This window comes from Numenius arquata, chromosome 1 (assembly GCF_964106895.1).
Source record: "Numenius arquata chromosome 1, bNumArq3.hap1.1, whole genome shotgun sequence".
NCBI classification, from domain to species: domain Eukaryota; kingdom Metazoa; phylum Chordata; class Aves; order Charadriiformes; family Scolopacidae; genus Numenius; species Numenius arquata.
The window spans coordinates 119255671-119377566 of NC_133576.1; the positions used below are offsets into that span (position 1 = coordinate 119255671).

Genomic DNA, 121896 nt, shown 5'->3' on the forward strand with positions numbered 1-121896 from the left:
TTTCTTTTTTTTTTTTTTTTTTTTTTTAATGCTGCATATCTCGGAGCCCGACAATTTTGCAAAGGAGGAGGAGGGAGGAAGTCCTCAACACGAAGAGAGCACAAAAATAAAGACGAGAAATAGAGCAGTGTGCACCCATCCAAGAGAGGAAGCATTGGCCAGAGTCATGCCAAAATAAAACCAGTTTGGGACCATTCCAGCCACTCAGTTGCTCAAAACTATGGTCTTGCTGAGGGGGAGAATATCAGCCAAATTTTTCTCAGTGATACTGGTGTATATGCAGGTGGCCCTTTCAATATCACTGGCTTTGCTTTCCTGTGTTTGCCGGAGAGGTCAAGTTTGACACTGGTGACTTTAAAAAAAAAAGAAAAAAAAAATTTAAATTTTACAGCAAAAATTTTCCTGCTTCTTCTACTGTATTGTTCCTTTATCTGACAAATATTAGTTTCTTTCACTGGCCTGGTGGAAATCCTGAACACAATATTGCTTCTTTCAGAAGCCATGTAATTTTGCTTGTAAATGTCAAGTCCCATTGTTCGGCATCAGAAATGCCGGCCTCAGGGTCAAGGCAGCCAGGTTGGCTTAAACAAGTGCAAGAAACAGTCTCCAAAGACTAGCAGACACTAGGTGTGATTACATTGCTAATTTCCCTTGGGACACTCTCCATCTCTCCTCATAGGCTTCTCCCAAACCCCTCCGAAGTCTTCCTCTCAGCCTCTGCTTACATCAGTCTCTGCCTCCCTCTCCTCCACCCTATCCTCACTTGTGTGCATCATCTCTCACACTTTGTTTGTGTGTTTAGTCATTGTGCGCCCCCATTAAGACAGCCAAGGAACAGAAAATGTTCAAGCCTCACTGCCCCACTTCCCTCAAAAAGCCAGGGAGCCAAACTAAGGTGGATGCCATCACATGGTAGGAAAACATCCTACATGATGTTTTCAGGAGTATCTCTCTCATATTTGACTTACCTTGACTGCAACTCACTGGGTAGTCAAACTCTGAACAGTACAATCTCAGTATATCTTTGGCTGCTGCTGAAACACAAATGAGAAGAAATTATCTGTCTTCATCCTGTACACAAGATAATTTCACTTTTGATCAAATAGTGGTCTTGTAAGAGATGCAGAGAGATGATGGACTCTGGCTGGTGTTTATTATAAGTGCAACAACTCCTATGATGCAGCCCTCCCTCTCTACTCTATCTATGTATTGATTCCCATCACATAATTAAATTGTGAACTCTGAAAGGGAAAGCCATCTTTCATTTCAAGTACTGATCAGCGTCTAGCCCACCAGTGCTCTGAGCCCTTATTTGATCCCTGGTAATACTGCAATGCAAGTAGTAAGGGAGCTGCATCTTCCTTCTCACTAGCCCCAAGACTCCACACTTGCCTAATGCAGGGGATCTTATATATCCAATAACACAACAGCCGGAGTGACAGATCAGTACTGTGCTATTGTGCCAGAAGTGTTGTTATGAGTATAAAGGATTGAGCCGGTTATTAATCATCTCAAAGCGTTTCACACAGGCACAAACATAAATCACAGCACTCTATCCAGTTGGGTAATTGCATTCTGCCACAATAAATTCTTTCTAAAATTTCTACCAATAACAGTATTTTTCACTTCCAGTCCTAAACTTCGCGCTTTGTTGCTTTACACCACTAAATGGCTGAAGTATTTCTCTTCTGAGGTGATCAATTGCCTTCTATGGAAATTCAGATGTACACAGAGCTGCACTATATTCTTTATGTAGCCATCAGAGAACTCCATAAAGCCCTTTCTTCATATTAAATTATGTATAAATGCACAATTTTCTTACTCTAAAGAAAATGTGTTAATGACCTCTAGCAGCAGAGCTCTTTAGGCAGCCTTTTTGAATGCCAAAATAGTAAACATTGACTCCTAAATCATATTTATCCAATGATGTCATCAAATCCAAAAGCAGCCAGGAAAGAGAGAAAATACTCTAATCTCCTCTTAATGCACCTTTCAAAATTGCAACACAATTTGGACAGTTCTGATTATAAAATAGCAATGTCATTTGCAACTGGCTATTTATTATTTAGTATACAGGGCTACATAGCTGTGCATTCCTTTATAATACATGAAGGGAGCTTTCAGTTAGTAAAGCAGGAAAGATTTGGCCCTTTAGGCAGCCATGCTTGAGGCCGTTTGAAAAGCCTTGCTGAACCGCAGTTTCTGAAGACCTGCGCTGCTATTCATAGCTACCACTTAGGATTTGTTCCTCGGGGAGAGCAATTCCCCATAACCACAGTAAAGTGTTTATGTCCAAATGAAAATGACACATTGGAGCATGCCATGCTGGTGGCAGTGCAGGTCGTTTCCTTTATTAAAAAAAAATAATAATAAAAACCACTTGCCTGTAGCCTTGTGTAAGCCCTGATGCACTCTGTAAACCAGCTTCCAAAGAGAGGATAAATGGACCGTCTTTTCAAAACAATGTCTTGAAATTATGTCTAGCACCTGATATCATCAGTTTTGCAGCTATCTTTGGAAGCTTCTCTGGTTTAGCAGCAAACTAAAGAGATAAGCAAACACATACTAGGATCCGCATCGTTGCTTGGAAACAATCAGTTTGGGAATGGCATAATCCTATTAGTCTAAAGAAGACCAAAATTTTAATAGACTTCGTGCAATTCAGATGCAAACTCTTCCTCTCAAATCAAATGTTACTACACATATATAACAGGTTTCCTCTTTTCTTTTTCCTCCCTACTAAAGGGCACACATAAATGCCTCGTGGCATTGCAACGATGAATAATGATGTGCTGAACCTGTATTGATTTGCTTGGCGTTCTCCTAGACTCCCCACTCCCAAAACATGTTCATTGGGTTACACACTTGTGTTTGCAGTATAAAAAATACATTGCATTCTAAAGAGAAGACTGAAGATCTTAAAGGACTGCTAAGGGAATATAGAGGTCCAGATTATTCAAGCTGGGCTTGGCACAAGAGCACATCTGGGAGCACAGGAGGGATACTCACACCACAATTTTAGGCAACTCAGTTAGTTAGCATGTCTGATTAGAGTCCTCCCATTGTGAATGGAGAAACACCAGCATCTTCTGTAACTGAGCCAGAGCAGGGGTCTAACTTACTGTCCTACTCTTTCTCTGTTGACTACAGAAGGAGCCCAGCTACCTAAAAAGATCACTGAAGTTGAGCACAGCAGCCTCAAGCCTACTCTGGTGCACTCTCAGCTGCCTGAGAAGTCAGCTTGATGCCCTGGGACTGCTGCAGCACGAAGAAGCCCTGTGCTCACGCTGCCGTGCCAGCCTGGAGGGTGCTGGAGCGTGACTCGGTTCCTCAGCTCCAAGATGTAGGCAGTTCTAGTGGTGACTCCTGAAGACAACTTTCCAAATTCAATATGGTGCAGAGCATCAAGAAAGAAATAGAGGATGAGGCCTTAGTCTTCCATGGCTAGAATTCTGTTTTCAGAAGTAGTACTGAACTAAGCACTGACATCCATCTTTATTCAGAGGAGCTCTCGTTTACATGCTGAAATCCATCACTGAAGGAGAAACTTGTGTAAAATGTACTATATACACAAGTGCTTTCCCAGTGAGAATGCCTCCTGCCTCGCGGTCATGGCTGCTGGCTTCATCCCAGCCAAGAATGATAGTCATCTAACCTTACTGGATCAGCGTGAAATTTGTTTATTGGCCACGGGCAGCTCCTTCTGAACAGATACTGGGATCAGAGCTACTGCGACAACCCAGATTCATTTCATACCTGGTCAGCAGCAAGGCAAAGGATAGGAACAGCCTTACAAACAGACCTGCTTTTTCACCCCAAGACACTTTTCTTTGAGGCAGGGTTGACACACGCAGGGCAGGAATAATGCCAAGGCACCTAGTGATGTTGCCTCGTCTGAACTCCATTCTCTCAGGCTGTCGAGCAAGCCTGCACTTTCAATGGGTACAATATTCCCATTAAAAGCATGAATTGTAAAAGTACAAATGAGAGATGATTCTCAAAAGGCATTTATATAGCCAGCAGAAAGCTCCATGCCAATTGCTTAAAAAGGCTTTGAAAGTTTTCCAAGACAGCACAACACAGGCCCGGATCACTCCTACCGGTTTAGCTTCATAATTGCCTTCCCTTTCAATACTTATTTTTGTCTTCAGCAGAGTGCCTCCCTCCCCGCCACCCAAGTCCCCTCTTCCTGCCAACATCCTTCCGAAAGGACTGAATACAGCTTCCCTTCCCACCCCGCAGACACGACCTGGCTATGCCACAGGTCACCATGGGCAGAAGCACAAGGTGCACTTACCCAGCTGTGCCCAAAAAATAGTTCCAAAGTGCCCAGCAAGAAGTATTAGGGAGAAAGTCCAGCCCTTGGGCACGGTGCAGCACAGCTGGCTGCTGACTCCTGAAACCTGGAGCAATGCCCCAGTGTTTGGCAATTTCTGCTTTGCCAACACAACTCTCGTGAAGCCTAACCTATTCTGTCATCAAGGATTACGTGACCAGCGGAGAAGTGGAAATATTTGTGTTTCAGCCAGCCCCTCTGAGTGTTGGGTTTTACTGAGACAGGTTTCTGCAAGTAGCTTGAATAAAAGATCATACTCTAAGCTCTAACACAAGTTCCCGGAGTTTCCCAGAAGCACTTTTTCACCTGCATAATGCCTGTCCTCAGTCAGTGCTGAAGATTCCATGAATTTTTAAATGCTGTATTTGGATCGGAATTTTTCTAACCTCCTTTGCTGCCTTTTCTGCACAGGTCGCAGCAAAGATAGTCTGACCTGAGCTCTCTGAGACTGTCCTAGAGACCTTTACCTTCTTATTAACTGTTCTGCTGCTGTCTAGACCTCCTGGGCACTTGTATTTCCACTTCAAGATCTCCAGTGGTGCTGTCCTTACTCCTACATCCAAGCAGTGAGAAAATTTTGAGCTAGCTGCTTCAGAAATGCAAATCAGTGGATGAGAAGATAATAACCTTTTCTCATTTATGTTCCTTAACTACTTTTTCTGCTAGTAAAAAATCTGCTTTTTTTCCTTGTCTTTTTTACACCTTCAACACTTGAATCATTAGTCGTCTTCTTATTTCTTCCTCTTTGATTTTTTTGTATATATTGCTCACATTTTTATCTTAGAAATATTTCCTGGGTTCTTCAGTGTCTAATCACGAGATTCTTCCTTATTAGTATGCTATTGTTAGCTGGCTGTTATTCCACATATATATATATGTGGGATACAGCTGTTCGTGCACGTAACTGGTCCTGATGGTCAGCTTTTGTGGGAAGAGGACAACACAGTGTGAGAGTAATGATGTCAAAGTAGCTCAACACCCATTTTTTTTTTTTTCTCTGGCTTTTCATTGCCAAAATCTGCAACAGCCTTTCTACTCTGAAGTTGTAGCCCACCCTCCCAGTCCCCATCCCATATATCTGCAAGGAGGAGAGGAGTCTTTCAATTCCACGTGTGATCTGAGCTCTTTTCTGTTTGCCCCTCCAAGGAGCCTGGGTTTGGGATGACTGCAGATGCAGTTCACGTGGAAATGTCTACAGTCGTTACAGCATGTATTTTGGGAAGCCAGGGCCACCGCAGGGAGCAGAGGCTGTTGTCAGCAAGGAGACACGGGTGAGCCAGCGGCATGGAGCCCAACTAGGAGAAAAGGGGAACGGCCAAGGAAATGAGCCTCATATTACCAAGGGAAAAATTGCCTTTCCAGTAAGGCTGGAGGCAGCAGATTGTGGCAGAAAGCAAGTGTCCACGTGCTGAGGAGTTAAGAGCTTGCCTGTTCGTCACAAAGCATGATGAAGCTGAGGATGAAGAATGAGACACGAGCACTAAGCTTTCCTGAGAGGCTTAAACATTTCATAGCCCTGTAGCCCTGTAAATACAGCACTGCCGCTGCTTGTAACAGGACATTCTGTGTGGTGCAGATTTTGCAAGGTCTCAGGACTGAGGTTCATCAGGCTTTTTTTGTCTGAAGTCATCTTGACCTACCTAGAGCTTTGTTTTAAGTCTGGTTATCTGTATCTGCATTTCTTTCTAATGACCAGGCAGCTATGCCTGATTTGTTTCCTTTTGCTTATTTTTGCATGCTACAAACATAATGTTTACATTGACGGCAGGAACAATCAGCTCTTCCATGCAGAATGAAACCTTCATGCTTCATACGATGAGGTGGGTCAGAGGAAGGCAGGCTGGGCACGACAGCAGGGGCCTTGAACATCAGGACCACAGGACGTGGCGTACAGGCGTGGGATGATAAGAAAAGGGGCAGAGGCCGACATGGCAGAGCCCAGGGCTGTAAAAAACTCACCAGCGGTCAATTAAAGAAGTGAAGACCTGGGAGCTGGACAAAGCATGTTTCAGGGGTGGCAAAGAGAGCAAAGAACAAGTATCTAACATAAGTAAAAGGTATCATACATGTAAATTTGGTTGCAACGAAGAGTGGCAAATCAAGGTGTGAACCAAATTAGCAAACTTATAGAAATGATCCCAATTGGCTTCTACAAGGAGGAGGAAGAAACCATCAACCTGGTGAAAGACTCAGGGGGGCTGATGCCCCCCCACCCATCCCCCTGATCTGAAGCCATCAATCTGAGCACCCAGAAGGGCAGTGGAAGGGGTTGCAAAACACTGGAAAAAGAAATTTAGCTGTATCCTTACTATTGAACTTTTTCTATAGTAGTACTCTTTGTGCTTTTTTCTTTCTTTTCCTATAATAATTAGATCTGGATTAATAAGAATTCTTTGATTAGATCATTTAGATTTCAATTATGCTAACAGCACATTCTTAGTATGAAGTAAGTTTCCTTTTTGTCCATAACAAGATTTTGAGCTTAACACATTCAATAAATCCCCGATGCTTTGGGAACAGAGGCAATTTCTGATTTCTCTCTCTCTGTTAACAGTTACGCACACCAGACACCTGAAGGCACTAACATTCTCACCATTCTCCCAGAGCAATGTGAGTAAGAGCAGGAAAGGGACGCTCGGAGTCGCAGAGCATCCATTACAGCCACTCAGCCGGAGTCGCAGCTTCACTGAGGCCCCACGTAGCCGCCCTAGTATAAAGGATTTCTAATTCCTGTAAGAAACATTACTCTTTCACATGACTCTGCAGCGCAGGCAGATAATTCCCACCAACTCCTAGCAGCTCTATGCTGTGTGTTTAAGTGTGCTCTCCCCGCTTTTCTGAGTATGATGTAATGAGGTCCCAAAAAATGTGAAAACATCCCCAGCATCTTTGTTTCTGTACTGTGGCAAAGGGGCTGGAGCACTCTATTAAGACAGTCTTCAGCCACGCATTGCAGAGCAGAAGAAAGCCCCAGCTGATATTGGACATGTAGAATCCATTATACCAGCTTCTTGCCCACAGAGGAAGAGTCAGCTCTTAACTGTGCTGGGTTTATGGTCATTTTGCCTGAGGAGAGCAATTTAAAGCAGGTGAAGCATCACCAAGAAATGAGGCCAGTGACCTGGAGTTTCAGAGGGATTTGAGCATCTAGATGGAAGCACATCCTTGCTGAAACTACCCCACACTCCTCGGGACACTCCTACCTCTACTAGTGATTACTTAGAGTTGCTTTTCCCCTGGTTGTTTCAGCGTTCCCAACATTTGCTCAGAATGTACCAGATGTCTGCTGAAATGGATGAATTTAGGAGATGAAATGCCAGCATTTCCTTCTATAATCATCGAGATAATCCACTGGATTTCCAAAGCTGTTACCTGCAAGTCTCTCTCAATATCAGGAGCTCCAGTGGGAATTCAGTGCCTCTGAAAGTCCGGCAAGGAAGAAAAAACAGGCTGCAAACAAACTGGAGAGGATATTGGAAGAACAATTCTCACGAGAGGTGTGATATGCCCTGGAGAAGAGGATGCCCAGTCTGACTGCTGTTCAAATTTTTAGGTTGCTTTTAAAAAAAAAAAAGTATAACTACAAATACGTTTAAAAAAAAAAAAAAAAAAGGTTTCATTGGCAGATTAGCACCTAAATCCTTTGCAGAATGAGTGAATTAAAGAAGAATTTGAGTGAGGAAAGGACAGTTGTTGGGGACAGGAGAGCAATCCCCTACGCACAGTGTATATGCCTTTACAATGTGCGTGCACTTTCTTTGTGTTTCCCAGCCTTCTCTCTGCCCTCTAATTTAAGGTTGCATGTTCCGATAGTAAACATCCCACAGCTGCAGAAAGGAAGCCAGAGACAGCCTGTAATTTGCTGCCAAATATCACTCTGAAGAAGTTTGCAATTTGTGATAATGGTATTGTTCCTTCAATTCTGCTCTTGTAGCTCATCCTTCATTACACACAACGCTTTACAAAGCCTTCTGTGTTGAGCAGCATTAGCCCCTCAAGCAAGAGATTACAGTAAGAATATTTAAAATTTTATTACTGCAGCTATTTTTTTTAAGTCCCTCCTGGCGGTAAGTACAAGGTATGAGCTGGTGGTGCCAGGAAAAATCATTCTTGTTTGTATGAGGCAACAAATAAACTCCACATGTCTAATACAATTTGACATACTAAACCCTCAGTGCAATTAGTCCTTAGATTAGCAATTTTATAATTCAGCTGTTCCGCAATGACTCAAACCTGTTGTATGCCATCTTTCAAGTAATGATATAAATAGCTTCAGCAAGCAAAACAGAGACCTACAATTTATTGTTTCAAAAGGTACTTTTCTGTTCCAGATCTCTAAGCTTTTTCCTAATAAAACTGTCTGAAGTTGATTTGGATTAAATGGATGGGCTTTACCCAAAGCAGTTTGAGGCTCAGCTGAGAGTGTATAATCTGTGTCAGCACTGAATGGACTGGGAAAGTGTATCCACACCCAACAATAGGCCATTTCTCTGCTAAAGAATTTGCACTTTGCTGCCTTTCCAGGCAAGATATGCATCATCTCTTACGAGGGAGGGATGGGGGTGTGCACAGAGGATTGCTGCACAGAATCATGCAGGCAGGATTCAAAGCAGACGGTTTTGCTGTTTCTTTAGGCTAAAGGCTGAGGTCTGCTTCTAATTATGATACTGGTCAAATCCAAATAGGATTCAGATTTGTGAAATCCAAGGGGTTTGTTTGTTTTTTTTTTTTTTCAAGTTATTCTGATTTGTGATATTGGTCTTGTTGAGCTTTCCCACCAGTGACTCCTTCCAGAAACATTATTTAGTGTCACCAAGGGCCTCCTGAGGAAGGGGGAGCGCTCAGCTCTGCTGCAGAGCTATTATTCACAGACCACATGCAATTGCTCAGGATCTGTAACACTGTACTTAGCTCCCAGATTATTCCTGTGCTTCTGGATTGCACCCAACATGTCCTCTGGAGTGTTAAATTTAAATGGTTAAGCTTTTTCTCTTCTGTGTTCCAGTATGCTCGTTTCTTTTCCCCAACCGGGATGCACCTTTCCTCTAGAGAAATAATACTCAGTGCCTCAAAATTTTCTTGTGCTGTGGAAATAGACTGCTTCCTTTTTGAAGATTCTCTGTTTTACCATAAAATATGATTTTACCTTCTGGGTTTATGAACTCATTTTACACTATAGCCCAGTCTCCACTGCCTTATATCCTGTGCCTTTCTTCTCACCTTAGTATGATGAGAAAAAGGGAGCCATGCAGGTTAAATCGCCCATCTTCTTCATGGAGAACTGACCCAAACTAATGGGTTGTACTCTTAAAACTGGCCTCTGTTCAGCAGATGAAAGTTTTTCCAGCTCTGGTAATATATATCAAAAGGAACAGGGCTTCTGGGAGGCCACCATGGTAGACTCTACTTCAGCTGGTAAAACAGAAACAGGAGTACAAATTATCTACCCTTTCCATACCCATCATTTGCTGTATTTAATTGAACACCAGGTCAATAAAGCCTTGTGATCTGGTAACTTCTTTAAGTGGAATGAGCTTAGACTAGGCAGTCAAGTTGATATGGCATTTGAGAATTTGGATTTATTTTTCAAGAACAATCTTGGTAAGATTTTGTAAAGATAATGCGACCCTAATGATGTCAAATATAGAGGTGATATAATTAAAAGGTAGTTCATAGTTAATCAGTATTATAAAATTCTCCAAATGCTTTGGTGGATACATCATAGTATACAGTTTTACATAAAAATAGAAATTAGGTTGCTTGAGAAAAAGTCATATTTTCAGAGCAATTTTTTGGCTGATTTTTTTTTCAGAACGCATTGCCGTCTTGTTCTGCCAAGATGAGAAGTTCAACTGCACAAAAGAGAGAGACTGCTACAAGGCTGTGCTTTGTGACAGTGCTTAAAAACTTACTAACAGAAAATGCTTGCTTTGCTTTCTGATTTCTTCTTAAAGAAATCTGTAGCCTCTGTCAGTAATTTTTGTGTGATTGGTCAAGAGTAAATCGAGCAGAAGTGTTACCCAGGCCCTATCTCATTGCAATGTAACAGAAGCAAGAAGTGTCTCTGTGTGATTTTTTTCCTTTTTATTATTAATATTTACCTCTTAAAGTAGTTTCATAAATACAATATGCTTTACTGTACTTCTAAATGTATTCTAAAATAGAAGTTTTACTTTGGTTTCTTCAGGGAATGGTGTCTGTATTTTTCAGGGATTTATGGCACATAGAGCCACGTAGGTATGAGAGATCTTTGGGAAGCAAGGTCTGTCTTGGCAGCCCTTATGTTCTGGCTATTGCCCATCTTTCCTCAGTTAGGAAAGAGCTCCATCGCAGCAGGGAAGACCAGAAGATCTTGTGGAACCTGCATGAACAACGCATAAAACACAGAGTAATTACTGTCCTTACTTTCATCTTTGCATGACTGGCCATATGCAGTCTCCTTCTGGTGACCGGTGAGCAGTGATTTCCACCTCCCGTGTGAATGAAGGTTGCAGCTCTGGGATGCAACACGAGCTCTTGGTGGAACAGGGACAGACCCTCAGAATGGCACCGTGCACGTTTCTGAGACTGGGCTGCACGTGGCAGAGGTTTCGGAAGACCTTGCTTCACAGGGCTGCTGACTTGTGGGAGCATGACTGTGAAGGTGAGGTGATTAGATAGGGTGATACTTAAGGTTTGCTGCTGACAGCAGGAGGCATTTCAGCTAGTAGTTCCTGGAGGAGAAGGGGGGGCTGGAAAAGATGTCGCTTCTGCTTGCTGAGAACAGGTTCCACCAGAACTCAGCATTAAGAGATACTAACCGTAAGAATAGCCTTTTGCAGATATTTTGTCAGTCCTTAGGGACCCAATCATTAGGGTGAAGGCTCCCTCACATCTCTCCTCTCTTTGTGATATCCACAGATTAGCACCTCACCCTCACATTTCCAGCCTCATCTGAGCCCACCTCCAGAGTAAACACAGACGCTGCCAGTAAGACAAAACCCCATTTACTCACCAAGAGATAAGGTCAAGTTTCTATTAGAGGATTGCCAGAAAAGCATAAATACAGATTTAATCTCATCCCTGGAACACAATGTGTCTGTTTGCTTAGACTTTCTCACCTAGGACATATCTCTGCTCTCAGAAGAAAGGGCTGAAGGCACCATTCCCCCATCAGTGTCCTCCTCTGCTGTCCAGAAGCAGAGATCTCTTTCCCAGCACAAAGGCAAATGCCAAAGAGAGTATTTAGGAGTCAGACTGGAAATGAAAACCATCTTAAATATCTACAAACTATCTTTCCTCTGGTGTCCGAAGGAGATAACATAACATAACATAACATAACATGTTGCTGTTATATACTTTACCTGTAATTCATTACAGAAAAAAAAAGTGAAGCTTGTGGTTTGCTGCATATTTGCAGCTCAGATGCCCATTTAAGTATTGCCTTATTTCTATCCTTCTCCCTCTAGCAAATGTCACAATCAGCACAGCAGAACTTCTGAAGGTCTTGTGTTTCTCTGATAGCATGAAGCAGCCTAAATAATATCAACGGGCTGTGGCTAGAAAGCATCACTAGGGAGAATTAACCCAGTTGAATAAACATGGGTCAGCTTTGGTTAACACCTCAGGGTGAAATCTCTAGGTCACTTTGCCTGAAAATGACGGTATGAATTGGGTCAGACATCCAGGCCTCAGCTCTCCCTGTTTTCTAGGCTCTAAAGTCAGTCTTCACAAGCAAAGCAAGCAGGGAATGTTTTCCTGCTGACCCAGTGGGGCTAACAGGCTCTGGGAGGGCACAGGGGAGCACTGGAGCCTGCGGGAGAGAAGGATGGAGACAACCATCCTCTGGGAGGATGGGACAGTGGAGAGGAGGCAGAGAGGGAGCAGAGCTTTGGTGCAGTGATGGTGAGATCCTGCAGCACCATTCGACTGCGCCCCGGTTCTCTGCGCAGTCGATAGAGAGGAATAATCATGTTTTGAAAAGGCTGGTTTTGAAAGACACAATAAATTTCCTCACTGACGCCTCCCTGGTAAATGTGTATAAATTCCTTTGGCTAACATGCCACTCGGAGAATTACAGGCTCTGAGTGCCTGGGTAAGTTTTACTGCTTTGGTTTCCATAGGCTGACTAATGGCTGTGAAATTCCCTCCCAGCTCTTAGTTTGAACACTGAATCCGTAATTTAAAAGCACTCACATATTTACCCTTATGTTAGATAAAGAAAGAGGCTACATGGGCTTTATGATATGTTATACTCCTTGATGCAGCTAGAGGGACACTAGAAAGCCCCGTCCATCGGCAAGGCTGTAACCTTAAGTGAATAAATACACAGAATAGCTTCTCCAGCAAAAAAAACCCCAGCTTTGAACACCAGGAAGAATAAAGTCCTAATTCTGCAAAGATGTTATCAGCAGCCACTGCAGCACCTATTGTTTCTATTCATAAGCTCCCTCCTGTATCTCTGCCTCTTTTACTGCATCAGTTTCAGGCAACTGAGAAGTTCCTCAGTTCCCAAATCACGCTCAAGATACTGTAACCCCTGGATGCACTTGAAAGCAGATGATTTGGATTTGTTTTTTGCTCTATTATCTCAGATTTCCTCCCTTGACCTCTTGAAGAGATACCATTCAAACACTCTGAAAAGAAACTCTGACTTGCTAGTTACATAAACTTTCAAACAAAAGGCATGAATAATTAGTTCACCCTATTTTGTGCAGCAGCAGAAGCCTTATTAACAGACAGTAGCCCTCGAAAGACGGCTTTTTCTTACCCAAAGCAGTTACAGTGCTCTGTGGCTGTAATGTTGAGAAAACTTGGACAGTACTTGTCTACTGCAGTCTTATAAATGACATAATGCAGTTAATTAACGGACTCCAGAGAGTCTTCTTGGTTCGTCTTTGTCTACAAGTACATTTAAATAAAAACTTTTCTACCGCTGACCTGATCTCCCTTTTAGGGACCAATTCTGCACGGCATTCACTATGGAGCCAAACACCCTGCACATACCTAGAGTAAAATAGCTGTACGGCAAAACAGCAGCATCTAGGGTCAAAGGGAGTTCACTTGGCACAGAGTAACAACTTGGTGTTAGTGATGGAAATATATCACAGGTCAGACAACACTAGATGTTACACTTGTTTGCACGAAGCGAAGCTAAAGCTCAGACAACGATGGCGATGTTCACTTTGTTGTTAGACACCTGCTCTTGCAGCTAAACAAGCAAACATGAGCTCCAGGAGACATGGATTATGGCTCCTCCAGACATGGCCATTGTTCAGTTACTACAAAAGCCTGTGACCTGCTCTTCAGCATTGAGGGGATTGAGTGCACCCTCAGTAAGTTTGCAGATGACACCAAGTCGGGCGGGAGTGTTGATCTGCTTGAGGGTAGGAAGGCTCTACAGAGGGATCTGGACAGGCTGGATCGATGTGCCGAGGCCAACAGTGTGAGGTTCAACAAGCCCAAGTTCCATCTTGGCCCTGTACCTTGGAAAACGATATATTTCTCCCAGACAGCTCTAGCCAAGGCCCACATCCTCCTGGCTCTCGATGGAGTCCCTTCCACACATCCAAGTGTTGTCCCTTCTCATTTTTCCTGACTTCAGGCACCTTAGCAAATGGAGCAACTCTATTTGGTATTTGTGCAGAACTCAACATGATGAAGTTTAGAGTGTTTTGGGTTTATTTCTTTTTTTTTTTCCCCAAAGAGGCTCTAGACAGAAATTCAAAAAGAAATACAAGAAAGCAAGCAGAAGATGATGTCACATGCCATCTGATACAAGCTTTTATTCTGCGGCATCATAATTAATATGTTTTGCTGAATTTTTAAAAAAATATGAATTTTCTCAGCTAGCCATGGAAATGGAATACAAACGTGAAGTCAGTATGATCTACAGATTTGTTGCCTGACCCCCCTAGGTCATGGATGCCAAGAAGATTTTTTTAGTCACCTAAATCAAGGAATTGTGTGAGCCATGGGACTAATAAATCCTGATGTCCTGTGTCCTTCTTCTGCATAAAGTCTCTACTGTCTGATGAGAGGACAGTTAGTTTTTCCTTCCAGAAAGAAAGGAAATTCACTGAAATCACTTGAGACACTTCATCACTGCTTTCCTAAGATAACCTGGGAGGGGCAGGACTTGAGGTCTGCCCCAAGAACTCCCCAGAGGAGCCAAGGGAAGCCAGTGCACTGGCTATGGTAGTACTGGAGAACCTCTAAGGAAGTCTGGAAATGCTGTTTGCATTGTGGGGCTTTTTCCTTCCGTCACTTTGTCATGCCTAGAGGAACCACCAGCTCTTTGGAAAAGCAATTGTGCTTTTTGTAAATTGTCTAATGTAAAGGAGTCCCGACCTAGGCAGGTGCTAACTAGATGAACAGGGTGATCCTACCTTTTGAGAAACTTTCCAGTAGGCTACTCACTCAGGCACTTTCTCTAGTGAGACACTAGAAATTGAGTTGCCTTGGTGATGATGGCTTTTAGCTCTACAGAACAAGTGCTCACAAATCTGCCTTCCTGGCCGCAAAGGGAAAGCAAGTCCAGGTGTTTCCTTTCCTGATTTGTTCCCAGTAGAAACTTCTCGTGACCTAGTGAGACTCCTGCAGGGACCCGGCAACCATGTGTAGAGCAATCTGATGAAGGGAACATATTAACAGCATGTTCTGCGAAGGACATGGGAGTGTCCTGGTAAGCTTCTGCTGTCTTAGAGCCTTTGAAGGATCCTGCCTTGAGTCCCTTTTTTTTTTTTTTTGGCAAAATACAGTTACAGTTCCTGTTCCTTTGCTTTGCTTGAGAAAGAGCCATGGGAAACAGCCAGTCACTCTCCTGCTGCTCCAGATGTCCCATCTGATGTCCTGTCTGGAGAGTGGTTGTTCCTAGACCCTTCCTGGAGCTGCTCCGTTCCTGCTCGCACAGAAGCAAGGGAGATATAGCAGCACTGGAGAACTGGTGCAAAAGTCTCCCTTGACTGACAAGTCAATGAACACTGAACTACTTACCTTTCCCAAGGGGGTCACCTCTTGTGACAGCCAACGAGCCCGGGGAATTCTTGCAGCTGATGGCTCTCTCAGGAGAGATGTGACTTGTCTCACTCTTACCTCAGGGAAAGAGAAAGCTGAGGCCACACTGTCACTGCTGGTTATTTTCATCTGTCCTACTGCCCTGGTCAGCCTTGTTTGCTGTTTTCCTTCATTGTTCTTTTTTAAGGTGTAACAGATGAGTTGTGAAGTGCTGTGAGTGATGTCCCGGTGTCTCTGGCCTGCTGCCACTTCCATTACATCATGTAGGAGCTACAGGGTCATGTGAAGCCCCTGGAAGAAATCTGTTTGTCTTCATGATCCCAAGGAACTTGCTACCAGCTATGGTACAGTGTTCACTGCTTTGTGCTTCGATGTGACACTCTCTGAGAGCTGGGAGAAGGGATCCTTCTCTTTCCCACCAGTGCTCCGTGTTGAACTGGAGAGCTACAATGTTATCGCTGCCCCATCTCCCACTGTCCAGGACCTGCTGCACGCTGCGACCCTCAGGACGAACATGGGGGTGAAACCAAACCTACCACAGACCTGCTCCACCCTCTCCTCCCAGTCCCACCCTCGAGTACTTCCCCACTCCCACCCCTCTTGCTGGAGACCACCCAGCAGGAGACTTTCTTGCTTTCTTGCCCGTTGACTTCCTCTAGCATCTCTTGATTCCTTATTGCCCTCCTACCTCCCCCCAAAGGTTTGGCAGCCCCAAATCCTTGCCCCAGCAGAGGTGCTGAGGGGGTTCTGCTGTAGCCTCTCGTAGCTGGCTGCTCTCCTTCCCTCTGCCCTGTCCCTCATGGCTTGGGAGGCCATGCACATCACGCAGAGCCAAGCAGGCAACAGCAAACTCAAGCAAGCTTTTTTTGTGGCTACAAACATTTTCTGCTAGTGCCAGGGCACAGGGGGAGGAGAAGTGGCCACCCCGTGTTGGACACTTCAGTCTGTTCTCAGGCTGTTGTAGAAATTTCTGAACTTGGCCAAGTTCAGGCCCTTTCCAACTTCAAACAGCCTTGGCAAAAACAAAGTCTGAAGCTCGGGAGATTGATTTGGGCTGGAAGAAAAAGGCAGTTGATGCAATTCTGCTCTTTAACCTTCTGAGACAAGGCTTGAAGAGAGAAAAAAAGAAAAAAAAAAGGTGTGATGGGAAGAGGAGGAGGAGGTGGGAAATAGCTCAGCACTTTAATGAGGACTTTTCAAAATGTCTCACACCTTGTCCCTGAATTCAAATCTCTTCCAGAAATGAACACCGAGGAGCATGGTGCCGTTGATCGAGACAGCTGGGGGTGATAATGCAAGATACCTGCACTGGTACATTTTTTTTGATTGATCTTTCCCCCACCCTTCTTTTGTTGAAGTTCAAGAAACATGGTTCAAAAGACATAAGTGTGCACTTCAGACCTTGGGGAAAATGTTTCTTCCCTTGGAGGAGAAAGGCTGGTTCTGTGACACAATTCTTTTTTTTTTTTTTTTTTTTTTTTTTTTCTGTATGGCTGTTAGATACTGGCTTTACTATTTAAAATAGTTTGGCTGGAAGTGATTGCAGCCTTTTTTTTGTATTGGAACATACTGGGATGCCTGAAATTCCCCTTCAGGTGTGGCAGCCTTTCCTAGACCCACTGACAACCTCCTGGCATAAATCCATGGAAAGGACATCACGCTCCTGAGAGGAGGGATCCTGAGATGTCCCCTTCTTTTCTCTGCCAGACCTTTGTGCCCACCATGGCCCACCTTTTCGGCTGGCACCCACTGTTCAGGACAGGGCTACGGATCCCCCAGAAAATCCACAGGGAGTCATCTCCCTCTTATGGTGCGATCCCGTACTACACTTGGGTGCTCCTCTCTGAGCTCCCCAGGATTTGCTGCTCCAACGGTTCGTGGAAATGCCGAGCAAAGAGGTGGCAGCTCGCCCGCCTGCGGGAGTAGGCAGAGGGACAGGCAGAAAACATGTCAACTAAACCATCGCAAGAATGAGGGGAGTCTAAAATGGGGATGGGCTGGAATTAGAAGAGGGTATAACTGCTAGTGGAAGAAAGTGAGGACAGGAAGGTGATGACAAGGTTGTTCAGTTGACGAGTGAAATCGGAGGAGGTGGCCACCTGCGGCTGCTGAGGACTGGGACCAGTGAGGCAGAGTTCCCAGATGGTCTTTTTCACATCAAATCCAGAAATCATCCTTTGCCCTGAAGCCATGCTGGCCTTGGCCGTGCAGGGCCATGCGGTCCCTCCTCTTGGAGAATGATTCCAGGGGAATGAGGGGCACAGGTCTGTTTGCCCATCGGACAGGTGAGCACTAACCTGGCAGGACTCAGCACTAAGGCTGGAGGTGTTGCCTTCACCACTTTGTCTAAACTCTTACAAATTCCATACATCTCTTCTCGGCAGAGTCATTCTGTCCGGTAAAGCTTGCTTTTAACGGTAAGGGGTTTACAGCCGGGGAGCAGAGAGGGCAAAAGCCAGGCAGGCTGCCCTGCCTCCAGTCCCACCTTGCAGCCCGGCTCTACCCCCTCACGATCACCATGGTAGACCTTGTCCACCTGATGTCTGCTTAGAGAAGAAGTTGTCAACCAAACTTGTCAAAACAATCCTTAGAGCTGCAGAAAATGTACAGAAGGCCAGGTGAGGGCTGGTCAGATGGGGCAAGCCCATGTCATCCCATGGAGACCCAACTGCCCGGCCAGGAAGCGCTGCAGCTCCCAGCTGGCTGGGGAAGCAGCTCTCCTCCTGCAGCACCTGGTTGGAGGGAAGTTGGCATGTGCCCGCGTCCAGCCTAGGGCCCTGTGCCTGAAAGACAGGGCTGCCGACATGCTCTGACGGTGCATGCCCAGAGCCTCCAGCAGAGCAGTCCCAGACCAGTCTTGTGCAGAGGCCAATCCTGGTTTTCATCATCAGTCTGATAAATGGGAAGCCTTCATGGAGCAATTTCTGCTATGTCAGTGCATCAGTCTTAAAGAGCCTCCCTGTGTTCAGGTGACTGTGCTGTTCACAGGGCTCAGGGCAACTGGGGAGGCCTCACTTCATGAAATATATCCAGAGAGAAAAGCCAGCCTAGATTAACAGCTGTTCACACTGAAACTGGCCACATTAATTTAAATGACATAGCTCTCCCCATTTTGCTCTTCAAACTTTGTGATTTTCATAAACCTCGCAAGTGCTTGACTGATCGCTTCTAAGCTAGACTATTTGTGTCCGGTTAGGACCAGCAGCATCCAAAAAGCAGTGGGAGATCAGTGCTCAGCAGCTGCCCGGTGCGCAGGGAGGTGCCGGAGCCCTGCACACACGGGCTGCATCCCCATGGCATCTCTTGGCAGAGGTACTGCCCTTCCACAGAGCTCCTCTCTGCTTCCAACCTCCCAGCCACATCTCCTGCAGCTCAGCTAACGTGACAGCTAATTACATGCACTACTAGCCAGGTGCCCGTCCTTTGAGATGGGACCTGGGAGTTATCCAGGGGTTGCTTCCACTTCCGAGCAGTGCTGCTGGCTGGGGCTGGACTTCATGGGTTGCTCCCGTGCCCAGCCCTCATCTGCAAATTTTGCCCCCAGATTAAATCACCTTGATGCACCGCAGCAGCAGTGAATTTAACACGGAAAGAACGTGGAAAAAAGCTTAAAAGAAGAGGACAAAGGATGCCTACTGCTAGGGAAGGTGGTGATGGAGAGGGAGGAAAACTACCTGTAAAGAGATTTGTGAAAGTCACCAAGTGTTTTGTTCACGCTCAATGTCCTGTCCACGCTCCCAGTGCACAGATGTCATGGGAGGTCCTGGTCCCGCCTGGAAGGAATATTTGGATCATTAAGATTTCTCTGTGTGACTGACTCCTCCAAAGTGGTCTTTTAATGGGCTGCAGTGATAAGAGCTGTTCATGGCGCACTGGGAGCTGCTGGTGGCAAACCAACTCTCCCAGCTCCGGCTGCGCCGGGCTGTGGCAGCAGCCACGTGGCGTTGCTTCTGGTCCCTGACTGGGTGACATTTCATTTGGTATAAATTACAAATGTTACAAGTGAATGAACAGTTTGAAATTCATAGAGTCATAAATTGGAAGGCCAGGGGGGACATTACCATCAGCCGCTCTGACCTCCTGCATATCACACTGGCCGTAAAACCGCAGCCGGGAACTCCCGCATCCAGCCCGGCAACTTGTGCCCGAGCAGGAGTGAATCTGTGAGAAAGACACTCTGTCCTGATTAAAATCTCAAAGTGACAGAGAGCTCATCTATCCTGGCTGAGATCTCCTAAAGGCTAATTACTCTGGCAGAATTCATAGAATCGTCCAGGTTGGAAGAGACCCTTGGGATCATCGAGTCCAACCATCTACCCTACTCTACAAAGTTCTCCCCCATACCATATCCCCCAACACCACATCTAAACGTCTCTTAAACACATCCAGGGATGGTGACTCAACCACCTCCCTGGGCAGCCTATTCCAATGCCCGACCACTCTTTCTGGGAAAAATTCTTTCCTAATGTTCAGTCTAAACCTACCCTGTTGGAGCTTGAAGCCATTCCCTCTTGTTCTGTCATTAGTTACCTGTGCGAAGAGACCAGCACCAACCTCTCTACAGTGTCCTTTCAAGTAGTTGTAGAGAGTGATGAGGTCTCCCCTCAGCCTCCTCTTCCTCATACTAAACAGTCCCAGCTCCTTCAACCGCTTTTCATATGATTTGTTTTCCAGGCCCTTCACCAGCTTCGTTGCCCTCCTCTGCACTCGCTCCAGCACCTCGATATCTCTCTTGTATTGAGGTGCCCAGAACTGGACACAATACTCGAGGTGTGGCCTCACCAGTGCTGAGTACAGGGGCACAATCACCTCCCTACTTCTGCTGGTCACGCTATTTCTAATACAAGCCAGGATGCCGTTGGCTTTCTTGGCCACCTGGGCACACTGCCGGCTCATATTCAGCCGCTTGTCAATTAGAACCCCCAGGTCTCTTTCTTCCAGGCAGCTTTCCAGCCACATTTCCCCAAGCCTGTAGCGCTGCTTGGGGTTATTGTGGCCCAAATTCATACTTTATTCTCGCTTTGGGTTTGCTCCCGGCCAATGCAGGGCTCCTTACCTGTTGTTGGGTTGCTGGGTGGGTGTCCTGGTCGGTGCCTAACGCCGCTGCAACTTGTACAGCTGGGTCCTGAGCCTCTGCCGTTGTGCAAGGTAAGTTCAATTCCTCGCTCCAACTGACCTTTCCACTGCCTCTTGCTTGCACACATCCAGCCATGGCTAGAACTAGGTCAAAGGCTATTGCCAAGAAAGCTGTGGGCACCCAGACAGAGGCCCCACGCAAACACGTGGGTGTCCAGGCCTCGGGCTGCAGGGAGTGCCGAGGCCTGGCCCTTGCCATGGAGGGTAGTGGTGACGACACCTGTGTCAGATGTGAACAGGTGAATGACCTCCTCGGCCTGGTGGTTGAGCTGAAGGAGGAAGTGGAAAGGTTGAGGAGTATCAGGGAATGTGAGAGGGAGATTGACTGGTGGGCCCACTCCCTGAAAATAAAAGAACATGTTGAGGCCCCACATAAGCCAGAGGACCCTCTCCCCATCTCTCGCCCGACAGTAGAAGGGGATCTCAGAGAAGAGGGGGAATGGAAACAGGTCCCTAGTCGGCGAAGCAGGCGAATCCCCTCCCTGCCTCTCCCACCTCCCCAGCTACCCCTGCAGAACCGGTATGGAATCCTGCAGGAGGAATTGACTGTTGGAGAGGAGGATGGTACAACTAGGCAGGATGTGCCAGAAAGACCACGTCGCCGCAAACCTGGCATCACAACTAGTTCAAGAAAGAAAAGCAGAAGGGTCATCGTTGTGGGTGACTCTCTATTGAAGGGGGCAGAGGGACCAATATGCTGTCCTGACCCGCTTCACAGGGAAGTCTGCTGCCTCCCTGGGGCACGGGTCAGGGACGTGTTGGACAAAGTTCCTGCTCTAGTCAACCCTTCTGACTATTACCCCCTTGTAGTTTTTCAGGTAGGCAGTGATGATGTATATAATACATCCAGGAAATTAAAAACAATCATAAAGGACTTTAAGACACTGGGAAAACTGGTTGAGGGATCAGGGGCACAGGTAATTTTTTCAGCAATACCCTTAGTTGCAGGAGGAAATCCTGAAAGAAATAAAAAGGCAACTGCGATAAACAAGTGGCTCAGAAACTGGTGCCATCACCGAAATTTTGGGTATTCTGAACTCAGGGAATTTTATATGGCACCGAGTCGGATAGCAACAGATGGAGTACACCTGTCTCAGAAGGGGAGAAAGATACTGGCAAGTGAGTTGGCGGGGCTTGTTGAAAGGGCTTTAAACTAGGATCGAAGGGGGAGGGGGTTAAGCGTAGGTTGAGCAGAAAAAAACTCAAAGAGAGCCTTCAACCTGCCATCTCAGCTAATAAGTCGGCCCCTTTAGGCACCCAGCTGAAGTGCCTTTACACAAATGCACGCAGCATGGGGAACAAACAAGAGGAGTTAGAGATGTGCGCACGCCTCCAGGGCTACGACATTATTGGCATCACTGAGACGTGGTGGGATGGCTCTTACGACTGGAGTGTTCGAATGGAAGGTTACAAGCTCTTCAGGAAGGACAGGCTGGGCAGAAGGGGAGGGGGTGTTGCCCTCTATGTCAAGGACCAGCTGGAATGTATGGAGCTTCACCTGGGGATGGGTGAAGACAAGACAGAGAGCTTATGGGTCAGGATTAAAGGGAGCACGGGGGCAGGTGATGTTACAGTAGGAGTCTGCTACAGGCCACCAGATCAAAGTGACAGCGAGGATGTGGCCCTCTACAAACAGATAGGGGCAGCATCGCGCTCACACGCTCTGGTCCTCATGGGGGACTTCAACCACCCCGACATCTGTTGGAAGGACAACACAGCAGAGCACAGGAAATCCAGGAAGTTCTTAGAATGTGTCGATGACAACTTTCTTCTGCAAATAATAGAGGAACCAACGAGGAAAGGAGCAGTGCTGGACCTTGTCCTCACCAACAAGGAGGGGCTGGTCGGGAATGTCAAGTTCAAGGGTAGCCTCGGCTGCAGTGACCATGAGATGATAGAATTCAAGATTCATAAGGCAGCAAGGAGGGTGCGCAGCAAGCTGGCTACCCTGGACTTCAAAAGAGCAGACTTTGATCTCCTGAGAGATCTGATTGGTAAGGTAGCGTGGGAAAAAGAACTGGAAGGGAGAGGGGCCCAAAAAAGCTGGGTGGTATTTAAGGATTGCCTCCTCCAAGCTCAGGAGAGGTGCATCCCAAAAAAGAAGAAATCGGGCAAAATAGCCAGTAGGCCGGCGTGGATGAACAAGGAACTGCTGGACAAACTCAGGACCAAAAAGGAGGCCTATAGAGGGTGGAAGCAGGGAAAGGTAGACTGGGAAGAATACAGAGAAGCTGTCCGAGTCACCAGAAACCTGATCAGGCAAGCGAAAGCCCAGGCAGAACTAAATCTAGCCAGGGATGTGAAAAATAACAAGAAGAACTTCTATAGATATATCAGGGATAAAAATAAGACGAGGGAAGCTGTGGGTCCCCTCCGGAAGGAAACGGGAGACCTGGTCACCCAGGATGTGGATAAGGCTGAGCTACTGAATGACTTCTTTGCCTCAGTCTTCACTGGCAAGGGCCCTAACCACACTGCCCAAGTCACGGAGGGCAAGAACAGGGGCTCTGGGAATGGAGAAGCACCCACAGTACAAGAAGACGAGGTTCGAGACCTCTTAAAGAACCTGAAGGTGCATAAGTCCATGGGACCTGATGAAATCCATCCACGGGTCCTGAGAGAACTGGCGGACGAAGTTGCTAAGCCCCTCTCCATCATATTTGAGAAATCGTGGCAGTCTGGTGAAGTTCCCACTGACTGGAAAAAAGGGAACATAACTCCAATATTCAAAAAAGGAAACAAAGAAGACCCGGGAAACTACAGGCCTGTCAGTCTCACCTCTGTGCCTGGCAAGATCATGGAGCAGATCCTCCTGAAATCCTTGCTAAGGCACATGGAGAATAAAGAGGTGATTGGAGACAGCCAACATGGCTTCACCAAGGGCAAATCGTGCCTGACAAATTTGGTGGCCTTTTACAATACTGCCACAGACTTGGTAGACAAGGGCAGAGCGACTGACGTCATTTACCTGGACTTATGCAAAGCATTTGACACTGTCCCGCACGACATCCTGGTCTCAAAATTGGAAACTCATGGATTCGATGGATGGACCACTCGGTGGATAGGGAACTGGCTGGATGGCCGCATCCAAAGGGTTACAATCAATGGCTCAATGTCCAGGTGGCGGCCAGTAACGAGTGGTGTTCCGCAGGGGTCGGTACTGGGACCAGTACTGTTTAACATCTTTGTCGGTGACATGGACAGTGGGATAGAGTGCACCCTCAGCAAGTTTGCTGATGACACCAAGCTCGGTGGCGCAGTTGACACGCTGGAGGGAAGGGATGCCATCCAGAGGGACCTAGACAGGCTTGAGAGATGGGCTCATGCAAATGGCATGAAGTTCAACCAGGCCAAGTGCAGGGTCCTGCACCTGGGACGTGGCAACCCCAGGCACAAATACAAGTTGGGTGGAGAATGGCTGGAGAGCAGCCCCGAGGAGAAGGACTTGGGAGTGCTTATGGATGAGAAGCTCAACATGAGCAGGCAGTGTGCACTGGCAGCCCAGAGAGCCAACCGTGTCCTGGGCTGCATCAGGAGAAGTGTGGCCAGCAGGTCTCGCGAGGTGATTCTGCCCCTCTACTCTGCGCTCGTGAGACCCCTCCTGGAGTACTGTGTCCAGCTTTGGAGTCCTCAACACAGAAAGGACATGGACCTGTTGGAACGGGTCCAGCGGAGGGCCACGAGGATGATCAGAGGGATGGAGCACCTCTCCTATGAAGACAGACTGAGAGAGCTGGGGTTGTTCAGCCTGGAGAAGAGAAGGCTCCGGGGAGACCTTATAACAGCCTATCAATACCTGAAGGGAGCCTACAGAAGAGCTGAAGAGGGACTCTTTGTCAGGAAGAGTGGTGACAGGACAAGGGGCAATGGTTTTAAATTGGAAGAGAAGAGATTTAGATTAGATATAAGGAAGAAATTCTTTACAGTGAGGGTGGTGAGGCACTGGAACAGGTTGCCCAGGGAAGTTGTGGATGCCCCATCCCTGGAAGTGTTCAAGGCCAGGCTGGATGGGGCTTTAAGCAACCTGCTCTAGTGAGAGGTGTCCCTGCCCATGGCAGGGGGGTTGGAACTAGATGATCTTTAAGGTCCTTTCCAACTCTAGCCATTCTATGATTCTATGATTCTATGATTACTCACAAATCTCCCCTGAAAAAACCAAAGTAGATATTTCGTTGTACCCACTGGTGCCTTAGAGACCATTGCTGTTTGGGGACCACGTTCACAAATCACCCTGAGCAAACAAGGAGGGGCATGGGATTTTGGAAATACCACAATAATCCAGACATTCATCAGATATATTTCATAGAAATGATTCTCTGAGCCCTCATCTAAAAGGGGTCTTGTGCCCCCAGTAAGGGCGTACAGGGAAAAGCAAGGAGGCAAGGGTGAGAGGAGTGAGAGGATTGACTCAGGGCTGATTACGGAGAAAACTGGAGGCAGTGTGCCAAGCCCCACCAGAAACTGCAGACTAAAAAAAGCCAAAAATAATTAAATTTAAAAAAAAGGCACATGTTATGAAGCGCAAGTGCTATGGGAGCACCAGTGCTAGCTTCAGGAAAGATGAAGAAAAGGGGTTTGAAACCCACCTGTGCCGGGTGCAGGGCTGGACTGAAAGCCTGGGAGATGCTTTCAGCCACCATGCTGGGAGGAGGCAGGCAAAGGGGGCAGCTGCCAGCCTCGGTAGGCACTGGCCACGCTAGCCTGGGAGGGCAGGGGACCGGCTGGTTTCTCCATGTTCACACCAGCGCAAAACCTGACCTCCCATTCCCATGGCAACCCTAACCCGGCTGCATCGCACCGAGGCAGATGAAGGCATAAATTTAACAGCAAAGCCCGTCATCTCAGAGCCGCCGCGCACGCGATGCAGCCGGCTTCGGGTTGCTGGGGGAACCATAACTTTTTAATCACGCTGCATTAAGGGTTTTATTACTCTGCATATTTATAAGGGCTGGTTTATTCAGAGCCGTTGAGAGAGGGGGAGAGAGAGAGATATTTGCCATTTTTTCTGTCTTTCATATTACCCCAGGTTTTTCCTTTGCTTTGTACTGTGCTGGTCCGGGCGACTGGGGCACCCGCTGCTGAGAGCAAATGGGGTGCAAAATAGTCACAGCGTGTGCAAGCAAAATAGCAAACAGAGATGCTAAAGAGGCAAGTGCAAAGTATCCAAAGGAGGATCAGTGCTTGTTACGATACATAATATTTCTGTGGATTTTGAGTGAAAAGGCAGCTGGGACAAACGTTAGGAGGGTGTTTTACATAAATGGTAGCTACAAACATTTCAATAGCCAAAGAGAATGGCAACCAAAGGGAAAAAAAAAAAACAAAAAACCACTCAATGAGGTACCTTCTGGAAAGACCGTGGAAAAAATGCAACCCAGAAGAGAAGCTTTCTGCCCTTCAGGGCCTTTGCGCACCCTTATTATTCCTCCTCCTGGCCTGTACAGCCTTGCTCAAAAACCTATTTGGAATGCTTTTGGAAAAACATCAGTGCTAGTCTTTGTTTGAATCAGCTGAGAAACATGTACTTTCCAAAACATTTGGAAAGGCACAAAAATGACCTCAAGAAACCCTCGGAGGCTGTCCTGGGCGCAGGGCTCAGACAGACTCCTTCCGTCGGATTTGGCTGCAGTGCTTTAACACATCCCTCCAAATTGTACACTCTCCCCCCACTGACTTGAGGATGTTTGGGGTTCTTGCTGAGCTGCTCGGCTCCTTGGGCTGGCTGGGCTGGGAGGTGTGGGATGCCAGGGCCAGGCATCTCCTCCTTCATCCCTGCAGAGGACCAAGTGACATGCGGGGGGGCGGCGTGCAGCCCGTGCGGGGTGAGCCATTCGGCTGCCCTTGCTGAACCTTACAAACAGATGAGCTCATCGCCAAGAAAAGTTCCTTCTGAAAGTAGCAGGAAAAATAAAAACTGTCGGCTTTGGGCCATGAGCTTTGGAAAAATCCCTTCCAGTGCTCCAGTCATCACAAGAGCTCCATCCCAGGCAAGCTGAGCATCTGTGCCTCAGCCCGGGCTTTTGATGCCCGCCCCATCTGTGACGGTGATGCATTGGAATAGAAACAAGAGTTACAGCTTCCTCACTACAACCTCCAGCACCGGCTGCTGGGTCTTTGAGAGGGCTGTGGGCACCAGAAACACCGAGGCCTCCACAGGGGCTGAGAAAACCCGGTTTGTTTATTCCAGTGACGTAAATGCTGGGGAGAGAAGGAAGAAACGGGAGCTGGTACTATGCATACCACAGCGGGTTGCACAGGTTGGGTTGCTCCCACTGCTCACGTTTGTCCTCTCCTCCATCTGCTCTCCTTTCTGCCCCTGCCAACTCTTGCTACAGCTCCCTGGCCTCTTCACCGCTCCCTCCAGTGATTCCCATGCTCTCGGTGGTGCCGGCAGCAGGAATTGTCCCATCTTCTAACTGCCAGTGTGGTGTCTCTTCTCACTCACTTTGCTCCAGTGCTGATTTTTCAGTTTTTGAACAGTTTGGGCTTTGACCGTCAGGGCGATGAAGGGGCAAATGCATCTCACATCAAAAGGCTCCAGCTGTGCTGCGGGACTGGGGGCGGGGGATGAGCACAGTGTGTTTCTCTGCATGTGAGTTTGCCAGGCTGCAGCCGCAGGGTGACCTTCATGTGGTGGGTCAGGGACAGCTGCCTCCAGCCACATGGACTGCATGTCATAGAGGAGCAGTCACCTTTGGTCAGACCAAATGTCCATCCGACCCCACAGCTTGTCCCTACCAGCAGCAGATGCCATGGGAGGAGAGTGAGGACAGGGCGAACCCGTTGCAGCACCACCCCAACCTCTTCTCCCCACCTCTGGGGACCCAAGGGACCTCCTGGGCTGGAGTTAATGTCTCTGTAGGCAACGGCATTTAAATACATTTCCTTTCATGATTTTTTGCTGTGCTGTTTGGAAGCTGTGGCCAGCACTGACAGCCTCCTGTGGCAGAGCTCCATCGTATAACGACACGCTGTGTGAAAACACCTCTCCAATTTGAAGCCGGTACCTCCTGCTTTCACTTGGTATCTTCAAGGCATTGACCTGGAAGAGCCAGTGAGCGGTCATGGCCTATTTGCCATGCCCAGGCCTCCTCTATCACCTTTTTCCTTCAGTTGGGCTGAAAAATGCGATCTTTTTTCCTGATACTGCAACTGCTCTACACCTTTGACTACCTCCTGCACCCACCCCTGCCCCTTCTCCTCCTTGCCGAGGGCGAGGGCAGCAGAGCATCCCACAGCGGCCCAGGCTGGCACCTCCGGCTGCCCATGGTGACCCACCAGTGCCGGATTTCCACACAGCCATGCCAGCCGTGAGCACCGAGCTGGGGCAACTCTCCCACCGTATCCCAAAGCCCTTTGTGCAGTGGCTGTCACTGCTGTGATGCCTTTCCTTTTCAGTGCCCTTTTCTTCTCCATACAGCCAGAAACTTAGAAGCACACATGATATTTTTAGACCTAACTTTGAAGTGCTTCGGGTCTGCAATCGGGTGACTCAGCTGCCAGTGCTATTTACTTTAGTTTTACATTCAAACTGGGCAATTACAGCCCCGATCGGCTATTTAGAGACCATTTTTCCTTGTTGTGCTGCCGGATACTTTGCGCGCGGCATTGTCTGTAAAGCAGCGCGTTGCACACCCAGGTACATGTCTAAGGGTTTTCCAAAGCAGGTGGAGAATAAAGCTGTGGGCTGTCACACCTCCTTCCCCTGCCTGCGTGTAAACTTGCCTCCCTGTGCCCTTCGTAACACCCCCTTATTTCAAGATGATCCGGCACGGTCTGCTGAGATCATCTTGTCATCTCCCCAAGATGACAGCTCACAAAGGATTGCTGCCGGATGCGGGTCACGGCCGGAGCACAAGGTGGCATTTTCTCCCTAATGAAAGTCTCTCTCACAGCTTCATCCTTTCAGAGGAAGAAATCTCCGCTGCTCACAGAGCCATTCATACTGGTTTAATGATGCTCAAGACATTTATCCCGGGGAAGGGTTCTGCCTGAGCTCCCTGTTTACTTCAAGCTCGCTTATTTATAACATCCTTTCCTCCAGTTCTTGAATCCTTCACCTGCATGAACATCTCCTTTAGATCATCTTTATTGAATACAGTTAAGTGTAGCTCATGGGGTTATTGAATTACAGGCATGAACTTACCAAAATGAGATAAATCACTCATATTAGCCTCTCTCTATTAAACACATTTCACCCTAAGGCATTTTTCCATAGGACAGATACTATATATCAAGTGTTTGAATACTCGCAGCAGCTAACGTGGGCTTCTCCCTGTGAGAAGGCACACGACGGGAATGGAGTAGCCCTCTCTGAAGGAAGCTTTACTGCCTAAAATATTTATTAGAAATAACGTACTCTGTGTGAGGCTTGAAGGGTAAGAGTTTGAGATGGGGTTGGAGCTACATTTGCTCATATGGGATTCTCTTTGATGTGGTGCAGCATTAAATGGCGACGTGTGCTGGCCACCGTACGGTCCCGTGCTGCAGGGAGTCACCACCGGTCCCTGTCACCTGCCCCTGACCAGCCCCAGGCACCGGAGGGACCATGCCTTCCCTGGGATCACTCACCGAGTGTCTCTGCCAAGCACCAGCTTTAGCCCCACAAATCACCAGCTGGGAGAGAGATGGGTTTTGTCTTGGTGAGGTATTTGAGCTTGATTTGGGGCAGAGGCAGCGCTGGGAAACGTTGATGCCTTTTGGGGATGCGAAGGGGACTGGGTTGCATGCTCAGCCCCCGGCACAGCGGGGAGCAGCGGGTCCTGGTGCTGCCCAGCCCCAGACCACGCCACCTCCTCACCCACCCTGTGACACTCTCAGACTCATGCACCTCCAGAGCATCTCCAGACCACTGCTTTGCCTCTTTCTCCAGTTACTTTCCATTCTGGCACTCCTTTTAACTTCTCTCACCGCACCTTTGGTATTTTCACAGTCAATATGATATCCACTATTCCCTTCCCTGTCTCATGGTTTCACAGGTCTCGGGGTTTGGGTGGATTTTTTTCCCTCTTGCAATCTACCCTGAGTTGGAAGCCTGAGAGGGGTTGGTGATGGTTTATTTAGGGGATCCTGATCCCAAACCGCATCTGCTGACTCCAAACCATTGATGCTGGAAGGTCACTGGCAGAGCTTCAGCCCAAGGTCCATGAGAAGGCAACACAAAATCTTCCCCCGCGACTCCGCTGGGCTGTGCACAATCTCTCCTGCAGGTGTTGGGCTTCTGCAGAGAAAGCGATGAAAAACCACCTCCCCTTTTGGGCATTTCTGTCCGGGTACAGAACTCAAGGGGAGCCATCAGCGGCCTCTGGCATCGCGCCTGCAATTAGAGAAGAGGGCTGATGCTTTTATCTTGTTGTTCAGCCTGCTGGAAAAAGGCCCAAATCTCTGCAGAAGTCCTGTTTTGCTAAATCCTCCAATTGTCTATTATTTTGAGCAGGGCCAAAGTTTGAATTATTTTCAGGTAAAAAGATTCACTGAAATACAAAGAAGAGGGGGGAAAAGAAGTATATATACACAGTAATCTGCCCTGATTTATCACCATGAAGATTAGTAACCTTTCAGGAACAGGCACATTCACATAGCTCTTGGATATTAATTAAAATTTTGTAAATAATTAGCACAGTCAATATTTTAAATCCTAGCATTGTTAAGGATTACACATGGATGGTCAAGGCTTGACACAGGTGTATTTGTAACCTCGAGGAGCATAAAATACCCTATTTAAATTTTACTATTTAAGTAAGTTGCATCTCTCAAGGGAAATAATTTTTACAATCAATGCATTAGGTTTCCAGCCAGTGGAAATGGTTTCCAATGTGGGTGCTAACTTTTTTCTCTGGCAATGCCTTTAATTAAGGAATAAACTTTAAATCTGGTAATGGTGATGACACCTATATATTATATTTAATGTCCTCTGTCTGCAAAAGGGGCTTTCCTGCCCCATTTTTCAATCATCATAGAATCATAGAATGGTTAGAGTTGGAAGGGACCTTAAAGATCATCTGGTTCCAACCCCCCTGCCATGGGCAGGGACACCTCCACTAGAGCAGGTTGCTCAAAGCCCCATCCAGCCTGGCCTTGACCACTTCCAGGGATGGGGCATCCACAGCTTCCCTGGGCAGCCTGTTCCAGTGCTTCACCACCCTCACAGGAAAGAATTTCTTTCTGGTATCTAATCTAAATCTCCCCTCTTCCAATTTAAAACCATTACCCCTTGTCCTGTCACTACAGGTTCTTTTGCAATGTTCTGCAAAAGACTGTGGTGGAAACAAAAGCCACACCACCCCTTCTCCTGCCTGAGCCCCCGCACCCTTCAGGACCCCTTGTGAACCCACCGAACCCCACGAGCGGCTGCAGCCCCCCTGGGCCATACACAGCAGGATCAGGCTGCCCCTGGCCACGTGCGCATCCCGTCCTGAAGACAAACTGGGGAGGGAGCTCCCTGTTCATGGCCTTTTAGTTCAAACTGCAGGTTCACGACATGTTACACCCTCTTTCTCTTCCAAACCCAGAGTCCAGCTTGGATTTTTCCCCCTTCCTTTGAGGTATGTGCGTGTTGCCAGTTTAAGGACACCGCACGGTGCAGCATGGGTTATTTCATTAAAACACAAACCTCTGTGATACCATTTCTTCTGGTTCTGAGTGAATTGGATTCCAGACTTTTAAATTTCCGTTAAAAGAAAAAAAAAAACCACAAATAGACAAATACGACAGACAAACTTTCACGCTTGTGTTCTGTGTTGGTCCATTTTCACTGTCTTCTCTCCCGGTTGAAGCTAAAATCACTCTTAGACTCATCTCCCATGATGTAGTATTTTAACCAAAATCGTCCATCTCATGTAAACCAGCTCACAGTTTGTCAGAGCAGGTGTTTGGCGCCTGGGCCACCAGTTTCCCCAGTGGCTGCATCTCCCTGCACACGCATTTGGGGTGCTGCGCTCTGAGCTCAGAGTTTTCCCGGCAAGGGCACAGCAATGGATCCCCTGGGGGGGCTGAGAAGGGGATTGCAGCTCCCTGCAAAGGCTGAACTTCAAGCAACACGGGCCACCCGGTGCTCTGTGAGGCAGCTGCAGCCATTGGGTGGTCTCCTCCTTCAGTCCCCCCTTCGGGCAATTTGACCTGCCGTTGGGTACCCACACGCTCCTCAAATTTTCAGTCAGGAAAAAGGAGGTTTTCCAGCTGATTGACCCTTCTGCGATGGTCCCCGCGGCGTTTTGAGCCGCCACCGTCCCGCTGAGCCCCAGGCTGCAGATCAGCCATCACACACCATCACTCACCAGCACCTCGCTCTCTGCGGCTCCTGCCTTCCCTCCTCCCCTCAGACCCGACCAGCAAGGCCTGTGCCTCCCGGGGAGCTGGAGAAGCGTGTGATCGCAAGCGACAGCCTCACCTCTTCACCCACCCAGCCAGGGCTGGATGAGATCTGATCAAGCAGCTGCTCATCGGCCCCAGGCGCCGACGGCCCGTTGCTGGGGAGGCACAGGCTGCTCCGCGTCAGAAATCCCCATGCGGCAATCCCGGCAGAGCCTCCAAGGCAACTGGGGTAGGATTTTCAAACCACCTGGTTTTGTCTGGTGGGCAAATAAATTGCTTGGTTATCTTACATACCTGCATGGCTGGTGGCGGTGGAACAGATGTTAGGAGCCTGTATAGGGATTTTTAAGTTCCTGGGCTGGGATGTCACACTCCTCTCACTTTTTCCTGATCTTCTGAAGGTAAGATGGGGCAGAGAGCCAGGGCAGAGCCTGAAGCCTGTGCACAGAGGACTTCAGGAGTGCCCGAGCTGTGTATAAGCTGTCTGCACTGAGGTGAGCACACCTCAAAGCCCACAGCCAGCACAGCAATCATTCCTGGCACCCAAACACAGAATTTATCCCCAAAGAATCCTTCTCCACAGCTTGCCGGGGATCTCCATATTCTGATCTACAGGAGCACAGGGCTGAAGCAGATATGCCGAACCATTTATTCTGTTGTCTTCCCTACCCAGTTAACAGAACTCACAAAGGTGGAGCTTGGGTGGCGTAGGAAGCCTCTCAGGTCCCTATGTACATTTGAGAAACACTATAAAGAGCAAAAGTATTTCAATTTAAAAAGTTGATCAATGAGAATAGCTCTATGCACGCCCTGTCAGCATCCTGTGGGAAGACCAGCCGCTGGATACGCAAGGCGACCCTGCATAAACCTGAAACACATGTGTAGGACACAGTCAGATTTTGGCACAGTGACTCGGAGAAGGACTGAGCTCCCATTAAATACGGGAGCGTTATTCACACCTCACAGGGCAAGACAATACTGCTTCACCTTCCCACACAGCACCTTTGGGAAAGGCGTAACGGTGCCTTCCACAAGCATCTGCTCAGGGCTTCTCAGCTCTAGTCTCAGGACTCGTGTAGGTGCTCTCCTTACACAAATCCCTGCTTCATCTCCCACCCTTCCTCAGTCACCTGGTTGCATTTCTTACGTAGCTGATGGGGTGGCAGAGAGCCTGCTGCTCCTCAGACACCGTGGACACAGCATTGTACAAATCCAAAGACCCCACAAATATTAAGCAAGGGCTTGCTCCGAGCACACAGCGGCTTTCCCACATCCCAAGATGAGAAAACAGAAACATCTCCTGAAAGAGGGTGCTGCAAAAACTATCCTTGGTGCTTCTGTGGGGACGGGGTTCTGTGCCAAGATGTGCTGCGCTGCTTAAATAACAAGTGCTTATTGCGCTAGCCCCTTCTCCACCTCCCCTGGCTCAGGTGGAGTATCCAGCCCACCTAAGTAGGACCAGAAATGCAAAGGGATAGTTAAGCTCAGTGTGAAGGCCAAGGAAAGACACTCTAATCCCAGCAGGCTGGAAAGTGAGTTTCATAGAATCAGAATGGTTTGGTTTGGAAGGGACCTTAAAGATCATCAAGTTCCAACCCCCCTGCCATGGGCAGGGACACCTCCCACTAGACCAGGTTGCTCAAAGCCCCATCCAGCCTGGCCTTAAACACTTCCAGGGATGGGGCATCCACAACTTCCCTGGGCAACCTGTTCCAGTGCTTCACCACCCTCACACTAAAGAATTTCTTCCTAGTATCTAATCTAAATCTCCCCTCTTTCTGTTTAAAACCATTACCCCTTGTCCTATCGCTACACTCCCTGATAAAGAGTTCCTCCCCACCTCTCCTGTAGGCTCCCTTCAGGCACTGGAAGGTTTCAGTATCTTGTGACAGGGGAGCTTTCAGAGCAGCGATGGAGCTTGTCCAGATTCCCATCCCGAGTTGGAGCTGGTGTGTGTCACCCCAGGGCAATGGCTTCATTAACATCAGCGCTGGCGCCAATTTCTACAGCACAAGATCCCTTTAACTAAGGACAGTCCTCTGGAGATCGCTGCCTTCTGCCACTGCTGAAGCCAACCACCAACAATAAAGGCTGCTTAAAATCCTCGAGGAGAGGAACTTACTGCAAGAGTCCTGGTGGAAGAAGCAGCCCTGTTTCTGTTTTGCTTCCAGAGAGTAAGCACCTTTTTCTTTACCTCTCCTACTGCTAGAACACAGTTTGTACATCCCATCATTCAGATGTCTGAGACGTTATTTCACAAAGTATTCTTTATCCATAGCTGTGACAAGCAAATTACGCTGAATTAAGCTCATCTACCTTGGCCTCAAGGGATGCTGACTATTAAACTGTCTCAGAGCTGGCATCCTGAAGCACCGTCACCACTCAGCCTAGTGGAAGATGCTGAGATGTGGCATCACCCAACAAAAAAGCACTGCTCTGTTCAGGGGTGGAAGAGAAATAGCACATAGGGAGCACCACATTATTCAGTCCTTCTGCAGAAAACAGGCTCAATTTGTAACAGCCACAACATTTAGTTCAAATGGCAGGTCCACAACTTCACCACTGGCTCCAGGAAATAATCTGTCTTTCCTTTCTGATAACACAATAACCAATAGGAGATCCTGCAGGCTCCATCCCACCGCCATTATCCCACTGGGTGGCAGTCAAACTGCCTGCCCGTGCTCATAAAATCATCAACAGCCACCACACACGAACGGCAGAGATCACAGCTTGCCTTGCATTGAAGCCAGGATGGGCTCGGGGAAGGTACAACAGGAGCTGCTCATTGTGCAAGTAACAATTTTAGAAAGAAATGGATGGACGCTGGGGAACAGCACAAGTCATTTCTTCACAGAAAACCTTCCCTTGCAAGTGACCCCAACCCTTGCTCTCTCTAACTGCCACCTCTGCGGGGGCCTGAACAGGCAAGAGACATAAAAGGAGGTGATAACGACAGGAACAGCTTCCAAGATCCTTTTTAACAGAGCTTAAGGGCATTTCACATGACGTGGCCGACTCCTGCGTGCCTCACTCGCACTCCACTCACGCTTTGCTGTCATCATCTTGATCCAGTTGGCAAAGGAGAGTTGAGTTGGCACCACTTCCCACAAAATAACATCCTAATGATCAGACATGATAACACCCTAACGATCAGCCTCACAGAACTGCACCGCTCCACGCTGTGGAGAAAGCTTTGTGCAAAGCTCCCACGGCCACAGTAGTTGATGGGGCACTTGGGTCTTGGGCTACTGATGGCCCTCAGCACAGCAAAATGGAGGAACTTGCTCTGTTCCTTTGGAGGAGCCCATCCGGCACAAATGAGATGCCAAGGACTGCCACACTGTTTGGACAGGCAATGGCACAGACCTGCTGCCTGCATTAACTATCTCCCCCGAGACAGCAAAGCTTGGAAACATAAATCCCATAGAAATTAAGCATTGCAAGTTCTTGAATCAAGCACCAAACGCCGAGCGAGGCGAGGAGACCCAGGGCTCACGCGCTGGCGGTGCCACACGCCGCTGCCCTCTCCCTCACCGGAATCTGCAACTCGTCTATAAATGTTCTCAAAGGTACTTTCCTCTTCCTCGCCTTTCTGTAACCCCCATGGAAAAAGGCTCCCAGAGCAAAACACAGACAGGAATAATTTTTTTTTTTTTTTTTTTAACAGTTCAGGAAATTAATTTAGAGCCTTGCCCTGAGTATTCCTAAAACAGTATTAATAAACTTAGTTGATGCAGAAGTTCATTTATAATTATCTTGAATATGACAAGATTAACCTTATTTGCAACAGAAATATACCCCACCTTGAAGGTATCGGAGGTTATACCAAGCACTGAAAAAACCTTTTCTTTCTGCAGTTCTAGAGAAAGAAACCTCAAATTCCTCCTCCCAACCAACCAGCCGACTCAGACATCAGAACAAGCCCAATATTAAGATTTGACTTCCCTGGAGGATCTCAGTTTGTTGAGGCAATCTGCAATACGTCTACTAAAAACGGGAGTAGAACGAATGAAATTACCGCAAATGGAGTAGCAGCCCATTTAGAACTAAACGTAGAATATAATTTAGTTTTATTATAATTAGTTGGTAAGCTGCATCTTCATCTCAAATGCCTTCTTAATAGGAAAATTAAATTGAAGCGCAAACTAATGGCAAGTCCTTTTTGTCAGTTGGACGCATTTCCATTTGCAAAACTGAAATTAAAGCCAGTCTGGTACAAAGCACTGGAGACATCGTAAGATACTGGTATCAAATAAGGTCTGCATTTATCTGAAGAGTATTACCTATTATGCATTAATATGAATATGCATCAATAAGAAAGCAAAAAAATCGAGGCCAATAGTACTTTAGCCAAAGAAAAGTTCCTCTTGTCCCCGTTTCCGTACCTGGTAAGACACTACAAATAATAAAACAGGCAAGTTCAAACCCTGTATATAAATTAAGGACAAAAAAAGGCTTCCATTTAAAAAACAAAAAGAGGTTTAAGGCACTTCCACCTATATTATTTATTTTTATTCCAGAAACTGAGGAAAGTCAGATTTTGACAAGTCTTAAGTCAAAAAGAAGAGGGTATCACTCTGTATTACCAAAGCAGCATAAACTGCACTCAGATTTTTTTATTTAGTTTTAAGTCTCCCAAGTACTTAAACCTCTGTTTCACTCAGATAATTTCATCTTTACCTCAAACACGGTTTGCATTTCAGGCTGGCTACCTGTTTGGTTTTTCTTTTGCTCCTTGTCAGGAGCTCCGTGCATTTGGATGGATCCCACTTGCTGACAGTGACAACACATGAAGCACTTGCAGAAGAAAAACCCTGCGTATCTTGCATACATTTGTGTCATAAAATCACGGTGTGGTATTAGATGCCAAGGTAAGAATGAGTTACAGAAACCTTAGAAGAACTATTCTGACAGGAACATCTCTAGATTCTGTAGACGAAAAGCAGCTGTCTGATCTGTGAGAAGTAGCTGGTAATAAACCCACGATCAGTCTATCTCCAGCTGATCGGCTACATGTATGCAACAGGGGTAACGGCATTTTATGAAGGCACGGTATTTTTTCCTGCTATTTAAAAAAAAAAATAAAATCCTTCTCAGCGGTTAATGGAAGCTTGGACACTTGCAAGAAAAATTCCTACCACATACTGCTTCTCAGGACACAACCAATACAGGTGTATGATGGGGGAGCCGGGTGGTGTCGCTGATAAAAAGGAATACAGGCAAAGGTCATATGCAGATTTATGAAAAATAAATTTATTACATAACACCTTGTTTTAACAACGTTCGATTTTTTTTTTTATTATTCAGAATACTTGCGTCATTCATGTAAAATAGTTTGATACAGTACATTGTATGTAAGTTTCTCCTCATAAATTCTAAGGCTCTCCTAACACCTTGATCCTCTGCTGTAGGAATGGCACCCCTAAACAACGTGCGAACAGTTAAAAAAAAAAATAACTGAAGAAAATTTAAAATCCACTACACCAAGCTGGTTCTCAAAAATCATGACGAAATATCTGAATGGATGCCGCACCTTTTTTAGGAAATATCACTCATGCTTTTTTAATCCCAAAGCATGCTCACAAATCATTAACACCAACAGGAAAAAAATAAAACACTGTCTATGACAATCATTTTAGTTTGTTTGCTGAACCAAACATGTTTATATCAATGACAACATACTTATTTTACTATCAAATAGCAGCTTTAATACCAGTCAAGTCATAGATTTAAAAAAAAAAAACAACCCAAAAACTTATGGTGGAAATTAATCTTTGGGACATTTGTAATTGCTGGAAAAAAAATGCAAACGTTTTCATGTTTTTAAAAAAAAACCCAAAAACTCATCGTAGCAATTGTGTCGGTCATAAAACATTGATCGAGGTGGAAAATGAACCAACCCACAAAAGTCACTAAAAATAAACGTCTATCAAAATTGTCTCAGTCGGAGTCACGGTTAGTTTGCTTTTTTTTTTTTGCCATGGTAACATATACTGTATGCTTCAAGTACCAGTTCAAAGATGTTGTGTACTATTGGTCAGATAAAAGTTGTTACATCAAAGAGAATTCACCACATACGACAACAAAAATGCTTGCCCCTAGCACATTTCACAGCTTCAACTGCTACAGACTGTCACTGGAAAAAAAAAAATAATAAAAAAAAAAATGCATCGGTCAGTCTGAACCATGTCAAGTAAACTATGGAAGTAGCATATCCACAACACAAACTGTGCTAGCACTTTCTTTTCAAGTCTAACCCCAAAAACAGGTAGGATTTGGGAGCCACTACTCCGCTCTGTGGAAGGGGGTGGATCGTGGCGGTCGGACAGGTTGGAGGTGTGGTTGTACAGTACATTCTCGTGGCCCAAGCCGGGTTCCAGGCAGGCAGCTGCGCAGCCGGTCCCGCAGCGTTAGCAACAGTGCATTGACGTTATTGGGGTGCAGCTCAGTACCGGTGCGTCTGGTGCGAGTACTGTGGCGGCTGCTGGGAGGTAGTTGAATACCCCATGCTGCTCTGTGGCTGCGATGTGCTTGGTCCGGGGTTGGGGTAGGCAGCATGGGGGTTGGAACGCTGCAGAGGGGCAAAAGCAGAGGAAACGCAATCCTTCGTAACAGGTACATCACAAGACAGTCTCGCACACTGATTTATTTCTCCCAGAGGTACCAAGCACACGCAGTCTCAAAGCTGCTGAGCTTCCAGGCTTCTTTCCACTTACCCTGATTACAGCAGGTGCAGGTATGAACATCAGGAATCACAGAATGGCTTGGATTGGGAGGGACCTTAAAGATCATTGAGTTCCAACCCCCCTGCCATGGGCAGGGACACCTCCCACTAGACCAAAGCCCCATCCAGCCCGGTCTTGACCACTTCCAGGGATGGGGCATCCACAACTTCTCTGGGCAACCTGTTCCAGTGTCTCACCACCCTCACAGTAAAGAATTTCTTCCTAATATCTAATCTAAATCTCCCCTCTTTCAGTTTAAAACCGTTACCCCTTGTCCTATCACTCCACTCCCTGATAAAGAGTCCCTCCCCACCTCTCCTGTACGCCCCTTCAGGTACTGGAAGGCTGCTATAAGGTCCCCCCCAGAGCCTTCTCTTTTCCAGAGAGAGAGAACAACCTTTTCTAGAACAACCCCAACTCTCTCAGCCTGTCTTCATAGGACAGGACTACCAGATTAGACAGTGACAGCTACTACCCTTCAGTTATCCATCCTAATTACCTCCTGTGAATCTACACCCATCGTAGTCAAACCTCCAGCCAACCCTCCAGATGGCTACGGTTCACCTGCACATCACACAACGTTACAAGGTCTTCTCCACTTGCTCCCTTCCCCTACCAAGAAGATATGCTGGGGTGAAGGTCCAAACCGATGCATCTTACTGCTGCTGAGCCACTCTGCTTTATTCCAGAGATTTTCTTATACAAAAGTTATGCTTGACACCCTCTCATGTGCCCTAGGAGTAAAGGCTGAGCATGCTGTGATTATTTAGGCTAAGATGCCATAGCAGCAACCTTACAAATCACAGAATCACATGGGGTTGGAAGGGACCTCTGGAGATCATCTAGTCCCACACCCCTGCCAAAGCAGGTCCTCCTAGAGCAGGTTGCACAGGAACACACCCAGGCAGGTTTTGAATGTCTCCAGAGACAGAGACTCCACCACCTCTCTGGGCAGCCTGTTCCAGTGCTCTGCCACCCTCAAAGTAAAGAAGTTCCTCCTCATGTTTAGGTAGAACTTCTTACATTCAAGTTTGTGCCCATTTCCTCTTGTCCTGTCACTGGGCACCACTGAAAAAAGACTGGCCCCATCCTCTTGACACCCACCCTTGAAGTATTTATAAGCATTGATCAGATCCCCCCTCAGCCTTCTCTTCTCTAGACTAAAAAAAGACCGAAGTCCCTCAGCCTTTCCTCATAAGAGAGATGCTCCAGGCCCCTAATCATCTTTGTAGCCCTCTGCTGTACCCTCTCCAGCAGTTGCCTGTCCTTCTTGAACTGGGGAGCCCAGAACTGGACACAGTACTCCAGATGGGGCCCCACCAGGGCAGAGTAGAGGGGCAGGATAACCTCTCTCGACCTGCTGGTCACACTCTTCTTGATGCACCCCAGGATGCCATTGGCCTTCTTGGCCACAAGGGCACATTGCTGGCTCATGGTCATCTTGTTGTCCACCAGGACTCCTAGGTCTTTCTCCTCAGAGCTGCTCTCCAGCAGGTCAGCCTGCAACCTGTACTGGTGCATGGGGTTATTTCTCCCCAGGTGCAGCACCCTACACTTGCCTTTATTGAAGTACATCAGGTTCCTCTCTGCCCAACTCTCCAGCCTGTCCAGGTCTCGCTGTCTGGTGGCACAGCGTTCCAGTGTGTCAACCACTCCTCCCAGTTTTGTGTCGTCAGCAAACTTGCTGAGGGTACACTCCATCCCTTCATCCAGATCATTGATGAATATATTGAAGAGGACTGGACCCAGTACTGACCCCTGGGGGACTCCACTTGTTACAGACCTCCAACTAGATTCTGTGCCCCTAATAACAACCCTCTGAGCTCTGTCTTTCAGCCAGTTTTCAATCCACCTCACTGTCCATTCTTCTAATCCACACTTCCTAAGCTTACCTATGAGGATGCTGTGGGAGACAGTGTCACAAGCCCTGCTGAAGTCAAGGTAGACAACATCCACTGCCCTCCCCTCATCTGTCCAACCAGTCATGCCATCATAGAAGGCTATCAGGTCAGACAAATACCTGAAGGAGAGTTAAAGAGAACAGCCACATGCTTCTCAGTGGAACCAGATATTGCAGGGAGAAATGGCCATAGACTGTGGCTTGGGAGGTTTAGGTTGGACATTACAGGAGACTGGGCTACATGGTTTGGAGGCCCGTTTCAACCAGCATTTCTACAATTATTTTTTGAGTAGAGCATTCATCATTGCAAGAAGCTCTGAGCAAACCAGCAACTGCCCACTTAGATTTTAACCTGAAAGTTATTTATTTACACATCATGCATTATAAAGGAAAAAAGATTGTGAGATTTTCCATCTCATCATATGACCACTTAGGAGGTTTAACATTTCATTAAATTAACATAATTTCAGTACGTTACTGTGCTGTTTTACATTATGTTAAGGTTTATACACACAAAAATTCTGCAGCATTTAGAAACTGCTGTATAACTTCTGAACTCTTGATATCACAAGATGTATTAGGATTTTTAGCAAAACCTCCTTCTAGGAAAGATCTGAAAACTTATTTAACGTGAATATTCCAGGACTAGGGTGTTGCTACTGAGACCTGAATATGAAAAACTATGGTGAATCAAAATCCTGAAAAAGGAAAATATTAAAATAGCTTCATGGATTTTATAAGTCACAATGTAAAATAATAACAACTCCATTTTTTCCTGCCGTTCAGCATTTAGAATGGAAGCTATAAGCAGGGTGCTGAGCTGATGGCAGAAATGAAAAGGCATTTGCTGTTAACATTTGCTCACAGGACTGAGCTAATTCTCTAGGGGTATACAGCCTAAAGGGGAAGAAAAGCTGGACCAGCGCTTAACGCCAGGGGGAACAAACCAGCACTGCTGAGCTGCCCCGTTAACACTGTGACTGAGCTTTCGTGACATTTGCCTTCAGTCTTGAGACGCACTAAGTCACTCATCAACAGTGTCACAGCTCTGGGTCACCCTCCTCCATGTAACAAATACAGGATGTACTTCAGAGAGCAAAAACCCCTGAATATTCTTTTTGCCCAAGCGTGGCTCCTGTATATAGGAAACTATCACAAGTTTAACCATTTAAAAACTGACCACTCATGTCAGTTGTAAACATTTTCTGCATCCTGACTTCTAAAACAGATCTTATTTTAGACGGAGGCAATTAAAAAGTCACATGGCCTTTGTAAGTGTCACATCCCAGATTTAAACGAGAAGGCAAGGAAGTCTGTGTGCCACGTGTCTACTATTTTTACACATGGCAGAAAAGGATACAAGGTCAACTTGCTCTGCAGAGAGCAATTTGACTGCTGAGTGGAAGGGGAAACTGTCTTAGTGTGTCTTGCCCAGGAGATGGCAATCCTTCTTCACAAGCTTTACATGGGGAATTTGAGCAAATTAAATGAAGAACAAAGGAACAGGTGTTTGATTAAAACAAGGCTATATTGTAATATTTGTTTGCCTTCTCCTCAAGTTGCAGGATCAGCAACAAAAAATGTGAGGAATTTTTTTTTCAGGGAGATCTGAAACCACCAATAGGCAACTCTTAACTCCTTTTGTTCCACTGCCAGCAAGTTCAGGTTTCCTCCCTTTGATTACCATGTTTTCCAGATACCTTAATAAGAACAAATCTACCCACTGGCTTCTTGCAAGACTGAAGGGTAGATGGCTGGGTGATTTTGTTTTTTTAAACCAGTTTTTTTGCCTCCAAAAGAGGCAGCAAAAAGATTAGTCAGGAGGAGCCAACTTCCCAATAAAAGCTCCTGAGACAGCAAAGCAGCAGTTATCACTACGTCAAGGCAAACAAATTCTGAAGTTACACCTGTTGACAAGGGTTACCCCCAGCTACATCCTGGGATAGACATCTGAGAGTACAAAAGTTTTGTACTCTTTGTACTTTGATGAACATGAGCTGAAAACAAACCAACATCAACTGCTGCCGAAGCAATCTGAATCTTCTGACTTCTCAACTAGCAAATCTCAGCCCTTGCTTCCACAGAAGTGGAAGACGAAGTTTGTTCAAAGGGGTGAAGGGCATGTAAATGGGGCTTCCTGACACAGCCCAGGCAACTTGTGCATCAATCTCCTTAGATGTGTGGCTCAACATGAGCAGAAGATTAAGAGAAAGTTGCATTTGCCTTCTTAAAAATATACACAGAGAACAGAAGCAGCAGAAAGAGCCAGTTAAAAGGCCCAAACAGCAATCAACTTTGCAGCTTGCCCAATTGAATGGGATGAATCTCCTGTAACGGGGTGCTCTGCGATGCATAACTCGGCTAAAAGAAAGACACTGTTTATACTTAGAGGCACCCCACAGTGCAGCACTGTAGTTAAGGCTGACCACTGTTTGAAAGAGCTCTAAAACTCCTTATTCTTCAAGGACAACAACTTGAAAACTGATATGCTATTGATGTCCTGGGATTAGTTGAGAAAAGGAACTTGGGGGACTATATGAAGGATCTTAAAACAGTGCTCCTGGAAATCGACCTTAGTTTACATTTTTTTGGTACTCTCAAGTTTTGCCCAATGGTGGAAATATATAGATCTATACAAGGATGAGGGTAATGCCCCCAGGCAGCCTTTCAGGACATCTGGTACTCTAAAGAACAAGCTCCAAACCGAAAGACTTCAAAACCATTGGTGTTTATGGAGAAGCAGTATCAAACTGTGAAGAGCAAAAGTTGACAACAGCAGTTTTATTAAAAGTATTCTTTAACTCTCCCTAAGTTTTGCTACATAATATAAACATACCTAAGTGGGTTCCAGATACTGGGGAAGGGAAGGATCCTTTTTCATCTTTAAATTAACTGAAAATACTGCCAGCAATTTCTCACTTCCCCATCTTTTGATTCCATCAAACACTCTTCTAATTGGCCTTCTGCACTGCGCACTCCATGTGAACCAGTATTTATCAGATCCTACAGGCTAACACTTTCACCAGCGTGCCTCCTCTTGAGATCTCCTATTTCCAGGCTTCCAAAATCTGCCACCTCTCTAAATACTCCTATGCACGTCATTTGAAAAGTCTTCCCTGTTCCTCTTTTGTAATTTATTCGCTTGCATTAACTAAAGGTTCTGTCCTTAATTCTCTTCTCCCCAATCTCTGGGATCAAACTCATCCAAATCCACAAATTCAGGTATCATTCCCCTGGATGACTCTCAGATACTCTCCTCCTCCAGACTCTTCTGATTTCCTAATGTTTGACCATAAGCTCAAATGCAGGAAGGCTAGAACACAGTTTTCAAGTTTTCCTCAAGCTTTTTTCCTACACTCCTCCTCTTCCTCAAACCACAACACTCATTGATTGCTACCACCTTACCAGTCCCTTCAGATCTGTAATACTGGGCTTTCTCAACCTGGAATCTCCCTTGGTTTTCAAAACCGAGATTATGACAGCATCATGCCAAGTATTTCTGCTTGTCATCCAAAATACTGCTTTCCCATCCATTTGCCCAACTAAAACTCTTGTTCAGATTCTTATTCCACAGCTTGTTTACTGCAATATCCTTTGCCTCCTATTACAGACTTGTTCAAATAAGGAACGGTATTTTTTAGGCGAGACAGAGCACAGCACAACAGGCTCCTGGTCCACAATCAGCATTCCCTAACATGAAGGTAAAAAAATTAGTAACTGTAATAATTTCTGATCCTAATTTTCTTACTGCTAATCTAAAGAGCATCAGCATATCAATTTACAGGCAAACCATCAACTAAATGCACTAAAAAAACATCTGGAAGCTGCCAAAAGGTTACCAGTTAATACACTAACATTTATAAAATTATTTGTTGAGCTAAAGAAACACTGCAGTGAACATGAGAACCACATACATAATATATGAATAAAGCAAGTACCTGATAGTCTGAGGTCATAATAAGTCCACCTGAGGTAGTGGTAGGAGGAACAACTCTCACTTTTTTCAGTGGGGGTCCCTGTGTGTGACTGTTGTCTTGGTTCCCTGGATGACCAGTTCCATTAGTATGGTTATTGCCCTGCTGCTGCTGCTGGTTCTTCTCAATTGTTTAAACACAAAGAAAAATTTCAACTCAAAAGCAGTACATGAAATAACATGAAAACAGGAAATAGTGTGAAAGCCAGTGAAGCATGATGACACTGTTCTTCCAGTACTTACTTTGTCTCCTTTATCATCTGGTTCTTCTTCTGTTAAAAATTCTCGTTTTGGGTAAGGGATTTGACAACCTGCAAAAACACTGCCCCCCAAAAAAGTCTATTTATCACTGTATTAGAACAGAAGGGTTAGACCCGTAAGATTGATACTTCACCCGTGCTAGTTTCAAGTTGCCTGAGCCACAGCCTAATATCTGTAACTAATGGAGAAGTTTTCCCCATCTTACTTTCATCATATTCTAAACTTAGCAAACCTATTAACATTTACTTTTAATCTTCAGTTGCCTCTTATACACTCAAACTCCTAATAGTTTTCACAGCTTCTGGTAACTGGTGGCTGGAAAGGTAACCACCTGTTAGATACCTGCAAGGGCACAAAGAACTATCTTAATCCAGCTATCATGTAATTCGCAATCTCAGCACTAACTAAAAATACTCCTGGAAACTCCACTATTAATAAAACCACCTGGAACAAAGTTTAAAAATAACTAGAAATTTAATTTGTCAATTCATATCTCATGGTCTATGTGCATTTGCGACTGCAAGCTAATATTTACCTGCCCTTAATCAGTAGACTGTATTTATAATAATGTCTCTGTACACCCGTTGGCATTACTCATTGTGTATTCACATTAGAATGCCAACCTAAAGTTGAGAAGAAAAAGCCAAACACTGTCCTAAACGCAGTTTTGGCAAAAGCAAATCATTCACATGACAACATTAAATCACAGAGACAGGTCAGGAGCTGCCATAAATAATCCAGTAGGTTTTAGTGAAATAATTTAATTTTTAATTAATTACTTATAAATATACATACCGTATTTTATAAATTCTTCCCTAGATAATGGTAGAGAAGCATACACAGGATGTACTAACAGCGTTTCTAAAAAGGTGTACAATCATGCTCTCAGGCTAGCCTTTTGGGAGGGGGGATTAATTTTTAATGAAATCATTCATTGTCCCTAAATTTTCTCCCTTTTGTAAATCTCCCCACACAAACAAAAAGAGAGGAGTGTCTACAGAAAATGGATTTAAGTTGTTAAGGATGACAGCACAGAGACACAGAGTTGATTTCCCCCACCCACTGAATTTACAACAAAGGCTAAGACAGAAGAATGTAAGCTAATTAGAGAGTGTCATATGGCATTCTGGAGCAGAGAAGTGGACCTGCAGGCACTTAGCAGTTGTCTACAAAGATCTGTAGCATGCATAATCAACCTGTCAGTGAATAACAAGATTAGTGCTGCGACTAATAGGATCAAAGTTCCATAAAGCAAGAGATTAATAAGAATGCTACTTAATTTTAAAAACCACAAATGGCATTTTAGTGGTTATAGCCTTCTTTGGTTCTTAGACTGTATTTAGCTCAATAGTCACAAACATAGCAGAGAGAAAGCGCACGTTTCTGAAGCATCTCTGGATGTACCGATAGGTTAATAAACTGACCACTTACTCGGATGTGGGAAGAGGATCTTCTAAGAAATAGGGATCCTGCATAGCCTGTTCTGAGGTAATTCTCTTTATTGGATCCATAGTGAGCAATTTCTGAAGCTGCAAAAATAAAAAACACTCCGCATTACCAAAATGTTTTACAGAAACTTCACTGTATTATTCCTGAAAGACAAGCTGATACAAATGTGTCTGAACTCAAAATCCTAACCATAAATGGCACAACCATATTCTTTCTTGTTAAAATAGTAAGTTCATTTCCCATCGAAAAACACCTATTTTTACTTGCAAAGCCCAGGACACACAGTTCCAGTCAAAAATGTTCTAACAAAAACATTCAAAGAGTTTCCATGACGTACCAGCAGCTTTAGTCATAGAATCATAAAATAATTCAGGTTGGAAGCAACCTCTGAAGGTCATCTAGTCCAATGTCCCTGCAATGAGTGGGGACACCTTCAACTAGATCTGGTTGCTCAGAGCCCCATCCAACCTGACCTTGAACGTTTCCAGGGATGCAGCATCTACCACCTCTGGGCAACCTGTTCCAGTGTCTCACCACCCTCATCATAAAAAATTTCTCCTTTCTAACTAGTCTAAATCTACCCTCTCTTAGTTTAAAACCACTACCTCTTGTCCTATCACAACAGGCCCTGCTAAAAAGTTTGTCCCCATCTCTCCTGTAGGCCAGCTGTAAGGTATCCCCCAGCCTTCTCTTCTCCTGGATGAACAGCCCCAGCTCTCTCAGCCTGTCCTCATAGGAGAGGTGCTCCCTCTCTCTGTTCATTTTTGTGGCCCTCCTCTGCACCTACTCTAACAGGTCCATGTCTTCCTGTGCAGAGGGCTCCAGAGATGGACACCAGGTGGGGTCTCACCAGAATGGAGTAGAAGGGGAGAATCACCTCCCCTGACCTGCTAGCCATGATTCTTTTGATTCAGCCCAGGATACAATTGGCTTTATGGGCTGCAAGCGCACACTGTCAGCTCATGTCCAGTTTTTCAACCATCAGTACCTCCATGTACTTCTCTCTTTAATGGTCTGCTCACTTTCCACAAGAAGACAACATGCACGTATTTAGCCTGGTTTCTTCAACTACACTGCACTAAAGAGGAAGCAATGTAATATCCATCTAAATTCACATAATTCCTAGCAATTAATAAACAAAAGTGATTCCATGTCCATTACTGCTCATTATTTAGTATTGTCGTATTAGTACATCTCCATTGTTATCCATAGTATTTTAAAGATGTTAAATGAAGTCACTCAGAAAATCTTTATGCTGTAAAAGAAAGTAGTAATCAACTAAAAAAGCCCACCTGGCCAGATAACTTTTTATCACCCACTCCAGCGCATGCTTGTTTATTCTGACAAATACGGACCCTTAGACACATCTGTGTGCTACATGCTGTGCAAGGAGCAGTTGTGCAAAATCTTGGATTTTAGTTGATTTTTTGCATGACATGATGCAAAATCATAGAATCATAGAATGGTTAGAGTTGGAAGAGACCTTAAAGATCATTGAGTTCCAACCCCCCTGCCATGGGCAGGGACACCTCCACTACAGCAGGTTGCTCAAAGCCCCATCCAGCCTGGCCTTGAACACTTCCAGGGATGGGGCATCCACAACTTCTCTGGGCAACCTGTTCCAGTGTCTCACCACCCTCACAGTAAAGTACTTCCTCCTAATATCTAATCTAAATCTCCCCTCTTCCAATTTAAAACCATTACCCCTTGTCCTGTCACTGCATTTCCTGACAAAGAGTCCCTCTCCGGCTCTCCTGTAGGCTCCCTTCAGATATTGGAAGGCTGCTATGAGGTCTCCCCGGAGCCTTCTCTTCTCCAGGCTGAACAACCCCAGCTCTCTCAGCCCGTCTTCATAAGAGACGCGTTCCATCCCTCTGATCATTTCTGTGGCCCTCCACTGGACCCATTCCAACAGGTCCATGTCCTTCCTGTGTTGAGGACTCCAAAGCTGGACACAGTACTCCAAGTGGGGTCTCACGAGTGCAGAGTAGAGGGGTAGAATCACCTCCCGCGACCTGCTGACCACACTTCTCTTGATGCAGCCCAGGATGTGGTTGGCTTTCTGGGCTGCCAGTGCGCACTGCCTGCTCATGTTGAGCTTCACATCCACCAACACCCCCAAGTCCTTTTCCTCAGGGCTGCTCTCAAGCCATTCTCTGCCCAACCTGTATTTGTGCCTAGGATTGCTACGTCTCAGGTGCAGGACCCTGCACTTGGCCTGGTTGAACTTCATGCCATTTGCATGAGCCCATCTCTCAAGCCTGTCCAGGTCCCTCTGGATGGTATCCCTTCCCTCCAGCATGTCGACCGCACCACTGAGCTTGGTGTCGTTGGCAAACTTGCTGAGGGTGCACTCTATCCCACTGTCCATGTCTCCGACAAAGATGTTGAACAGCACTGGTCCCAGTACCGACCCCTGAGGACCTCCACTCGTCACTGGCCGCCAATTGGACATTGAACCATTGACCACAATCCTTTGAGTGCGGTGATTCAGCCAGTTCCTTATCCACCGAGTGGTCCATCCATCAAACCCATGACTTTCCAATTTTGAGACCAGGATGTCGTGCAGGACAGTGTCAACGCTTAAATACCCCAGAGAAGTCTAATAAACTGCCTCCTCCATGAGCACATCAAGTCTTAGCTCTGGTACTGTTGCACTATCCGTGTAAGACCTCAGCCTTAATCTTTGTAACAATTGATGAATCACAGCACAATATGAGGTTGGAAGGGATCTCTGGAGATCATCTAGTCCAACCCCCCACCAAAGCAGGTCCACCTAGAGCAGGTTGCACAGGAACTTGTCCTGGCGGGTTTTGAACATCTCCAGAGATGGAGACTCCACCACCTCTCTGGGCAGCCTGTTCCAGTGCTCTACCACCCTCAAAGTGAGGAAGTTCCTCCTCATGTTTAGATGGAACTTCTTACATTCAAGTTTGTGCCCATTTCCTCTTGTCCTGTCAAATCAATCAGGTATCAACTACATAAAAAAAAAAAAAAGTAGATCTTTCCAAAATGCCTGTTTGTTAAAGACAACAAAGATGACCACAAAGTATAAATACACAGAAGACAAGGCAAAGTATAATTTTTTACAAAGTAGTTGAACTCACTTTGACTAAAAAACCAGAAGAAACTTATCCTGTGAGAAAGCACCTCTTACTCTCATTGGGAAGCGTTAACAGAGGGCTAAGCAGCACACTAGGTATTTGCTGCCTGATACCCAACTTTAAAAAAAAAAAAAAGGCATTCAAGGTGCTTCAATAACAGATAGCAGAGTAAAATTGCTAAGGTAATACACAAAAGAAAATTTAAAGTTGACCTAACCAAAGCACAGTGAAAAACCTGTATTAAAAGAAAAAGTTACAAACATTGCCACTTAGATGGACACGCTATGAGAAATGCTTAGGATACGTAGCCAGGAGCTCCTCTTGAGTAACTTCAAATACCAATAACAGACATGAAGTCTAAATTCAGCACAGTGTTAGAGATGACAGGTAACTCTAAAAACCATTTTTACTGTTCGTACTGTTTTTACTCTTCCACTCTCATTTTGCACCTATGTAAACATTTCAGATGCTAGCTGGACTTTATAATATTTGTCACTGAAGCATTTCAATAGTGATTTTCAATAAAAATCACATTAGAAACATCATGCTGTCTCCACGGGTCTGAAGATTTTTCTCCGTTTTAGGAACAGCAGACAGTGATTTTATTTAACTCCAGCACTAAACTGCAGTGATGCACTCTAGAAGTTAAGTGTTTCTAATTCAAAAGGTCTGGTGTACGTGCATATACATCCCATCCACCCAGCAGTTTTGCGGAATACATCCGTGCTGGACAAGCAACAGATACAGGCAGAATGAGATAACCTTCAGATAGTAAAGAGAAAAAGGAAAATACTGATTCTTCATGTTTCACCATAGAATACAGTGTCCAAGGCAAAACTACACCAAAAAACTACAAGGCAAAACTACACAATGATCTTTAAAAGAAATGTTACATGCTCAATCTATAGCTTTTTTTTAATCATGGATCTAACAAGATATGCAGAAACTACATATGCAAATAATATTCATTTTACATTTGCTATTCATACTTTTTGTGGGGTTAACTTCACCTTTTTAGAAAGATCCAGTGTCATGATCTATGTCTGAATCGGTCACCTCCTTTCACTAGCCACTAAGTGAGGATACACAACCACAATGCAGACCTCCACGCTGCAGACTGCTAAAGTTAGAAAGTACATTTTCTCTCCTCAGCCTTCAGTTTTAACGGCACGGTTAAGAACATAATAAATATGTATTGCCACCATCAATCCAGTTTTGTTTTTCACATCACCAAGGACTCACAGTAAGTTATTTCAGCTCTCTGAATCTGCATGTAGCCTTTGTAGAATATCAGTTTGAACAGAACAACTCTTGTTCTCTCAAACAGCTCAAAAAGCAATCCCAGGAGCCAGAAAAGAAGAAGGCAAAAAACGAGAAAGAATTGCCAACATGCTGAAAAACATCACAATCAAAAAACATTGCAAAATTCTGGCATCATTTCTGGCAATTATGTTGTAAAGCTGTCCATCACATGCTGACAAGATGGGAGCAAATTTGGTCCCATAATCAGCAACAGAAAACAGAAACAACAAGAAAAGTTTAATGATTGCACAACAATTTTCACACAGGGGATCAAAACTCCTATTTTTCCCCCTTGTTCAGGTGCCAGCACAGAACTGAATCTTCCACTTATTATTACAAATATTTTCTATTTTAAAAACTGTTCAATTAAAAGATCACCTGGCTGAACAACATAATAAAAAGGCAGCAAACTTTATAGATCAGCAATGAATGTGGGACAATTAATACAGTTCATATGGACCAAAGTAACCAAACAGGAGATGAAGCATCACTCAATTAACCAGGAGCAGCAGTTGTGTGCTCATTTTCTAGGGCATAAACAAATAAGTAGGAAAAAAAAAAAAAAAAACAGGAAAGTGAAAACAGGGAAAAAAATGTAAGCTGCAAAAGCAGGAAGGAGCCAAAGTTGCCTCATGTTAACACATCAGTTCTGCATGTGAAAAGGGACCATGTGCATGAATGTCAGTAAAGAGTGAAAAAAATCTGGTTAGTTCAAGTTGGGAAATCAAAACATTTCATTTTTGGCAGTGATAACAACCCAGGATTTACTAGTCCTGGAATTATTAGTTCTGGCATATTTCACAATAGTAGGTATAAACAGTTTTTTATCTGTTCTGATGCAGAGAGTAAAAGTGCTGTTAGACAGCTTGTGGAAGAGCAAGATCTTGGAGTATCTCTGGAAGAACTGGTACCAAGAGATTCGCTGAACTTTTTCAGGCTCTGGGGGAGAGGCCGAAGGGATTCATCTACAGTTCAGCTTACCCTCAAACACCACGAGTGGAAACCTAAGGCACCTTCCAATTTTGACAGCGCCTAAACAATGTTTTAAGATGTTACTTTGGAAAGACCAGGGTTTTTAAATGGAATCTGACTCTCACTGAATTATTCTGACAGACAGCAGAAAACTGAAAAGATTTTGTTAGAGCTAATTAACTCTGAACTTCACGGTACCTCCCTCACAATCCGTATCTATGGGGGTATAATAAAACATGGCTATGTCTACACCACAAAATACTCTGCTTTTTAGCTTGTGTGACACTGACTGACACCATCCAAATAGCACAAAGCTCCCTCTCTTGCTACCAGTTTTGTCAAGGGAAGGTGGGTAGATGTCCAAACTCACCCCCTGGCCCTCTTGTTGAGTACCAAGAGATATGACCAAGAATGGAGGGATGGTAGTGGCCTGGTAAAGGACACCGTTTGCATTTTAATGTAACCACTGCCTTTTTGGTATAAGACAAACATGTTGAACAAAAATGCCAAATACATCCACTTATCAATCTGTTCTGATACTGCAAGGAGAAAACGCTGTAGTAAGTGCTTTAAGCTATCCTCAGGTGATTATTTTGTGTTTAGTTTTGTGTTCTGTTGAAAACAATGTCTAAACTTGAAAGACTGGGAGAGCAGATGATGTTGGTTTGGCTAGAGGACTCACAACTCATATGAGAAGCTACTTCATTCACAGCAAGTCTTTTTATGGACCACCAAGATGTACAGAAAAGCCTGAACTACTCACTTTTTTCAAGTCTCAAGTTACTTTTTTTTTCATTTTCAGTCTGTAAGATGTGAGCTTAATAATGAATATGTAAAAAATTAATCATTTAGGACTTTCTTTTTAATAAAAAATAGGCTATTAAAAGTATGCAAAGCAGAAAAATGGCTGAGAGTTGCAGCAAGACTGTAAACAGAATTACAAACTAAACATGAAAGACCGAAAACTTCTGATACACTCAATACAGAACCTAATCCAGTGAATGACTCACAGAATCATTTTATCAATGTGAGAAGATAAAGTGGTTTCGCAATTCTCAGAATGCAGTGTCTGTTATTCCTAACTTCATTTATAGAATAAGGTATAATATTTATAAAATACAGTTAGTTACAGCGTACTTGACAGCAACTTGATTCACACTTTGAACAACTGTAACGTGAGGGGGTTGATTTTTTATGTGTGCAAGAACTTACCAAGTGGAATGCCTTACTATCTGGTTTAACTTTATGTTTTTCCATATATTTGATAAGGCTGCAGTTGGTATACCTAGAAAAGGAAAAAAAAGTGACATTTCTAATATGCGAATCCCCAACATTGCAAAGCTTTCTTAGTAGCCACAAAACATTAATAAGACCAGCTTAGTCTCCATCGCTTATCCACTAAGCGGGTAAAAAACACAACTACCAACACCAGAAATTGCTTAAAAATCATTCAAACACTACAGAAATGCATCTCTACCTCACATGCTTGTAAAACCACATCCACACAAAAAGCACACTTTTAACCCACATGCAGACAGCAAACTATCACTTGGATTTAAACAGCCTTTTAGCAATTTGACTACTATACAGTTTCATTCTGTACATTTGTAATGCCAGTAACATGGAGACAAATAAAAAGCCCAACTTAACACTCTCCTGCAACGTACAGGTTGCTACAAGAACATCCATGAATTTACTTTTTTGAAGAGGAGCTCAGAAATAAGGTTTCTAAATGGTTACAACAGCACAGTAGATGCAAGAAATGTATGTAAAGGTACAGCCCCACGTCACTCAGCAGGGAAACAAGGCAACAGGGCAGGCTCTTAAGTGCAGGTATTAGACTCCGACAATCCGACAACAGAACTGAAAGGTACTCTTTTCTTTAGCCTTCATAAGCTACTCTAGACACCAAACCTAACAATTATACCCTACTGTTTCCTGGGAACACTGTAAGGTTCCCAGATCCCTTTTATGCAGCTATCACAGAAAAGTCAATTCCAGTACCACAGATCTGGGAACAGCTGGGACAAACTGTGCTCAGCAATCTTCAGAGCTGTGTGGGCTCTTACTGGCATCAACTCCCACCTTACCATTTACAGTCTGTCTCTGGCTGCTCTTCTGATGCACACTACCTCAACAGGCCAAGTTAACCATTATGAAACTACTTCATTTTTCTTTTTCCACAATTTAAGTCATAACCACTTCATAGTCCTTGTTTAGCATCTACATAGAAAACAACCTCAGCAACAAGAAATTTAGGGTAGGAGGGAAAAGTAAAACATGCTTTCTTAAGAAAGCTCAACTTGAAGCAGACTTACGTGTTTCTCCGGAAATCTTTCATTAAAGTTGAATGTTCGGGCATCTTTTTTATGTCTTCCCAATCTTTATCTGCAAAATCAATATTTATTAATAATTTTTTTTTCTCCCCCTCCCCCCCAGTAAAACAAAGGCTTTCCAAGTATCTGTGTAGCTCTGATTTTTTTTTAAGTCTGCTTCTCTAACCTTGCAGTTACTTATTTCTGTGTACTCCTTGGCTCATACTCCTCCTTCACCACTTCAAAACAAATCTTCGCAATACCCACACTTAAGAGTTGTGTGCTGATTAGCTCAAAAGCTTAAAAAAAAAAAAAACAAAACAAAAAACAGCTGGCGGCTACAGTGAAGATCAGCATATGCCCAGAAGGCAGAAGAAAATCACATCAGCTACTGTCATTGCACCTTTCAGGACCATTATTTATTCAGGCGCAGTCATGATCTCGGGACAGGAGTATACAAGACTCCCACAAATGCTGACTCCTTCTAAGGGATTTTCCATTCAACAGTGCTGTCTTTAACTACAGGAAAATGACCAGGGGTACTGTGTAAATTTCTGCTGTCTCAACGTAAAGGAAATACTGTTAGCCAACAAAAGGTTAAGAAAAAGTAACATTTGCACACTCAAAGTATATTTCATCTCAACTTCTCTGTGTAGACAAAGCCTGAAATGGAATAAAATTAAAACAAAAAAAATCACTGCTATCACCTAGCCCCAAATGTACTACACTCTGTAACTGCTGAAAAGGCTCTGTGGGCAAGCAGTTTGATTCAGGTCAAATCTTTACTAAATCTTAGCACAAGGGGAGTTTAAAAATACTACATGAATAATTAAATCAGAGATTAACTATCTAATTATTTATTGAAATAAAATATTCTTCTCTTTTCCTATCCCCTACCCCAAAGATGTACGAAACTGTTTCAAATATGGCAAGTGTCAATTTTTTAATTGACAACGAGGTTTGCTGCAATTAAATGAAAGATAATATACCTTGGTAAGAACCAAAGATCTTCAAAAATCAAATGCAAACCATTGGAAAGGATTATTTAAACCAATCACAAAACAATAATGAGGTATAATCTATTTATGTAAGCTACACAAGGGCAACGTAAAACCCAAATGAAGTAAGAAAAGCATAAGAAAAGGGTAGAATTCTAGGCTAAAAGCAGAAAAGTAGAGTATTGCTTAAAGAAGCAAATTAAGGGGGATTTTCAAGAAAATTAAAGTACTTAATATGCAAAGGCAACACTTCCAGGAATCTCATACAGCAGTATAGAAGCAATGAAGTACATGCAGGAAACAAAAAAGTCAAAAGGAAAAATATGAGCAAGTTTTATAACAAAATTCTATAACCATATAAAGACCATAAAATTCATGTGATGGGAAGGAGAAAGTCCAGCAGAACAGTAAAGATTATTAATAGTGAATGGACAATAGCAGGGAACACAAGCAGTAAGGAGAAAGATGACTAAAAAGTAAAAATAAGGCCCCTGTTACTCTGACATCTACGATCATGTGAATACTAGAAGACAAAGCATTAACTGAAAAGATGCAAGACAGCCTGTAGAAAAACAAGATACAACCAACACTGAGGGGAAAATGCAACAAGTCATATCCACATTACAATATGTTTTGGTTCATGCAACCAGTTCCTTGTTCTCGTTTGGAATAAAGACATTTTTTCCACATTACAAGCTTTCTACCAAGGAAAACAAAAAAAAAAGAAATACCCTCCCCTACTATGTTTAATTTAGCATGAGTTAAACATCTGCATAATAGTCACTAAATGTATAGATTTTTGCTTCGTTTCATACAATCATCAATCACTCCCAAATCTATAATCACTACTGAAGAAACACAGAAATATTCCTTCAGATTTTTAATCATCCACACATGATTAAACATGATCTTTTAAAATTATAAAACATTGGTACACATATACACAAAGATAATCCTATCATTAATAATAAAATATCTAATATGACTATTAGATTCTAGATTTATAACTCATGAAATAAAGATGGTGTTTGAACAGCTTTGTTGCTTTGATCAGCTGTGACCTTCATATGCAAAGAAAGCAACACAGAAATCTTTCTTTGAACAGCAGTGATAAGAAAAATATACAGTATGTACCTGCAGGAAATCCCATTACATTGAATATTCTGTCCAGCTGGTCATGGTGATAAGGATTACTAGTTTTGATATCTTCTTGTCGACAATGGAATATTGGCTCTGATGTTAGCAGCTCTGCAAATATACACCCTATGGCCCAAATATCTTTAAAAAAGGAGAACAGAAGTAAAATTTAAAAATCAAATTAATCTTTCCAAAAGCATCTTGGTGAGGTAAAATGTTACCTTATCAGAGATAAGGTCCCTGCATTGAAAATTTCAAGTTTCTATTGTAGAAGTGCAACACTTAGTCGACTTTTTCTTTTAGCTACAGATAGAGGTACACAATTCAGTAACTACACAGGAGCTGAGACAGGATCATATGAGTTTTTGTGGGGTTTTTAAAGTGTAGTTACCATTTATTGCTGTAAGAAATTAATTTGATTAAGAAAAAAAACAAAAACCAAAGGAAACTATTTGGGTAACTGTCCACACATAAAACACAAATGAAGAAAAGCCAACCAACATCTTGCCCGTTCACTGCGTTACTGTCCCCACCAAGAAACATGCCCTGTCTGATCAGCCTCTAAGTTTAGTAAGTATTACGACCCAAAAAAAACCAAGTTGAAAAGCTGCAATATTGGAATAAACCAAATGCTATATGCCATGCAGAATGTAGCAAGAACATCGCTCCATGCCTATGTACCTCACCCCTTTTTCTTGAAAACATTCATTTAAAAAACAAACAAACAAAACCCTTTCTGTTTTAACTGTTGTGTCCCAATCTGCAAAATCAGATAGCCTGAACTTCCCCAGTTGTTTTCCTGTTTTTTTTCTAGTATATACAAATGCAATTTTTAACCTACGTAAGTAATGCTACACTGAACCTTGAATGAACAAGAAAAGGTCATGAACAAGGACAAAAGAAAATGATGCAGAGAGCATAACCCCATTACTCAGTGTTTGTATACAGTCAGGTTTTATCTATGCTAAAAAAAAATTATGTACTGAAGGCTATGACCATTCATGCAGTTTCACATGCTGCAGGCAGAAGAAAAGTATAGAGAAGGAACAAGCAAACACAACAACAACAAAAAAAGCAGTTTAAAGGAACAAATAGAGAAGTGTATTTAATCTATAAAAGAAATGTATTCACAGAAAAGTAAATGAAAATACATTTAAGTCATAAATATTATAATTTCTGACAAAAACACTGACACGATCTTAAAAAAAGCAATGGTCTGGGGAAAGAATTTCAGGTTACAGAGACAACAACATGTATGTAGACATCCAACCTCCACGTTTGTGTAAAGTAAGTGGAGTGCTGCAGGGGAAGTTATTTCCCCCAAAACCGTTGCCAGGCTTGAATGTATCTTTGAAACCAGCCAGCAAGAGAAAAAATTCCCTCCAGCCTCTCTCCCTTCCATGGCAAAGGTGTTTGCACCCACTAAAGGCGACCCTCCCTCCCTCCCCCCTGCTGCTGGGCTGTTCCCCCTGTCCCACAGCCACCCCTGCCCTCTGCCATTCCTTACCCAAAACTGGCTAGGGCAGAGACTGGCAGAGCGAAGTCAACCAGACCATGGCAAAGCTGTTAAAATTCAGACCAGTAAGTACAAATTAAGTGGTGAGGAAGATGCATCATTAAGTTGATGTAACTAATGCCGTCCTCAGTGTCTGTGTTCTGTGAGGCTTGGGCTTTTCTGGATGTGCCTGATGCAGCATCACAGCTTAGCCCGTTGTGTGACTCTGATCACATCTCACTACTTGAATCAATTCCTGGTCACACTTGTGCTTTGAAAAAGACACAGAGACTAAAACACAACCTCTTTTTACAGTTTAGTTTTATTGCGGCCAATATATTCTCCGTTCTGTACATTCCTTAGTTCACATATTTATTACACTAGGTAAAAACCTCTACAATAAAATCAATGCACTGTGCCTCATCATCTTCATATGGGTTCTACTAATAGTTCAAAGATACATCCATATTTTGTATAACCTCTAACAGCATTTACAAAAATCTTGGGTGAAAGCCATATAAAATTACATTGCATTGCAGGGCATTTGGAACCAAACCCCAGAAATACTTCATTGCTAGAGACCAGCAGCTACTAGCCAGAGACCACAGTAAACTAAACAATTTGTCAGAGTTTAATATTTCCTCAAGAATCAGTAACATACCTTTAACTCAGCTACTGTCCTTTGTACTATTTATCAATGCTGCAATATTTGGGTATACTTCGCACAAAGGACAAAATAGTAAGTTTTCATCCAATTTACTTACCAATAGCTTTGGTATAATGCCTTGCTCCAAGAAGCAACTCTGGAGCTCGATACCAGAACGTTACAACTACTGGATCCAAGTCTGCTAAAGGCTTCAGAGGTGAATTAAATAATCGGGCAAAGCCCATGTCAGCTGCAAAATTCAAAGAGAGATGCTTTAAAAATTGAGAAAAATAACCAATTTTCTTTTTTTTTTTTTTTGGTTTTAAACAAACTGATTGAGTTTACTTGTTAGTGCTACCATCACTGTACTAAATAAAAGACAAACACAGACTGTAGCAGATAGGAATTCTGTGAGCAGGTTTTCTTAAAGCTTTTGTAGAAGTTACTGGATGTCACCACCTATAAAGTATATCATTATAAATCATTACTAACATGAGCCGTTTGGAACAAAGAATTAACCATTGTTCTGAAAAAGCGCATCAACTCACTTCTCTCAGGACACTGGTAAATCCTGACTCATTTTACCTGATATTCTCCGGTAAAATATTCCATTATTACAAGATGGTCTTTCAAGAAGCAGCATTTTAAATGTTAGCAAAATGCAAGTTCTGCAAAGGTTAGAATGATTTATAATACATACATGCACATCACAAAAGCTCCCTCCTCACCAAGTTAGCTGTAGCAAGATTTCCTTCACACAGAAACAGCAACTAAGCCTACAGCATCTGCCTCCCTGCTCATTTTCGGTCAAGATTTCCAGTATTTCCAGTATGAAGATACCAGTACTGAATACCATTTAGACTATGATTTTAAAATTCTGTTTGGGGCCCTTATATCATTAAAAACTGCTTTTTAGAATTGGTGATATACAACTGCCTAGAAAGCTGCCTGAACTACCAAATATAAGTGATCAAGGAAAAAATGGGCAAAGACTAAAATAACACCTTCTCCCACCAAATCGCTTTCCTGACCCACCGATCCCCAAATCCCAAGGAAAAGGGACTCTATGGTGCAGGGATATACATATGCTGAGAAAGACTCAAATGAAATGAGATGAGTAGCCATTCTGAGGGAAAAGGACCTACATACTATAGCCCACTGGTTGAGGGAAAACTGCAGTGTAATATGGGTCTCTAACTTGACTAAACAATCATTTATTTTTTTCATATGCATTCCTATTTATGATTGTTTTAATGCATTTAAAAAGAGAAACATTTTACAGTTATCTACATGAAAACATTCATTACTCAAGATATGATCAAGTCACTAGTAACTATGAAAAATAAGGAAAATTGTTGGCAGAAAGTGAATTTATGACTCAAAATGACACAAAAAGCCTATAAAAATTATTTTAAGTTAAATACCAGTTATGTATTTTTTAGAAAAATTAGTTACACTGGAAAAGTGGAAGCCCTTGGTATGGGTATAACTTCTGCATTCTTTTCCTACTGTGGTAATATCTTAAGAAAATAAGAAAAAAATACCTACATTTTGATAACACGCTTAGAAATCCAGGGTCCCCCTCCCTCTTCCCCCACTGGGAATGGATGGCTCAGAGGACTGGTGGTCCAATACAGAATCTTTCACCTGTCCATTAACAGTCTGACTAAATTTAGTTGCGCTTTAAATTTATTCCCAAATTAATTCAATACTATCATTTAAGAAATAAATGGGTGGTCTATGTGCAATTACTAGCAAGTAGTTGTGTACAGCAAATATCACCACCACAGTTGAACGTGAACGTGCCCAGAGGATGACCTATGATCTCAGTTTTGGAAGCAACCGCTCCATGAAGAATAAGGTAATAGGAAGAAATTTTCCCTTCCGCTGCCCATGCGGTACCTGTTGTGTACGGAGAAGACCTCAATCTCTACTGTCAACTTTAAACCTCGGAAGGGCATTAAAAGCTTTCAGGGTAGGATCTACAGAAGCGTTCAGTCCTGGCCCGTCTGCTCCTTGGATTTCAAAAGGGCGAGGGAAGGACTAGAGCAGCACTGAACACTCCGAGAAAATCCTACCCCGAATCATTATACTAGTGATTAACCATATAGCTCAGATAAACAAACCAGTAAGAGTATAGAGCAACAATGCAGAAGAATAATCTCATAAAGAAAACAGAAGGAAGTGAAAAAGATGAACTACGGGGCTGCATTACCATAGCAAATATGAGCAGGCTGTGCATTAGCAATCTGCTATCAAAAGCACTGCCATGCTAATGCACAGCGTGGTATAGCTTATTACTGTTAGACTACAGTTAATTTTTATTTATTTATTTAATTTAAAACAACTGGAGGTCTACAAACTATCCTCGCACTGTGAGCAGTAATTCCCACCAGAAAAATGTTACAATAATTGGGAAAGCGTTGGGTCCTTCCTACACTGATACATCCCAGTTTGAGCATTTAGCAGTAGTTCTCACTAAGCATTTTGGCTGGATTACTGTGTTTTCTGGACTTTAAGATCCCTTGCCTTTATCTCCAAGGGACTTATCTACCCTTTCAAGAACATTTTGTAGTCTAAATGCCACCTTTGATTCCATCATAAAATTTAAGGTTTGTAGTAATGAATAGTTCCCTATTTAGATTTTATAAGCAGCAGCAAGATAATGTCATGGCATTACAGGGGTAAATGGAGGAAATTTTAAAATCCCATTTCTTTCTCCTCCTTTCCCCTAGCTAGCTCTCGTCTTAATCCCCACAATCAAAATCCCCCCACCCCACACAAACACCCACTTAAACAAAATGTAATGACATTTTCCACTTTTCATTGATGAGGCTACAGCATTTCATCGTCAGAACTGGTGCATGGGGCTAATATCAAGAAGCCAGTCACTCAGAAAACAGCATTTAGGCAATGTGCCCAGGCACGTACTAGTATTACAATGACTACTTTAGGTGGTACAACTGCACCTTCAGAACATTCTAACTTAAATGCTACACTGGGACTTATCAAAGATATAAACATACCAATTTTTACTCTTCCTCGCTCAGGACCTTCACCCATAACTAAAATATTAGCAGGTTTCTGTGGAAAAAAAAATAAATATACAATACATATACCACGATAAACCTAAACATTAGTCTCTGAAAAGTTAGTTAAGCTTTGTTTTGCCAGTTTTAAACCAAATTTGTTTCGATAAAAATGACAAGTTTTACTGTCACGGTAAAGCTGTGCAAGGACCCAGACACAGGCTCTCCCTCACTGCATCTTCCTCAAGTTTCTTTTCGGCGCTTCTGTGCTCTGGCACCGTGTCCCCTGACTGACACCCTGGTGTCTGTCCTCAACCCACAGGAGCTGGCAGTCGCCGAGCCACCAAGATTTCTACCAAAATTGCCCTAGATCCTTTTGGCGGGAGGCAGTCCCATTGCTGCCCACCACCCCACACCCCCAGCACAGGGATGGGATGCCAGCTCTACAACATGTTTTGCCCGGGGTCATTAAGCACATTTGCAGACACATTTTACATCAAAAAAAATACCCGAGTGAGATGCAGATTAAACATTACCACACCACTTTATACTGGAGAGAAAAAAAAAAAAATCTAAATTATTTCTATTTACAAGTGTATACCAATTCAGACAGCTACAAAACTGGAAATCGTTGCCTTTACATTATTTTTCTCTCCATCTTCCCTTTCTTTTACTAGGGAGGCAAGTTAAAGAATTGAGCTAGAGTTCAGCTGGTTAAAACAATACTAACACTTCATATAAATCAAACCTGTAGTGCTTATTTTGAGGGAAAGTCAGGAAATTCATAACTAAAGCTGAAAATTTATGCTAGACTTGTTTTGAAACGGAGTGATTTAGATACCCACTCATACAGTAAATCCTGGACAAAACAGGGGCTCTTATTCAATTGTGAACTGTAAGAATTATAATAAGGCTGAGTTACAGCTCTTGCTCTGATTTCCCAGTTTAAACTGATCTGAAGAAAAAAGTACCCTAACAAGATAGTTTAGGCTACCTAAAAGGTAATATAATAAATCCTAATATCTTAGTGTGATTTACCAAACACATATTTTGGGAAACTATCAAGTCTTCCTGAATCTATCAGGCTCTGGTGTAAAGACATTCAAAGAGACAAAAGACCACAATTTGATATCAATCTAGTAGTAATTCACAGTGTGTAAAACAAGGTGTGAAAAATTAATAATCCAGCAAAAAAAAAAAAAAACTTCCTTGAGAAACTTATTTACTACCGCTTATGAAAGGTTGCAACATGGATCTCTGAAACTGTACAGTCCATGTATGAAATATGTAAAAGGAATTTGAGGTGTTGCATCTCTTTTCTGAGAGCAGGTTAAAGACAGAAGAAAATGTCATAGCTTGACCGTGATCAAAGAGGTCAGGTATATCCCATTATCTTTCCAACAGCAATAACAACAGACCCAACTTGTGCCGCATTAGCTCAGTGATATGCAGAAGAACTCGTGTCCCACACCACCACCACCCCTTTTTGTTTTCTTGAATAAAGGCATACACTTCAGGTAAGTGTTGCTTCAATATAAAAAAAAATAAAAAATAAAAAATGCAGTATGTGGGCACCCTGCTCACAAAGCATTCAATTTTGACTGTTTCTATAAAAGTCCTAGAAATAAACAAGCAGCATAAGTCTTCAAATTCAGAGTTTATGTTGAAGTTTAAAGCAATTCAGTCTGCTAGGCAAGAACACATTTCACCACACAAACCATTCTATTGTTACACTGTGACTCAACGAGAAAATACAGATATCTTTTAAAAAAGCTGCTTCAATATATCTGGGAGGTTAATAAACTACATGCCTAATTAATATTTTTTTGAGTTAACGAAACATTACACAGGCACTGAAATTTTTCAGATAACTAATACATTGACCTAAAATATAATTTCTCCCCCTGCATTTTCACAGGTTGATAATACTCTACAAAAACGCTTGTAACATCCTCATGATATTTTTACCTTAAAACATTTTACTGTTTGGATTTCGATAGGGACAAGGAGCCACATTCACACAAAGACTCCATTATGCCAGATGATTAATCAACACAGAGCTGAGTAACAATTCCTGCCCCAAAGATCTTCTACCTTAAGTTCAAGGTAGGTACAGATGAGAAGAGAAAGCACAAATAGATGAGACAGTAACTGGTTTGCAAAATAAGTAGCTGCAGCTTGATTCACGCTCAGATATTTTTTTACTCTCAGGATTTAGAGAAAATCTTTAAAAATACAGACAATTTAAAATTCTGTGTAGAAGGCTTCTAAAGCCACAAATTAAAAAAAACAAAACACCTCAGCGGATCTGGAATAACCATTCACAGCAGTTCACCTCTTTCTCGACTCAAAGGCCCTTCACTGAAACAGCTCTGCTTGAAACAGAAGATTCTTACTACAGGCAAAAATATTTATATTGTCACATCACTGTAAAGAGATACAACAACACAGTCAAAGATTAAAAAATAAAATTTTAAATCAGAGGTGCTAGTCTGAAGGTTCCCAATCCTAAAATCATTGCATTAGTAGCTTAGAATAACATGTTTAGTTGAAAGAATTTTCCAAACAAGACCATAGGTATTTAAATTCAATAGGGTAATATCTACCAGAAAGCAGTATAGGGACAGTATTGATGTTCCTAAAACATAAGCATTTTAAGAACACCCTGAAAAACATTCAAGTCCACTAACAAAAGTCAAAACATGGATAAGAGATTCTTGCTAGCCATCTTTGACTTAAGTCCGCCATCTGGAGAAAAAAACAACTCCCCAGATCTGTCTCTTTCGGCAACTCATTACATATTAGACATTTATTTGCAAAGAAAAATAAGCAGTCATTAGAAACAGAAGGGAGAAATCTGGACAAACTTCAGTTTAATTTGTTAAATTTCAGTTTAATTTTAATTATCCAGAGAAAATGAAAGTTCAAAGTGGTTATTCAAATCACTTGGGCTGAGCAAGTGAAGAAAAATCTTTCAGCAATTTTTATATTGTTCTGAAAACACATTACTTAAAACCAGCTTTTTTAATGTAACTACAAATGATCAACTTTTTTGAAGTGTCTCATTTTTGTTCTAATACAGGCATATTTACTCTTACTTTCAAGTAAAACAATTTGCTCATGTGAGACAAATGCAAATGAGAGAGCTGTTATGATCCTAAACTGAATGTGAAGAGCCGTGCAGCGATGTACAGCTGAGTACTCGAGACCAACAAAACAACGTTCTGACAATCCCACAGAACAAAATTTAAGAACAATCACCACCACCACCCCCCGACAGCCCACCTCAGCAGCAGGGGAATAACCCATTCTCATGGATGAATGGCGTTGGCAACCATGGCACAGCACTAGATCTTATCTCGTCCTAGATCTGGCCTTGTCGGACTCCTTGTATGATTTCTAGACAAATGCTAATCTTGTGCGTTTAATTACTATTATTACTGAAGACAGAACAAAGATCCTCACTGAAATATTTTTAGGTACTTCTAATTTTATCATTATTTGCAAAGTGCAAACAGAAATCCTAAGGAGGCGGCTAATTTCAAATAAAAGGAGCTAAAAAAACCAGAGGCTATATCAACAGGTTCATAGATTTACGAAGAACTTCAGGAAGTCACCTTCTTCCATCCACCTGACCTAACACAATATAGCACTCTCTGTTCACCCCAATCCTAAAGTCTCTGATGATGAAGGCTGCACAACTCCCAAGCAATCTATTCTCTTCCTCTCTTCTCTATTGCAGGGCTTTTCCTTTGCTTCTAACACAACATGTGAGGTTACTCTCATTGCCTCCGATACATCAACAGAAAGATTAAACACCCGCTTCTTAACTGCAAGGACTTCTTACACTTCTGAAGATCTGCATCTCTTTTCAGTCCTTTCACCCAGATTAAAAGAACACTCTCTGGCTTGGTGTTTCCTAGTAGGTAATTTTTTCTGGATGTATGATCATTCTTCTTGCTTTCCTCTAGCTGTTCTGCCTTGGGCCACCTATTTGAACTCAAGTGCTCCAAATTACATACACACTGCTCCTGCGGAGGCTTCTCTAACGCTAAATACAGGGGAGGGATCATTTCACACGCCTTGCACAGCATCTTCCACTTTGTACAATCCCAGTATGGTATCTGGATTTGCCTCGCTGTGTAAGGCTACTGGTTCATGTCAAGGTTATGAGCCATGCTTTCATCACGTCTTTCCTACAGGACAGCTACTTATTTTTTTCCATCTTTCTTCATCTTTTTTTTTTTTTTTTAATCATTGTTCCATTTGAACAAACATTGCAGTCACATACCGCTGCTTAACATACACTGAAAATGTTTGTGTTAAATCAGAGGGGAAACTCAGACTTTAGAATTTATTTGGTTTTCTATTTTGAAGATAAAAAAATGCAAACAACATAGATTGGTATAATTTTTATGTCTTGATGAGATGTGATCATATCAAAAAAAGACAGCATTCCTGTTGCTCACAGCAAATTATTCATAGGAGCAGGAGATGATTACTTATTCTATGTCCGCATAATAGATGTCTAGAAATCAGAGGACATTTTTTCATGCTCCAGGAAAGGCATTCTGCTGGAATGCCTTCCACTAAGTTTTACTCACCAAAGTAGTACGGAAAAAAACTGGCATTTTTTGAGAGCTTAGCCTTTGCCATCTTTCATACAAATTACTTCTAGCATCAAACCAAGTCTGTAGAAACTACTACTCCACATAGTTTTTGCTATGAGGCTGTTCCTGAACTTGGAAGTTTTCAAAGGTTGGTTTTAAACATACCTATCAATAAGTAGCAAAAGTTCCTTTGAATTATGTATGATATTATAATGTAGATGCTACCTTCCCCCCCCCCTTATTAACTGTTTGCAGTAGTCCCATGTATATTTATGAACAGACTCACGTTCTTTATACCTCCATTTTAACAGAATCATAGATTGGTTAAAGTTGGAAGGGACCTTCAAGATCATCGAGTTCCAACCCCCCTGCCATGGGCAGAGACACCCCCCACTGGACCAGGTTGCTCAAAGCCCCATCCAGCCTGGCCTTGAACACTTCCAGGGATGAGGCATCCACAACTTCCCTGGGCAACCTGTTCCAGTGTCTCACCACCCTCACACTAAAGGATTTCTTCCTAATATCTAATCTAGATCCACCCTCTTTCAGTTTAAAGCCATTATCCCTCGTCCTATCACTACATTCCCTGATAAAAAGTCCCTTCCCATCTTTCCTGTAGGCCCCCTTTAGGTACTGAAAGGCCATTATAAGGTCTCCCCGGAGCCTTCTCTTCTCCAGGCTGAACAACCCCAGCTCTCTCAGCCTGTTTTCACAGGAGAGGTGCTCCACCCCTCTGATCATTTCTGTGGCTCTCCACTGGACCCATTCCAACAGGTCCATGTCCTTCCTGTGTTGAGAACTCCAAAGCTGGGCACAGTGCTCCAGGTGGCGTCTCACCAGAGCAGAGGGGCAGAATCATCTCCCTCGACCTGCTGGCCACGCTTCTTTTGATGCAACCCAGGATGTGGTTGGCTTTCTGGGCTGCCAGTGCACATTGTTGGCTCATGTTGACCTTCTCATCCACCAACACCCCCAAGTCCTTCTCCTCAGGGCTGCTCTCCAGCCATTCTCCACCCAGCTTGTACTTGTGCTTGGGATTGCCACAACCCACATGCGGTACTCTGCACCTTTTAATAAGGTTTTAGTATCATCCTAACCAATTTCCATTTGGATAATCCCATACTTAAGAGTTTGGCTACTAAAACATTACTCAGTAAAGGGTTTACAGTAATGGGGTGAATCACACCAGTGACTTTTGTTAACCCCTAATTTGTGCATCATTAATGGCTGTGCCACCAATTTTCAGAATTAGCCATCCTACCCATTTCTACCTGTGATGAGACAAGATAATTGAAAAAAGTTTAACACTGGTTTTCATTAAAACCAATTCATTTTTAAAAGAGTAGTTTAAGAGAACAATACTAAGCAAAGTGCTTTTGCCCCTAAATTATTTTGCTTTTGCAATCATGGCCTCAGTAATGATTCTATTAAGATTTAGAACGAATGACTTTTTAATATTTTAGACTTCAAAGTATTATATTAAACAATATAGGAACAGATTCAAATGCACAACCCTGCAATTATATAAAAAAATACAACTTCTCTAAGCATGAAACACAAGTTAAAAAGGTCTTGCTGTGAAGTTTGTCATACAATGGCATGGGGAAAAAAGAAATCAGAAAGGTCTTGGAAGACAACTGCAAGGTTTTACCAAGTTGTAGCCTGCTTGCAAGAGCACTTTTGTGATATAGTGGTAGAAATTTTTTGCTGTGGTTTATCGCTTCCCAGTTACATCCTCTGACAAGAAAAACTGCAGCAAAAACCTAGTTTCGGGTAGCCTTGCAAAATTCACACCCCATCTCAAGGTCTATGAACTGCAAAACATTTATGCTTCTTAAGGTACATCCACCTTAACAACCTTGTTGATCTTCAAGTAATGGTAACATAAACCAAAGCATTTCCTTATTATCAAGGTGAGATGTTCCCCTACTGCATTCTTAGGGATTGGAACTGACTTTTTTTTGAACACTTTTTGGTTAAAGAAAATAATTCCATTCTCTTTCCACTTTGAATAAAAATGACAACTTCAATGCTAAATAGCACTTTAGCACAATGAAAGTGTCAATACAACCATATTCAAAATGATAATATCAGCATTTTTCTGAAGTTAATTTATTTCCTTGAATTCAAGGATATGCATTCATAATTAAGATAACTTCAGTTGCATTTACTGATTTGGGGCTTTAAAATAAATTATTATGAAAAGACCACCACAAACAATAGCTCCACAGAACTGAACATGTATTAAATCTAAACATTAAAGTCTTCTTTTTAATTAAAAAACAAATGAATTGTGAAAAGCACTGGAAAATTAAGAAAAACTAATTTAATACTTCCTGTTAATTATCTTCTTATAAAAAACATCTCAGAGTTGTTTAAAAAAAAACAATAAATCAAGCATCTAAATAAAATTCTCATTAAAAACAGGAACTGTTAAAATTACCAGTAACAACTAAACAAAAATAAAACCCTAAATTATCAAAGCACACATGCTCAAAATTTTCAAAAGTACAGAGAGTATTTGGATAGGATAGAAGACAGAGGGACATCGTATCTATGCCAGGGAGGCCTTCTGCTAGTTACCATCACCATATTTTATCTCTGTTTCAGCCTGATGAAAGCTGTTGGCCTTACTATTACATTTTTATGCACTGAACACACTCCAAGAATTTCTTTCCATTGCTGTCACTCAATTACTGCCAACTTGGGGCAACATAACTTTTTAAAGCCTGCGCAAAGCCTAATAGACAGGCTTTTCTATCACTTTCATTGGAACTGAATTGAAAGTGAAATTAAAAAAACTAATTACACTTTCCAAGCCAACCCTCCCACTCCCTAAAAATGTACATCAGAAAAAGCTGCAAGGCGTGACTTTCTGTACTAAGCCTCCAAAGAAGGAAAGGTGGATATCATAGGCAAAACCATTATTAGATTGGGGAAATCTAACATGTCAAGTATCATTAATACATCATTCAAAAGTGTAATAACAAACTTAATAAATTAAAACAAATAGTCTTGCAGAAATTTATTTCCTGTGTGTTTTACTACACAAGTGATTACTGCATCCATAGGTCAGGATGACTCTGGATGCTGTGGACACATCAGAGCAGGACCAAATGCAGGAGGAGAGAGAGCATGCACTGAAACTGAATTATTCCAGATATAATTCCATCTCCTTTTTCAATTCAGAGTTCTGCCTCACAAGTAAGGATTTTGAATGGGTAATAAAACCATCAAGTGCCATTTTTGCTCACTCATTTCGCTGGAGCAGCTTCCACTGGTAACCTCATACTTTCTAATATTTTCACACAACGGAAGAAAACTGCCTTATTTACTCTTTGGTTTGCATGCAGTTGTGGTAGCCCACGGCACCTTCCTTAACAGCCCTATTTTATTTTTGGTTTTCATTTAATTAGTACTCTCATCACTTCCATATCACCCTACCTGTATTGACTAACGCATAGCTCCCCCTGTTCTGAAGAAAAAAAAAAAAAAGTGTATTACTATGCACTTTCCAGTGGTTGTCTAGGCTTTGTTCGTGCTTACTCGTTAAAGCATCTTTGTGCACAGAACAAACACAGTATTTCAAACAACACCCCAAAGATTATGTTTTGTGCCACTCGTGTTCTGAGCAAGTCAGGTGAAGTTGGGAGTTCATACAGAGCAAGTTTTTATATGCAATAAGCATGCCCTGTTTATAAAGTGAATTTTTCAGAGTACTTTGAAACTGCTCAGATTTAATCAAAGGAATATTTTCTTACTATCTTTTCAACTTTTCCTCCATATTATGAGTATAGATCATTCGCATAGATCATTGCATTTTCTTTCGACAGCAGGATGCAGACAAAATTATTACAGCTATTTCCTGTATTTTGAACAACTTATATTCCTATCTTCCACAGCATTTTACACAGTGATAACTTTGCCACAGCCTTAAAGTAGTTAGTATTAAAAAAACCCAACAGAACTAAACCAGCAAACTGCACTTAAGTGTTTCTAAAAAATCATACTCTAGGGTTTTTTCTAAATCCTACTGCAGGGTTTTTATTGACTAAGCTTACTTCAAAGGCAAGTTTGTGATCAAATAGCTTCCGGCCCTCTCATGTCAGAACCAAAAACTATGTTGATACTTTTTCCATCTAGCTAGTACAGCTCTTTACCTTTATTAGAGGAATTAGAACTGAAGTTTCTAGAATGCCTTTCCTCTGTAGAAGTCTTACCTCTATTTGTATTTATATAGAATCATAGAATTGTCTAGGTTGGAAGGGACCTTTAAGATCATCTAGTCCAATTATCAACCTAACTCTCATAAAAACCATCACTAAACCATGTCTCTAAGCGCTACGTCCACCCGTCCTTTGAATAGTGCCTCAACCACTTCCCTGGGCAGCCCATTCCAATGCTCAATAATCCTTTCAGCATAAAAATTTTTCCTAATATCCAGTCTGAACCTCCCCTGGCGCAACTTGAGGCCATTTCCTCTTGTCCTATCGCCTGTGACTTGGGAGAAGAGACCGACCCCCGCCTCTCTACAACCTCCTTTCAGGTAGTTGTAGAGAACGACAAGGTTTCCCCTCAGCCTCCCTTTCTTTAGGCTGAACAACCCCAAATGTCTGGATATGAGAGTTATCTCAGCTGGTTTCCCTACAGCTACTGCGTGGCAATGCACTGAGATGACTGAGCAAGCCTTCAAACAGCGAAGGCTTACTTACATTACTCTCCTTCCAGCACCATAATCAGGTATCTGGCCGTCTTGGAAAGCCAGCACATTAAAAACCAGACTAATAACAAGAGAACAAGTTTAAAGTCTCAGAGAAGAAACAAATCTAGTATAGTCTGCCCTCAGTTAATGTATTTGCATCCCCAAAGTTTCATGTAATTCGGGCAGGACTTTTGCTATTAAAAACAGTACAACCAGATTCAAACTACTTTTAAAAGTCCTTATATATATACACAGATACAAAAACACCTTTCCTTCTCTGGAGACATTCAAAACCCGCCTGGACGAATTCCTGTGCAACCTGCTCCAGGTGGACCTGCTCTGGTAGGGGGGTTGGACTAGATGATCTCCAGAGGTCCCTTCCAACCCCATGTGATTCTGTGATCTATATATCAGGTATCTATATATGAATGATATTCCTCAATATATTAGTTACATTACACCCATATAATTCTCATTTTTTATTGTGGAACATGCAACACCAGTTGCAGTTTTTCAGCTGTTTTTCCTACAGATTGTAGTAGCAATGCTATCATTTCTCCTATCTCAAACTCTAAAGCACCACCCTGTTTTCAGTTTAGAAGTCATGATGCAATATGTGGACAGATGGGTTTCTGGTGCTGTTATTAAATGTATGTTCAATCAAACAAGGACAAACTTCTCAAAAGCTACTACACTGACATAAATTCTTGAAGAAAGGCACTGAAAAGGCCTGCCTTGATTTGACAGGGGAAGAAGTAGAGAGAAAACAAAAGCAGTAGTCTTCACAACAGCATTTATAGCCATATGAAGAAAAACTATGATTTACTTTCAGGCTGTAGTTTGCAGTTCCCCTTACGCAAGGGCTCTTCACTACCTGTTAACTGGGCTGAGATCACAGGTTAAAAATTATTTGATTTACAATGATGCAGAAATGTCACGAAAAAATACTCTGCTTCTACTGTTGCTCGTGTCTGACAGTTCTGCAGCAGGTAAGTGAAAAACCTCTCACTAAAATATTAATAATCAAGTAACATAACTCTGTGCTGTCCCTAAGACATCTGGTGGTTAAATAAGCAGCCTTACTTTTTCCGTTTCTTTTTTGCATCTTGTACTTCTTCAATATAGAAGTTTCCACTGAGTACAGAACTCCAAATTCGCAGCTTTACCCGCATTTCCTCCAGCCAGTAACAGTCCAAGAGTAAGCCTGTCTAGGTCTGGCCCCATTATTGGCTAGGTAAATTAGCAAAGTTCTTCTAATATATACATTGCTCCACCTGCATCTTCCATTTAAACTTCAGACAAAGACTGTGTTTACTGTAGTTTCAGAACAAGATATGTTCATGAATAGAGCAAAAAAGTGTTTCCAGTATCACCATCAGTTGTAAATGACAAGGTTGTGGGACTCAGCCTTTATCACTGCAGAGGATTAATTATTTTAAGAATTATTTATGGAAAAGAACTACTCAGCTAAGAAGCAAGGAAGTTATTGATAAACTAAATTTAGGATCCAACAAACAAAACAGAAGTCGGTACATCAGACAAACCGATATAGTCAGGCCCTTTGGAAACACCTGCAGAAGATAATGAAAGGCTAAAAAGCATTACTCATCTTTATGATACTCAGAGAAGGTTGGACTTGACCATCAAACAAATGAGGCTTTGAATAAAAGCAGAAGTCTAAGAAATGGATTTGGAAAATGTTCTTGAAATTGTGAGATTTTTGACCTCTCCTTGCACCACTATTTTTATTTGAATCAAGTTTATAAACAAACTTTTTACTTGCAATCAGAAAAACATCTACCAAAAGTTCCATATTCAGCATTTCATCTTATTATAAAAAGGAATCTAACAGCATCATGTGGTAAAAGATTATCAAGGACTTTTAGGATTGTTTTTCCATTTTTGCCAAATACTAGTTGCTTGGATAAAAATTATTTTCAGGTGTATTTGTTCATCTCGCACATTATCATAAATCTTGGATTTTTACTCCATCCTTTCATTGAAGTTCAAGAGAGACAGAGAACTACTGGAGAGAGTCCAGCGTAGGGCAACTAAGATGATTAAGGGGTTGGAGCACCTCCCTTATGAGGAAAGGCTCAAAGAGCTGGGGCTCTTAAGCCTGGAGAAGAGAAGGCTGAGGGGAGACCTCATCTATGCTTACAAGTACCTAAAGGGTAGGTTGAAGGATGATGGACCTGGACTCTTTTCAGTGGTTTCCAGTGACAGGACAAGGGGCAACGGGCACAAGCTGGAACATGGGAAGTTCCATTTAAATATGAGGAGAAACTTCTTTACGGTGAGGGTGACAGAGCACTGGGAACAGGCTGCCCAGGGAGGTGGTAGAGTCCCCTTCTCTGGATATTTTTGAAGACCCGCCTGGATGCAGTCCTGAGTAATGTGCTCTAGGGAATCCTGCTTTGGCAGGGGAGTTGGACTAGATGATCTCCAGAGGTCCCTTCCAACTCTGACAATTCCAAGATTCCATGAAGGCTTTCAGGTTGGCTAAGCACGATTGCCCCTCCATAAATCCATGCTGACTACTGCCAATCACCTCCACGTCTTTCAAATGCTTGGAAATGGCTTCCAGTAGAATTTGATCCATCACCTTCCCAGCGATTAAGGCAAGAGTGACTGGCATGTAACTTCCCAGATCCTCCTTCTTGCCTTTACTGGAAGATGGGAGTGACATTTGTTTTTTTCCCCTCAGGAACCTCCCCTGATTGCTATGACCTTTCAAAGAGAGCAGCCTCACAATGATTTCCTTATATTAAGCAAATGATTTTATGTATCTCTATAGGCTTCTCTATGGTGAATTCGAAGATCTCCAACTAGTATGCCTTCTACTTTCCTGATTGGAAGGCTGGCAGTACTGCAGCAATAGATGCTGTATTTCTAGCTTCAAATCTGCATTTCTACAAAGCTGACAGACGTTACTTGATCAAGAGCTTGACCTAACAGGCCACTGCCAGCAGCAATGGCCTAGAAGAAAGCAAGCCAAATGGATTCTCATTTGCACAATAGCCTTTGGTTTTGTTATTTTTTTTTTTTTTTTTTTTTTTCTGAAAAAGGAAGTTTGTTTGGGGTTTGTGGGTTTGTTTTTTGGTTTTTTTTTTGGTGGTGGTGGGAAGGGAGAGTCGGGTTTGGGCTTTTTTGGTTTTGTTTTTGTTTTGTTTTTTTTAACATCACTGGTATGAGCATCAAGTACTTCGTTTCGCAGTCTCTTCTGATCATTTCTACACTTTGAATAGTTACTGGTTTGAAAGTTTAACCTAAAACATAAAGAAAATGCTCAGAGCGGCAGGCAAGGGAGTAGTCAGGTTCCCTGCAAACAGCAGCATTAAGAAACACTAAATAATGTTATTTTAACTATAGAATATTTAGAATTATAGTAAATTACAACTCACAGGAAAGGACGCTGTTACAGTCTATGCAAGAAAACAAGGTTCTGCCAGACACGTTGTTCTTTTGTGGTCCCAACAAAGCACACACACAATGAAAAACACCTTGGAAACAAAAATCTTGGGAAATGCAACAGCTGACAATTAAAACAGTGACTGGGTTTGGGCTGGGTTTTGGGTTTGCTTTTTTCCCTCCTCTGAAGCAAATCACCAAGAAGTCACTATAATACCTTTTGGGAAATAATGCCTATTATCTGTTTATATACTTAAATAGGGTAGAAGACCACTCTGCTTTTAAAAGCTGCCAACTTCTTTCAAGTAATGCACACAGCTTTTCCTACTATTTGTTTTTAAGCATTCAAGTTAATTCCTTCAAATGACCAGTTTTGTAAGCACTAGAGCAGGACCAAAGGGCATTCCTGTATTTCTGAAGTAATCCTTGAATATCGGTGAGGGAGACATCCTTGGATTCAAAAGCTCTAATGCGGAAAATGGTAAATCGGCAGGGTAAAAGTTCCATATATTTAACTTTGCCTAACGCACATATTTAAGTGATTCACAGCCAGAGCCTGTAAAGTGACTAAGACATTGTCTACAAATAAACACCCTGAGAGTGGCTTCTCCTCATTTATTGTTAAAAGAACATCTTGATCGTTCCCACTAATCCCAAACCTGGCAGCAGGTATCCTTGGGAATAGTCCAGGTCCCAGGAAGCTCCTTTCCAACTGTATTAAAGTTTGTCAGCTTGAAAGCTTATTAAAAACAGTGCTCATCCCACAGCAGCAGTTCAGCTGAGCTGTACCCTAGGAACACATTAAATAGGCTGCAGTATCCTGTGCTAGTGTCAGTTTGCGAATGGTCACATCCGCAGCGACACAATCCCAGACTAACTAGGACATGGAATTTAATGACAAAGGCTAAGAGATTGTCATTCCTTTGGCAAGAGACAGGAGGAGGGGACTGGGAAGCAGGAGACCCCTCTTCTGTATCTGGCTTGCCAAGTGTCTAGCACCCACTAATACCATCCACAAAGAAATAGGCCAGGGAATTTAGTCTGAAAATCTGTGAAGAAAAAAAAAGTTTCATCATGGTGTCTCAGTACTACAAGAGCTGTGAGATTTTCCTGGTTTTTTTTGTTTCAGGGTAGTTTTGGGTGGGATTTTTTTGGAAGTCAGGGGGTTGGTGGTATGCTTTTAAGCTGTACCACATGAGTGCTTAAGTAGCTTCCGTGCAATATTATTATTTTTTAAATATATTATTGATTTTAATTGCAGAATAATCTTTCTGTTGCCACACAAAACCAGTGGAGGGGTGCTCATCTCTCAGCTGAGACTGGATCCTCACTGTGTGGGCAGGCCTCCTGCACACTAATATCAAATAAAGACGGACTTTTAAATGTTAACAAGTATGGCATATTAATTGCTGTACCATGCAAAGGGTCCTCTATTTTTGAGCTCTTCACTTGAAGAAGTCTTCCAAGCATACCGCCAAGTCCATCCTCTCTTCCTCATGCTATTGAGGAGGCAGATTGATGGAAGCAGATATACAGCCAGTCTTCTGCTTATGCTTATTTTTAATGTGGAATAAGCACTTTGAGCACAGGAAGAAGCCTGATAGCTGGATATCATAAAGTGGAAAAAAATACTAGGAGAAGTCAGCAAAATGCAGTAGGTTTCAAGCACGCTTGATAACTAAATTCAAAATATTATTAAAACTATAATTGATGCACATTGTGGTAATTACATGAAGTGTTCTTATTTCCTTCCTGCTACAGTCAGAGCATGAATAAACAATCTGCTTTCAATTGCTCTCAGTCATGGAATTAAAAAAAGCCGAAGAATATGCAAGTCAAATAAGAATTTTTTAAAGGACTGACATTTATTTGTTGAAAAATTTTACTGGTATGTTTCAAAGACATATGGAAAGCTAACTGCTCAAGCACAGCACTATTCAAAGATAACAAATATAATCAACACCTCCCTTGCTCTGATGGAAACCGTGAATTGGCTTTCATGTAACCAGCAAAAGAAAAAGAACAGCGAAGACAGTTGACTATTTAAATAGTTAAGTTATTGCTAAGATTTTTATGCATTTCCTATGTAAAAGATGAACTCGGACTAGAAAAAACACAATAGACAATTATTGTCTTCCTACAGTTTTTACTGTTTCATACAGAATATACTCACTTTATCCAAATCTTGCATGAATGAAAATTCCTCAATTCCACCATTATGAAGACAAATTTCAGTCTAAGTTTATGTGCTTTCAATAGCCATTGAGTTTTACTGCCTGATTTGTGGATGCTAGTAAGAAAGGAGTTACTTTATGCTGTATTTTTTTTCTTATCCTATGGGAGAGATGTAGCAAAGAACAGATTTTTCTGCTAAAGTACTATATTCTTTAGCTTCCTACCACCTCCAAGCACCATCACTCTTATAATAGCTAGTATATGAAATGAAAGCAAGCACGTTGCTTAAGCAGCTCTGTGCGTGTATCTGTACATACACATCTAAATCTAGGGAAACATAAAACATTTAGAAACTACAGCAACACCTATCATTTTAAAGGCACAGTAGGAGAAACATAATAAATCTGTCCAGCCATCCAATCAGGAGGTAAAATTGATTATTTAACACCGATATTCATGAAGGCTAATATTACAGGTAGCCTGGAACAGAAACCACATCTAAGAACAAGCATTAACATCAGTTATTTTGCTTTGGATCAGAATATACATGCTATTGAAGCCCCAACTTGCAAGCCTAACTTTGCACCAATATGCCCCTGTCGTGTGAAAACAAAACACTAGGTAAAATCCCTTCAGTTTCTCAGGCTATTTCCAGGGACCCTGATAAAAGGAATAAGGTATCTGACAGACACAATTTTGTCTTTTCACCTGCATAAAACACATGCCTTCTAAATTCAGCTCAAACTGAATGGTTTCAAAACAACAAACCCAAAGGTTTCCATGGATGAGGCAGCACAGCAGCCCCTGCACAGCATTTAGAGGATTCTCACCGACACGGCTTGACAAGGTTCCAGCGGGAAGACCTCTCAGACTGCCTCAAGCTTTTGGTCTCTTCCTCAGATTATCAAAAGATAGCCAATTGTGATGGTGGTTTTTCTGCTGGAAGAAATCTTCATGCTGGACTGAGACCACCAACTCATTTCACATAGGTCAGAAAATGAAATGGTAATAGTTTTTCGCAGTTGCCAGCTTAAACTGTATTTGATCTACAGACCTAGATGTGAAAGGCTCTGTAATAAATTACCAATCTCCTGAGCCATCCAGTTAACAACACACATGGTTTTCTTTTTAAACTCAATTACACTTAAGTTCATAAGTTTTCTGAAACTGTAGAAAGTAAAACATAAAAAAAATTTAGATTCTTGATGACAGGCCATTTGTTTTCTGTATGCCTCTGAAAAAAATATACTGAGGAGTACTACTGCAGACAGAACATTAGAGTAAGACGTTGTATTTTATTTTAAAACAAAGTGTGTCAAAGGAGAAACATGCACTATATATTTCTACATTATGTTTTGCTCCACTATTTCATGAGTCATGACAAAGCCACAATCTTTTTGAGTTTTTCCCCTTAGTGCTGCGGCTTTTGTTTCATTTTGAAAACCAGGAGGAAACTAGAACCAATATTCACACCATTATTTTAACAAAGCAAAGCTTCCTTATGTTTCAGTTCTGAAAATGTTATTTGTCAAAGACAAATTTTTTTCCATCAGTTTAAACAGAGACTAGCACTCTGTAGAAGCATTTATTGGGCATGAAAATAACAACCAAAAAACTAGTCATTCACTACATTTCCGGGAACACTATTAAAGCTATTTCAAAGACAAAAAGTGGCTCTAGGACAGTAATAAGGAAGCCGGACTTATTGCACCAAGCATAGAATAGCACTGGTATTAATGACTCATGGGAATAAAAGGTCAAACTAATGATACTCCCATGCACTAATGAAATTTCAGTCATTAGAAGCATCACATAGAGATAGTTATCATATTTTGAGAGCGTTTTTTTCCATTTACCTCTAAGAATAAGAGCTACAGACAAGTGGGTCAGGAAAACTACCCAACTTTACGACAACAGACAGAACCGGCCGAGCCAGCTATGGGCATATTTCAAAGGCAAATATATAAGAAATGGTGAGGTTTACAAATTTAAAACACTTAACAGAATTTGCTGGTTAAGAAGCACTAACTCATGTTCAAAATGTTTTGCTCATGCTGTAGTTTGGATAAGCATTGGTTTATTTGCAGAAGTCTTTGAAAGTTGGCGTGGCTGTAATTCTGATAGATTATAAACACCAGGAGAAGATAATGGCCTTCAAAAGTTACCTTCATAAGTAAAAGTGATCATTTTAGGGAGTTTTTATTTTTTCAGCAGTTCTTACAGCCAATCATCCTCTCCCCCACCTACACACATGCCATATTTAGTTATTTATCTTGCCTGCAGTAATACTACCACAGGCATTTTCTGTACCTCAATATGCCTGGTATTTAAATAAACAATTTTAAAAATAGTTTATTTAGGAAATAAAAAAGGGAAAACAGCCATCTGATATACCTTGCTGTCATAAGCATATCAGATCATAGTCAGCTTTTAAAATCCGCTCTACTAATCAAGGCTGTCTGAATGCAGTATAAAAATATGTACTTATGAGTACGTGTCCTTAGAACAAAGGTTTTTATTTCCCAGTGATTTGTATAAAAAACAATCCTGCCCTCAATCATCATCCCAGTGCTAAAACCCATTGTGGATCCAACTTACCAAATCCCTGTGTAACACCCAGTTAGCATGCAGGTAGTGAATACCATCTAGGATCTGATATAACAGTGACTTCACCATTCCCCGAGGTAACTGAACTGGTTTCTTGTTTGCTTTAGAAGCCCTGTGAAACTTGATTATATGCTGTAAAGGGGAAAAAGAAATCAAAATAAAGAAGTGTAATGTTTTTCTCTATAGCATTACACAAAAATATTGCCAGCAATTCCTTACACAGACAACTTAGGTGGTTTTTTTCAAGCTATTTTCATTAATTTTCAAAACTAGAAACGTTTACATTAAGTACTAGAAAATTAATACTATATGAGGTAAAGCGATCACTGTCCCAAGGAAATCTCTCAAAAATGAAACCAGTTGTTGCTGTGGTTTAACCCTGGCAGGCAGCTAAGCCCCACAAAACTGCTCGCTCATTCCCAGTGGGATGAGGCACACAAACCCAATACAGTTGTCAAAGCAAATTCCCTTGCAGATCACTGATCTTTAACAGTTTGGAGGTTTTAGGGATATTTTTGTTCAGGGGTTCTTTTTGTTAAGATAGGCTGATACCTTGTATATCACAGCACAGAATTAAAAGTACATCACCTAATTTCTTTATTATTTTACTTTGAAGTTTTCTCCTACAGTAGTAATGACACTGTAATATTCAACACCTAATGCCACACAGAAATTCTTGCAAACTGTATTGGCAGCTTTAAGTGTTTAAATTAGAAGCCCAGATTTATTCCTTCTTTATTTACTATACCTTTAAAGCACAGCACTCTCAAAACAGAAGCTGTTGACAGAGCAAAGATATAAATCTGCCCATCTGAAAGCCAGCTACCAAGCCAGGCACAGAAAAAACCTTTTACAATCATAAGTGCATACACAAGCAACGACGTCTAGCAACAATGAGGAGTCCGAAAGGATATGTTGCCTTAGCACTTGAGAGCAAGGTGCCATTAACCTCAATAGCATAAGGTGTGCCACAATAATGGTAGCCATTTCCATGTTTGTCTCCCTTTGAAAGGTGATTTCTAGAACAAACTTTTTCATGCATTCATACTTCTTTTCTGAAATGGCTCACGCTTGTGTGATCATCAAAACAGCCCTGATCTTGTGCATCCAAAACCTGGCACCAAACTTCCATCACGTGTTCTTCCCACATTCCTGAGCTTTCACATTCCAGGTACCAATTCGGTACCCAACTACTCAAACCCCTTTGGGAAATTGCCTTTCCTCTCTTGCTGCAGCCCATACAGCTTGCCCTCCTTTGCTTCAGGCATAAGCTTGACTTTCCTGGCAGGAAAAGGCACAACCCTGCTCTGCCCAAGATAAAAATGGAGCTGCATGGAGGAGAAAAACACTGATGGAAAAGCAACAGTCCCTGCCCAGTCAGCCAAGCACCACATGCATGAGCATCCCTCAGACACAGCCACAAGTTTCACCTTTTCTCACCTCCCACTTCCACTAACTCCAAAACAAATGTTATCTTTCATGCAGCGCCCAGGGAGAAGTGAATCTTCAGAAACAGAAAGACAGATGACTCTCCTGGACCTTTTTGTTCCTGCTCTAATATACCTTGTGCCCTTTTCCCAGCCTTGTTTGGGACCTGCTGTGCTAGATATGCTCAGCCCTGGAGGACTTAAGTCCATAGCCAGCTGACTGGGGCACAGACCCAGCCCAGTCACTGCAACTGAAGCGAGGCCTCTTGCATCAAGATAGAGTCAACAACCAGGAGCTGGTAGAGGTGGGGAGTTCTGGAGTTTATACAGATATGTGCATGTAAACATAAAGGTCAAAGTTGAGGGTCATTCTTAAGTTACTGATATTTTGTTAACAAAGGTGTTCTGCAGTGATTTTGGGTAAGTACGAAGCAACACAGAAATGTCCAAATACAAAACAAGGACAAGTCACTATTAGTCACAATCCTCCAAATAGAAAGCCTTGCGGTACATTTTGAAACAAAAAAAACCTCACGCATTCCTAAGCCTCTGCAGCTTAGCATATCATAAGCATGGGGGAGCAGTGAACAAAAAAATGTACTCGTTTTTTCTCTACATTAGAAAAACATTACATTTAACATTTACATTAGAAAAACGCTTTACTCCATCTCCTCAAGATTTTTGTTTTGTACATCGGCCTTAAGAATGTCTCAGTATTTCAGCTCCTTGGTATTTTTTTTTTTTGCTTTTACTTTATTTTGGCAACGAAATCTCAATATCAACTATTGGAAGTTCCAAGAAACTGAACTGGGAGAAAATATCTCTGATTCAGCTTAGATGAAGGAAAATTGACATAGCAGTTCTTAGGCAAATACTACTGAATTATTCCCAACTACAAGTAAAACAATTTTCAAAAGAAATTAGTTTTAATTTAACTAATGATTTGACTCAACTCATGATTCATACTACACAATTCTTACATGAACACGTACATAAAAATTTCCATCTCATTCCAAATTGCCTCTGTTGTACCTTTTGATACAAATCTTCTTAATATCTTTTAAGGTTAGTATTACAATGCTTGTTCCATTGAGACCAATGCTCGAAATGTATGTCAGATTTAATTTGAGGCAAACGCATACCTTTTTTCAAGGAAGTTAAGGTTGCATGGGATTTTGGATTCTTTACAATGCTACTTTAATTATTTTATTTTTTTAAGCATTCCAAATGTATGTTCAGGTCACAAATAGTGTCCTCAAACCAGGACACTAAGTTAACAGAGGTAAAGGGTATATATCTTAAAACAAATTTGCTCTACCTTCAACGTATTTATATTTTAAAGCTTTATCTTATAATTAGGAATAAACAGCCTTCCTCCCAAATATAAGAAATTTCACCAGATGAGCTGAATAAAAAGTTCTTCCCAGGGAAACACACAAATTAAATTTCAATTACATGCAGTGGCACTACTCTCACTTCGTGTATTCATGAATGGCATGCAATGTAACTAAAAGTCCAAACTGTCCTATTCAGCCAATCAGTTTGTCATTTTTCAAAGGGAATTCACTTGCATAATCAATTCTGTTTTCCTGCACTCTACTTTAGCCATAATGAAGGGTTATATTTGCATTTATTTACCTAGATTTCTAGCTCCTGAGAGCTGAATGCAGATTTTTAGCTTCTTAAAGAGGTCACAGATTAACTGTGTAGCGTGCTTACCCAACATTTTCCACTGCTTTTCCTTTAGTACTGAAAATGTTTCCAACAAACACAGGGCAAAAGGCGATACTGTTTTTTAACCGCTGCATCTTCCCTGACCTTGTCCTTTTCTGCAACTAAAACTCTAAGCCAAGTACCTACAAGCAATTCACCTTACCCAGAGGTCATGCTCAGCGTAGTCAAAGAGAAGCCACACTTTCCTGTCAGCATGAGAAAGAAACACCTTTTGCAGAGAAATGACATTTGGATGTTTGAGCTCCCGCAGCAACTGCAAAATAAAGAAAGTTCACAACAGTTACAACCACACATCCAAAGCTGTGAAAGTGCTGGAAAGATGAATACTTTAATAGTCTTTGCTACATATGCTACAATACGAACAAGTGAAGTTGAAATTTGCAAGTCATGGAAAACAGCACACTTTTTAATGAAAAAACCAGTCATTAGTTTGAAACCAAAGCTGAAAGCAAGTCATAACTCCTTAGGGCATTCCCTTCCTATCCATTTCCTAAAAGTTTATGTCTATGTATTTCTTGCTATTATCCAGGACCAAGAAGACTCTGCAAACAGCCAGCTGTGCCATCTGCCCTGTAATCTTTGATAGAGCCATTTGAGGTATCCAATTTTCTCCTGACTCTCAATTATCTGAAAACACTGCATTTTGGTTGCAGCCATTCAAGGCTGAGTGGGATGACTCATTTAGAGGCTGTCAATGCAGTCAGCTAAAGAAGATGTGGTTTGTAAGATGGAGTCAGCTGATCTACAAGGTCACCACCACCTACAGATGAAGGTGCAACTCCCTCCCACAACATGTATTACACCAGTTATGTTGCTCACAGAAGCAATCCACAAAACACCTCCCAGCTCAGGAGAAAACTAACCCAAACACACAAAGGCGTTAATTTTCTGCTGAGCTCCTGAGCTGAAATGACTCACAGCAGGGACAGCAGACCCAGCACTAGTGGAGGGACACAGCTAGGAGTAAGAACTTTCAGCAGCAGTGAGCCATTAAAACAGCTCAGCTGCTTTAGCAACTATAGCTTTAACCACCACCAAAAGGAAAACATAGTTGAGATGTAGCACAAAAACTGAATGCAGACAGCAGTCTGAGCTCCACTGGTCACATCACAAATATACTGTACTCACACAACTGCTAAGAAAGAAACAAAATCTGACTAAGCAAACTCTTGTCAGGCTTGGCTACCCAAGACTAGATGAATTCTTACCAGCTCAGTCTGCCAGAAGTGATGACATTTTTAATAAAAGGAATGGCTTGGGGTTTTTTAAAAGCCAAGAACAATTTGAACTACTATTTGAATATAAAATAGAAAATTAACACTTGATTTCTGAGATTGAATCTATTTTCAATAAAATAGAATTTTCCTGCTATGTAAATTAGAAGAAACAAGAGATTTCATTCCTTTCTACTCATACCTTTGTCACATATGGTAACATTTTAGCTGCCTCTGAGATCGTAACATGGGAGTGGGTATCTGCATATGTTTGCTTCCTCCTTTTCTATTTCATTTGAGACAGACTCCCATCCCTACTCACTGGCCAGAGTCTTCAGTGCGGCATTTGTAGAGCAAGAGGACCTACAGACCCACAGAGCTTGAATCTCAAGTTTGAGATCACACAGGGAGACAGAGGGTTGAGGAGACAATGCAACATTATAAATCAACGCAGAAGGAAGTAGTTTCAGCATGTTAAACCTCTTAATCTTAAGATCCATAACAGCATTACATAGAGGAACTTTAAAGCAGGATCTGCAAGAAGTGTGGAATTCTGTAAATGCCTGTAATTCCTACAAAGCATAAGATCAGCATGGGGAAAACCAAGAAATGTTTATTTGCAATTTTTAATCAATTACAGGTGGGGACCATCTGCAGTAGGTTGACACCAGCCAGCAGCTAAGCCCCACACGGCCACTTGCTCACCCCCCTCAGTCAGATGGCAGAGGAAGAGCAAAAAAGGCAAGAATATTTGTGGGAGAGGATAAAACTTTAATAAGCAAAGGAAGGAGGAATTAAAAATGAAAAAAGCCACCACAAGTGACGCAAAGGCAATCACTCACCACTTCCCACAAGCAGATCGATGCCCAGCCAGTCTCCGAGCAAAGGCTACCTCCCCCAAAGGGAGGAGAGGCAGAGTGGGAAATAGAGAAAGCCTGGACACTCTACAAGCATCGCTCGGCAACAGCCAAAACACTGGTCGATTATCAATACTGCCTCAGTTGCAAGGCCAAAGCACAACACCATGTGGGCTGCTATCAAGAAAATTAACTGCATCCCAGCCAGGCCCAATACAGCATCGAAGACCATCAGTAGGAGTCAGCCTCTTAATAGCAAATGAGGTTATAGGGTTTAAGGACACATTGTGCCAGTCCTTACAGCAAAGTTGAATCAGTATAAATTCGCAGCTTAAACTTATGCTAAACATTTTATTGAATTAACTATATATACCCACTACTGCATGACAGCTCAGCAACTACGTGTCTACACCAAAATTTCATCAGATTTCCTGTGGCCTGATGACACACTTGTACCAGACACAACAGACTGTTTCTCGATGAAAGAGGCACACACTAGTCAGATCTCTAGAAAATAATGTACAGATCCCCTTCACATCTTCCTGTCCCATTTTAAGTCCATGCTGCTCCTTATTCCCCACGTAGCAGCTATCACCCACTTTAAAAATCCCTTTCTCCGCTCCAGCTAATCAGGCTTAGAGTTCACATACATGGACACATATTCAGTGGTCCCCCAGACTCCACTGCAGACCTCACATCTGGTCAGAATCCAAGCCCAGACGCCGTCCTGCCCTTTCATCCAAGTTCCAGCTCCGATACCAGGTCTCTAAAGATTTTGGTCTCCTCCTGCTTGCTGGCTTTGCACACTTGAAGCTCACTAACGGGTCACACATACGAGCTGCCAGAGAGAGCTGTGTGTGTTCATCTCCTGACCTACGCCCCTCCTGTATTGAGCTTCTGCAGATCTGTGGTATTCTCAGCATCTGGCCCCTGCAGACCTCATCCTGTTCTCACCACCTAGCCCAGCCTGAAGTCTGCTAGCAGGTCACAGAGGCACACACACAACACAGAGCACACCCACACAGAGAATGGTTAGGAACAGACACGGGACTGACTGCAGTGACCATGTAGCCGTGGCCAGACGGGCACACTGCCCAGCAGCCTGCTTACATGAAACCTGCCCCTTATTCCCTCTCCATTTTCCCATGCTTTTTCCTCCCCAATCCACCTTGACAACTCCCCTTCCTGCCTTTGATCCTTCCTCTAAACATCCCACAGAAGTTTTACAGAGTCCCAGCAGCCCCCTCAAATACCCAATAAAACCTCTACCCTCCTGTAAGATCCACAGCAATCTGCTTTCCCTCTCATCCATTACAAAGCCCTGGTTGACTCTTTTCAAGGACCACTTGAGGGGTTCCTTCTGCGGCCCATCTCCCATGTTTTAAGAGTTCTAGCCTTTGTTAGTGTCCCTGGTAGCAGCTGTTATGGTTTGTGCATCTGTGTGCTCAAGTTTATCATTCTTGCTGGTTTTTGCCTTTGCCTTTTATGTTGAATAGCCGTTAACTACCTAAAAGTCTAAAAAAACTACCTAGGTCTGCCTAAAAGAACTGACGGGTTTGGTTAAAGCTAAACAGCCCCAAGGACTCCAGTGAACAGGATGGTTAATACACATCAGCAAAACCATCAGAATAAGGAAATGATTGCTGCAGTGGTGACAGATGATCCCTGACTCACTGTCTTGGAAAGGCTCAAATGCTCCAGGACAGCGATAATGAAGAGCAACAAATGCAAAGGCTGTCTGAAGGACAGAAGGAGCTCATGCAGATGACAACACATCACATGAGCTGCAAACAGTATTTCCAGCAACCTCACTCTCCATGAACCAGGCCTCTCTAGCCCACATGCCTCTCCTACCAGATGACTTGCCTCGTGTCCAGCAGCTGACAGTTCTCTGGAGACAAAGCGGACTGCAGGAAACACAGTATGACCATCAGTGCAATGTCCACCAATGAGAAAGACCACTTTTGGACCTAGTGACTTTGATATCTAATTGCTTCTCTCCACCCGAGTTCAGTTCTATAGAACACAGAGAAAGTCCACAAAAGCTACACATTTGGCTCTCACAAAGTTACCGTCCTTTTCATTTATGTATCACACAATGATTCAAGAGCATTTCCACAGCCAGAAAGGTTTCACTTAAATTATTTGGCCTGGATGCCCGTTATAAGGAAGGGAGCTCATTCAGTGCACCTTCAAAGAAATACAGATCAGCAACTGATGAAGACGCTGACACATCTAGTTTGACTTGAGTGTTACAGTCCCACGTTCCCTGAGTCTTGGTCAGAGTCCCTGAGTCTGGTCTTTCATAAATATTGTTCAAGACACAGCAAGGGCAACAGCATCCCTACATGCAAGTCCTGGGCTCACACTGAGGTTCCTCCACCTTCCTCTTCAAATGCAAAAAATACTCATTCCACAGCCATGGGGCAGCTGGGGGACAGTAAATCAAGTATCCTAACAATGCGTAAGGTTTTTAAATTGCTTCACAAACAAGGACAGAGTGGGGTAAGACAAGACATTATTAAATAATCAACAGCAGCATTAAGGCAGCCTGGCAAAATGCCACATAACTAAGGCAAATCTTTTCTTGCAGAGTGACACTAACAGTAATTACCTTTCACATCAAATATGAGCTGAACTCAGCACAAGTCTCGATGAACACACTCTCCTTCCTCCAGTGATACTCCTACATTTCCCGTACAGCTCTGCACCACTGCAGACGCTTCTCGTGATCCAAGACGCTGTACTGAAGGAAGGCACTCGATATACTGCACTCTCCGCGTGAGCGAGGATTTCTAGCTTTACTGCAAGTGTCATTCCACCCCCACTCTTGATGCTTGCTACTACGTGTGGTCCACAGGGTGCATTAACCTGCTTAGTGTTGCAATACTACCATGCTTACTTCTAAAATTGAGGACAGATTCATTTGCTAAAGCAGTCGGCCAGGTGACCTGGCCCAGAAGAAGTTTCTCTGATGTCCCGTCTCAGGACATTAGCTATTTTAGAAAAGGCAACCCCTTGCTCTCACTGCCTTCCTATGAGTGCTATCGTAGAATCATGTATCATAAAATGGTTTAGGTTGGAAGGGACTTTAAAGATCACCTAGTTGACATCATGGGCAGGGACACTTTCCACTAGACCAGGTTGCTCAAAGCCCCATCCAACCTGGCCTTGAACACTTCCAGGGATGGGGCATCTACAACTCCTCTGGGCAACCTGTTCCAGTGTCTCACCACCCTCACAGGAAAGAATTTCTGTGCAATATGTTTCTCTCAAAACTTAGGTCAGAAAGCTGGCTAGACACAAAAGCCATCGGCAATATCAAGCAAAACATTCTCTTAAACAAAAATCACTATTGTGTCATCTTGCTAGTTTGATGGCGTAAATTCAAAATCTAATCATCTCCTCATGCTTCAAAAAGGCTCACATCAATTCCAGCAGTTCCATCAGTGATCCAGCAACAAACAAATCATATATTAATAGTCACATTATGGCCCTCAGATGGAAAATGGGCAAAGAGGGACTTGGAACAGAAAGCAGATTGCGGTTGATGGAGAAAAAGGTGATTTTCAGACTAGAAGATGACTGACAAAGATTTAGTCATCCTGTAATACATAAGACACCAGTGGAACTACTGCTACAAGAGATGAGTATAAGCAGTAGTGAGACATTACCTGAAATGCTATGCGCAGTTCTAGCCAATTCAGGGAAGATTAATTGCAACTGCAACAGGGCAAAGAAAGCCCAAGCCTACACCCAGGGGAAGGGAGAGCCTACTGCAGAACGGGAAACCAGCAAGCGAAGCCAAAATCGCTATAGCCTGCCAAAACAAAGCCAGAGAAAAGAAACAGTCTCTCTCTCTTTAAAATGAAAGCAGGAGAAGAGCTATTCTAACTATCTGACAATATTATCATAAGGACAAATGGGTATGAAATAGTCATGATTAACTTTGGCTTAAAGGCTGAATAATTAGAATGAAACTCAGCCTTCAGAGATTTTTCTTTTCCTTACAAGTTTAACTTGTAAACAAGTTTAACTTGTAATTTGCTGTATTTCTGAAGGTGCACTTTGTTGTCTGCAAGAGCAGGAGCAGAATATGACTTCAGAGGTGTCACACCCAAAAAAACATTAAAAACCATAAATTTCTAAAAAGAAATAAATAAATAAAAAATGCTCAAATCACTATTCTTAGTTTCCTATCAAAAACTGGAGCTCCAATGTACTTTAAACTTGTTATTTAAACTAAACACCAAATTCTATTACACAAGTTCTTAAACCCCAAGTTGGCTTAGCTGCTATCCAGTAGATTCCAGATCTGTTTGTTTCAATGTAAATATGACTTTACAGTTTTATAGTCTCATGAGTCAGATATTCCACAGTACTAAAAAAGAACAAAATACCTGCTTAAAGTACATGCTGTTTTCCTTTCAGTGTTCAAATGAAAGCTTACAAAGCAATGTAACAGAAGTTATAACACTGCTCACTCTATGAATTTATTATGAAGCTGACAATACGTTTTTGAAGCTCTAGTTCTTCAGATGTACAACTGTGTGAAATTGTTGCATTATTTTCTTCTTTTTTTATTATTTTTAAAGTCTTAAATGTTGCAGAAAGAAGCCTAACAACACAAAATGTGAAGAGAAAAAAATTGCACATTTCTGGTTTTAATTTTTGTTGTTTCCAAAACAAATGAGTCTTAAATGATCCCACTACAAGTCAATATTTATTAGCACTTCTTACATGCAAGCTAAGTATTACAAGAAATGTTATTAAATGTTCTCTGAAAGTAAGGAGGTGGATGAAACTCCCAGATTAGACAGACACTGGATGTCAAGCTTAGTCAAATTCTGCTGTTCAGAGAAAACACGATGATTCCTAAGGACTCCAATTTCTAACATTGAATCAGTATCTTTCACAAAAACTATCCACTTTCACAGAACTAAAAATACTACTACCCTCCCTTTACACAAAATCTCTCAAGAATACTGTTTGTACCTCAGTAACATAGCTTGATAACATACTCAGTCACAACTTATATTTTACATGCCCTACTATTAAAGCATTTGAGAGTCATTAGACTTCCCAAAGAGGGTCAAAATCAAACATTTGTCTTCCTCAATACCTTTCCACCTTTCACCACAGGGAAAGATTGCTAAGAAACCATTACTTGTCTTCTGACATGGGGACTGTACTAATCTAAATGAGTTCTGTGTTTGGTCTTGTGGGAAACTGCTTTACCTGTTAGTGTCAAAGGGACACGACAGCCTCCATAATCTGGGGAACCTACACCTAAATATTGTTTCTTATCACATAGCTGGTACAAGATCTCCTCCAGCAAGCTCACTGGGACAGCCATTTTTTCTTTACCAGGGGAAGATGTTGAAGACGGCGAATCCTGGAGTCACCTAGTTTCAGTTTCTGCCTCATGGGGTCCCTTCCAGCTGCTGCATGCTGCCTCAGAGTCCTTGGTCACCCTCACAACAGCTCTGAAAAGAGCCCTGAAGCTCTTCTTCCATCCCCTCCTCTGGCAGAGGGGAAGGAGGCCTGACTATCATGTAATGACATGTTTATGTCACCCAGGACATGGAAGGCCCCGTGTGCAAAGAGGACCAGTTCACCTCTACAGTAGCTGCCTCCATCGAGGTCAACTCAGCCAAGACCATAAGTCAGCAGCTTCGTCCTCACCTGCCCATGGACAAAGGCCTGCCACTCTAGCTTTGCCTCTTCCTTTCTGCCACCGTCCAGCCCAGAAGATGAAAAGCCAGGGGGGTTGAACAGTTTCAGAGGTGAGCAGGATTGCTGCAGAGGCTTCCCCTTTTGGGGAGGAGCAGCAGTCATCACCAGCTATCTCTCCACTTACTGTCACACTGTCTGGGTACCGCGTGCATGCTCCCTGCAGACCCAGCCAAGTTCCTGGCAGAAGGAGAGCTGTACTGGGCCCTGAGCCTCCTGCCTTGGACATAAAAATCACTACTCCCCTTTCTTTTCCTAATGCTCAGACATGTGAGCATTAGGGTACAAGTCTGCATTATACCCAAACCAACCCTGCAGGTTCCCACCACTTCCCATGCGCCAAGTTAAGACCAAAGGATGGTTCAACTCAGCTTACTCACACAACAGAAAGCCAACAAAACCGATCATTTTCCCTTCTGTAAAGATGAACTTCCTCATCCTACAACCACACTATCACTAGATCCAACACAGAGGATATCACCTTTTGCGATGACAGCCTGCATTTTTTACAATAGGAAACAACAAAATCCTAGGAACACCCAAATGCCTCCAAGGCAGACCGACAGAGTGGAAACAATCAAAGAACCCAGCTAAGTATTGTTCTGTAGTTTTCTGTCCCACCCTTGGGACAGCCTCAAGGCTGTTCTAACTTGTACAAGCTGGCTATGGTGCTTGAAGGACACCACACAGACAGGAGACAGCCAGAGTTAAGCATTGTCCATCCCAGCTCTGCTTTGTCCCACTCAGAATTTCCATCACTGAGAGCATCTGTCACCATATCTAGCACTTCCTCTTCAGAGCCAAGTCAAAAACTAATGCTATCATATAAAAAATACTATGTAGTGTTTTTACACACAAACAAGCTTTTCAAGGATATTTCTGCCAATCAAACCAGGCAGCAAAAAAACAAAGCTACATGGAAGTCCCACAAAAAGTAAAAAAACAAACCAAAAAAAGAAAAAAAAACCAAAACACCCAAGAAATTTCTCACTAGCCAAAGGAAGCATAGGCAAGTGAAGTACTTGCAAACCTGCTAAAACTGAATGAAAAATGCTAATCAACAAGAAGAATGTCAGAAAGTCACTTGATTACTTTAAAATCTAAGACTCCTGTATAGGAAACTGCCCAACTCAAACTCCTGAAGCTCTATGTGAAGCCTGGTTAACTACTCCACCTTCCTACAGCCTTGAAGAATTCTTCTTTGCCAACTGTGAAATAGCTTTTGCTGCACTATTCCAGGTGGACAGGCTTTAATGACTTTCTTCCTCATGATTAAATCAGAAGACAGCAAGTGTCTGGGCTTGTATGTTTTGTATATTTTTACACAAATCTTCTTACCATTCTATTCCTCTGCTCTCCCATCTAATACAAAACCACCTTGTGGTATGATGAGTGTGCAGTTTTTAGCGCCTGCTTAAATCCTCAGAAGTGAAAGTGCAGATCACAAAAAAAGATACCCAGAATCCCAGGCAGTTCATATGCCTGTAAAGAACAAGAGATGAGCAGCCAAATGTTCAGTCAAGGTTCTGGAAGAAGCAGCATTCACAAATGCTTACCACGGTGGATGAATGGGGGAAAGATAAGGAAGAATGTAAGCCTACAACTATCTTGATATTAAAGATACTGATTCAATTAGCATAATTAGCACAATAACTGTTAATTCCACCAGTTAGACAAACAATTTACAAAAAAATAATTAAAAAAAAAAACCAACACCCTCTTATTTCAACAGAGTAAGAGACTAGCTAGGGTCTTGAAAATCTAAGAAATAGATCCTCATTCTCTAAGTTCTCATGCTGCAGGAAGTACTGAAACGTAAGAAGAATTTCATATACAAATATAGGTTGAGCTCATCCCATAACTGAGTCAGCTATTTCAACTCAGGTCTTTGTGCCTTTCCCTGTAAGTGATGTATTCCAATATTATTTTATTTTTCTGAAGATCTGACACGGTTCTTCAGCTCATGTGTCTGCATCAAATAGACAGAAGAGTAGGCTGTGGGCATTTCAGTTCAAACATATCAGTTTTGGACTAATCGAGTAACTTAAGTTAGTCGTCATAAACAAAACAAAAGCCATTGTAGAGTTATAAAAACAAAGGAGAGTTTCACTGGGATTTATCAAACTGCAGACTGACTTTCCAGAGTCACAGAGGAAAATATACAAGCTTCAGCTCTGCAGAGAAACTGAAATGGATACATCTCACATGCAAACCAAGTCATCCTAGTTTCTCATAATGCATTTTACACACATGGTGATGTTAACTGGGGTAGTCCAGATTGCATTGTAACAATGTCTGGCATTCAGCCTTGACATTTTAAGTATGACAACAAATAATTTTATTAATTAGATGTACCGGTGACATTTTAGGGCACAACACTGCTGATTAACTCAGTAGCATTTTCATATATACATTACACACACTCACATGATCAATATAAATAGTATGGCTATTATCCTCAATTTGATCCATCTCCGTATGAGGTTCCTTTTTTTCCTTTTACAATATTAATTGATAGAAAAGGGAGAAAAATTCTATTTAACAGAATTAAAATGGACAACACATTCTAGGGAAAAAATTCTCCTGTTAACTCCAAACAGCAACATCAAAAGAACAGTAAGTAAGAGAGATTCAAACCCTACACGTCCATGGTGAATTATTAATTCAACTGCAGGAAAATTCAACTACAGTATCAGCAGTTGCAAGCCAAGAAGCATAACTGGAAGCAAAGTCAACAACAGCTCAAGAAGTGCTGCTTCAGGTTATTCTTTCTACCCCTCCGCTTGCTTCTGGGCTCGACTCCCTTCTTTGCTCTTGACGCCTGCTTTCTTGGCATCTGTGGTATCTTCAGTACGTTCCCCTCCTTCCCCCACTGCCTTCTCTTCAAAGGGCATATGCTGCAGGAGCTCAGAGCAAGGAGAAAGCCCCCCTGCTTCCTGCTGCTCCTCCATCACTACCGGGGACCTCGCTGTCCAAGAGGAATGACCACACAACACTCCCCAAGCCACGCACAATGAGGCCAAATCCTTCCCGACTGTCAGCCAAGTTAGTGATTCCCTTTTAACTGACCGAAATTGAGTTGGGATCATACCCAGAGTAGAGACCTCCCTAACACCAGCCAAGCTTCTGCCAAATTCGAGCAGAACAAACTCATCAAAACTCTTCAGGTAAATCACTGCAAAAAGACAAACAAAATTTCCCTAATCCATCTGAAATGGTAGCTGACACTTCCCAAAAACACTCAGCCTGAAGGAGTCTCAGCATTTAGAAAACTTCCGCCAAAATGGTTGAAGCAAGCAAAATTTAAGACCCTGTTTTCCTTTAGTTCACTGTGGATGTCTGCAATGGCAGGAAGGGTCAGTTTTCATCAATGGACAGGAAGAGCTTCTCCTGCAGAACGTTCTTTGCGCTTCATTTTTTTCACCTCACTCAGTTCAAGGACTGACATGTTTGAAATCACAAAGCCAGCTGGAAGTTGACAAGGTAGGAAAGCCTAGTACTCACTTCAATCCATAAAAACGAAATTAGGGTGGGTATAGTTTTACACTCTTGAGGAATGTGGACTGAAAATAAACTGTTCGTTTCCTACACACACACATAAGTTATATGAATTTCCTTTTAGAAAGCAATTTCAGTTGAAACATTTCAAGAGAAATAAACCCAAGCAGCAGTATAACATAAGAACATAAAACAGTTAAACTTCAGAATACTGGTTTTACCAGTCTTTCTTTGGAAGCTTGTCACAAACCGTAACTAGACCACATTGTTCACCAGTTTCTAACAACACAGAATATAAAAATATAAACCTGAATAACTTGAATATTATTCAAACATTTTCTTATGTGTGTATTACGGCTTCTGAGGCAACAACAACGCCGGTTTAGTTTGAAGCCTTCACTTAAATAGAAGCTAACATGTTTTAATCATTATGAGCCAATAATAACTAATCTGTTTAGGAAAATAACTGAAGTACTAATGCAAAAGTCAGATCAAATACATAATTTAAGCCACTGACTCTAATTATGTTTTTAAGGTGCCGCATTTAAAGTTAATCTGCCCTGAGGCAGGCAGTAAATTGTAACTTAAAAACACTGTCATTTTTAGACAGCAAACATAACAGGTGCGAAAAACCTCCCACGACATCTGTACTTATTTTATACCTCCATGATACAAAATACAAACACCCATAGCAGAATAACATGATTCAGCAAATAAAAAACAGCATGCACTCAAATCAATGTTTTCAATAGTCTGTTTGCTAGTAGAAAGAACTAATGTTACTTACTGCTATTTCTCTGCATGCAGACATAGAAATTCCAGTACCTTCTATTTGCTTTAAAGCATAATCTTTATCATCTTTCCTGTGAAAGAAGAAAAGAAGTTTTTTTAAAAAAATTGCACCATGAATTCCAAGTGAGGTCTTCACCACCATTCAGAGGACAGCTTCTAATTAATACAAGCTCTGCATCTTACTTTCTTTTGATCCTTTACTAGCTTAATGTCTGGATACCCAGCTAAACTATAATCTAACCCCACTGCCTTGGTAAAGCTAAACTATAAATTTGGTCTCTCTACAGAAATAGGGATTTTTTAAAAGCTTTTTTATTTTAAATTCAATGATCATTTCTTCCATTCCTTCCTTCTCCTATTACAAAGAAAACAAACATTTAGAGTACATACTAGAAATAAGTCTAGCTAGGGATATATCTCCCATAAATGCAAGTCTTCCCCATATTTTAATGAATTCTTGAGTAGCCCAGAAGCAACATCACAGTAACAGTTATCTTTTCTTTCCTCTAGGTCACAAAACGTGTCCTAAAATTATGTTCCTACCAAACTAATACAAATACCAAGACCAATAAGAAAACCCACAAGGTATCTGTGCAATATGAAGAATCCAAAGAAATGTTTCTTCAGCATCAAATATGTGTACAACTTAAGAAGAACACCACCTCCCCGCATTCTAAGCAGTTATGCACCTTACATTCATTTATTTAAAATGCAAGCCTATTAGTAGCTCCAGCTACCAAAAGCAAAATGAAGAAGAGATACACTGCAGCAAAAGAAGACATTGAACTCTTGCCCATGCTCAGCCTCAAAAAGCTCAAATTTTTAAGAGACCGAGTGTGCTTGTCCTTCCCACTTGCGGGCTGGCATCCACAGCACTCCTGGGGGACATTGCACTTAACAACAGTTTTGCCTTCAGTATGTGGAGTGCTCCTATAGCCCCAAATCTCCGGGTTACGTAAGAATCCTTTTTAATTTTTTAATGAATTCAGCTTTCACAGCTGTGAAGAGCTGCCCTGAAAAAAAGTGCAACTCAAACATCCTAAAGGCAAATAAAACAAAACTGTAGTTAAGCATTTAAAACTTATGCACTTGTTTCTTCAAGCTTGCACTAAGTATTTGCACTGAATTGCTGTATCCCTACCTGAAAGACACACTTCCCCCCTACTCATCACTGCCTTTTCAATCCCTCAAATTATCAGGTCCCATCCAAGAGATTTTTTCATTGGGTTCAAAGACAACCCACTGTCAGCAATAAGCTTTCAAAACAGAGAAAAGAGAAGAAGTGGGAGATTAATGGTCAAAATCTGAACACAGTTAATGAGGAGGAAAAATGAAACAGCAAGTGGGTGAGAGCAGATTTCAGTAAGAGGGCAATTACATATTTTCGGCAAGATAAAAGAGGGGAAAAGATACAAGGTCTGTCACAAACAGGAAAAAAAAAAAAAGTAGGGAGGACAACGACAGAAAGCATTAAAAAGGTTCCATATAATAAAAACCTAAAACTTCCTTGTCGGGAAGAGAAAGAGCCAATGCTGAACACAAATTCATACCTGGCCAAAACAAGGCGGGAATAGGGCACAACATTCCCCTATTTCTCACCTTAGAGGAAAACAAGTTGCATGAAGCCCAAAAACAAGAAACTGTCATGGCATTAAGCATATAATTAAACTGTGCAACTCAAGGTGACAGATTCTTACAGAGATCAAAAGTATAAATGGATTTCAAACTGAATTACACATATTTACGGTGGACAGGGGAGTACTGGACCACTCCACGAGCAGCTACTGAACATAACCCCAATCCGTTTTCCAGCACAGAGATTTCCTATGCTGCTGACAGAAAAAGATACAGAGAAATTTTCTCAGCCAAGAATCATTTTATCCTCTATCTGCCTTAGCTAGCAATGGCTCTTGGCTCTTACTGGACACAAATATGAAGCAAAATGGATTGGACTAGAGGTCATTCTCATTGCCCTGTGTGCTCATCTACTTAGTTTTCAAGGTGTTTGGAGAGATCTTTATTCCATGAGAAGTGCTACCACATAACTGCTGCTGTTACAAGCATCACCACCAACAGAATATGGAACAAAACAGGTCAGACTAAAGGTTATTCTCAATGCCCTGATGCTTATTTGCTTAGACTTCCAAGTTATTTTAAGAACTCGGTATAACCGGAAATGTTACCATACAACTGGTATTATTACAAACATTTCTGATAGCACCATCTACAAAGAAGCCTGCTTTGCATTTAACATTGTACAACTATTTTTAATAGATGGAATTTTTGCCAAATTAAGTCTGGACTAAAATTTTCCATACCAGATGGCAGACTTTCTCTGGAATTTTTTAGAAAAAAAAAACACAACATACTTCAGCTGTTTCCTAGAACCAAACTTGAAGAACACACTTTCGGTTGTGTACATTAACTCTTTTACAATCACTGCTTTACTGATGAAATTTGACAGGTGGGTTTAAGAATGTACCATTTGGTCTCCTCAAAACAACGGATGAAATAAGAAGTCTCTGAAAATTAATCTTCTCACTTCAAAAGGCAGTTAAAGAACTGAGTTCCAGAGAACCGGTGACCAACCTTGCTCTGCCCATACAGCAGCCCAGGGCTGTGGGGAATTAATCTCTCACTTGTTTGCTCTGCCCCAGCGCTGCATGCAGGAATCAAGGGCAGGTGGCCTCTACCCTGTCCTTACCCTACCCAAGCAGTTTAGAGGAAATATAAGCATGGTAAAAAGAAGGAAAAGAAACCACAATTTAGAGATAAAGCATATTTTTAGTACCACACTATGCTCTCCTCCAGAACCTGAAAAAATAACCAAAGACTTCCAAGACTTAAATTCTCCAAATTATGCATGCAGAGTTGAGATACAAAGTAATAAACCAATTACCAACCTCAGCATAGAACAGATATTAGAGAGGGTTAGGAACATGCCATGGTTACCCATTACACTGTTAGTACCAGCTTTTCCATTAACAAAAGGAAAGCGGAAAATCCTACTTCTACCCTTAAACCAAGTGAGATTCTCTTTATAAAGCTGAGTGTAGTTCATTGGGAAACAACAAAACTGGGGGAATCGTTTTTTACAGGGAGTGGTAAGAGTTTACAAGAGTGTTATGAAGCCAAAGGAAAGGCCAAACAGAGTGACCAAGCTTGTTTTACACAACTTCCAAAAATATTTTGCCAATAGTCTGTTTAGAAACATAATACAGCCCTAATGGCTTCCCCATGGTTTTGGATATGGGCAATTTACTTCTCTGAAGATAAAGAAATGTTCAATGACAAGTCAGAAAAAGCAAACAATAAGAAAAAAAAAAAAGAAAAAAAAAGCCCTGTTAATAAACATCTTCCACAGCCAATAAAATTGGCCACTTAGCAGCTTGTATTTTAAGCACACAGTAAGACTCAAAGCGTAATTCAACTAAATTTCTTCCTTCTAACTGAGAGGTCCTGTTGGGAAAAGCTGTCCATTTTCTCTGCTGCCTGGGAATGAGACGTTAAGTAACTTCAGCAGCTCCTCCACTTACCAGCAGGCTTAGAAAAGCTGGTCAATCTGCAAACTTACTTTCATACCAATATATTCATACTCTCCTGCACTTAAGTCGGCTGGCATCTTCCACACAGTAATACTCCCCCCTAGTAACAGGCAGTTGTGAGAGCGGTAAGAATAAGAAAACTCACTTTGTACATTGCTGATGGAAATAGCAGGGTTTATTGTGGTCAAACGCAAACTACATAACCTTGTGTAAAAATGTCATTTCCTGAGTGTTTCGCTCATTTCTCACATGAGGGACAACATTAAGATCAGAGGCATAAACTTGAAAGAAATGAGTAGCTGCAACACCACTTCCACTGTACTTTAAATGACAAGAACAAATATACCGCAATATCACCATAAAAGAGCTCAACTATCTAGTTTTGTTCCTACAGCTTGAATAAACTAAAACAGAAAACACCACCTTTCAGGGAATTAAGCTACTGAGTATTGTAATGCTGTTTCCAAATATTAATATCTTTGTTAAGTTCTACTGAATTTGGAAGTACAATGGCACCATAGGAAACAGTGGGTCTGTCTGGGGAAAAAAAATCAAAAGGAATAGGAACAGATGCCTGCTGAAGGCGAGCACGCTGCAAAGCTTTCTTAGTACTGCTAGCCTTTATTTAGAAGGATACTTTTAAGCATAAATATATTCAGCAAGTGGGAGAAAATATCCTGCACATGAAGAAAAAGAAGGCTTATCACCTAAAAGGCAGTTTAAAAAATTCAGTTCTACTGTTATTTCATCTCCAGTATCATATATTTTGTAGAAATGTAATGGCACAACATAATATATCCTTTATTCAGATCACTAGGTCAGCTTAAAATTCAATTGAGTAATAAAAATAGCCGAATAAAGTACTGAAGCCTTAAAATCAGTGGTCATAATTCTAAATTTACATTACCATTTAAAAAAGATCTCAAATTCAAAATTAACTGGTCACAACTTAGGAATAGTTTTGTCTTTAAAAACAAAGAAATGTAAAACTTGACTGCAGTTAAACATCTGAGGGAAATTGGCTCTACTGTCTCACAGCTACCACAGGGAACTGTAAATGCAGCATCCATTCTGCAGAAAGCTCTAAGGAACCTGCTAATTGTTTATGGTTGTAATTCCCTATAGAATACAAAAATCCTGATAATTAAAAGGTAAGCCCACCAATACATGATTTTTATTTCTTTTAATTCTACCCTTGAGAATTCCGTTATCATCACTGTAGTAAAAGTAACACATCCTGAGTCAGTACAACTGTCACTGGAGTGATACAGGCTCAGCAGTACTGACTCAAAATTTTCTGAATGCATTAAGCACAGCATTTTGATTTTACTAGCCAGGTTAGAATAAGAAAAACAGAACACCCATGAGAGTAAATTATAACAATTAGGAGACTGACTTGGCATTTTCATTTTGCGACACGATCCCCTGCCTCCTCCCCCAAGTCATAGCAATGTTGTTTTTTGGTTTTAAATAAATTAAAATCAATGTGGTACACACATGACATTCAGTAAAGTCAACAGAAAGAAGTAGTAACTCAGTTTGTTGGAAGTATATGAATACACAAATTCAATTTTTGAAGCCAAAAGATTTTATACATTCATACTAAATGCCAAAAGAACTGCTATACACAGTTCTTATAAGCAGACACTTATATACACACTAAAACAATACACGGTTTTCTAGAAAATGCAGCAAGATGAGGGCAGACTGGTACCCATTTAAACGATGTCTTGGAAGAATAGAATTACCTCTTTTTCCTCTTCCAACACCACATTTATGGCACTAAATAGTCTTGCCTGAATAAGATATTTATACCAGGAGTTCTATTTATTTTTGCATCGTTTCTTTTAACTACAAAACCAGAAAATTAATGTGGTGGAGAACCAAGTGACGAAGAACACAAAAGAGGTTGAGGTTCTTAGTGCCTTCTTGGTATTACTTTTCACATCACGGTCCACTCATAGAACCCACCACATTCCCGAGGCTAGTGGCACGGTCCTAGTGAAAGCAAGTGGAGAAAATCAGATTAGGTACAACTTCAACAAACCGGATACACACACAAGTCCATGTGACCAGGTGGGCTGCATTCAAGGATGTTTAACTTGAGCTGGCAAATGTCATTGCTAAGCCACTCCATCATCTACAAAAGGTCACGGTGATCATGGCAGGTTCCAGATGACTAGAAAAGGGCAAATATCAGAACCCTCTTCAAGAAGGGATAAAAGGTTCAATGATACTATAGGTTAATCAGCCTAACCACAGTCCTTGAAAAGGTTATGCAGCAAACCCTCCTGGGAAGCTATTTTCAAGCACATGAAGGAAAAGAAATGACTGGAAACACCTAGCAAGGATTTTCCAAGCATGAGTGATGCCTTACCAACCTGACTGCCCTATAGGAGAGGACTAGCTCTGTGGACAATGGAACAGCACCAGATGTTACCTTGACCTTAGCAAGGCTTGTGACATGATCTCATCGTTAACTCATAGCCAAATGAGAGAGACAGCTTGGACAGCTGAACTAAAGAACAGATGAAAAATCAATTGGACTGCCAGACTTAATTGGTTGTAATCAATGGTACAAATCCAACAGGCTGACAGTTACCAATGCAACCCTCAGGGGCAGATACTGGGGCTGATGTAACATCTTCAGTGGTACAAATGGACAATGGGATGGAGGGCATCCTCAGCAAATCCACAGATGACACTAAACTCGGGACAGTGGATGATGGACTGAGGAACTGAGCTGCCAGTTGAACAGACCTCAATACACAGGAAAAATGGGCAGACAAGAACTTCAGAAAGTTCAAAGCCAAGTGAAGACCTGTCTCTAGTTTGGAATAACCCCACTCAGCTGGACACACTGCCAAGTGGGTCAAACTCAGCTTTACAGAGCAAGTCCTGGGGTCCTGGTGGACAAACTGAACATAACACAGCAATGTGCCCCTGCAGTAAAGGCAGCCAACCACATCCTGGGCTGTATGAGAAAGAGCGTACCCAGCAAGTGGAAGGAGGTGATTATTCCCCTATATTCAGCACTATGAAACTACATCTGGGAGCTCCATATTCAGTTTTAAAGGTTTTCCAGTACACGAAAGACACAGTGAGCAAGTCCAGCAGAGCACCACAAAGAGTCTGAAGTGCGTGACACGTAAGGAGAGGCTGAGTGAGCCAGGTCTGTTCAGCCGTTAGAGAAGGCCAAGGAGGGATCCTATCGCTGCCTTCAGTTAGCTAACGGGGGGGTACAGGGAAGGAGTCAGACTACTCTTGGAGTAGCCTGGCAAACAGATCAGAGGCAGCAGTCACAAGTGGCAGAAAGGGAAATACCAATTAGATAGCATGAAGAAAAAACCAAATGCAGCTAGTCAAAAAGTAAAGACATTTAACGGAGCTCTCCGTGCTCAGAGATATTTAAAACTCAGCTGGGTAAGACCCTGAACAGCCTGAGCTAATTTTGAAGTTGGTCCTGCTTTGAATGGAAGGTTGAACCAGGTGCCTTCTAGAAACCCATTCCTACCTGAAGTATTCTATGTGGAATTGTAAAATAAACTACATGGCTTATGATTCAACTGAGACTCTAGGGAGTTTCAAAGCTGTCTAGTACATTCATTACGTATTTTCAAAGCACACAGCTTAACACATACTTAATACTCTTTTCCCAGTCTGACAACTTTCCCAAAACTTAGCTAAAAAAGAAACAGGGCAATTCTGGATGGATACATAAGTTTGAAGACTATTCCCTATAGAGAGATTTAAAACTTCTAGTTTCCAATGTAATTTAGACTAGTGCAAGGGCACAACTTTGAATATCATCTCTTATTGGAACAGTAATCTTTCCTTATGCAATATTTAGAGGTTGTTCTAGTATTTGCAATGTGTGCAATGGTAACTGTTTCTTAAAAAGGGAAATAATTCTATGGCTTACTGTAGAACTAGAGCAATGCACAGATATTGCTACTTGTAAGCAGCATTAAAAAAAAAAGAAGCACAAAGGTTACATTTTTGTGAAAAAGAGTAAGTCTTTAGAATTACATTTTTCCTCAATATTATAAATACTGGTATCTGAACCTTAATACAGCCTGCAGATGATTTGTATGGATGCCACACAAATCAAGAATAAATTCATTTTACCTCCTGGATTTCAGTGGCTTTCATGTAGATTCCACAAACTTCCAAGGCGCTTTGTGCTTATACACAGAGGACCACAGAGACCTAACAAAACCCTTTCATCCCTAAAGGAAGTTGACTCACGTCCCCAAAGACCATTGCACCCTGACAAGATCAGTGTATTCTAGAAGTGGACACTATAGAGCACTGTGCTGGTTTTGGCTGGGATGGAGTTAGTTTTCTTCATAGTAGCTCCTACGGGACTGTTTGGGATTTCTAACTAAAATCACGCTGACTACACACTCATGTTTTAGTTATAGCTGAGCAGCGCTTAAACAGTCTCAAAGTCTTTTCTGCTCCTTAGACTGCCCCACCAGTGAGTAACCTGGGCTGCAGAAGAAGTTGGGAGGGGACACAGCCAGGACAGCTGACCCCAACCGAGCAAGTGATATCCCGTACCACGTTACGTCATCCTCAGCAATAAAAGCTGCAAGGAGGAGGTGGAGGAAGGGTGGGCATTTCATAGAATCATCGAATGGTTAGAGTTGGAAGGGACCTTAAAGATGATCGAGTTCCAACCCCCCCACCATGGGCAGGGACACCTCCACTAGACCAGGTTGCTCAAAGCCCCAGCTGGCCTGGCCTTGAACGGTTCCAAGGATGGGGTATCCACAACTTCCCTGGGCAACCTGTTAGTTTGGTGTTACGGTGTTTATCTTCCTGATAACCACTACATGGGATGGAGCCTTGCTTTCCTGGAGATGGTTGAACACCTACCTGCTGATGGGAAGAATTAATTCTTTATTCTGCTTTGCTTGTGTGCACGGCTTTTGTTTTACCTATTGAACTATTTTTATCTCAACCCATGAGTTTTTGCACGTCCCACTGCAGGGAGCGAGAGGCTGTGTGAGGCTGAGCTGCCAACTGGGGTTAAGCCTCAACAAGCACATCCATGATATACAGACTCGATAACTGAAGAACGCACCAAAGTATTAAGTTTACTTGGGTTTATAGTCACAGTCCAACTGGCCAAAACTGAAAAAAAGTTTCAAATTGTAAAATGTTCAAATGTATGCAACCCAGTGGTTATCACTGCATACATTGAAACGTACAAAGCTGGAAATTTATACTTGTGCAGGATGAGATACAACAGTTCTGTGAGGATAGACGGTAACAGCCAAATAGCAGACAATAAGTTGTATAGGAATAAAAATTGTTACTAATTGGTACAAAAGCTAAGAAATTGCATTATAAGCACCTGACTTCCCACAAAGCACATTTTAGGTCAAAACTTTAGTCAAACTAATTAGTACACACAGTAAGTCTGATCACTGACCCTATACGTTCAGGTAAACCTAAAATAAGGAACAAAATCTTCTAAGTCATTCTTTAAAAAAAAAAAAAAACACAAATCTGAGCTAACAGTGATGCAATGAAAACTACTTCATCTTTTTGTACTTCCATTTTTACAAAACCTGCTGGGTAAAACATTCTAATGTTTTACAATTGTGTTGATAAAAAGAACATAAAACTAACAGTTAAGTTTCACACAATATCTTGCTTTGAGTCAATGGTTTGCAGAACCCCATCTTCATCCACACACACACTCCTGTCCTTGGCACTAGAGCCCAGGCACTCGTTTTCAGATGGAGATGAGTTTACTCAGAGAGCAAAAAAGTGTTTCTAATTTTTTGTTTGGTACATTTTCTGCCACAGTAGTGAGTTAAAGTGGCCTGCTGAATGCTCAGATGAGCACTGGAGCTATCAAAAGGCAGCAAGCAGACATAGCAGAGGTGCAGCCATTTCTTTCCACATTCAGGATGAAGTTCATCTTCTAACTAGTACTTTCTTTCCATGTCAGCTTGAGGCAGTAGACCCACCTTTGCCAGATTGCAGCTAAATTCTACATCTGCCGCAGAAATATTCTATTAACTAAACCCGCTCACCATTGCTAAAACAATAGACCTTTTCAAAATATGGAAACAATATAAACTAAGATTATGTCATTCACCTATAGCTGTCTGAGGGTTATTTTAGTTACACATAATGCACAGAGCATCAGTAAACAATTTCCAAAATAAGATTATTCTAAAAATACTTAATTTTCCAAGGGCCACTTGTTGTGAGAGGGACTTTTGAGACAAACAAAAAACACATTTCAGTTATATTAGCTAAAACAAGTTGGATGAAGCAAGACCAGAAGATAGATATTAGCTCAAATTACTGCTTCTTCATTTGAATTAAATTTAAAACATTTTTAAAAATGGGACAGTTCTATAGCATGCATTAAACCTACAGAAAATAGGTTAAAATTATCTTCTCTGTTATAAACTGCCTGCTACACAACCAAAGCATGACTATTTTTAAAAGTTCAGATTTATTCAAGCCCAGAGTATTTAAATGCATTTGAAATCAGCTTAAAGTTTATCCCATCATAGATTCTAGCTTGTTCCTTTCACAGAAGATGTCTGACAAAAATCAGATAAAAATGCAGATTCTGTTGTGAAAGCCTCTTACATATAAATAAATGAAAAAGGATCTTAATAATGCAATCCAGCCAGAAAAGCTGGGAGTCTAAGCTTTTGTCAAGGATTTCAGCTCAAAAGAGTAGTTCACAACTGTTCTTCTCTCCTCTATGAAGTTACCTGTGAAGGCTTTCCATGAAGAGGTGAAGAGAATAAAAAAAGAGTCGGTACTAGTTAATCTGCAGACAAGGATAAATACAGTTCATAAAATAGCATGACTTCGTATATATTTGTGCTTGCCACCACAAACAGTGCATTGCACCTGTTACAATGCGGCTGCCGGCATCAGTACGTGCTTTATGGCTTCACACACTTGTAACACTGCTCACTCCCAAAGGGGAAATTTCAGAGTGTTTCCATATTTCTACAGTACCAAGTGTTGTTTACTTCTCTAATTTCAAACATGAGACATGCAAGAAAAATTTGAATCAAAAAAATGCACAGAAGCATGTTTAAAAAGACACGTAGTGAACAACTGCCTGGAGTCAGCAGGAGCTGGATCGGTCGCCTGCAAACAATGCATCCCAGAGGTTGGTGCACAGCCCGGAGCAGAGCTGGTCCAGCATCCAGGTTTCCACATGAGCAGCTGGGAAGAGGAAGCAGGCAGCACACTGCCCGGCCAACACCACCAGCCACCCAGAGAGTCAGTGCTGGTCAAGACCCTCACGGTAGCTGTGCAGCCTCTGAGAAGCCACCGTCTTCTCCAACAGGAACAATTTCCACAGGAGATGCTGGGACTCTCAAATGGTATTGGTATGTAACTGTTAGCAGTAAGATCAGCTACATTTTGCCTGGTCTCATAGAGAGACTACAACAGACTAAAATACAGTAAAATCAGCATAAGGCAAAAAAAACCCCAACCCAGAATAAACAAACAAACAAAACCAAAAAAGAAACCCTAACACCACCATGCATCACATCCTTTATCTCCAAAGTTCCTTTTCTTTTGCTTCTAAAGAGTGCAAGAACAACTACAGGCGAGCACCACAGTGTAAATCCAGGACCCCAAATTTTAATTTCACCTTAAGATCATAATTCTGGAGACAGATGAAGGAGAAATGTATTAGCAGGAAAGCACCTGCTACATGCTTGCCCATCTTACTTTACTTCCTAAAGATCTGCTAGAGTTAACTGTCAAAGACAGCTGGATGGACCTTTGTATGATCCAGAGCAACCACTCCTATTAATCAATACAGCCCTTAATTTTATAAAGTCCTGTCGCAGATTACAGCTACATCGATCCAAGTTTCAATCAATGCACTGTATGATCACAGTTAGTTTTGGTGAGTCTTAGGAAGCGTTTGTATAGTTATTTCATTATATTTAAATAAATTGCAAAACTCTGAGAAGTTGACAGAAACTTCATATGTAATTGTAATTGCCCTGCTGTTCTTCCCTTTTCCTCTTTCTTCCAGAGACATAACAAAAATACATTACTATCTTTATGCTAGGCAGCAATCATCTTCAATAATTTGTCGATAATTTCTAGCTGAATTAAAATTTAATTTAAAGAAGGACTGATAGAAAGATCACATTTAAATGTAAGTATTAACCTGGCAGAATAAAAAATGTAAAGACTTATCCCTAAGGTAACATTTTAACAAGTTTGCATGGTTAGGGATTTTTTTTCCTTTTAAAGATATGTACATGATGCACACAAAAAAAGCAAAAAGGTAAAAAACAGCACTCAGAAGCAGGAAGAAAAAGCCAGTTTGTGCTATTTCTTGTTGCTACTAGCCCCCCTCCTCAGAAACATACATTTTATCCTGAAAGAAATGTAATGCTTCAGCGTGACTAAGTCTTGCTGCCACTTTAGTATGCAATTTTTAGATGGGGGGGCTTTAAGACAAAAAACCTTTACAAAAGCAAAGAAGAGTACAAGGAACACAGTTTGTGACTGAAGCATGTTTCATGGAATCGGATCTAAATTCATAAGATGTCATGTGAAAATAAAAAGCCGCATTACTCACCAAAACGCTAACAGAAAGAAGTTATTGCAGGGGAAGATGCACTAACAGGACTGAATTTATTAGGGGTCTAACTTTTATTAAGGGTCTAACTTTTTCCATCCACAAAATACTTACAGGACATGGCATAACTGCTGTGCCAGAACAGCATCATTATTCTTATCAGATAGGAAGGCTTATGCTGAGAATATTTTCTGCTTCAAAACAAATCCTTCAGCAATCAGACCTTTTCATGGGTAAAGAAAAGGTCATTTCCCACAGCTGGAGAAAAAACCATTAACAGCAAGCCAATAAACACTAGTGCTTCTGAGACAGCTGATACTATGTGGTGAACAGCAATTACTGATTCACTTTATTCCATTTGTTCTTTGATTTTTTTTAAATTAACACCTTTCACCACAACATGTAGTTTGGCAAGAAGTTCAAAGTAAGCAAGTAAATTCAATGATACACTGTACATGTGGTTCTTCTGATCTAAGAAATTGCTGCTGTCAGAAGAAAAGCCTTTTCTTGACATCTCTGCCTTCCTGTTCCTAGCCAGAAAATCCCTCCCCTTACATCAGCTCTGATCTGTCCCACGCTCCTCCATGACATGATTTACCTCCTGCATTCAGCAAATAGTTATCCATTTCTTTGTTCCCAGGTTAACAAATTCTGTTAGTCTCCAGTGGGACACAGTGAGTATCAAAATCGGCACCAAAGTATGTGGTAAGAGAAAAGACAAGGAGGGGATGGGTACAGAAAATCAGAGATGAAGAAGAAAAGCAAGATGCCCCACACTTCACTCCTCACTTTCTGGTGGTGGTAAAATCACCAGGAGTACAGCTGGTCATAGTTTAAAAAAAGAAAAAAAACCGACCCAAAAATAATACAAACCAACCCCCCACCCAGCCAGCCCTGCAATTAACTCCAGCACAGAACTTCCATAGAAGCAAGGTTCAGCATCCTCCCCTCTCTTCTCTCCCACAAAATTATCCTTTGACAGCCAGCCTAGAAACAAAGATTTTTAAACCATACAATTATGAAGACTATTCCTATGAGAAGAGTAGTTACCAATAGCAATGCTTTAAGAAATTCTACACTGATGGGCAGCAATACCTCACTCCGGACTCAAAGCTCTGAGCTGCTTTATTAAAGCACACAGCAATCTCACCAGTATTTTATTTAATGCACTACACAAGGTACATACGCAAATTCCCTACAAAGTAAAACATGGCTCTACTTCATTTGCACTTTCCTTCTTCTCTCAGATTGCTCTTAAGTCACCTCAACATTTGTACCACTTCAGAAACTAGAAGTTGCATAAAGACAGCACACGGTTTCAAAGAATCTGTTCTGAAAAGCAAACAAGCAGGATTAAAACAGTGGTCTAAACTTCAGAAAACCGTAATTTCATTAACCTGTATTTTTGGTATATTTTTCTTCAGTAGTCAAATCTGTGAAATTATTTGGTTTACAGGGAGGAAACTACATACTTGCTGGTTTAAAAAAATTTTTATGATTAGAAGCCTTAAGTCATAAATTTGCCTAACAGTCACAAACATACTACTGTAGGAGCTACAGGTTCACAGATATTTTCTTATTTAATAGCCCTTAACAGATTTATCTTTCATAAATGTATCCAGTCACTGAACAACTGTTTCCTGTCTTCTCGATGACACTCAGGATTTGAGTCCTTGCCCCTCACTCTCGCAAATACAGAAGAGTCCTCGTCTATGGGAACGACTGACGTTTTCATAGACACTGCTCCACACTTCAAAGTATCCTTGTTGGCCCGCCTTAGGTCTATTATACCCCACCTGGGATGAAGGAATTAGAAGCACCTACAATACTGAAAACAGGATTTGCAGCAACAATGACACCGGGCTTTGTGCTCTGCTCCACTGCTAGTAAGTCCTGTGATTCTCTCTGCTTTTGAACAATTACCTGCACTCAGCCGGCACTTTCACAAAACTGTCATTATAAATTTTTTTTCCTAAGTAATAATAAATTCAGAGGCTACCATTGTGTGAGTAAAAAAAAAGGCCATTTTCCCATACACATCACTTCACTGAGCATGATATATTATTGGAGAAGGACTTTGTGATATTGAGGGCCAAGCTTTCACAATCAGTCCCTGCCTTCACTATCCCAAGTAACTCTCTCTCAGCAGCAAAGCGGTTTCCCAACTATTTATGACAAGTGATTTCCAAACAACACTTTTGAGCAGCACAGATTCCCAAGAGATACCACTAATGACCTCTTCCCATTATTTCACATCTTTAACTAACTTCTCTATCTGGAGAAGGACCATGTCTATTTTCAGCTAAGTCTTCAGTAGGGAACTTCACAGAATGCCTTTTGGAAATCTAGACAGATTACATCAACTGTGTTGCCTTAACCTCTATGTTAAACCCATCAAAGGATTTTAATAGATTTATGAGATGCTGAACATGTTTCATAAGGCTGTTGTCTCTTGACCTCAGGACCTTTCATGAGTCTATGATCCCTGCTCTTGGTTCAGCTTACTAGTTAGTAGTTTCCACTCTTTCAATAACTCCTTGGAAAAATTGATCTCACCACTGCCCCTTTCCAGTCTTCTATGGCTGAGACAATTTAAAGCACTGGGTTATACCTTCTGGTGAGGAATTTGCTTATTTCACTCTTGAACTCCTTCAGATGTGTGAAAACATCTCATCTTGACAACTGACTACCCTTCACTTGAGTTTGTTCAAACAGCTGCTTCCCCAAACGCTCCAATTTGAGACAGATCCCCCGACTCATTCCTTCACCTCCGATTCTTTAAGTTTTTTCACAATGCACAGACAAAACCAAATATTTTCTCCTGCTGTCATTTCATCTTCTCTTAACACTCCTTCTATAGTTCACTGGTCCCCCAGTGCTACAGATAGCATTGTGCTACTGATGCACCAGAAAAGGAGGAGGGGAAAGGAAAATTAATTTCATTCCCTTCTCAAAAAGTTTCTCAGGGTTGGGGAGGGACAGGGGGAGCTTGTGTATATTTCTGAACGCTTATATAGGTGGAGGTTGCCAAGGGGGGCTGTTGCACTACAGTTCTACACTTAGCCTACCATCACTTACCTTCCTTTCTACATTCACCATTCACAGAAGACTTAATTTTTCAAACATATTCTCACTCCCAAGGGCTTCCTTTATTCTATTTGGCCATGTCAGATTTTTTTTTAATTGATGGTTTTGCAGTGTGTCTAGATGAGTGACACATACTCACTGAGAGCCCAGAGAGGCTTCAAAAATGGTTCCCGAGCAGCTTGCAACATTGCACCTTCTTGGCTCTCTTTTAAGAAGCCTCCTCCCATCACCACCATCTCCCTTTATCCTCTTTTTTTTTTTTTTTTAAACTGAAGTAGCAGATTTCTTAACCTTATATAGATTCAGCATCCTTCCAAGAGCAAAGTACAAACCATGTTTGTCACAGACCACCCTCAGTACTAACAGTTTAAATCTGCTCTTTCATCCTACAGAGTCCCAGTTGATTCTCCTGTTGTGGCTGTTCCAGTAAGTAGCTACTCACTGCCCCAAAGTTTTGTCTTGGCATCCCTCCCTGACAGAGCATCCACCTAAATGAAATGAGGCTAACGAGCTGTTCATTGCTATATTTTCTGCTTTGCAACCTCTCTGATCTCACACAGCACAGGCAAACCAGTCAAGCAGATGGAAATGCAGCCCTAACATTATTTTTCACCCCTATATTTGCCTGGAATTCCACCTATAGAACCTTGAGTGTCGCAATAGCTACTCTTTTTTGAGTCTTTCAGTATCTGACACTCATCTGGCAGAGTCAGATAAGCTCCCAGTTGAGCTTTTATAAAATTGAATTAACATAACAGTGAATGGCACTGCTAGCACATTTAGTTGTGAGGGGTTGTTTTGTTCAACCCTGCTTAAACAGGATTGACGTTCACCCAAAAAGAAAAGAGAGAATTTGAAGTCCAAGCAGTTCACATACAAAAAGTTAAATAAGATTCAAATTATGCTTAGGGACAAATTTGCCGCCTTGCATTCTTGAAGCCCTTCCAGGTAGAGGTTGCTCCAGTTGGTTTGTTCTGCTCCAGACCTTGCACAGTAGTTCCCTGAGAATGACAGAGTTGATGAAACCTGACTTTCCAAGGCTTTGTTGTGGGATTATCCAGTGCCTGAATGCAAACTGTCATTGAAAGTACACCTGCAGCTAGGGCTCCCCCTCAAAGTGGGAAGGCTATTCCGCTCCCAGAAAACACACTTTGGCCAAAAACACAAGGTGAAATTCAGGGGGTTGCTGCAATTCACATCCTTTTGTATTCCAAGTTCTCAGCCGCAGGTATTATTCACACAGGCAGTAATGAATTGAGTCTTCTTTTTTAGTGCAACTCTCCAGTGTCCTTTATTCAAATGTCAACATCTTGTATGCAAGGTGTTACAAGCGCACAGCACGGAGCTTTCCCAGAAAAACAGGCAGATTGTTTCAATGACCTTTAGTTGTGTTCCTCCCTGTTCGCAAAACATGTGCATTTTTTCAAGACTAATTTTAATTTTGGATGTTTAGGCTATCATCTGTAGTTGAGAAAATCATTATGTTCTCTTGAACATTTTGTCCTTTAAAGAAAATATCTGCAATTTCAATCCTGGCTTATAGTTCTTTTCCTGCAAATTCTAAACTGACTGCACAATATGTTTTGCCATATTACCGTTTACCACACAAGGTAGTTCAGCTCCAGTTGAATACAAACTGCTGCCTAAACAGCAGTATCTTTTTGCTCAAATAGTGCACATAATTTTACAAGGAACTTTTTGCCATCCCGATCTTCACATGCTTAAGTCAATCTTTCACTAGGACGTGCAAAACACATGCAACTGGGCAACATCAGTAAAGTTCTCCATAAAAAACCCAGAATATTAAACTGTCTCTCCAGTACCTTTCCTTTAGTAGCTTATACAGCTACTAAATACTTCACATGCTTCTGTACGAAATTCAATATATTTATTCAAATCACTATTTCTCAAATGGGAAGCCTACAATACACGAAAGTTAGCAACTAGTTCACAAGTGGCCTTGTACTTAAAAAATTGTAGCTAGGAATAAAAGCTATGCTGTAATTCCCAATGTGCTATTATGGGGGCTTGACAAGGTCTCAGAAACCATTTGTTGAGCCTCGGAGAAGACAAGAGAGAACAGCAGGCTGGCCAGCCAGAACACAAAACCCTCCTGCATGGTTATCAGCCTGCACTGAGCAGTAACATGCAGCGTTGCTTGCCAAGCTCTCAAAGAAAAGATGGGGGGGCTACGGGGGGAGAAGAGGAGCACGAGAGCTGGAGCACTCCAGGATGAAGTCTGAAACTGAAACCTTATTCCCATCCATTCATTCAAGATGGGCTTCTCTACTCTAAACTTGACACTGCTTTACAGTGGAGGGATACCCAAAAGAAAGCCTTTTATTAGCAACAAAGTTAAGTACCTTGATGTTCCTGCCTCAGCTTCGCTACCTTACTTGAACAAACGTAGACAAATTCTGTATTGAACCTTAAAGAGCATTTTGAAGACTTAAATTACCAGAGGAGGGGCAATTGATTACCATCATCTACATGAAGTCAGAATCCACAATTCTGAGTATTTTATAATATTACAAAACAAACTGCTGGCTTGCTTTGTTAATATTTTAAACAAGCATAAATGAGAGAGCCAATTATATATTGATTAAACAATCTTCATAGGCTTACTCAATTTCAAAATGAGAATTTTAAATGAGATTTGACATTCCTTTAGCATGGGCCCTTTTGTCATATTTCAAATGTTTAAGAACTGGCAGTTCTTCTTCTCCCAACACATGCCCAGAAAGCACAACATTCTTACCTCAAATCATTTGAGCTGATCAAATCTAAGATTCTTTATGGTAGCAGACTGGCAGAAGGCATGCAGATTATAACTTTTGCACATGTTAGTTACCTCATCCTAGGAAAAAGCCCTAGCTACAAGCATACTTCCAGTCTGCATTTGCATTTAGACAATGCATAATTCCACAATAAAGCAAAGAACCTTGGGGAGAGGAAAAAAAAAAATAAAATTAAGTTTCATAAATGCCATTACTTCCACAACTACTGTACAAGCTACAAAATGTTGCAGCCAGAAGGAGTGCAGCCTGTATGACTTTAAGACAGCAAGGCTGCAAGTCCATCTTCAATTTTCTACTGTCTCAAAAGCAGTTAGTACCTCAGATCTCTTTATACAAGGACTCTGTTCAGCCACAGAACTCGTTGGGTTTTAACCCAGTTTCAGAAATACGGAGGTCATCAGTATGTGTAGTTGTAAAATTAATATTCTTTCCTGTTTTTTTCCTATGGTTAAGACATTTCTGATGTTTTTGCAGAAATACCTGAAATGTGTATTTTCCACAGAACAGTTATCACATGCAGAGACCACAAACAGTATTGTTTAAAATCAGCAAAAAGGTTAAGGAATACACCAGGATATTCATTCAACTACAGGTTATTCTTTTAGTATCTGCACTGGCCAACAAAGGTGCTGTAGAAGCATGAAACATGTTAGAGCCTCACCACACTCACCCTTAAAAGCAAGGAGACAATCACCACCACCACCTTTAAAAAAAAAACAACAACAAAAAACCCAAACCAAAACATTTTATCAGCTATGAGGAATTGCTTTCTCAAAATCTGCTTTCAACCAGCTCACTAAGGAACTGCTACTGCAGTACAAATTACCTGCACTGTATGTACTTACCACTTACCTGTTTATCTACCTGAACTTTTGTTCTCTAAGTACTTTTCTTCAAATGCACAAGATTACGTTCATCTTTTAATGCTACTATTTTATTCTTGCTCTCAGATGCAAGGGGCTCCTTCCAGGCCAGGTCAAGGGGTTTTCCACCATTTCTATCAAGATTCTCAAAACTCAGCGCTGGAAACAACAGCTGCAAGATCTGTCCTCTTGGTCCATGAGACCTCCAGGACCCATTTTCCTGACTCATCTCTCCCTCCCTATTCGTTCCCTGAGACAGAAACCCAACGATACTCTACACTGAACACTGATTTCAGCCCCCGTGAAGTTTCCAACTCCATAGTTTCTTTCCCTGTCTCCAGACTGTTAACACAAAGAATCCACTGCCAAAGAATGTACAAATGTGTGTTTTCCCATGCAGATGCTATGCCCAAACTCCGACCTGAACCCTGCAGAACCTTCCAGCCACCTCTACCTCTCCTCTTACCTTCCCCTGAAGAACAGTTTAGCTCCAGTTTCACCTCCTCTTCCTTAGCAATGCATGGCCCAGAGCATCCACCACTTTTTTCAGTGCACTCAACTGTACGTATTCTGCACCACCATCCCAGGAGCAGACAGGGCAGTACGTTGCTTCCAGCATGCCACTAGACATCTTGATATCCATGGATAGCCCATGTTTGCCTTTCATCTCCACTGCTTACTTCTAGTACATAACATCACTCCGAAGTCCACTCATTTGGGCATTGTTGATAACTACATGCAGCCTTCATGTGGGTGGGCAAGGAAATGGAGCAGTCTCTTCTGCCCTTAAGTTCCCTCTGAATTTTTCAGAGGTTTGTGAACATAAACAGTATACAATACCAGACAGTAATCATTCTCCAACGTGACTGAAAAATGCAACACAACAGTTCCCAGCATTTTGCAGTAGTCCATCAAAAAAGTTCTTGCTTGCTAAAAAGTACATGATGCACGACAGCCCATTTTTAGCACATACAAGAGGGGACAATTAAATCCAAACAAATGCAAGTACCAACTCTCCCCTACAGTTTGCTTTCAGTCTTGACATTCTGTAGTCATTCACGTTTGCCAGCCACTTCCATTTTATTATTTTCATATTCAGTTCATACTAGCATAATGTGTGCAAGAACTATGATGGCATTAGGCTTGACACTGGAAATCAGGAGTTTTCTACATATGGAGGAGTCTAGAGGAAAAAGGACTATTTGGGAAACTTCAATTGTCCATCTGTAACCAATGCCACTTCTGTTTTAAAAAAATGTAACTTTTTGTTTGGTTGGGTTTTTAGTTTGGGGTTTTTTTTGTTTGTTTGTTTCTCTGGGTTTTGGTTTGGTTGTTTTGGGGGGATTTTGTTTTGGTTTGTTATTTTACACTCTCCAAAGACAACACACTACCAGACCATTCAGTTATTTAAGTCTGTCCCTCCTACCCACCTCCAATCAGCATACCCTATAAGAGCACTACTGCGACAAATAACTATCACACTCTGCTGGTTCCAAGGCAGCTATGAAAGGAAGCCAGAGAAGTCCTATCATTCATACTACAAACTCTTGTGGGAAAATTCAGATTAACATCACACTTCGAAACAAAAGGATTATCCTCTGGAATTAAGAACCAGAGCCAAGTTTGAAAAAGAGGCTTTACGGCAAAAATATAGACAAGACAAACATTTTATCCTAAGATGAAAAAACAGCACACCAGGCAAATGGTAAAGACTGAAGATTGCACTCTTTTTGCCAGCACAGAACAAAGGAGATCCTGTGAAGGGTATGAGGTGACCTCTTTTGGAACTCTAGCCCAGCACTCCAGTATTTCTGCTAAATAAAAGAAAAAAAGATACTGGTTGCCAATTGTTCGGACCAATACTTATGATCCTACTTTCCAATTCTCACTAAACTAATGTTTAAATCCAAATAAAAGATGATGAAAGGAGACAGTACCGTTCTGGAACTAGAGCTGCACAGAACAGTATTAACCACAGCCAGGTGGGAAGACACAGTCGACACCAGCAGCACATGCGCTGCCTTACATGCTCGGTTCATCCAACTACAGCAGCCCAGTCTCCATTCCATGTAATCACAACTCCATAATGATAAGGATCCATAGTAGTTTTCTAGAACAGAATCCTGTTTCCAAGAAAGCCATTGGGGGATGGAAGGGCAGGGAGAGGAAGAAGTGTTTTGTTTAGAAGATGCTGCTACCCAGACATTTTCAATTTATGTCCTGCCTCTCATTGTGCTCCTACTTGTGTATGGAAAATTATTTTGGTGGAAGATGGAAACATCTTAGTATTAACTGGCTATTCAGAATGATCTGCTTCTATTGCTATTTCAGGCACACTAATGAATGGCTTATAAGTCATTATGTTCAACAGAGAGATAGATTTTTATAAACAATTTGATACTCACAGTGGCACAACAATCACCTTTTAATGCCAAAACAGGCGCATCTGAGCTGTAACTTGGAGGTCTTGTGAAGCGCATATCACATGTTGGCTGTTGTTGCACACTGCTGGAGTAACAACTCACCAAACACAAATCCGAGCCACTGTACTTTCATTATGTTTCCACTGTAGTTTCCAAATTTCAGCATAACTAGAAGAATCTATTCTTAAGCAACAGGAGATTTTTCACAGTTTCTGCTACAGCAGTCTGCAAATTACAGTTCTTCAGATTCCAATGTTAATAAAGGACATCTCTATTGCTTTGTGGTTGGGTTGGTTTTTTGTTGGTTGTTTTTTTTTTATTTTGGGTTTGGTTTTTTTTTTTTAACTTCTAAAAGACTTTAAAACAGAAGAATCAAAGAATACCCAAGAGCTAGCGAACAGGCTACCTCACCATCATTTGGCCGAAAGCAGCTTTCTCTGATGACATGCACTTTCTCTATAATCAGCATCCTCAAAAACTATGCCCTGTTCCCTCATGAGAAACCAAGCACACAGCAGTACACGCCTCCCATTATTTACATATATTATTCTAATTTATAAATCCAGAATAAAAGCAGATACAGATCTTTGGTGTTTTCGCAACGCTATTCTCACACCTTCCTCTCTGTGCTCGTCAAAGGCTTCAGACGGGAATGAAACACTGACTCATGGCTGCATCAGCTCCACCTTTGCTGCTGGCTATGAAAATAAATCAACACATCAGTGACAAAATAACAAAAGATCACACCAAATGAAGTCCAAGAGCCACAGGACTCTCTCAAAAGCATGACCTTAAAAACCTATAAAGCTTGGAGCCACCTAACCGGGTGAGAAGAGAAGGAAGCAGATGGGAAGAACAATTATATGAGCGGTTTACCAGAAAAATTAAAGAGCACAAGACTTCATGCAATACATCATGCATACCTCATTATGTAGATACAGTTTAATTAGGAACTTTCTAACTACTGTGGTAATGGATCCAAAACAGACTCAGGGCATACATTTTAACAAGATAATACCACATTACATACATAAATAAAGTCTGTGGCATTTAGGAATTACACGCTATTGTTCACAAGAGCCACAAGCCAAAGGCTTGCATGCCGACATGGCAGCTCTCACTGCCTGCCTGTAAATCTGCACCAACTGCTTTGGTTCAAAAGAGTGAAAATCAACACAGATGAACATTCAGAAAGAAAAAACCACAACCCTCATGTCTAAAACTGAGATGCAACAAGAGTTGTTCGTAACCTTATAGTGAAAACTAACAGCCTGAACTTCATGATACAACTCCTGCAAAGGCTCGGTACAGAACAAACCAAGAAGTCCACATCTGTTGTTCCACTTCTTGCCAAGTAAAATTTCTCACTGGAGTCATTACCTCTATTTGTGGCACTCCCAAACTCAGCACACCTCTCACTAAAAAAGTTTGATATAAACATTGACAAAATAAGTGATCTGTGATCTAAAGTAACTCAATCAATACATACCCACTAACAGAGAAAAACTGGAACTAATCTTGTATCGACCTCATGAAGGGCCAAGGGTTTAAATAAAAAGAAATCCAAATTCCTAAAGTAAACAAAGGTGTGCTCCGCATGCACTACAGAGCTTGGTCTGATCTCTAACAGAGCAGCCTGACTTCTAGAGCATGAGAGCATTCAACTTGTTACAGCAGTTAAGTCAGAAGTGACTGTTCTTGCCAACGCTACAGAACAGACACAAAGCTCTTGACTTACCTTTTAGCTTTGACAACAGGTGGTGCAGTTTATCTACGTTCCATTAAAATACTACCTTATTGTTCACTAAAAGAACTCCACGTCCCCCTCTTCAAATACTATGAAACAAGAACAGCACTGACATATTTTACACTACACAAACTATTTGTTATTTTATCTAACTTAAACACATTCTGTCTTCTCTTCTTTTTTTTTTTTAAAGGAAATACTCTCAATCTCTTCAGTTTCTCTTTACACTAAAGCTTTTCAGAGAATGATCATCATTCTTGCAATACCCTTTTACCAGTAAGTAGGAACTATGACATACCATATTAGAGATTAAGCAAACCAGTAGTTTACTGGACATCCACTAGTTTTGCACCATTCTGTTTCTTACACAACTCATTAGACTCATTACACTCAAGGAAAAAAACGTGGATATAGATTTGAATGTTTGAAGGGTGAAAGGAAAAGTCCAGCACATAAATGTATTTTCATTGTTTCAATTACAACGTGCCAATATGTCCAAGTGAAAGAATCCGTCCCTCCATCCATAGCAATATTTCCAACACAGAACTCTAATAGCTGCAATTATAAAACTCTCCAGCTGCACTTGTGTTTGGGACCTCTTGCAGTTTCTGGGAGTGACAAAAGCAGTGCAAGATCAATCCCACGGAAACTGGGTACCACTCAGGCATTAGGACAGGACCAGCACACGCTGCCAGCACAGACAGCCCAGCTCCAGCATCCAGGCTTGCACAAGCAGCCCCTCGTGTCCTACTACCTCAGTGCTTGGCTCCTAATGAGCTTTGAAGAAGCCTGATCTGGTCAATTAAAGAATAAAAATTTAAAAAAAAAAAAATCAAATCTGTATGTTAGTCCAACAAACTAAAAATTGCTGCCATATTTTCCAAGCCTGGCATAAGACAAATAGGTAGGTTTAATATCTGCGTTGAGCAATGCTGTTGAGGGAGCACCAAGATGGCATGCAAAGCAGCTTTTATGCAGGAAATAACTGACATTTTCCAGACCAAAAAAAAAGTAAACTATCCTACTACCACTAGAGACAAGCAACAGTTTCTTTATCTGAAGACTAATGTTCAACATGCCATACCTGCGTTCCCTTCCCGCTGTCAGCCATTAGTCAATTGCCGCCTTGTACACCTCTCCGCTTAAAAATAAACTCCATCAATTCACATAGGGTATGTTGTAAGCAGGTTTTAGAGCCCACTACAGGTACTACACTGATGAAAAAAAGACAGCACCATTCAACAAAACGCCAGGAAGATTTTTTTCAACCGCAGAGACCACAAACTTAACAATAAGAGGGATTAAAGTAAAAACTTGAGATCCAAATGCAATTTTGCTGCAGGCAGTGCACCAGGTAGAGCTCAGCTGCGACGTCTGACACTGTTACTCAGCTGATTTCATGTTCAGCTGGGTCATGTTTGAAAGCAAATTTCTAAGAAAACCTCCCTGGAGCCGCACCTAGTGATCCTCTGAGGGAGGATCAGTCAAGACCCCAAACCTCACCTCGTGGCAAAGGGCACCGCAGGGCAGGACTGGCTTTTTTGTTGGAGCAGGGCGTGAAATTCAGGTCACACCCTCATCAGGTCACTAAAGCACATGCTACAGAGCATCTCGTTCACTCACTAGAAGGAGTTTCACTCCATCAAGATACCTATGGGACTGTCTCCCAAAATGTTCCCTTGTATTTTTAATGACATAAAATTAACTTCTACAGTTAGGACCCACAGCTGCTATCCAGTTTTGAATTGCCATATTGCACTTCAGAAGCAGCTGTAAGGCAATCAAAAAAAAAAAAAAAGGTGAAGATTGCAGTCATACTAAAGACACAGACACTACCTCCTACTACTCTTAAACTGGATTTTTATCACTGAGAGCTTTGGAATACACAATTAACGTTTAGTTCTTCTTTGTGTTTCCTCTGTTCATTAGACAACCGTATGTAGAAAGTGATACCATTTAACAAAAAGCTGCCCCAATATTTTTAACAAAACATTTGCAGTCCTGCAGCCTATTCTTCAAAGTACTCTAAACATCATGATGTCTATTAATAGACTTAAAAGATTTGTGCTATTTAAAATGAGAATTAGGATCATGTAACAAAGTTTGCTTTGACCTTAGAAGTTCAAGGGGAAAAATTATTAAAATTAACTAAAAGACAGCAAATAACTCTACATATGTAAAGAAAATTCAAGCTGTATAAATACTACAAAAAACCCCCACATTATTCATCCACCAGTATGTACCATTTGGGGAATGCTGAAACAATGTAAGGTATGTTTTTATATATATTTTGATATAACAATATACAAACATCGAACTCCATTTCACACACTCTCCACTGCAAAATACAACATGCACCCATACATTACCATAGCTCCAGCAAAACAAAATGTTATTAAACATTTGCTTTTGCAATGTAATTGATTCCTTTGGATAAAGGAATGTAAATGGGAACCTTTGACTTCAATTCTAATTCCATCCATGTAATTTAAGATCATATACGTACAAGTATACTATAACCTACAAAAGCATCTACAGATGTTCCTATTTTACATATTTTAGTGATTGTCCAAGGGCAATTACACAGCATATTTAAAAGAGAAAGTTTGCAGAAATCTGGAAGGGAAATGGGAAGTAATAGGGAAAGGGAAGGGAAAGGAGACACTAAATGAACAGTAAGACACAGAAAGAAAAAGGAGACAACACATATTGTTCACCTTTTTTTTTGGAAACTCTAATCAAATACCATACCTTGATTTTCCCCTCTTATCAAGAGAGGAGAGAATTTAAAATCGTACATGCCCAAGAACCAAGAAGAAATTCTATTTTAAAGCCACCTTTGCTTACCTATCTATTTTTAAAGTACACAATTCCCTTTTTCTGAAATTTCTCAAAATGACACTACCCTCAGCAGCTCTAACACACTCTCCCAAACACCGCCAAGTAGATTGATGATTTCACCAAAAATATGTTTGAATATATGCTTCACCAGTGTCACATGCTGAACTCCCTGCACCCTGCTGCAGTCCAACAGGCTGAACAGCTGCAAAGAGCCCGACACAAACATAAGAAATGTAGTCATATCTTTCAATACCTGAATCTATTTTTCATATTGCAGGTCTCTTTACCAGCAATGAAACCAGCACTGCGTGTACTGGCAAAGTTAGTGCCTGCATGTAAGGAGACTTGAGGCAACTGAACAGTTTATTCCCCTTCCCCTCCCAGAAATAAAAGAATTCGGCCAAGATAAGAATTTCTCCTGTGAACGGCTCAAAGGATCCAAACATAAAATTTGAGAAGAATAGTTAGCTGAATCATACTAGGAAGCAAAATTCACGCTAAAGTAACTGTGCCGCAATTAATATCAGCGTATTTAAAACACAGACAAGATAAGGTGTGACCAGTCCTATTACAACTGTTCTGTAGGTAATGGCTAAAGTATTTCTAGAATTAAAGCTTATGGAAGCAGAATCAGTTCATGTTTCAGCCATAACTGACCACAGCCTGCTTTAAAAGTTTTTTATTCATCAATTGTAAAATGAACACCCAGACTTTTTAAATACACGTTATTTGAATGCCAACATACAGAACACTACTGTGAGGAGACTGCAAGAGAAAGAATAATGGGAATTTAAAATTTAGGACCTGTTACAAGAACAGCCCGAGCCTCTCCTGCTGCTTTTGCTCCCTACTTCCTATTGTTCTGCTGTTCAGCCAGCGATGCCATGTCATGGACGAGGGAAACCTAAATGACAGTTTGCTAGATCTTTCTTTAAAACATATACGTCAAGCAATTCCTTTACTCAGGTCTGTACCAAGAACTGATCACACATAAAAGCTCTTTTAAGGGAGTCTAAAGCCCTGAAAGGATCGGCAGACTTCGGTTCCTGAAGCAGCCAGCGAGAAGACCCAAAATGGTGACTACAAGTAATAAATCAGACCAAAAAAAGAGCATTATTTAAAAAAAAAAAAAATAAACCAAACCCTGTTCTACGAAGGTGATGGCTGGGCTGAACATTTTAAGTGACTACTCATTTATTCACAATGAATCCCCGTTAAGTTAAGCGTTTTCCTTAACCGCATCATTTTCCCTCCCAAGCCTCCCCGCACCGAAACGGGGCTCCAGCTCTGCGCGGAAGGGCTGGGAACGCTCAGGCGAGCAACCTATGGGGGGACCCAACCGCAGCCCGGGCGGTAAAACGCGGGGTTTAACCGGGCGGCGGCAGAAGCCGCGGCACCGAGAGGGGCGATAAGATGCAGGGCGGAAGAAAGGGCGGCGTTTCGGCGGGGGGACACAGAGGCTGGTGGGGCGGGAGGGGGCCGGGGGAGGAGGATGCGGACAGGCCGAGTACCGGGGAGGTCTTGGGGGGGGAAAGGAGAGGGAGAGGGGGCTAGGGGACCCCCGCTCCTCACTCACCCGTCCTTCCGCTTGGCTTTGTAGACGTGCCCGTAGGTGCCCCTGCCCACCTTGCAGCCCTCGTACTCGAAGAGGTCCTCCACCCGCTCCCGCTCCCCGGTCAGCTTCACCTTGAAGTCATAGTCCATCTTCAGCGCCCGCCGCCCCGAGCCGCCCCGGGCCGCCCCCGACAGCCGCGCACCCCGCCGCGCCCCGCCGCGACCGGGCGGCAGCAGGAGGAGGAGGAGGAGGAGGAGACCCCCGAGCCGCCCCGCGGACCATCCAGGGGCTGCTCCCGTCCCTCCCCAGCCCCGTCCTCCGGCTGCTCCCTCCCCGCCCCGCCAGCTAGCGGCACAACAGCCGGTCTCCCGGGGCGGAATACGGCGCCCGCGCCTAGCCGCACTGCCGCAAAGAAACGTCGCAAACCGCGGGCGCCTCCCCGGCCGCGGGCGCGGCGGGCAGCGCACCACGTGGAAGCGGCGGGCTGCGCCCCTCCGCCAGAGCCCCGCCCATACCCGTCCCAGCATGCCTTGCGCGCGCGGCGGCACGCTGGGAGTTGTAGTACAGCCAGGTGGGGCGCGGTGCATGCCGG

At 42.1% G+C, this 121896-nt stretch overlaps 1 protein-coding gene across 2 annotated transcripts; it reads right to left on the minus strand.

Annotated features, from left to right (window-relative positions):
* Positions 1-37026: 37026 nt before the first annotated feature.
* Positions 37027-121453, minus strand: CDK8 (cyclin dependent kinase 8). 2 transcript variants are annotated; one of them, XM_074146200.1, is made up of 13 exons: positions 121326-121453; positions 93842-93917; positions 81895-82005; positions 78583-78723; positions 61084-61141; positions 58176-58307; positions 55914-56057; positions 53785-53854; positions 52679-52751; positions 46071-46168; positions 44622-44700; positions 44344-44499; positions 37027-38351 (listed from the first exon to the last, which is right to left on the minus strand). In XM_074146200.1, the coding sequence occupies exons 1-13, from the start codon at positions 121451-121453 to the stop codon at positions 38226-38228; spliced, it is 1392 nt and encodes a 463-aa protein (XP_074002301.1). In that variant the 3' UTR covers positions 37027-38225. The 2 variants fall into 2 exon arrangements, with proteins under 2 accessions (XP_074002301.1, XP_074002293.1); XM_074146192.1 differs by having other exon boundaries at positions 38226-38351; positions 44344-44502.
* Between the last annotated feature and the right edge of the window lie 443 nt (positions 121454-121896).

Bases quoted from the DNA above. Each gene is read 5' to 3' on its own strand.
- CDK8 (XM_074146192.1), bottom strand. From the start codon at position 121,453: ATGGACTATGACTTCAAGGTGAAGCTGACCGGGGAGCGGGAGCGGGTG. The intron at 46,169-52,678 runs GTAAGTTCTTGC...TTATTTTTGCAG, and splicing joins ATAGTAAGGCATTCCACTTG to CTTCAGAAATTGCTCACTAT. The intron at 44,701-46,070 runs GTAAGTGGTCAG...TTTGGGGGGCAG, and splicing joins GATCCTCTTCCCACATCCGA to TGTTTTTGCAGGTTGTCAAA.